At 37.3% G+C, this 121,896-nt stretch overlaps 2 protein-coding genes across 9 annotated transcripts in view; one reads left to right on the top strand and one right to left on the bottom strand.

Annotated features, from left to right (window-relative positions):
• Positions 1-3,128: 3,128 nt before the first annotated feature.
• On the bottom strand, positions 3,129-63,971 carry USP15 (ubiquitin specific peptidase 15). 6 transcript variants are annotated; one of them, XM_066183160.1, is made up of 22 exons: positions 63,857-63,971; positions 52,999-53,126; positions 49,776-49,906; positions 47,047-47,173; positions 42,512-42,657; positions 39,955-40,016; positions 29,736-29,819; positions 23,328-23,472; positions 14,373-14,546; positions 13,859-14,017; positions 12,965-13,189; positions 11,292-11,375; positions 11,107-11,201; positions 10,755-10,934; positions 9,853-9,968; positions 9,448-9,723; positions 9,073-9,143; positions 8,592-8,707; positions 6,570-6,719; positions 6,089-6,192; positions 5,445-5,533; positions 3,129-5,147 (listed from the first exon to the last, which is right to left on the bottom strand). In XM_066183160.1, the coding sequence occupies exons 1-22, from the start codon at positions 63,943-63,945 to the stop codon at positions 4,962-4,964; spliced, it is 2,937 nt and encodes a 978-aa protein (XP_066039257.1). In that variant the 5' UTR covers positions 63,946-63,971; the 3' UTR covers positions 3,129-4,961. The 6 variants fall into 6 exon arrangements, 5 of the variants coding, with proteins under 5 accessions (XP_066039257.1, XP_066039258.1, XP_066039260.1 ...); XM_066183161.1 differs by lacking the exon at positions 29,736-29,819; XM_066183162.1 differs by lacking the exons at positions 3,129-5,147; positions 5,445-5,533; positions 6,089-6,192; positions 6,570-6,719 and having other exon boundaries at positions 8,616-8,723.
• An 18,590-nt stretch (positions 63,972-82,561) lies between these two features.
• TAFA2 (TAFA chemokine like family member 2) overlaps positions 82,562-121,896 on the top strand; it is a 201,890-nt gene continuing 162,555 nt past the window's right edge. For 2 of the 3 annotated variants that reach the window (XM_066183157.1, XM_066183158.1), the window contains exons 1-2: positions 95,274-95,578; positions 95,659-95,809. In XM_066183157.1, the coding sequence (XP_066039254.1) occupies positions 95,751-95,809 (59 nt within the window). In that variant the 5' untranslated portion in view covers positions 95,274-95,578; positions 95,659-95,750. Of the gene's footprint in view, positions 83,314-95,273; positions 95,579-95,658; positions 95,810-121,896 lie in introns of those variants that run through there. The other variant, XM_066183156.1, reaches the window with a different exon arrangement.

The following is a 121,896-nucleotide window of genomic DNA, read 5'->3' as shown; positions in this document are numbered from 1 at the left end:
CTTCTAAGTGATTTTTAATGGGTACAATTAGGTCTAAAGAGAGAGGAACATTCCTCTGAATAGAACAGGATGTTTATGGATTCAAAGATCTCAAAGCTGGGGCAGGTGGCTCAGATGACTCAGACTAAGCTTCCATCCCAGAAGTCGGACCCTTGCACCTCTCAGCTCCCTCTGTAGCCCAGGGAAGGCATCTAGCCTAGAGTTAATAGAACAACACACCACTTGCCTCTGCTGGCTGTTCTGCCAGTATCTTCCTTCTCCTTTTAAAAAAGGTAATTGCATAAAAGACTCCCACAGTTACCTCTGTTTTCAGATTGTCCTGTTCTAGTTTTGAAACACTAGTTCTTTGAATGTTTTCCTACACTCCAAGACTCCCTGCATAGAGTTAAGTCCCCCATCATAAAGTGTCGGATGGAAATTGAGGCAGTTCCAAGTAGTCTTTCTGAGAAAGCAATTCTTCTCCCCATCTCTTAGTGCAAATGTATTTACTCTGGGGTTGTAACTTTTTTTCTGTACTGTGTCCCAGGTTACAATCCAAACTTTTAAAAGGTAGGAACTCAGTGTATTTTCACAGGCTCCTTACAGGAGACCCAGAAAGATTAAGCCAACTTCTTATTTCTGTTTATGTATCCAAGGACTAGTTGTGCCACTGTTTCAGTGCTGAATTGCTTGTCGACTGGGCCTAGAGAGAATATAGGTGTATTTACTACTTTCCACATTCTGTAGATATGATCTGAATACTTTGCACACCGAATAAAAACATTAATTTAAGGCCAAATGCCACCAACTTCTTCAACGACATCTCTATTCCATAATGATTTCCTAATGGAAATTATTTTGAGGTTGTTGGTCATTTCCTAAACTTTGTGTTGGATGATACTGCATAACATTCATGTTTTGATAGAGTATTCTGATACTTAAAGTGACATTTAAGTCCCAAGTACTGAAACAATTTAGGTGCATCCATATAATCATCTTTATCAACTGTCTTTTTCAGTAACCGCCCTGACAACTAACAAAATTTACTTTTTATTAAACTATATAGACTCATGTGAATTCTTTATCAATATAGAGTCCAGTATTAAATGTTGCATAATTTGGCCCAGGATGACTGTTAATGCTACCTGGCATATAGCAGCTCAGTTCATTCCCTAAATAAATTTGTCACATTTGGACTATTCCGGCTTTCCATGTTATTCCAAGATGCAATTTCTTTTCAGTTAGACAGGTCTGTCTGCTTGCCTCAAGAGCACATGATGCCAGTAAAGCACGCAATCTTCGAACTAGAGAAGTGGAACTGTTTTCACAGTGTTTACCCCCCAGGGAAAGAGAACTAAAAAAAACCCGAAGAGAGCAATTTGCCTGCAGACTAAGAATATGCTTATTCTATCAAATATAGTTTTCCTATTGTTTCACTACATTTATGGTGATTTTGTCAAAATAACCAGTCCTTAGAAACAATGAAAAACCATACCCTGCAACTACAACTCAGACATCAAAGAAAACAGCATAATTTTTAAAGAAAATTAGTGGGTTTGCCAATTAATTTCTTTGCCTGCCATACTGATTTCCATCTAAATATTTCAGATCTCTTGAAAAAATACACTGCACTCCATAACACAGGGCTAACTTCCTGGGAAACCTAGAACAGGGTTGTGGCCTTCCAATTAGCAAGTAGCTCTAGATGCTACAGATGCTTCCACATCATCTGACTGTGGAACATCTGACAGTTCATCTCATCAGCTCTAAAGTAAGCTGCAAACTTCACCTCAGTGTGCCAACAAGGCAAGTAGGACTTCAGTTTAGGTGGACAGATCAAGGAGCTATCTGCACCAAAACATCCAGAACATTGTCTGAAGCCAACTAAACAAGAGGTCCTGGGCAGTGTTTCTTTACCTCTCCTTCCCTCCCAGCTTGGCTTTAAATGACATATTACTGTCACAAAATCCACAGAATAAGTGGGAATTGCAAGCTGTCTTCTGCTTCCTACTCTGTTTTGTTTCTGTGACTGTCACATTAACAAAGTTAATCAAATCTCGTGATTTTAGAGTTTATGCTGATACTTATTGACAGCAAACTTTCTGATGAAAAAAGCACACTAGATTTTTATCCGACATGATTCACAACAGGTGTTAGGATCGTCTTCTCCATATAAATGATGAATTGAGAAAAACTTTTGATAAACACTGTAAATAATAATATACTTTCTGTAAAGTGTGTCCACACTGGAAGAATTGTATATTACAGGTGAATATATGTTTTATAAAACTCACAATTTGATTGAATTCCCAGAAACCTTTGAGACACTTGAACAGAGAGATTACTGGTTTTTATCTCTGATTGGGAAGCTGATTATACAAACTGTGTGTTTGTATTCTTGGAAGCCAAGAAATTAACAATAACAAAAAAAAAAAAAATAGAATGCATCTATGTACTTTTTTCCTAAATAAACTTTGATCTATACCCTTTTAAATTGTAGTTGGATGATCCAATTATTAGTAGGTAAGTACATTCCTTCAAATATAACATTCCGTATGTCTGTGTTTATTTGCATTTTGAAAGCAAGAATGAAGTGCATTAGGACTCTTGAGTTATCAGATATTAAGGCTCCCATCTACAAACTCCTAAGGTACTTTGGTAAGTCAAATCAGATCCTTTGCACTGTGTTATTTTTCCAAACAAGTTCTAGGATAACAAGATTTGAAAAAAATATGGGCATGAATATAGAGGGGCTCTTTGTATGTGTTATTCAAAGAGTTGATCATTTCTCTAGGATTATTTCCAAAAGCTTGTATCATTTCCCCCTCGTCAACCTCACAGGTTTGTCTAATCTCAAATATATTGCCTCATTTCCAAACCGTCTTACAATTAGTATTTTTGCATTTGATTATTGTCACAGTATTACTTTTACAAACCAAATTATGACATTATTGTTTTTGCAGCTTTTTAAATGTTTTAGGGCCAATGACCAGAGAGAAACCTTTTTATATATACTGTCTACTTGAAATACTATTAATCTTGGTCTGTTGGTCATGACATAACCAGTTTGTAACTGAGAATATATTTCTCAAAGACTAACCCTGACACAAACACAGTGGGAAAAGAATTTAACAAAATGGAACACTAAATAAGGCCTTGAATAGCTTTATTGAAATCTGTATAAATAAACATGCGCATTTCAAATGTAAACCCAAGTGAACTCAAGTGCAGACAAAATTTTAACCTCTGTCATGCAGGAGGTTAGTTTACATTTAAAAAAAAAAAACAAAACAAAACCTCAAAGCAGCTTTAAAATACCAGGATGAAACACCAGTTTTAATATCAAGGTATAAAGCAAAGCCATGTCCAACATATCTCATTTATATCCTGGTCAAATGCAATTTTTTAACCTTTTAATGCTAACATAAATAAATAATTTACCAAAATGTGCACTCACAGAGTGAACTTTTATTTACAATACACAATTTATAACCTATTGTATTTCATTAGTTCAAGTGAAGAACATCATACTTTTTGCTTTTTTCTTTTTTAAATTTTAAACAGTGGGACACAAAGCAATTCTCCAGGTAGTAGATATGTGACGTGTGCCCCCACATTTAGGAGCCCCTCTCAAAGGCAGTATTGTATGCAAATCAACAATACATTCTTCCAAATAGATCAATGGGAAAGCAGCAAATCAAAAAATGTTTCAAACTATCACACTTATTTTGGCATCCTGGGACCCCTGAACATAGTTAACTGAAATCCAGCTTGGAGTTTGTATGCCTTATATACTGTACAGGTTCTGACTTGAACATGCAAATGCCAATTCTCTTATGAGTTACCTTTTCAGATACACTGTAAGGCTATGGTGAATTCCATCCGGAACACACAAAGAAAATTAACAGGCCTACCTTTAAAGTGATTTTTGGTAATTAACAATTTAAAGGCAGGTCATATTGAAAAAATTCTCAACTAAGCCTGATACACAGTCATTATTATGGATACAGAATACTACTAACTCTGACTTTAATACAGAGTAGTTTGCAAGCTGTCAAACTACAAAAACTGGGGAGAGAGAACTTATAGCACAATTTAAATTTTGGACTGTTATCAGATAAAAAATTATGCATGTCTTAGAAGCAAGATAATAGTAATTATGTCTGCAGAGTAGATTCCAACAAGCAACAACAGATACTTACATTTAATTGAAAACCCTTTTTGTTAATGCAGCATGAAATCCAGAACCTGTTCCACAGCAGAAGTAAGATGAACATAATATTCTGGATGTTCCACTACGTCACAAAAGGTTAAAAAAACCTTTTTCAAGCTATTTCTTCTATTGTGACCAAATTAAAAAAAAACAAAAAAAAACAAAAAAAAACCCAAAAAACAAAAAAAAAAAAACAAAAAAAAACAAAAAAAACCCAAAAAAAAACCCAAAAACAAACAAACAAAAAAAAAAAAACAAAAAAAAAACCAACTGGGAGAAACAAAAATTTGCTGTTTCAAGAAAACTACTTCAGGTATTTATGACATTTTTACTTGTAGTCTGTTGGCATCCTAAAGAACATGTATATATTCATCCAGAAACTAGACTTGGCAGTAGTATTCTTGCAGTACTACGAAAGTAAATGTCAGAAGTCCACAGATTTAATATTTTAGTTATTAATTCACTTCCAAAACAAAAGAAAACATAATCCATCAGAAAATCAGCAGCAGAAAACTTAAAAGGGGTTTATTTGTGATTTCCTATATATACCTTGTGAATATGAGACTGTAAATGCATTAGAGACAATTTCCGTTTAAGTTTTTATTGTTTCACTTCAAGTACTGCACATGTTAAAATGTAATAAAGATTTACATTCTATTATCTGAAACTCCCCATCTCAGATTTTTATTCTTAATTTGGTGGGCATTTTCACTCTTTCAATCCGTATCCCCAGTAAGAGAGTCTCTTTTATGGCTTCTAGTTCTTCCCATCAGTTAGTGTGCATACAATTTTCATTTTCTATATCATTATCATTTTCATTGCTGTCTTCATCACTTTCTAATGGGATGCCTGTGGCAGCTGAAGCACCTTGTTTAGTCTCCCGGTCAAGTGGGAAAAAGCCAGTTCCACTGATTGTGTCCTGTCTCTGGTAGAAGAGCACATATGCTGCCTTGGACTGTAAAAGAGGGTAGGACAGTGTGTTCGTGAGACTTCAAACAAAACATCTACAATCCAGGTTACTAACTTTTTCTTTGCTTCCAAGTATACAAGGTAAAATTACAAAGAAATCCAGACGGTTTATCTAAGTTATTTCTGCATGTTGTAGCAAAACATTTATGGTTTGTACTGTCATTTGGAAGAATACAAACTACTGCCTACAAATTTAACACGTTTCATGGTTTACTCTTCATTTTCCCTGCCCTGACAAGAAAACATCAACAGTCCCAAATCTGGAAACACAAAAGATACTTGCCACTATCTGGTCCTCACTTGCAGTGGACACACTACTGTCATCAAAGTAGTACCATTTTCCATCATCCTTATTTTTTGCAAAAGCAGTATCTAGGACAAGAAAGTACAATGCCTCAGGACTGTGTATCTTCATAGATGTAATACAATCAGTTACTAGAGTGTGTTGCTGTCTAACACTTTATATTTAACTAACTAAAAATCATTATCACTATTAAACATCTTTAACATATTTTTTTTAGCAAAGAGTTTAATCACCAGCATTTTCCCTCTAAAACAATGTATACTGAAAAGGACAGTCAAAATACAATCCCTCAGTCATTTTACTGCTTTCAAGGAGAAGCACAATGAACAAAAATACAGATGAGCAAGACAAAATCAGTTGTAAGAGTACAGTAGCTCTTATGTTTTTTCAAAATATGCATAGCTAGAAGTATAAAAGAGCCTACAATTACCCTTGAAAGCTCACTGCACACAGATTTTTGTGTTAAAATACTTGTGAAAGCATTTCAAGGTAATGAAAAAAAAAAAAAACCTGTCTCTCAACCATTAAAAAGCACCATCGATTCAAAGTGATCAGTACTTCAAACAAAATCAACATGGAAGGAAAGCTGACATCTAGAATGATGACACTTGAAATCAACTTACAGTGCCCTCCTCCCATTCCTCCATAGTGGTTGGAGACAGCAATCAAGTTGTAGCGGCAAGGCCCAGCATTGGGATTAATAAGGAACTCTGACATGTCCAAGTCACTGTTAAAAAACAGAACAAAATAAAAAATAAACAACAAAACCCAACCAGAAGTCAGGAATGTTAATAGCATTTCTAACCAGAGTTTGGTGGTCTCAGAGCCCTTTACTTTACATGTCCTAGAAAAATACATCAGACTACTCTGCCAGTGCATTTCTTTCACTCCGTGAAAAATGGAACAGGAACCAGTAATCTTCTGTATTTTTACATTATTACTGTTTTGCCAAGTTTATACTTTTAACCCAGAAGCATTTTGTCATTAGTTAATTGGATCCTCTCATGGAAACTGAGAACAAACCCATTTTATGTAACTGCTGTATTAGCACATGCCCTAGTCATGCTTTTACACTTCTAGCATCAAAATACTTGAATTTCTTACTTTATTGGAAAGTCAACCAATGTATCCAACTTGTCCCTCATGTATCTGCTGTAGGAAAAGCGCTTCAGATGAACTACCAGCACAGGGGGCAGCGACCACAAGTCTAACTTCTTAGTGGCTTGCTGATGTTCTTTACAGTTTGGACAATACCTAAAAAGAAAAAAAAAAAATCAATTTTATGTAACTGTAGTCCATATGTATGTCAAAAGACATTACCAAAGAGAAAGTCACATGCATGAGAGGAACTCAATGAGCAAAAAACACACACTTTTCATCTTCTGTTACTAATTCCATAGATATCCCTTCCAGTTTAAAATGTGCAAGTGTGAGCCCAGTGAAGCTCAAAATAATTTTAAACACAGAAGCAGCATTCCCCAGCACTGGATTCGCATCTCCTACATCCCTGATCAGATCCCTGTATCCTTAGTTAAAACACAGCATTCTTGTACTGTATATAAAAAAAAAAAAGATAAAGTGTTATGAAACAAATCATAAAAAAGCTGAAGATAACAGATAACTGCAGTTCTTTCAAGTTTCAATTTCCAAATTCATCCATCCACCATTCTATCACATCTACCATCTAAAACCAGGTAACAGTGACTACTGGAACCTGGAAAAACTCATTACTACAAACGTCCCTTTTCAGTAGGCAAGTATTAAACAGGCTGTGACTCAGAAATTTCTGTTCCCTGCAATGCATACTTGAATCTTTCAGCAATTAATGCTCAGGGAGGAAGATAAGTAAGAATGAAGGGAAGCAAACTCTTCTGTGAAGTAGTCTATGCATATTCTACACTTTGGCATCAAGCAAGTAAAAATCTGGGGGGGGGGGGGGGAAGAGATGAACCCTAATTAGAAGACTGCACAAGTGTCTTCAATTAGCAACATCAGATAATGACAAAAAATTAGGACAACTGTAAGGGCAGGCTGGAACTGAGAATCTGTCTTCTCAGTTGTCTTAGAATATGTAGAATACAAACAGTGCTGGACTAGGGATGATGAACTCTTGTAGATTAGGCTTGTGATGACCTAATGAAGAAAAATGTGATTAATGACCTCCAGTGAGATGCATCCAGTAGCAGCTGCTTGACTTCTGCAGCTGTATTTAGTAGTTAAAATACTCAGCTTAAAATGTGCTGCCAAAATGAAGTGCTTCACCATACCTGAGTTATATGGTATCTCAAACAGTCTATCCAGTGTTGTATAATCTAGCAAACCCAGAAAAAAAAGATTTTTTAACGTTAGCTCCCTACCCTGCACAAATATATGAGAAACTCTGGTGACAATGTTGGGAAATCTCCAAAACTTTTAGGTATCCGCAGAAGAAAAATTGGCAAACTCTCTTTTCAAACTTAATTCTGAGCCTAAAGGTGTTGATGAAAGATTGTTATCTGCTAGAAAACTCCTGGGAAAAAAAGCATCTTCTGGGAACATACTACAATTATGAACATTCAGATATGATTCCAAATTATAATTTGGAACAACCATGAACAGAATAAAAGTCTCTGCCAAAACCTAATGGCTAGAACATGAATTTGAGGGGTTCTATTGACTACAGACATCCCCCATCCCATAAAGTTGCTGTTTATGCACATCCCTATTTCATGTATCAATGCAAGGCAAGTTATGTATTTGCATGAAGAAACTACAGTATGCAGCAGCTCATCTGTCTCATCTCAGAAAGGCGTATTTGTTTCAATCACTGATTTGAATTTATCAAAATATTACTCACTCACTCTCCATCATGGTCCACAGACTAGAGCACCTTATGTGTCCACCCTTCCTCCTAATTGTGAATGCATTAAATGTCTTCCTTACAAATATAACCTTCTGTACATCGTAAAAATTTTGGTAAAGTAATGGATCAAAACAGAAAGCATTTTGAGAATTTTCAACTATGTCTGAAATAACAAGATTCAAAATACCATTAATAAATCAACTACATATCTCTGTGTTCAAGTGTGGTTTTGATTAATTTTGAGAAATACACCATAGAACATAATTTTAATTTTTTGTGCTTACCATGGGTCTTCAGCACCTAATTTTTCCTTTGTTGTGAACAGCTCAATGCAATCTTTTAATTTCACAAAAGGCTTTTTGGGAGGCTTATATTCCACACTTTCATGTTTTTCAAAATCCTAAAGAGAAGTATTTCTTGAGTTAAGAGAACAAATGAAACAAAACTCATTTTAGTGATGTCGTCTTACTATAAACAGTAACTACAAAGCTCCTATATATGGAAAAACTGATCAGAAACCATTCAAGTAAAGTTTCCACAGCTTCAGATTTACTTCCCAGTTCATATGCCTCAGATACGCTAATTATTTGGATGTATATATGAAGTTTATTTATGACAACGTATTTACTAAGAATAACATGAAAAAAGATAAGAGTTGCTTCTTCTTGCGAAGACTTACTATCTCATTTGTCACACCATTAAAGTTGCATTTTTTATGTTTAATTTTTATTTGTGCTGGAAAAGGGAGCAACATAATCAGCTTACCTCTGCTGCACTATCATCAAAATATCTCTTCTTCAATTCAGGATCCCAATCCAAAGCAAGGAAAGATCTTTCTAAGATTTAAAAAAAAAAGTTTTCTCTTAATATTATTTCTTGATTTAAATGAAATTGTATTAACTTTGGGCAAACACTCTTCAAAATAAATTAAACAATGCTACAATGAATTTAATACAAAAAATTGAAGGAGATAAAGACTCTGCATTTCAAAAAGTCAACTGCAATTAAAAATTAGTTACTCATACAGAATTTACTATTTAAAAGAAAAATATATCAAACAGCACACAAAGGAAATGTAACATGAGAGTCAGAAAAGAGTCTCAGAACCAAATATTGCCCATGCTGTTCCCTGTGACTTACCATCAAGTCTAGGTTGCCTATCATCAAATCTAATATGCCTGGTATCATCTTTGATGTAGTTTATGTCAGTATTGCCTAAATTATTGAACTGGAATGTAAACAATCGCTTTTTGTGTCCCGTGAGTGGTTGACCTTTGCAAGTATCCTCAGTACACAATCCATTTTCAGAGTCATTGTCACCTCCAACTGAGTCTTCTGACTGGCTGTTTTCATTCTCTGAGGGAAGTTCCTGATCCTGGCTGGATTCATCATCTTGCTCATCTGTCTCCATTTCACCTAAAGCAATTGGAAGAATAAAAAGAAAGAAATGAGACAGAATGTCAGTAATTGAAAAACACTAGAGAGTTAACTTCCATTTCGAATTCAACACCAAATACTAAACAAGTTCAGACATTCCATTCTTACTTGGAGATCCTTCTTCATGTATTCCATTTGGGCCATTACCATTGATACCATGGTCTTTACAGCAATGCAGGGAACCTTCAGTGTCTTCACTTTCAGTGCATGTTTTTACATATCGGCTAAATGTAACAAGCGAAAGCAACAGTTAGAAGCAACGGATTGTTAAATAATTTTCATTGTTCAAACTGGTAATTAAATTCTTATAGCAAGTCTTTGCTAGTGTACTTTTCTGATTTACTCAGATTATCAGTTTTATTGCCAAATGTGTCTAGTGTTACAAGCACACAGGAAAACCTGCTCATATGTGACTGTGTATTTTTGGCAGCTACTTGGTCTGAGACAATTTGATTTTTGGTCTCACTCTCTGTTTGTCCAGAATTCATTTATTTTTAACTGCTCATTAACTATATTACAGAGAAATTTACATCAACAGAAAAAGAAGCATAAATTTAAATTGGAGGTTATATGATTTTGATTTCTTCTGTATAATGACACTAATCCTAGTCCAGTTTCAGAAAGTGTCTACCATGTACTTTTACAACATGAATTAGTATACAAACCTGAACACTAGATACAGGAAGTATAACCATAGCAGAATAACAGGAAAACATTTCCACTTTACCAAGGTCTAACAAACAGCTAAGCATACAAGAGAATTATTTAACAATACAGATTGACTCTCTACTGTCTTCTCAGATATTTTTGGATGAGGTCATGCTAACAAAAAATCAAATTAAAATCCACCTTAGTGGCTAAAATTTTATATTTAATGTTCTACAGAAAGCAAATAGAAGTACTCAAATCTAATCAATATGTTAGAAATGCATATGAAAGTACATGCCTACTGACTCCAAATAATAGCATTATTCTTAACAAACTAATTTTTCTTTTAACAATAAACTTACCACATTCTTAGCAGCAGCAGGTTATACAGTTTATCTTCAGTATTGTTTCTAGGCACTGCTATGAGAAAAGGTTGACCAAATAGTAAAGAACCACTATGGCTGTGCCTGCACTTTTCCTTTAAACAAACAGGAATTATGACTTGTTCCGTATCTTCTGTTCTATTGATAGCAATTTCAAATCTAGAAGAAAAACAATCAGAAATACAAAGAACAACAATCATGGAAAAGGCTACAAAGGGGAAAAATAAAAAAATATCCCCTCCCAGTTTATTCTTTATCTGATATCTAGGTTTTAATCTTTGGCAAATAACCAAAACTGCAAAGAGACATGAAGCACGTCATCTACACTTACACATAAATGTCATCACGTTCCATAATACTACTTAGATTTTCATCCATGCCAAATATCCTGTGGAACCTGTGATTGTATATATCAGTAACAATCATCTGAAAAGAAAATGGAGTACACACTGTTAAATCGGGTTAATACACATTAAAATGTTATTTGTTGTGCTTTATATAAGAGATGACTCTTACCTTATCTGCAGCAACACCAGACAAAGCCGATAATGCTGTACAAAGATCCAATATATTTCCAATTTTGGGAACAACTACTTTGTACTAAAAATGAAAATATAATTTTAATTTCTTAAAAGAATGAATATACACGAGGAAAAAAACCTAAACACATATTCAGCATATTTCACGCATTTCTTTCATGTTTTCAAAACTTAAGGAGTAAAGTATGTAGATCAACTAATACAAATGCCAAAAGCTGCTGAAAATGTAGTAATCTGTACAACTTTACAAATACACACATACTGAATACTCCATTTATTAGTTTATACAATGCTTGTTTTAATGTTGTTTTACTTTCTCTGTAAGACTAACAGTACAAATTACTTAAGATTTGCATTTCAACAGCACCTTCTTATTTAAGTATTTAAATAGTATACACGCTATTGAAAAGATTATTAAATCTGGAATAAAACACAAGTTGTTTATAAAGTATTACTAGGAAAGAAAGCAATGGCATGCAACAGATTCTCATTCTGCATGCAGAGAGAGAACTTGAGGATTAAAGTCAAAGAAAACTTCTCTGTGGCTTCTCTTATGCAGAGCATCTGAAGTTTTTAATAAAACTCCACACAAAACTTTTACCTGTTATTTGCATACTGAAGACAGTATTAATTAGAAATATGGTATTATTAATTCTGTAATTAATTGCCAAGTATAGCACGTTATGTCCTAAAATTTTATAATCATTTAGACTCACAAAAACTCTACCAGTACTGAACTGGTACTCTTCCCAATTTATTAATTCCAGCACAGCCATCTCACATCATGAATCATGCTCAACTGCTTCAGTAGTTTACAACTGCTCTGTGTCCCCTGTGCAACTACTGTGCACCCCCTGTTTTCACAATTACATTTCTAGCAGGCTCATCTCCCATTAGTTCACATACCTACCTTCACCTTCGAACTCTCCAACTCATACTTACAAAACACTCTTTTCTCCCGCTTTCATTTTCATGGTACTGATTTCAGCTATTAGAGCCTTTTTGAATGCCTGCATAACTGCCTGTGTTGTATTTATTTTACCTATCCTCACTGTGTAAAGTACAGCTAGAACCATTTAATCATGACTTGGTTATGATGACTTTACATACATTTTTTCATTACATTCTGTGTAATGTGTGTAATATCATCCCCTTCCTAAAAAATGGCAAAAGGGATACTCCTCACAAAGAAATCTCATCTGAAATTTTTTCTTTTGACTATGAGGTGAGAGCACAGAAGAATTCGAGACTACCTAATGTATTTAGTCATGGGGTTTTTTTAACACCATTTATTACAAATAGTTGCCTTTTGTGATTAAGAAAATAAGAAATTAAGTCTTTTGCATTAACTGTATATATATTTTTAGAAACATAAAAATTCATCATAGCAGCTCTCAAAAAATTATGTCAGCATACATTTTAAAGATTAAGAAGCCTTTTTAACACAACCATAAAGGAATTACCAATTCTTTCTTGAAACTGTACAAGGTACGTACAGTCTTCCCCACTTGTCTAAGTGAGACTTCAGAACACATACCAGAAAAATAAAGCTGTTGGATTTGCTTATAAATTTGCACTGTGCAAAGGAACTTGGATTCATTGTTAATGCCTCATGAATCAAAGTGTTTGTACATAAATTAAGCTGCTTACCTGCATAGGCTTTGCAAGTGGATCCATTCTAACTAAATAAACTTCCAAAGTGCGTTCTTTTTTCATGGGCAATGGAAGTGTCAAGTAACAAAAGGGATCAAAGGTTACAGATATCTTAGCACATTCAGGACAAACTAGGGTAGATTTAAAAAGGCCATGAAATATATCTACAATGATGGAATCATTTCTCTTTAAATGGTTTTCCCAGGCTTCTTCAGCAACCACCTGTAAACAAAGCATGATCTGGGTTATGACAAAGTAGTAGGAAATGAACAGTGAGAATTATTAGTAGAAGTCCTCGGCAGAACATTTTCAGTAACCACCTAAACAGACATGTCACTCCAAAGGATTCGAAAGGAATGTTACTATCAGGTTTGAAGGTTGAAAGATCTATGCTTTTCCTAGGACAGAGATTCTATCAGTGGTGTTACATAGTCTGAGAGTGACTTTCAAGTAGCTTGGGGAAAGACAAAAGCAGATAAACCTAAAAATTCCATCTGAATTAACCCCATACTCATAACAAAAGAATAGTTTCCCTAAACTAAGAGTACTGGAGAGAGACAGAATCCTGCATACTGTAGATATAAAAATAAAAGAACAACAGAATGGGAATTGCTTTTCTAATTGAACTCAGCATTGAACAGGATGGTCTTAATGAAATCTTAAAAAAGGCCTTACCATCCTCCCATCCACCTGCATTATCCTAAAAATAAACAGAAACCTACACCGTTTCTCAAGATCTCAATTTTAAAGTTTTGTCCTATTTTCTGAAATGTCTTCCAGAAGAAGCCCCACATAATCAGTTTCCCAACCTTCTATGCATAATCATGTAGAAATATCTTACAGCATACAACCTTGACTAAAAATGAATACGAACAGCTCTAAAACCCCTACCTTGTCTGGTCTCCCATCTGCATCCTTTAACTGAATATAAGGCTTTTTCCTAATTCTATTCAAATCCTCATGCAAACCATCCAAGAGAAAAGCCAGCAGCTCTTGACAATCTTGTTGCTGATAACCAGAAAATTGTGGTGCAAATCGTCCCACTTGTGTCTAAAAAAAAAAAATTAATGCAAAACACTTCTGGTGCCTTAATTGTTAGAAAGAGTAGATACTTCTGAGATGCTATAGCAGTATACACTGAAAAGGTAAAACTTGTAGTTATAAAAGGTAAGCTTTTCAACGTAAACAAGACATCAAAACTAATTCTCAAAGGCCAAAGCACAAGGACAGGTGACACCTACTGAAATATACATGCAAGTGTTTTACCAGTTCAGTGAATGGACAGCATATTAATAAAGAGTACTTCAATTTTTTTTTTTTAATGGCATATTTCTCCAAGTTTTATATACTTAAAAGTACAAAACTGAAACTGACAATGTATATTGAATGTAATTTCCCTACTCACCTTAAATGCTCTTGGGGTAACATAGCTGTATTTTCCTGACCACATTTGCTTGATAAGCTCAGCATAAGATTTTGCTATTTCACCTCGCATTCCTAAAGGATTGTCAAAATTCAGCTCTTCCTGGTATTTATCATTGAGGAAATACTCTGTAAGAGGAGGTGTGTTGCTCAGACACTGCAAAAAATAATACAGACTTTTTAGAACAGTGATTTGAATCAGTTCTTAACAAAAAATGCTTTAATTTTCTTAAAGCAGCCATGAACTGTAATGTCTAGTGCCTGGAACGAAGAGAGAAAAACCCTAAACTATCTCTTCCAGAAACAAAAAATGGCTTTAAACCAAGACTGGCTACAGCTGTCATTACAAGTTATGATCAGATAAATATCAAGAGCTTTACCTCAAAATTTAAAAAACAGAGTAGTCCAACCAACCACAGCATGACAACATAATTTCTATAAAGATTTAAAACAAAAAACCCCAAGATGTTTCTTAAAACATGAATGGCTTTATGAAACTTGTTGCTGCAATAGATGTTGCAAAGTGGAGAGTGCATACATGCTTTGAGGAGAGAACCAACAGGGCTTATTAGTACAAATTATACCATATTCAGAGAAATGTTTGAAATAAAAAAATTCTTTTATTTTGGCAGGTGAGGGAAGGTGAAGATGCTTGGCCTTTTCCTGCTCTTTGTTTATATCATCTTATGGATGCTGTTGGGGACAGCAATCTATATGAGAGGGACTAGACTTCCTGTAGTCCTTCCCACACTGTTTTAAATCTTGTGATGCTGTTTAGAGCTGAAATTCGTCCAAGGAAAGCAAGGACCTTGTTTTAGATTGAAATAACCACTTATCCTCTGTACCAGCTTGTCTCTTCTCTCAGCATTTGGAGACAGCAGGATGTAATCACTGAAGTATGATTTACAATTTTACTTTGAATTTTTATGTGATACTCTTCATACTCCTTTAAACATAAACATTTCTATCACTCAGGAATAAGCCCCACGCCATACCTTAGCATATATTCTTATGAGTTTGTTCATTAAATATTGTAAGCTTTTCTGCATTCTTTCCTTTATTACAAGATTTGAGGAAAGGTCAAGTATTTCACCAGTCTCATCTGCCTCTCTGTAAACAAGGCAAAGAGCTCTACTTATGCTACTGCATAAGATACAAGAATTAGACTGGAAGAATTTCACCCTTATTGAGCGGGGCAAAAAAAAAGTTACTCCTATGTCTGCCTATCATACCTGTGCAATATTACAAAGCAAAACCAGTCACATGCTGTAGAGAGCTGAGTTTCATGCCTATATCAAACTCCTTCCTTTCTTTCTCTTCCTCCTCACCTAAAGCTTTCAGGATCTGTCAACACTGCAAAAAAAAATTCCTGGTATTACAGACACTTTTGGACACTCAGGGTTGAAGAAATCTCATTTTTCACTTGCTATATGGCCAAGAGCTTTTACTTCCAGTAGTGGTGATCCCAACTCCCCCTACCTCACAGATCTGTGTTGTCCTCTGGATTATTTTTGGGTGGGTTTAAGAGATGATATCAGTTCAACTGCTGAGTTTAGTGCAAGGAATGCCCCACACAAGGAAGTAAATAATGCAAAAGTATTATATTTTTCTATAATATTTTCTGCAAAAATATTATATTTATCTTTCTGTTAGTCAAGCGTTATACACTGTTCTGACAATGTGGTTTCCACCAAAAAAAGAATTAATCCGTTTCTAGTTTTTACCTGATAAACTGGTTTTGTCACTTTCTCATAAAATTAATTAATATTTGTAGCATAAGTCAGGAATATTCCTACAGATCATTTCCCTTTTTCCTTTAACAATGTCCACATTACAACATAAGATGACACTGATGGTAGTACTGAAATGCACAAATGCCTAACACAGCAAGTTTTGAGGTACAGAGCTGACATTTTTCTAAAATATCAGATAATAAATATTTTTTAAATATCAGATATAAAATATTTTTCTAAAATACCAGAAACTTTAAAAGTAGCTGCTAAAGTAGCTAATAAAGTTGGCCACATATGCATTGATCCTTTCAACGCAACTGACAAATCTATATGATTACAAATGTCTACTTTTTGAAAAGGCTGACAATAGAGAATTATTTAAGATCATGACTAAAGTCAGAGCAAAAAAAGCATCCAGAAGCCATTTTGAAGGGAATCCTACATTCTTATTTTCTCATGTGATATATTGTAGGTTATTCAGGAAGCCTTATGGAAAGTGTCTATTAAAACCAAGACAATCTACTGGACAGTAAAGTTACCTGATTTATGTGTCCTGTTCAACCTAGTGATTCGAGGTTTTCTGTTTGTATCAAAATACAGACAATAAGCGAACTAAAAGTGTACCAACATGTGAAGAATAATAGCAGCCAAAACAGCCAAACAAATACAGTAAAATTATGGAAAACTGTTAATGAACTAAAGAGGTAACAGAAAGGTACTTCATTTCAGGTCCTGCTGTCACTACAAGGTTTCTTTAATCCACAAAATTTCTGTAAAGTTCTCTGAACCTGGTCATTTAGTGAAAATACCATGGGACATGGAATAGAAGGCAGAAACTCCAAGAGACAAACCACAGGAGAGAAGATTAATCTTCAGCATGACAAAGGTTAGCACTGAAATCATACTTCCATGTTACATATTAATAACCTGGAAATAAGTTATTAAGATGCACAGAAATGAAAAAGAAAAAAGTCATTATCACATATATATACATATCTCAGTGCTGGAGCCTCACTGGAATACTGTATATAATACTAGCCTATGATAATATTTGAAAGTCTACCTGTCCTATGAAACCCTCATAGAGGGGGAAATATAATAACAAAAATAGTCAAGATATACTCTTCCAAATCTCTGCGATTTAAGTATGGAATAATTCTAATATAAAAGATACGGACTTCTTTGATTAAAAAAAAAAAAAAAAAAAAAAAAAAAAAGGATGAAGAAAGAGGGCCACCAAGACAGTCAGTGGCCTAGAAGCACTTGCCCTATGAGACAAGGCTGAAACATCAGGGCTTGTTCAGGCTGCAGAAGAGACTGTTTGAGGGAGGCCCAAGTGCAGCCCTCTAGTACCTATAGGGAAGTTAAGCAGAAGATGGAACCAGGCTCTTCACAGTGGCACATACTAGGAAGAAAAGAAACAATGGGCATCAGTTGAAATATGAGAGGTTAAGAATATAAGGAAAAAAGTTTTCACTGTAAGAATAGTCAAGCAGTGGAACTAAGAGGCTCTACCTTCTTGGGAGGTTTTCAAGATCCAACTGGATAAAGCTCTGGGCAACCTGTTCTGACCTCAGAGCCAACCTTGCTTTGAGCAGGAGGTTGCACCAGAAACCTCCTGAAGTTCCATGAATCATCTTATAATCCTAAGGGAACAAGGAAACATTTCTTCAAATCCCGTATGGAATATTGCACAAAAATAATGACAAAAATAAACTTCCAAAATAAAGAAAACATCACAACCTATCATGTGAGTGAACTGGGGAAATGAGAAGACGACAGTAGGATCATGAATTGAGATACAGGAAATTGAATACTTCTCTAAGTGAACTGGTTCTTCAGCTTCAGGTGCTACTTACTGATAATTTTAAGCAAGGGACATTGAAATTTCATATTTCAGCTTTCTAATAAAAGACCAAGAGCTGCCAGACTGAAAAGAAGATCCATGGGAAAAAAAGTGTTTTACTTTATACAAGTCTATCCTACTTTTGTCTGTACACTACAGACATGGCAAAAAGCCCTTAGTTAATACTAATCCAAACTCCACATGCCTATGGCAACTGAAACAGAGCAATAAAAACTTAATAATTTCAGGTATTGGTGAAATACAACATCTTTTGTCTAGAAAAACTCACAGCCATAAGTAACTTTAGAGGGAATATCATTCAGCTTTCTGAAGAAAGAAAACTTCTGAAATGCCCATTGCAAAGCTTGTTTAGAATTCAGATGTATATAATCACAAGGATGGAAAAAACCCATAAAAATAAAGATCCTGGAAAAAATTAATGTTTTTAATGAAAACATTTACTTTTTTTCTTCTCCTAGTTTTTAATCACAAAATGAAAACTTCAGAACACTCAGGTTTTCACTCCAAAAGAAAAAAAAAACAACAAAACATTTCCACAGAGCTCTAATCTCTAATATCCCACCAAAATAGGAAAGTAGTACCTGGGAAACATCCACAGGTGGCAGCACAGCAATGCTTAATGAGACTCATTTTTTCTAATTTATTTTCAGCTCAGAATATAGCTATGTACCTAAGTGAACGTGATCAAAACATCTGCATGCCAAATACTTTTTTTTAATATGGATTCAAGTATTCATAATAATATCTATTTCATAAAATCTTCACAATCTCTTCTGTATTCCCTGTTTTATTTCATGCTCGGATCTGCAAAAGCAGACATTTAGGCCTAATTAGAAAAAATCAAGCCTTAGGTATTTACACTGAAATAAAATAAATACATGGAACACTCCCTTCAAAAGAATCTGAAGAGAACTATACAACAGTTCCAATACAAACAAAATAAGAATACTGAATTATTGCTTTTTTAAATTAAGGAACAGTGGTAAGAGGACAACACTTGGGAGATACGTAGTGGTATTTTAACCTTCTTGGCCATACTCTCATTCAGCTTGAAGCTGTCTGTAATCCCAGAGAGGATCTTACCTATCCATCATCTGTCCTCCAGTTGTCCTGAGCTTAACACTGAAAAGCCCTACTTGGAAGGGCAAAGATCTCTTTACAATAATCACGTAGAAGGATAAAGGGGCAAGCCTAACCTTCCCTATAGGTGGAAGAACTACTGAAGAACTTGCAACAAAATTCAAGACATTGCCAGGATTTTCACACTTCTACCTAGTATGTTTACAGGGCAAGAATCTTCACACAAGTTTGTCAGACTCAGGAGACAAAGCTGTGTGAAGGAACTGTCCCTCTTTGTCAAGGAACATTTACAATAGCTCTGATGCAAACCAGCTTCATTGTAAATGAGACAAGACCAAAGAGAAGCTGTGTGAGAAATGAAGTGGTTTCTGAAGCAGAAATGGCATGCTCCCTGAAAAGCACAGAGATCTGAGAAAAGTGGCAATCAGCTGGAAAATGGATAAACTAAACTCTGCTTCTGTTGAAGGAAGCTACACTGATCACACCCAGTACGAACTGAATGGAAGGGATCAAAGCAGAGCTTTCAGTACAATAATGGAATTGAAACTATTATTTCAGAGTCCAATACTCTACAGTAAACTATTTTGTTTAAAGAAAACAGATTTATCCTGATCAACAACCCTGTGTTAGCCCAACTGTGAAGGAATAAACCTTAGAAGGATAAATAAGATAAAGCAGATCGGAGAATCACAGAATAGTAGAGATTTGAAAGCATCTCCACAGATTCTCTGGTCCAACCCATTTGCTCAAAGACAGGTCACCTAGAGCAGGTTGCTTGGGACTTTATTCAGTTAGGTTTTAAGCATCTTCAAGCATAGAGGCTTCACAGTTTCCCTGAAAACCCTATTCCACTGTTTGATAAACGCCATTTTAGAACAAAGTTTCCTATATTTAAGAATTGCATGTGCTTCAGTTTGTGCCCACTGCCTCCTCTTCTTTCAGTGGGTACGACTGAGTTCAGCTTTGTTTTCTTTACTTTTCTCCATCAGGTACTTCCAAAAAATGGTTAAAATCACTCTGGAGTCTTCCCCTCTCCAGGCTGAACAGCCCTAGCTCCCTGCCTCACCACAGAGGTCAGATACTGCAGTCCTTGATTACTGATGTGGTCTCTCACCAGACTTGCTCCCAGATATCCCTGAACTCTCTGGGGAGCCCAGAAGTGGACTCAGAACTCTGGGGGTGTGTCTCCAGTGCTACATGGAAGGAAAGGATCACCTCTTTCAGCCTACACGCAATACTCTTCTTAATGCAGCCCACGATGCTGTTGTCTGCCTTGGCCACAGAAACACACTTTTTGTCCAGCAGGATCCTGGGTGCTTCTCTACCAAGCTGCTTTCAATCCAGTTACTGACCCCCTACTCCAATGTGTACAGGCTCCTGAGGTTGCTTCCCCCAGGCACAGGGCTTTGCATTTCCTTTGATTGAACTTCATGAGGTTCCAGCCTGCTAAGGTCCCTCTGAATGGCAGGACAGCCACCTGGTCTCATTGTAGATTTGTGTGATCTCTAATCTGGCCGAGGGTGTACTCTGCTCCATCATCCAGGTAAATTCCTAGAGCACCCAATACTCCCAAGCAGAACTCTCTATTTGCTATTCATGTACTATTTGAGCCCATCTTTTCGTTGCTTCCAAGACTAAGATAGATCAAAACATGTTTAGAGTGCTCTGGCCACAGGTATTACATAGGTATTACAGCCATTATCAATGTTACTTTGATAAAAGTAGGACATGAAATTAATAGCAAATTAGCACAGTGATGCATGCTTTCTGTGTAACTGAAAAAACATGCAAGTGGTGGCCAGAGGAAGAAGAGCAGCCTGTGAGACCTAAGTGTATCAAGAACACATCATGCTTTCATTAAAAAGCATTTCCATGGATTTCCTAGATAACACTGAACAGTACTTTCTTTGAGACATACAGTAGGTAAAACTGAAAGATACTTTACATTTCCTTGAAAATGGAAAGAAAGCCACTAAATAATGCATTTGAAAAAACAGACCTTCAAGGACATATTAAAGGTACCATGCCAAGCTAAAAGCTACACTGCCCAATAAACACCTCATTTTCTTACCCAGAGCACTGTCTTGGTAATCAGCAAACCTGTATTTATTAATTTGCACTATAGCATCTCAGAACTTATTTGCAAACTTAATTCTCTAGATGTAACGGAAAAGCAATGAAGTCAAAGCTGATATTATTTCTAATGCAGACCTCAGAATTAAATCTGTTTAACACAATGGGATAATGATGTGATGTGTAACAAGTTTTTTACGCCGTATAAGACTCCTAAAGGCAACAACCCATGCTTAGAATTCCAACCTAAAAGGTTACTTTTGAATGACAGATATGCAATTCATGAATACCAGTTCAATTAAGGTTGAATAAGTAATTAATATTACCCTTATTTAATCAGTGTAGCTTGATGAACAAGCTAGAATCATAAAAATCCCCTTTCACTACGTAGCAAAAATATTCTTTGAATTCAACTTATAAAACATAATTCTGGCTGACACACTAGACAAAAACACACGCTTTTCTTTCCAACAGCATAATGATGCAATTCAGCAATCAAGAGAGGGTATGTGTAGCATTTTTAGTTAGAATGGACACTGCAAAATGTGTGTCCTTCCCCCTTTCAGTTTAGCCATCTTTTGCAAAGCATGCTAAAAAACATTTAATTACTTTTTGCACTGTTCAAGTTCTCTTCAAGTATCCTCATGGAAATATTTTTAGAAACAAGTTTAATTTTATGGATGCCTTGTATCAATAAGTATGGAATAAGCATGGAATAGCCCAAGATATCACTAACAGGTGGGGGCTGACTGGCTAGAAAGCAGTTTTGCTTTGTATGACCCAGTGGTCCTTTTCTATGGAAATGTGATCCTGCTGTTCATCCCCATGGGAAAGATATCCAGCTGCAAACTGGGCTGTATTAAAAACTGTAGTCAGAGGCAAAGGGAAGCAAACCTACCTCTCCATTCAGAACTTGTGAGACTGCGGCAGAAGCACTGTCCTATTTAGGGCTCCCCAGTATAACAAAGAGCAGAGAAAGGACACCAACATGGTCAAGGGGCTGGTCAACAACATACAAGGAAAGGCAGAGCTGCATGCATTAGTTTGACCTGAAGAAGACAAGACTAAGGGGAGAGCTTGTGGCTCTCTGCAGCTACCTAATGGTAGGCTACAGAAAAGTAAGGCCAAATTATTCACTGAGTGTCAACACAAAGAAGGGACAGAAGTATCCCACACACTACGACACTCTGGAATGAATTTTTCTTTTGAACAAGTTTCAACAATTTCATAAACTTAGCTTACAAATGTACCTGAAATTCCTTTTTTACTCCAACAGGCTAAAGAAGGAATGCAACATTTGGGTTGTGTTCTTGGGTTTTCTTTTTTTAATTTTACCCAAAGAAATCAAAAACATAAGCCAGAAATCCTTGTAATGACCAAGGAGGAAAGGAGGATAAAAACTCTGTAGCATACTTAGATAAGATCTAATATTTTCATACTCAGCAGGAAAATATGTGAACAAGAAGTTAAATACACATAACAGTTTTTTGACAGAAGACTGTTCCAATGACAAAAGGCAAGTCTGAGGACTAAACAAAACCAAACAAAACTCCTAGTTCTAACTGTTAATTATTCTACAACTGCAGCTTCCATTTAAAAATTAAGACAGTAAGGTTGCTTCACCTTGGTAGAGCAATAGTAGATATACTAGTATTTCTCTTGCACTCATATCAAAGAAACAAGCTATTTTACATTCCTGTAAAATATCTCATCCATGAAACAGCTATTCTGAGAGGAAAGGTCAAAGAAAAATATTTTCCAAGGTTCCTGCATGTTAACCTGTGCACTAAAAGTACATAATGAGTCAGAAATAAAGGCCCAGTAATCTATCAGTCATCAACTATTTGACAATTTTTTGGTACTACATTCAGCACTCAAGTCCATTTCAAAAGGAAAAGGCCATTTTTGTGACATATGTGCATGGCAGTTATTACAAAAAGCAAAGAATCCCACTTCAAGAGTTCACTCATGTAGAACACTGGTCAAATATCTTTCTGACATTGATCATTACGACTGCAGCTACATAAATCAACTTTTAAAGTATACCAATAAAGATGCATTATTTCCTCACTTTTTATCCTATCCTGCTACTTAGCAGACCTCTTAATATTAGTTTTGAAATATGATAAAACAAGATATTATTTCCAAGTAATAACACTTGCTGATTTTATTTTAAAGTACATACCTGAATTGCTGAATTCATGAAACATGTATTCCCCAAGTTACTCAGGCCACACAGGCCTGGCTGCTCATTGTGTCTTCCTGGCTCTGAATAATCATAATTCTTATAAGCAGTATATGATGGGAGACAATAGTTTGAATTTTTCACACTGTAAGAAAACAAGACATCTTTCACAATGTAAACATGTACTCTATAGTACTTTAAAGCATACAAGTACTTTATAAAGTTAAATGATTAAACATCTTAAACTAACTTCTGCGAACACATAAAGATTTAAAACACATAACTTTTGTAATAACATTAATGTCTATTTAAAAGTCACCTGTGCAAACAACCAAAATCAAACATACTGCAGTAACTGCAATTATTAATCCCTACCCCTTTTTTATAGGAGCAGCTTCACAGCTTACTCTATTCTTCATTGCTCCATCATATTTAAAACACTCAGACTTTAGACACCACCAGCAGCAATCAATCATTTATGTTCCTTTTGCATCCTGCTATTGCAAGAGAAAGGTCGGTGGGAATAGGAATGCAGAGTTACAGGTGAAAGCTGAGATTTCCAAGGCCACTGTGGCATAGCTGCCTCACTGCATCAGACAGTCTATTTATAGCTTCCCTGCTAGGACAGCACAATCCAGCATGCAAATGCAGAAAAGCCTTGAGAGGTAAAGGAATGCGCAAAACGCCTTGCAACAACTTCAATATAAATCTATGCTGCATCTGTTTGGAGAAACTGTAGAAGGTAAAATGATGATACTTGAACCAATTTATTTTTGATATTTTTGTATTTCATCTGGAAACAAACTAACCCTCAAAACAGTGAAGTGAGCACATCTGAGAACACTAGAAAGGCAAAGTAATCTTCTAAGAGGATGTTCTGTAATATGTTAGAAAAAACTAAGGAACTACAACCACTTTAACCATTTCAGGCACTGATCATAATGAAATCTAAGTGACAGTAGCTTTGGCTAAAGTTCAGGAGTATTTCTGCAGCTACTAAGCATCATTCACATACGAAGCAACACGAACAGAAATTTGAAAGTCAGATGCTAAGAATGATAAGGAAAAATACGCAGTGCAAAGAATCAATCCTGACAAACAACTGAGATTTTTAATCGCAAAAGTTTGAGGATGCAAGTGCCCAATGGTTAGACTCCAGCCATTACTCCTGAACATTATCATGCTCTTTACTGAATTCCAAATGTCCCCTCAGTGCACAATTACTCACTTTTCATAAATAACTGTTGTTTTTTTAATCAAGCTATCAAAAATTTTAAAAAGGAGAGGATGAGAATTTCACCCTCTTTCAATGGTCTTAGAAATTTGTGTAGTAACTCCACTGTCCATTAAGCTGCTGTTATCAAACTTTTACATCTGCTCATTTCTTCTTAATAGCCGACTTTCCCATTAGTCCTTCCCTTTTCTATACATATGCATTTTTTCTGCTCTCTGGCTTGCCCCAAACTAGCTAACAGGTACTGTGTTCACTGGTCATTCTCAATTTAAAAACCCCTAAAAGTTGGTGTTCACCCACACATTAGAGATCCCCAAGAAAAATTACCTTCAATCTCTCTTTGCAGTTGCAGCCCAGTTACTGTGGTGAACTCCAATTCCCTGAAGCTGCCAAGCCTTAGTTCCCCCAGGAATCAAAACCACAAGCTTGCCACTGGTGCTAATGCAACCCCCACAGTATTAAGCAACCCAACAGTGCACAGCAGTAACAGAAATGCACATGCAACAGGGTACACAACAAGCTTCTACCTTCAGCCTTGCTTCCTTCCTGCTGCTGTCCTTACCTGACTTACAGATAACACTTTTCAGATACTTAGCAAAAAAGAAAGCTCTTTGAAATTCAGGAGATGTAGGGGTAATGAACAAACGGAATTTAATTCTTCTGGGGATTTTAATTTTTATTTCCTTCTCTGCAGCTTTCCCCCTTCACAAATTGCCAACTTTGGAGGGGCACTAGGAAGTTAAGGAAATGCAACTGGTATTTTGTGGCTATAGCTTATTAATGTGAAAGATTTTCTCAAATTAGCTGAGTACCATGATGATAATTTAATGCAAGATAATTGCAGTGCAGACAGATGCAGTGTGTACTTGCCCTAATGGATAAACTGTCAGTTTACCTCTCAAAAGGGAAAGACATTTCTGAGTTCTTTCATCTTCTGTACTGGCCCACAGGAATATATTTGAGGGGTTTAGAGACTAAACCCACTACAACTCATTCTGTGAGTCAGGTCTATTAATACATTTTTCTTTCATGGTTCTATCATATTTTATCAAAACATATCCTACAAAACACTGCCTACTGTTTGCAGGATACTAGGAGATGTCTCTTTACAGCTCCATCAGTCTGCAAGCTGCTCTGCTGTGGAAAAATTATTTTTATATAAATAATTGCAAAGTAAGTCTACATTAATTTAATTCAAACAGAAATATCCTTGAAAAAGTAACCTGTGATAATTGCGTGTCCCCAAGCCTCCAGCTGCTTTTCCTGCAAAACCTTCCTACCTTTAATGAAGGAACAATGCAGGGAAAAGCAGATGGGAGGTATTAGGATAAGCCAGGCAAGTAAGAGCAGTAACAGAAAAAAACCACTAATAGTTCTTAGAAAAAATTGCTTCACAAAAGTAAAACAAGGTTTGAAAACATGAAACCATCTTCAGACCCTTGAAAAGAGCTCTTGAAATGGCAAAAATGGTAAGATGTTCCAAAATGAGATTTTATTATCTGTAAATCTATAAATTTTGAATTGCATGTGCTAGATCTGAAATGACTTGTTTGTACCATCTCTGTGTGTCCTTAAACAGCAAAGAGGCTTTCAAATGGTTATGATGAACCCAGAGCACTCATTGTACAGTTAAGAATTCTGTGAAGCATGTATTTTGAACAGGGAAGCCTGGAAAAGCATCACTAGTTCTGGTAATTTGACAGTGGAATGCCATGTACCAATAGGTACATACATAAAGGAATTTGAATTGCAAGAATGAGCCCAGAAAATTAAAAGTTTGGAAGACTTACTGAGCTCTGCAATATTTCAACCATTTTAATGCACTGCCAATGGATTTTTGTGACCAGCCCCTTTAAGAAACCTATTATCAGGTTTCATCAGATTTTACAGATACCTGAAGCAGCAGGAGAGGCCCATGTCACTACATAAAGATTACTATCTTTATTTTTGCTCGTTATCATTGTCTAGAGAGAAAAGATAACATTATAATCTATTTAAATTGCCTTTGTCATAATATTTCGTTATGTGTCAGGTACAACATGAAGAAGCTGCTTCTAGAGGTAAAGTAATATAATTAACACTAGTACTTCTTAGAATAAGCATACTGAAATATTCCAAGCATATGAACAAAGCTACCAGCTATCTGTCTTGACAGGCTGACACTACTAAATGTTGCAAACGAGTCATTTTAGAAGCCTAAAGCACTTGTTACAAATGAAGCAAACAGAACAACTTTTCACTTAATTCCCCAAGCAAAATCCCTGTTCAGGTGTTTTTAATCCCCATCCCACATAATTTAAAAAACACCGTATGTGATATGACACGTGTTGCTTTATTAACAGCAATAAACAGAAATTCCAGTAAGACCTAAAAGATGCATGTCTCTCCCTGCTCTTTTGAATCCACTGACACATATTATGCTAATCCTCCTATGCTATTCTTTCAACAAGATCACCTGTAAAGGCAAAAGAACATCAATGGTCAGTTCTTTGGAATCCTCCATTCCATCAAATGCAAAGTCACATTTACAGAAATGAAGGCATGAGACTGGATAAAATTTGCACAAGCTATTTCTGACATCTAATGTATGATTACCCCAACACAAAATTAAGTATCTACTAACTTGAGGCATACTGTTACATGGAACAACTCCTGAATTAGGAAAGTATTACAGAAACATGCATCCTACAAAGAAGCCTAATTATTTCAGATTTTTAACATAATTTGTACTCTATAGGAGAGCTTTAGTAATTGCAAAAGCAGGCTTCCAGTGACTAGCACTTATGACCGTTAAAACACACAACCAATTGTTTGATTTTTCTGCCTTATAAATCATATTTGTCAGCTAAAATCATCTTCAAAACAAATGCTGGTATTTCCTTTAGAGCTACAGCATCTCATGCCCATATGGACATGCCAACAGATCCTAGAAAGCCACAAATGCCTAATTTCACTAATGTACTAAGGACATTATAAGTGCAATGTAAGAGGCAATAAGGCAGAAGCATAAGCATGGGAATAAATTCCAGACAAAGCTGACATTAAGCAGTTAATTAAGAAAATACCAAAGACAGCATTAATTAATGAAAAAGAAGTACTCTTTTAGATAAGGAAATACTTGCAAGAAGAGTGGAACATTTTTAATGCATAATTCTATAAGAGAACTAAATACAGAGATGTATCTTCCCATTTACTATTTGAAGCCAAAAATTCTTAATGCAAAAGTATGTACTTTAAAGTACAAAGTGTATTAATGGATATGACTTCATCACTGAACACAGACTCTGAGATAAGTGCTGCTAAAGATTCATCTGCATTACATCTTGCATTAAATTATTAATTTGTGATTTTTAAAGTATTTTAAAGTCATCATAATTGCATTGTAAGGAAAACCATATACTTCTGCACTGAATATCTGTCTTAAAGATATACTGATGTACCGTGTTTTGATATACAAGAGAAATTTGACCGGTATTTCATAACACTAGAGAGTACATGTACCTATTAACTAATTTACAAATGTTTAAATTATAGTTAAATCACTTAAAAGGACCAATTCCTTATAAAATCTGAAATTTATGAGACTTCCCTTTTAACACGCATTTCTGTTTAAAATCTTAAGTTGTAAAATAACAACGAACACACACACACACACCTCCAAACCTCAGCATTTTTCCTTAAGTTCTAAAAGCTCACATTTTGACTCCAAAATAAACCAAGAAATAAAATTAAAATCAGGTAAATCATGTGAACAAACTATCTTTAAAAGCTGCAAGATCTGGCAACAGGTTTCATAAGTGCCTCCTAAAAATAACTACATCACTAGCAAGAAGCTAAGGTTAAAAAAAAACCCCAAGAAACAAAAAAGAAAAGCAAAATAAGAAAGCCTCGATGGCTTAATTTAAAATCACAGCTCCCTAAAAAAAAAAGTCTCTGTTAAGAGCTGGGTTTGGCAATACTACTGCCTTTTGCTTAAACAGTAGGAGAAGAAGAAATTAGTTCTCAGCTGGAGGCTTAGCTCTGATCAAGTACCTTTTTGCACAATCATATATACAATACCCTTCTTATTTACTACACATTCACACACAGAATACAATAGACTGCAGTTAATTACATAGATTTCAACTGCTCAACAGTGAGAGTTGGGGCTACTCACAATTGGTAGAAGCACAAGTGACACTTCACCCCTTAGGAAAAATCACTTCTGATAAGTGCAGTATTTAACTGGAAGATATTATATATTTAAGATTTTTGTCACCTTTTAAATAGTTAACATCTTCAGATGTGATCACAAAATGCATGTATAGAAAAATACTAAAAATTTGAATGTATTGTAAGAATAGGGTTCTTCAACTTCCCTCAGCTTGCATTAAAGATGAGTGCTCTCTGGTTTCAAGCATTTGAAAGATGCTCCATTATCTGTTAAAGTGAAATAATTCCATGTTTTTCTATGTCCACCAACTTTTTTACAGTTGTGTACAATAACAACAACAAAAAAATTACACAAAAAGTTGGCCAATGCAATATGAAAGCCCTTCTTTTAGAGTCTTATCACATTATTTATTTAAAAAACCTTATAATTCAGAATACAAAGGAAAAAGCACATAAAAGTGACAAACCTCTTACTAAGCCTTTGTTCACTGTAATAGTCAAGCACACAGCCTCATCTCCCTCAAGTCTTCTAGCACTAAGAAACAGAACTTAAGCTGCTGGCTACATTACAGCTAATACAATTCAGCTGTCATGATTTGAAATCAAAGTGTGATGCCACATATGCTGCTCTAATATCTTAGGAACAATAAACAAGGGAAAACCTGATCACCATAAGGGTAAGTACTTTTCTAGTTGTTCATTTAAATTCAGGCAGGATACAAATAGCAACAATGTATTTTAGAATGATAAACTCTAAATGAAGTCTATACCTTTCCTTACAACACCCAAAACTCTTTCTAGTGTCTATCCTGCTGAAGAGTAAGAGTTACAAACATCTCTAATGTTTCAATTCTTGGTGTCAGCATTACCTACCTACTATGAAATAGAAATCAGCAACAATTCACAAGCCAAATATTGCTAAGCAATTCAAAATCCTTAAGCTAGGAGCTATAAAACATTAAACTTGGTTTATATCATACTGGGATGATTAATTAAATAATGTTTTAAGGTATATTGCTTACTTTCTGTTGTTCATGTTGTTATAATTATTTGATAGAGATGGAGAGATCTTTGGTAAAGTTGAAAAATTGGATGCACCTGGGGACCTTGAAAAATATGAAAATGATAAATTAGACAAAAATGCTGAGATATTAAAAACTATGAAAGAAAGATAAGAAATGGACAAAGCAGATAGACAAGCATGGAAAAGAAATACTTTATTAAAAGTGGGCAAAGCACTAAAAATACCCAGGACATGCAGCCCTCAGAATCTTTTAAAACTTGAAATGCTTCACAGTGGTTAAACTTTCACAACTTGTTGAAGAAACAGAGCTATTAAAAACCAAAAGAGAGCACAGGCCACTGTGCTAAAAAAAAATGTTTTCAGCTTATAGTATGACTGTAGATGTTCTGATGTTTTAAAACTTGAAATATAAAGTTTCTAATGTGAGAATTTTATTAATTTTTCATTTCAAACTAAATAGATGTTGAGATGAGATACAAAATGATTAAGATAAATATTTCAAGATTAATTTAACAGCAGCATGGAACCATTTAGTTAAAACTGTCTCAGTGATATTGTTATACAATTTCAGGATATCATGCACAACACTAAATTTTTAAAAACTTTTTTTTTTTTTTCAAAATTAGCAGCATTATCACTTATCCCCATGGTTTAAGACCACTTTAAAATACAAGAATACTGACACTCGTTATCACAAAGATCTCTGAATACAACAAATAAATACAATATTCATAACTATCTTGCAGTGTGTTTTTCTCAAGCAAATCTTACAGGTGTGCAAGGAAAAGACAGCGTACTCAAAGGAGTTCATGTAACTTCCTGTTTTTGTGGGCTCTATGTAACTCCAACTGAATTGGAGTTCTGGCTGTCATTGAAAAGTTTTGAAATAAACATTGCTGTATTAAGAGAAGAACTTCTGCATGCTCAGGACTTTTTAAACACCTTTCAAGAATTAAGCCCTGTAAAGAAATAAACATTTTTTACACTAGGAATTTTCCCAAGTATATTTTCACATTTATTTTCAACTTTCTATTAATAAACCTTTTCCAAAAGAAAAGTTGCTGGGGAAGGGGAACCTCAATCGACACCAGTCACACCAATCTGACGCCAGAGCTAGCAATAGTTGCTGCACAGAGCCTGGAAAGGGTTCGGAGGTCAGGAGTAATGAACTCGAAGTACAGCACAAAAGAATTCCAGCCACTGCAGTCAGCACCTCAGCTTTGTTGAGGGCCTCACTTAAATGCCTCTATGCAAGCACACAAGCATGGGCAAAACACAAGAGGAGCTGGAGATGTGCATATGCCTGTGCGGTATGATCCTATTGGCACCACTGGCAAATAAATGGTGGGATGTTGGAATGTTGGAACTATGTTGGAACTATGCCTGGAGTGCTGGAATTAAAGGATATAGCCTCTTTAGGAAGGACAGGCAGTGGAACCTCTTGGGAGCTCCTCTTAGGGATCTATGATCCCTTATACGTAAGGATTAAAGGAAGGGCAAGGACAGGCAAGATTATAGTGGAGGTCTGCTATGGGCCGCCCAACTGGGAAGACTGAGGAGGTGATTGGTGACAGCCAACATGCTGTCAACTAAGGACAAATCTTGCCAGACAAATTTGGTGGCCTTCTAAAACAGGGTTAAAGAGGTGGATGAGGGAAGACGGACATCATCAGTATGGACTTCTGCAAAGCATTAGACACTGTCTCTAAGGTGGAGAGACATGGATTTGACAGATGGACCACTTGATGGGTAAGGAAACTGGCTGAATGGCTGCACTCAAGGAATTGTGGTCAATGACTCAGTGTCCAAGCAGAAACTAGTGGTGTTCCTCAGGGATCAGTACTGGGACCAGAGCTGCTTAGCAGTAACATGGACAGAGAGATTAGTGCACGCTCACCAAATTTGCTGTTGACACCAAACTCTGCTGTGTGGTTGACACTGGAGGCAATGGTTGCTATCCAGAGGGACCTGGCTTGAAAGATGTGCTGATGGAAACTTCATGAGTTCAACAATGACAAATGCAAGGTCCAGTACTTGGGTCAGGTCAATCCCAACCACAAGTACAGGCTGTGCAAAGAATAAATTAAGAGCAGCCCTGAAGAGAAAGAACTGGGGATGTTGGTGGATGAGAAGCAAAACATAACCCAGCAACCCATCCACAGCACAGAAAGCTAACTATATCCTGGGCTGCATCAAAAGCAGCGGGGCCAGCAGCGTGAGGGAGGTGATTCTTCACGTCTGCTTTGCTCTGGTGACACCCCACTGGAGTGCAGTGTTCATCTCTGGGGCCACCAGCAAAAGGACGTGAACTTGTTGAACTGAGTCCAGAGCAGGGCCAATAGATGATCAGAGGAGATGGAGCACTTCTATGAGGACAGACAGAGTTGGGGCTGTTCAGCCTGGGTAAAGGAAGGCTCTGGGGAAAACTTTATAGAGTAGCCTTTCAGCTCCTAAAGTGGGCTACGAAAGCTGGAGAAGCAGGTTTTACAAGGGCATATGGTCATTGGACTAAAGGGGAATGACTTCAAATTGAAAGAGTAGGTTTAGGTTAGATATTAGGAAGAAATTCTTCTCTGTGAAGGTGGTAAGGCACCGGAACAGGCTGTGCAGAGAAACTGGATGGCCCATCCCTGTGTTTGAGGTCAGGCTGGATGGGGCTCTGAGCACCTTGGTCCAGTTGAAGGTGCCCTTGCCCATGGCAGGGGGAAGGAATTAGATCAACTTTCAAGGTCCCTTCCAACCTAGATCAATTTTTAAAGTCCCTTCCAACCTAAACCATAGTATGTATCACCACACGAAGAACATAAGTTTTTCAAGTATTCTGATCAACGTTCACAACGCTTTCCTGTAATTTCCTTCATCAATCTAAATCCTTCCAAAGAAGTAAAATACAGACTGTCTACAAAAAATACCTAACTGAAGTCAGTTTAACCACACTTAAATCCAGAACAACAGTTAAATTTAACATTCATACATGTATTTATTGTAGAAGAAGCTTTTTGATTTGAATAATTTTGAACTGAAATTTAACTTCTCAAAACAAATTTGAAGCTTTTAGAACATTTAAACCAAATTTAAATGCAATACAGTTTTAAATTTTAAAACTCAAAACTTTTATATACTGCTGTACATAAAAACTAAAAGAAGTCAGAGTAAGCCAGTTAAGGTCTACTGAATCAGGAAATTACTTGCTTCTCAAATGCAGGAGAAGAGTAAACCAAATTCTCAACATAACTACATCAGCAGCAGAAACTAACAGGTAATTTTGAAAAGTAACTTTTTAATGATGTAACTAACAACCCCCACAGAATTATTTATTATAATTTAGCTTAATAAAACCCACTTTACTGTAGTATGCCAAAATAAATGGTAACTCACATTAGATACTGACTTGCCCACACACTTCATTAACACTATGGTTAAACTGCACTAGAGTTCCCTGCACTAGTGACCAGCAGCAAGGAGATAAATACAGACATCAGCAAAAACAATTGCAGCTAGAACAGTCTTTTTTCCTCTGGCGACATCCAGACTGACTGATCAGGATAAAGAAAGGCAGATAAGACTTATCTGGACAACTGGAAGAAGCCTGACATTCACAGGCCCTAGTCCTTATAGGGGACCTGCTGGTGGGACAACATAGCACGGCACAAAAAGATGCAGGAGGGTTCTGGGACGCAATGATAACACCTATCTGATGCAGGTGACTGAGAAGCCAACAAGGAGAGTGTCTCAGCTGTATCCAATACTTAAAACCAAGAAGGAAGAACTAGCAGGGAATGTGAAGGCTGGGGCCTTGACCAAAATGACCTTAAGATGGTGAAACTTGAGATCCTGAGGGACAGCATGGCAGAAAACAGGAACACAGCCCTGGATTACTGCAGAGCAGACTTTAACCTCTATAGGTTTGGAAAAGTGCCATGGGGTACAGATCTGGAGAGAAGAGGGGGCCCCAAGAGAGCCGGCTGATATTGACAGAATTATTTCGGTTGTAAAAGATCTTTAAGATCATTAAGTCCTAAACACTCAATAATAGTCCATCCAGAAAAGTAAAAAATCAAGCAAAGACAGCAGGAAGCCTGAATGGATGAACAAGGAGTTTCTGACCCAAGTCAGATGTGAAGAGGAAGTGTCTGAGTGAAAGCAGTGGTACACATCTCACTTAACCAGCCCGATAAGTAATCTCTTCATAGAAGGCTATCTTGGTAGATGACAGGAAAGGAATGGGTGTGGTCTATCTCAACTTCCTTAAGTCCTTTGACAGTATCTCCTGCAACACCCTCATAGACAAGCAGATGAAACATGGGTTATGTGAACGTACAATGAGATGGACTGAAAACCATTCTACCCTACCACTGGAGGGGCAGGTGACCAAATGGAAAGCAGCTTGGCAGGGAACCACCTGGGGTCCTGCTGGACAAAAAGCTGGACATGAGACAGCAGCGTGTCCTTAGGCCAACCAGCTTGGACCAGTGTGCTACACTGGGAAAAACATTGCCAGCAGGTCAAGGGAGGTGACTCTTCTCCACTCAGAACTGGCCAGAGACACCTGGAGTGCTGAGTTCACTTCTGGGCTTCCTAGTGCCAGAAAGACAGGGACGTTCTGGAGCAAGACTCATGAGACACCACAAAGGTGTAGCACTTGACCTATGTGAAGAAGATGAGAGAAGGCTTCAGAACAATCCTATCACTTGTACAAATACCCAATGGGAGAGAATGAAGAGGATGGAGCATTAACCTTCTCAGTGGTGCCCATTAAAAGGACAAAAGTATATGGCAATAAAACAAAATAAATAAAATTCCATGTAAACAGGGAATATGCCTGGATATGGTCCTAGACAATCTGCTACAGCTTCCCATGCTTTGAGTAGGGGAACTAGGTGAGACTATCTCAAGAGGTCCTTCCATTATCAAGGACTCTTTTCCTTGAAGCTGTAGCTATGATTGTATTAGCATACAATTTTATAATAAACTTTAGCTAGACTATTCTCTTCTTACAAACCCTCACTAATTCAGGTTCTTCACTGAATTCACACTTCTCTGGGGAATTTGCAGTAAAAAAAGGTTGATATTTTAACATTCATCAATCAAAACAATTAATGCTCAGGACATGAATTTGTTAAGAGTTTTTCAACCCTCCATTAATTCCTACTAATGAACATGTTTGTAAAACTAACTTGAAAATGTCTCTTGAACGTCACCAATGTTTGGTGTTTACCCACAGGAGCTCAGACACCTGGTTATCTTAAGTATTATTTATCAGCAAATGGCAGTCCAGCTCTTGGCTGACAAACATGCTGATACCTCTTGTTTATACAATTTAAGACATCAGAGTAAGTCCCCAGTTAGCTCCATACCCCACAATTCTTTCTTACAGAAAAGTCAGCAGAAAGGCACATCTGTCTGTGCAACAACTACTCAGGGGAAAAAAAAACCAAACACACTTTTTCCTTTTTAGATTCACGGATATGTTTTCCTAAGAAGTTTGAATGAATAGGCATTATATTATTTTAAAAAGGACTGCTAAACATTTTTTATCCATTTGTTCCCTCCTCTTAACAAACATTATGGAGTCCAACTCAGTAAAAGAAAAGGATTGAGAAAGGGCCTTTAATGGCTCTTCCAAGATAAAAAGGTGTACAGCTTGAACTAGAAAAAAAATCTGAAAAAATTGTAAGAAAACGTTCATTATTACAAGGAGAAAAAGAACTCAGCCATGAATGTGTAAAGTCTCATCATTTTGTATGGTCAAAAAATGCGCCAACCAACCAACAATATATTCTCTTTCACACATGAAAATTGTTTTAAAGTTAACAGCAGGCTATCTGTAAATCATGCTAAGTAGCCAGCTATTTGATTAGGATGACTTATTCCACAGTGATATCTAAATAAAAGAAGTATCAGAATGAAATCCATTACTTTTAATACAAACACAGATATATAGATTGGCAGGTAATTAAAAATTCTTAGTTTTTTACCATATAAAAAGCCTTTTTAAAGAATAGGATGGATCAGTAGATTTAAAACTTGTTTTTAAGTTTTCTAAAAAACCCAGCTACAACACTTTTTTAAAACTAGAAGGAAATAACCTACTAGTTTATAGCTTCTTTGCATGCTTCCCTAACCTGCTTTTATACCTGCATATAAATAGGTAACAACTCCTTAACAGAAAACTAACAGAAATCCTGTCCTGGCTATTCAGGACATGAATGGGTTATTCAGTTCGTAACCCATGGAATATTAAAACTTGAGTTCATTGCTTCTCCTTGTCTTAAGTTCTATAATCACAGATTGGCTGAAAGGTTTTAAGTGATGTACATTTTTTCCTGAATATAAGTAAATTGATTTTGTAGTACAGCTCCTTAAGTAACTTGAACTACAACCTTAGTTTTTTAAATTTGCATTTTGTTTTTAGTTTAAAACACCATCTTGACAATAATAAACCATTCAAACAGTTGTTTTTTTGCCTGCAGAATAACGTCCCATAGAAGGACACAGATTAAAAAAAAAAGTCTGCACAGGGATCTCAAATCTTCATTAAATACTGGGATCATCAGCAACTAAGCTACAAAAACAATTGAGATCTGTATGTTTGTATAAGTTTGTCATGTGTATGACACTGAGGAGATAGATACTCACAGACATGTCAGTATAAAAATTTTCTGCAAAAATGATCATTACTGCTAAGTAATACTTCTTTTGGGAGCAGCTGACATTTAAGACATTCCAGAAGAAAGAGAAAGTTTCATAGAAGTCAGCTTCCCAGAGCAAAAAACACCCCAGTAGCTGATATAAACAACCTCTCAGAAAGCAAAAAATCCAGCTACTCCTAAGCCTGACTGACCCTGCAAACAGTTTAAGAATGTATAACACATTCAGATACTTTCAGACAAAAAAACCCCAAGACTCACAAACATTTTAAGCAGCATTAAAATATGACATGAGAGCAGATATCAATAAATCATGCAGGGTTTTTACAGTGGATGTTGCAATTACTTCCAAAATGAAGTAAATTCAGAAGTTAGAATAACAGTACAAATAAAACATATGCAAAAACTGACAAGCTTGAACACAGAGCAGAAATTAAGTTGCACAGCATGGTCTCTGCTCCTACATGAAAAGGATGTCAAACTTAAAATCACTCCTTTCTAATTTCAGAAGGAGAGAATTATGATCATAATCAATCTTTTTTTTTTTCTTGTACAAATTCATTATACTCTTAAGAAAATCAGAATTAACATTTTCAAAAGTGTTCCTTCCTGTATTGAACTGAGGTCCCAATCTGGTCACTTTCCAAGTAAATCTGTTCTTTCCTTGCAGAAGACGCTCACACCTCTAACATATTTTGTATGAAAAACTGACAGCATTCATCACCTGTAGTAGGAATACAGAAAAATTGCAGAAGACGCAATACAAAAGTTGCTGTTTCAGTTCTGCAAAAAAGAGGCAGGGAAAAAGTGCAGAATATCTTTCCATCTTATTGTTTCTCACTTCCAATTGTCACAATATAGATTCTGCTGTCATTGTGACAGACCTCAAAAGGCTGGAAAATTAAGCAAATAGGAATCTCTTGAAGTCCAGTCAAGGGAAATGCAAAGAGCTGCATGTGGGGAGGAACAATGCCAGGAACCAACACACCAGGAGGAGGTGGGTGTGTGGGCAGGTGACCAAATGGAAAGCAGCTTGGCAGGGAACCACCTGAGGTCCTGCTGGACAAAAAGCTGGACATGAGCCAGCAGTGTTTCCTTGGGCCAAACACCTTGGCCCAGTGTGCTACACTGGGAAAAGCATTGACAACAGGTTGAGGGAGGTGATCCTTCTCCTCCACTCAGAACTGGCCAGAGACACCTGTAGTGCTGGGCTCCCCAGTACCAGAGAGACAGAGATACCCTGGACTAAGGCCAGTGAGACGCCACAAAGGTGATCAAGGATTGCAGCATCTGACCTCCGTGGAAAGGCTGAAAACTGGCACCATTCAGCCTGGAGAAGAGAGGGCTCCAGAGCAATTTTGTCAACACGTACAAATACTCAGTGGGAGGGAATGAAGAATATAGAGAACACCCTTCTCAGTCATGTCCACTGAAAGGAGAAGAGGCAATACATATAAAACTCAAGCACTGGCAATTCTTTGTAAATATGAGGAATTTGTTTCAAAATAGGAGTTATCAAACAGTGGAACAGGTTTTCCAGGAAGGCTGTAGAGCCTTCATCGTTTGGACATGCTCAAAACCTATCCTACAGTCCCAAGTAACCTGCTCTAGATGACCTGTCTGAGCAAATGGGTTGGACTAGAGAATCAGCGGAGATGCTTTCCAACTTCAGCTACTCTGTGAATCTGTAGAAAAGCTTAGTTCATGTTCTGAAATGATCCTGCCTTTTCAAGCTGTATCATCTTCCATGCTTTCCAATATCCTGTATTTTGACATTTCTAAATATAGCCTTTTATACCTTGACATCAGAATTTGTTTACAGTTTGTACTCTATAAAAAGAAGCACTACAAAGAGGTAATTTCAGCACTGAGCCAGTGTATGACCAATGACAGGGCTGTAGGAAGGTATGTGGATATATGCTATTTGTGCTGACAAACTAATGGACCTCACAAAGAAAACTACAAAGCGACTGTTTAATACTCCTATCCCTTTAAGGATTTATTAGGCTGTTCATGAAGATTTAAACAGACGTAAAAACCTGTCCTATTACTGCCTGTTAATAGCTGCTATTTGAATTCACTAAATTTTGCAAACTTTCCATTATTACAGTGTATTTGAATCTCAAATTCCCAACTTTCTGATAGCTGCCTGATCTCAAAACCATACCCCAATCTCACAGTAATTCTATTCATCCTCATTTGCTGGTTTACTTACAGCCTCCTCTGACACCAGCATTCTGAATTAGCGTTTCACTTGTCCTCAGATCAAACATTTTTCAGGAGATATTCTTTAATTTATATACTGTTCCCGAATGCTTTCCATAAAGTGGAAAAGAAGTTTGGCAGAATAAAAGCAGATACCATCACCAGAATATCTTCCAACCAAAACTTCCAAAAGTATGCATGACAGTGAGTTATGTAAGTTCTTTTAACCTTTGAAAGATGCATCTGAAATTTGACTAAGAATTTAAATTTCTACTAGATACTTTTTGAGGTCAGAGATTAAACTTCAAGTACTTAGCATCCCATTCTTTCTATTGCTCCACATTCTCAATGCCACGTGTTACAACATCTTGCTAAGCAAGATTATACTGTTCATGCTAATCTTAAATTGAACTCAGACTTCATTAAATAACTTAATAGAAAATAGTGTTCCGAATTTAAGTGCTTGAGATAAAACACTGAAGATAAAGAAACACTCCTTCAAATGATAAGCAATGATACTATAAAAACGCTTTAGAACAACAGCGACACTTAACTACGTGCATAGAAAATTCAAAAGGAATAAAGAGAACTTAAAAGAACTTAAACTCTTCTATGAAAGATATGATCAAGAACCAGCCAACAAATGCAAAAACCACAGTTAACTATTTGTAAGGCTGACATCATATTAATTAAATGGTTCCAACTCTTCTTCAAAACCAAGAGAACATGATTTAGATACTGGAAATAACATTAAAAGTAGTTAAATGAAGAAAAACACACAACTCTTTCTTTTTAGTTACTAGCCATTATCAAGGTGTTGTTGATAACAGCAGTAGGAAAAAGAGAAAACAAAATCAACATCATCTGCATTAACTGATGACAGCCTAACAAAGAACAGAAACCACATGATGGTAATGTAGGCTGCAATTTAAATAAACTTTGTGAGTAAATATTATGCTCTGGAGACAAAAGGAACAAGCTGTCCATGAAAATATTTACATATAAGAAAATTACTGATAAAATCTGTGTTGACCTAACAAATACAGTGTACTTTGAAACAGGAATCTATATAAAGTATGTGAAGTTTTACAGTTTTCTACTACGGACTTTTTTCCGTTTTTAAGCAGGATAACATTTATCATTGGTTGAAATCAACAAAGTTAAGCAATGTATGCAGGAATTCACCACTATTACACTAAGTTCTATAATGCACGGCAGTTACAACACATATGTTCAAGTGTATTTTCAACTAAAATATCTGAAGACTGATTTTCAAAATGAAATGCCACTTTAAAAAACTTTTTCTTTTCATAAAGCAAAATCATATGCAAACTAATCACTTGACTGGAATTCATAACTTACTTAGGAGTTGAAGGACCTCTTGGCCACGTTCCATCCTCATTCTTCTGTTCTATCACCAGGACCTACCACAAAAAGCATAATAAGAAAACTGAAACAAAAATATCACTAGATTGCTTTCTGTTCTGACTTTTTAATGGATTTGCTGACATGTGATCAAGAAAAGACTGATATTGAAGTTACCATTCACTGAGATTCAAGAATATTCCATTACACTCCATATTCCATCCATTACACTGCACCTTCCTCTCTACTTTTTTCACCCCTCATCTTCACTTGGGCAAGTCACTTAACATCTCTATTCCTCTACAATCCATGGCAGGCAAGCCATTTACCTCAGAAGATGACTTGCAATGTTTGAACAGTACCTGCCAATCTATAGAAAGCACATGTCTATGTAACAGCCCTGATAAGGAAGGGCTAAATCCTGAAGGAATTTTGCCTCGCACAGATGGGTAAGAAAAAAACCCCAAAACACCCAAACAAAACTATTTTCTGCCTCGATAGCCTTAAAATCATACCTGTATGGTTACTCCTGAATATTTTACCACAGCATTTATCTAATATTATTTTTTCAAAAGGACAGTTGGCTGATGAAATTAATTTCATTCGATTTGTTATTGGTACAGAAAGGAGTACAGAACACTCAGTCCCAAATACAGGCACCAGGTGTCATTTGAAACTCCTTCGGGTATTTGAGATATCTGCCCTATGCTGGCAGATATGACACAGGACCTACAAACAGCTCATGCCTTTTTCTGGATTGACAACTGAGAAAGCTGGATCCTTTCAAATGGCAACTAGACTCCAATACTTAAACTGAATCCAACTCCCCACTTTCAACGCAATTAACTCTGCACAACTGTACACTGATGTTTCAGGACGCTAATTAACTGCCGTGCTGTGCCCATATGTCTCCACACTGATATAAATTCAGGTAAGTACTAACGCTCAAAACCTTGTTTATAAGCCACTTCATGATGTAATCACATTTTCAGTCTGAATACATTTGAGCATGAGATTGAGAACAAGCCTTCTATCATCACCAGCTTTCTATCAGGAACAGAGTAGTCTGCTATCCTTGGTTACTGACGCTGAAAGGCTGATTCTGCCGTACTTCCCTGACTGGCTCTCAGAGCTTACTAAATAAAAGGTAGATTTAGGCTGAGGAGTTCAATGGAATCCCTAAAGGCTTGTTTCAAAAATCAACTGATAAATTCAAAGCATTAATTTACTCAATTGTATACACTATAATAACTATTAGGTTAGACCGACTGTAATAGTCAGAATAACTATTATTAGATTAGGAAGCTCAGCCAGAAAAATAACCATTTGTGTGTCAGCAAGTGCAACTGACCAAACACATATAGCCTACCACCCATGACACTTAGCATTTTCAGAAACCACAGTTAAACTCTGTTTTAAACAGTATTTGTTTAGCTCAAAGTACAGATGTCACCTAGAGATCTTGTCATGGCTTTATTAGATCATGCTTGCTTCATAGTTAATGTTCCACTGGGATAGAGGTAGCTCGCAAGTTACATCTTTGATGTGAATCTTTTATGGGAGATGTAGGCTCTTCCAGTAGGACTTCTGAATTGTTGAAATTGTATGTATGAGAGTTTAAGTGGATGCAGCATGAAGCCAAAGGACACAATAGTTCTGGTGCACTGATTATCTACCTTCCATGCTATAAAAGAAAACTGAAACACAACACAAATACTGCTGGTAAGCAGGTCAGACTCAAGTATTTCAAGGCTAAAGAGAATACATTAACATAATTTCGCCTAAAATTACTGCCATCAATTTCACCCATCTTCATTTGTAGCGTGACTGCAAGAACTACAGCTGTTGAAAAATCATTCAACTCTATTTGAAGACTAAAGAATCAGGGTAATAATCTGAAAAGTTATTCTATCAATGCAACTGCTCAATCTGTTAACATTATTTAGTAGTTTAATGTTCAATGTTCGTTCTTTATATTCATCTTGAAAGGTAAAAAAATTATGAGGAATTCCCCTATCAAGTGATGATTTTAAAGTGATGGCATTGTTTCATGTTAAAGCAGGTTTACAAACTTCTGTCTCTGTGGTTCTTATCAAAATATCTTCATTTTTTTGTCATTTTGTTTGTGAAATCTAGACAGTGGAATATGACTAGAAGACATTTTTTTAGAATATCTAAAACGTTCTTCAAATTTTGGGTTTCATTATAGGGACATATCCAAGATCCTAGGAAAAATCACTTATTCCAGATTTTACCAAATTCATGTCAGCAATTTCATAAAATTTGGTAAACATAAAATTTAAAATTTAGAAGTATATTAAAAATTTTAAATCACCAGGAGAGTTAAATCCTCTCTTTAATCTCTCTTTTCAGTGAGATACACATAAAGACTGCTTCAATTTCAACAAATTCATTCACAAAATCCTCTATCCCCAACATAATCTTTTAAAAAACAATTTTCATTTTAAAAAAAGCAAAAATCATCGGGTACAGCTACATTTTCAAGAGCAAAAAGATAAATGTATTCAAAAAAAGAAGTAAAATTTCACTATACCTGTCCCTGGTATAAACCAGCATCCTGTATGGTACTGTCTGGTTTATTCAAAGGTTCAAAAGTATTACTCATGTATTTGTTCCACAATCTGGTCTCCTTTTCACCTGGAATATTGAAGATTTTTCTTATCTCCTTTTCAATAGTGTCTGTTTTGTGAAAGAAAGAACATAAGTTTAACATTTCAATACACAAACAGTGTAAGGTCAAATAAAGTATCAGAATTCACCTCCTTATATGCAAAATATGAATGAAATTGTAGAAATTTCATTGCCATGCAACTACATCATTTTGTAGGATCAGCAGGAAGTTGCTAGATAGCTTTCCTTTAAAATGGAAACAGAGGACTGAATCCCTTAGCAAGTCAGACCAAATAAAGAGAAGTTGATAAATAACAGATGACAGGAGCCATCTACTCATTTCTGAGTGTGCTAACAGAGGAGTGTGAGGGGGTAAAAAATTATCAGAAATGAGACTAGTAGCAAAATTAGGTGCAGGAAGTCATTCTGTTACCTAAATCAACTCTTTTTGGCTTTTACACTTTTACCCACATCTGAGTGCAATTAGCACTAACCACAATATATATGTGTGAAGCTTCTTCACATGTCCACAGAAAAATGATTACTCCGTAAAACTGAAGGGCATAAATTTATTCTAAAAGGAAGGTGAACGATTTTATGTCCCTCAAAGAAAAAAGGTCCGCCAGCTCCTACTCTACCTGATGGAAATATAACCAGTGTTAAATAATTCTGAGGTAGCATAACTTATCTACAACTGAAATATAAGGAATTTCTACTTAAAGATATTCTCCTTACAGAAAAGTAGAGTTTAATAAAGAGTTGGGTTTTTAAACGAATGTGTACAGTCCTGTATCACAGCAATCCCACTTAGCTGCTTTCTTCAACTGGTAGACTCACAAAGGCCCATGGAAGCTCTGTCTCCTAACAGCTAACACAGAACACGAAACAGGAGTCAAGAAATACACACTTTACCCCTGATGATCACTGAAAGCACAGTTATAAAAATAGGCCCTGTAAGCTCTTCGAAAGACATTCCTCCAAAGTCTATGAAGAAAACACTAGTGTGTCAGCTTCTCTAGCTCCCTTTTACTCAAAATTATTTTCTCTTCCACTAGGTCAAACAGGAAAAGCCAAATTGAGACCCAAAACTTAAAAGTACCTTGCAAAATTCCAGACACTGGCTTGTGAAATGTATGACAATGGGCCCAAGTAATACTTGTAGATATTGTCGGCTACTGAATACAATTTGTTTCTATACTAGTTATCACGTTTTGGTCTGGACGCAAGTGTTAGACAGGATCATCTGTTTTTGTAACAGAGATGATATGTAAGCAAGGTAGGTGATATCAGCAAGGCAACAGACTTATTTGATTTGTTGAATTTCAAAAAAAAAAAATCATGTACTGTCAGAATCAATTCTCAGTCAATGAATTCAAATAATTATATCTGAATATAAAAATTAATCTAGTCAGCAACAATGTTGTAAAAAAAAGTAGAAAATCTAGATTTATCAATGGCTTTCACTAAAAGAATTTACAAAATATAATTTTTCACTCTATTAATACCATGGCAATTCATCATCTGTGCATTGCAGGTCATTTTCTTCACAAGGACTAAGCTAACATTGTTATGTTAATTTTTAACTTATTCCAGCTTTGCTAACAAAACTATTACAAGACAGGAGGAATCAATCCTACTGGATGGTTACACATCATGTCCAAACTGTGGGAAGACCATGTTCCACTTAACTATTATGCCAATTTTTGAGACTGTGAAAATAAGATTCTTTTACATACTTCCATGAACATATAACCAATGCACACTTTATAATTCTTCCTCCAATGCCCACCAAGTATTACTGGAGTGCTGGCTTATGAACTAAAGTGGAAGTGCCTTTCCCGGCATAAATGAAAACCTATCAAACAGGTGCAGTCTGAGTCACGTTGTGTATGGGGCCCTCCTCTAGCAGAATCATAGATTCATTAGTATCAGAAAAGAGGTCCAAGATCATTGAGTCCAACCTTTCATGAAACACCAGCATATCAACTAAACCACAGGATTAAAAGTGTCATATGCAGTCAGTTCTCAGACACTTCCAGGGATGGTGACTCCATCACTTCCCTGGGGAGTTTTAGTTATATACATCCAATGTATAACATGATTAGTACTAGCATGATGTATAAAAGAGATGGGAAGAACTGCCATTTAAAGATGTCTCCCCCTCCACCAGCTGTATACCCACAATTTGAGATAGTTCAATTTGAGAGTTAGAAGTTACGGCTCCCAAACAGATCATACCCCCATATTGTTAAAAATCATACAGCTTATACATAAAAACAACTGCATGCTTTAAGTACTGTTTTGATGGACTACCTGGAACAGTCTTGATGAGATGCTGAAAAAGTTCAGTGAATCCTAATACAAATACATCCTGACACCAAAAGGCTAGCGCTATCACAAATGCTGGCTTAAGTATTAACATTAAAACAGCAGTCTGAAGTAGGAAACATTAATCCCTCCTTCATGAAGAAGGAAAAGGCTAGTCACTGACTCCAGAATAAAAGGTACTCCAGGAACAAAACATATCTGAAGACTGACAGGTATTATATTATACTTAGGATATTTCTCTAGTTTTGTGAATGAAGGAAGGGCTTGTACTTATTTTTTGAGTGCAGTAAATAATATAATCAATGACGGTGGGTAGAAAAATTAAAATTTCTTGAAAAGACCATAGTACCCTGTATCTACTCACTTCTGTGGGGCTGTTACTGACTCTTTTGTACCACAAGCCTTCTGCAACTATAATAAAAATGCATCCCTTACTGGAATATACAAGGAAGAGCGAAAAATAATCAAGATTCTGTAAGCTGCCTCTTGCATATTATTTATTGATATAATAGGCATTTCTGCTGTGTATTTGATGAATTCCAGAACTACCTTAAATATACTCGAGGTAACAAGCAGGGGGGAAAAGATACCACAATCTTAGTAATGGATAAGAGGGATCAGTTATTATTTCACTCAAAGTGGGTTGGATTTTTCTAGGTCTTTTTCTAGGGTACAAACTCTTCTGGGTGCCTTGGCTAGGATGGCTCTGCTTTGTACTCCGCACAAGAAGCTTCAGTATCAGGAAGGAGATGTTTTTAAAGGCTTCCAGGAGCATATCATCCGCATTTCAGGAGAGCAAACAGGGTCAGTGTCTAGAAAGGGATTGCCAGTGATCTCCGACTGCTTCTCATTACCCTTTACAACAATTTATTTATAATTGTAATCCTCTCTTTGCTAAGAAAAAATGAATATACCTTCAAGTAACAGTCATTCCAAAATGCCCTGCTTCTGATTAGAAAAAGAAAATTCATCCATTACCTATAATTTCAGTGATACAATTCAGTATAGCTGCAAAATAGTTTGCATTTGGTCCTAAGGGAAGGATAATGTTAAATTGCTTTTTCCAAGTTTCTGGTTTCCTTGGAAAATATTGAATAATATTGAAGTATAACTTCCCAAGTTAAACCAGATCTCAAAAAGGCAAATTAACATACCACAAACCTTGTTTTGAGGAGCATGTTCCCAATTTTAAAGTTTTTATTCTAATACAGGAGGTGATTCTTTTTCCAACTTAAATATTGAAATTTAACAAAGTAAAATGACTGCTTCTAAAACAAGTAATCTGTAAAGAATTAACGGCTAGTAAGTATAAGTCACTACTCATAATGTGAAGAGAAGCAAAAGGTAAAAAACATATACTGCTGAAAACAAACATAAACAAAGTGATAGTTGGGCATAGAGTGCCAAGGGCATAAAGCACAAAATCGGCATAAATACAGACGACTGAAAGACTCTAATCTCAGACACATATGCACAAATACACCAAAAAACAAGGAGCAATTTCTTTGAAAATGTTTTCATTGTTATTTTCAAAGTCAAATATCTTATCGAAATACTGTTTTGAGCAATGACAGAATGCTCAATGAGCCTTCAAAATAAATACAAATAAAGATAAGTTAAAGGTTTAATAAAGGATTCAATTACTATAAAAGATTGTGCCTGGCCTGCCACTTCACAGTGTGAATACTGCTTTTGTAAGTCACCTTTAGCCATTAATGTATTAATTAAATTCTTCCTTGTGTTTTGTAATATATCCTTCTCTTCATATATATAGCTAGAACATGTTGGTTAATGAAACACATTAAAAACAAATTTCTTACACATCAAAAGCCAAGAAAAAGTACTACAAAACCAAATAAACAACATCCCACGATTTACTTCCTAAAAAGCTCAAACCTCTAAAGCTAATACAGATGCTTAGATAATAAACCACATATTAATATTGTTAAAATTGTATTAAACCCCCTCAATATTCCAATTCCTTAACTTTTAACTTTGACCCAAACAAAACTACTCCCATTGTTTTTAATGGTCAAAATACCTATCTATCATTTTATCTAGACATTTATTCAGAACTTGCTACCATGTACAAGTACCAACCACATATTTTTAGAAAATAGTTGTACATACCTATTGTATCAGCTTTGCTAAATCTTCGTGTGACAACGTTATTCATATTTCCATTTTCACACAGTTTTAATTCTGTTAGATATACTTCTACTTTGCAGTGCTTTACAAACATACCCTGTTCAACAACCTGAAAAACAGAATGTGATCACATATCAGTCTGAATATGTTTTCATATACACACACTTCAAAATATTTTTGAGAACTCTTCAAGAAATTGAAGTTCACATGATATAAGGCACTTAATAAATGCAAAAAATTAGAACTAAAATTCTCCGATAACTTTTTAGGAATACAGCAAACTAAAAAGTACATTTTTCCATGATGATGATTGTCTTACCTGTGTGTAACATGATGCCTTTCAAAGTGTTAAGTACAGTAGAAATCACAAATATGCAACCTTAATCCAAAGGTACTTGATCAAAAGGTAAAAACACTCAAAGCTACTTTTATTTCCAAATACATTCATTGTATACTACTTCCTCAGAACATCAAGAACTAGTTTTCACAGTTAAAGAGTATTATCAAAAAATATAATACACACTAATAAAATCTGGACATCACATTTTTAGACAAAACCTACAAATTTTCCACTTACATTCCAATAATAAATACATTCATTTGAAATTTTACCTACTCATTACAGTTGTTTATTATATGTTCAGAATTAGTTAAATATACACGATTTTTTTGGTTTTTAATAAAAGTAAAATGTAGAAAAATATTCAGGGTCACCTCTTAAATGTTTTTCCCTTTGATCTTCCAAAGTGTAACTGCAGTACTCTTAGTCATGTAGACTGCTCTAAAAATAACCATCAGCCTGATATGTGATACATCTGACAAATACGGTTGAAATAAAGCTACCAGCTAATTGATAGGAGAGATCTATCTGCTGTACAAATATAACTTAAATGTATGTGCCATAGGAAAAAGATGAAGAAATTCATGAATTATTTCATTGCTTGCCTTTGCTTTAATGACTGTCAATCATGGTACTTAAAAATGCATCTTAATTTGAGCAGCTTGGTAGTTTTCAGCTACTAGAATCACAACAAACTAGTGGCAGTAAACAAAACTACGGAGTATGGTTAAGACAGTTCTAAGAATAAAAACTGATACTCTAGAGGTAGTACATAAAAGAAGCCTTAACATTATTTGACACAGATGTAGTACAAAATTTTATCAATTTAAAATTTGGAACCACATTTCAAAAATAGCTGATGCAACAAAGGGGAAGAAAGAAAAGTATACCATGTTTATGAAAAAAATGCAACCCATTAAGGCAGACAGGAAAAATAATAATGAATGACAAAAGCATCAGAAACAAAAACGTAGAACTGGAACACGCTTCTCAGAGGGTAACTGCTATTCATATTGGCAGAAAGTAACAAAGCTATGCCAGTTTACCTGGCGACTCATTATACTCCTTGCATTTTTCCAGTTAGCTACTTCCAAGTGGAATGGAAGTTACTGTAATTTCACTGCTCTCTCCTTCCATTATCCTCCCAAACTGAAAAAATTACAGACTTTTTACTTTACCATGACGATGGAAGAGTACGCAGTTTACTGAAATCCATCTTCAGAAAAAACAGTTACAAGTTGTTAACAGATTTATAACTTTAAAGAAGGAGAGTTGTTTTTAATGGATTTCAGCTCTGACAGAACTAGACAAAAAGACAGACATTTCAGAGAAGTCTCTTTAACACAAAACCAAAAACCAAACAACTATTTTATCGTATTAGGAACAATACTATAAAATCCTTAAAACTTTTTCTTCTATAGCTATATCTACCATTTATTTGAAGAGTGGACTTCAAGTAAGCAGACAGCATGCATGCAGTTAGACCATACTTATGTCATAAGAAGGAAACAAAAGTTGAATTACACCAGAAATCATAAAACTAAATTCTAAGGCTAATATTTTTTCAGCAATTTAAAAATTAAAATAAAGATCCCTGTAACTGGAAAAATACACCCTAGTGGTCAATTCAGAAAGGATAAATATACCAAAATGTATTTTAAAAACTAAGTAATTCAGTCCAGTAAGGATGCAGCTGTAATCACTAACTGGAAAATCTTAAGAAATAACATAAACAAAAAAAAAGATTGTATGATTGATAAACTGGTGAAATGTTCTATCACCTTAATAATAAGGGTGTTATGTGGTGGAGCACACAAAAAGAAATTTAAAGACGTTAATTTTTCATTATCTTATACTGATGGAGGGCCACACTATCCACCATACCACAGACTTCAACTTGCATTGCAGTGAGCTTTTTGCTCAAAGAAATAAGTCCCTTAGAAAGCAGCTGAGCACAGAGTGTTTATCAAAGATAAACTACCAATTACTCCACCAATGTTAACAATACTAGAGCTAGACTTTTCACTAACATAGTCAATGCAGTTTCAGAGTTATTTACCTAATTACAAAATCATTTGCATTAATAGCCATACAAGCTTCTAAAGCAAATTCTTCTTGAGATATTAAGAGAACTTACTTCCAGAAAAAGCAAGTATTATATCCTTTGCATCTCGTTGCCTCAATATCACACATTTAAGCCTCAAAAATTTGAATAAAAATTAGATATCAATTAGCAACTAAAGCAGGAGTTCTCTATATGATTATCATAGGCCAGGACTTAAAAGTCGGCTAATAAATTCCTGTGCAACTCCTGCCTATTTGCAGGACTACATCTGAATCATATTCATCCCTGTGGGCAGTTAAAGAGTACCTTGCGTGCAATTGGCTCTTGACCTTCCATCAGTGTGTACCAGCTCACTAGCCTATTCCAGCCTTCAGTTGGCAAAAGGATGTAGTCCAGCTCATCAATGAGATGTTCCTTGAGAGACTGAGAATCACCATCTATAAGAGAAAGATTATTTTCACTTGAATACTGTAATTCTGCACTTGAGTTTTTAATGTAACATTTTTCACATAAACAGCAGACAAAGCATTTTGAGTCACAGCTGTGTTACCAGTATTATGGCGTTCAAAGGTCTTCTGAAACAATGTAGGCAAACTATCCAGTTCATGCTTAGCACCCCTATTACAGGTGGTATTCCTTTACTGTATGACTGACAACTTTATATCCCCATGCAATTATAAGCACCTAGCTTGTTACCATACACCACCCTAGCTTTCAGAGAAACCAATTCCTTTCTCCCACTCACTTCACACATATTCCCACATCATCATGGATACTTCCACAGCTGAAATGAGAATGAGTATATAACTGTAGATTCAAAGTTTGAAGTTGTTCACCCTACGTCAGACTAGAAAAGTATCATGGTACAGCCTCCTATTCAAAGGATCCTGTGTGCTCTGGAAACAGTCACTACAAAATTCTTTGAAGAGAAAGGGAGATGCTGCATTTGAATGAAGCACAACTTGGAATCTCTGAAAGTAAGCAGCATGCTTTTAGCTTTCTTTTGATCCTTATTACTAGCAGCTACCTTTTAGGACTAAGAGATGATTCCAGATGTGAGCCACTGTGAGCTTCAAACATTTAGGGCAGCTGTCTTTCTGTCTGGAAGCACCACATTGTAACTGGGAGCACAGTGTGGGGAGAAATCCACGAGCACTTCCGGTCAACGTAACTCTTCACAAGATTGATACGGTATTTCTGCACTGTTCTTATATCGTGAGGTGTAATTTGGATTCTATTATCTCCTTCTAAAAATACCAACATTATTTCTAGTACCATTTTTTTCAGAACCATCAAAGAGATACCCTGATTCTGACAATTCAGTCCCTCATATACAACCGTTTTCTATGATGAACCATCAGCTACTCTAAATACCGACTTCCTTGTGCCCGCTCTGACGATGTATCTCTTCTTTTGAGCATGACATGTGCATTACATCACACTCAACATTTTTTGCACATGTTGCGATTAACTGAAATCTCTACCTGTTACTTTTCACTGCTCTCACTTCATCCAAATGTTCTGGAAACAAGGGAGAAGCATTTAAGTAATATAAGCACAACATACTGCTTCAGTTTCCTGGAATCAGTCTTTTGTGAATTCAATTACAGCTTTCCTTATCACTGCATTACACTGTAGAATATCTGAGAAAGCATGCCCATTTTAGACTTTTTTATTCTTTATATCAGATGTGCATTTTTAAGGAGAGCAGCATGAGAGCAACTAGAGCATACTATTATTAAGATAAAAATTGTCGAAGATTAAAATCCAAGCATTTTCAGGGTCAGTTTATGCTAAATAGAAAACCTAGTACAGAGGACTGTTGCTTTGAAATGGGTGAAAGAGAAAGCTATTATTTGCTGGGCACCAGTGCCCTTAATTTTAAAACTACCTTTACACAGGAACAGTAGGTGTCGGAGGGTAACCGGATGCATGAAATCACTGCCAGTGTGAAGCCATAGTTTAGAACCATGAATGAGCAAAAAGTAATGGTCACAACCCCTGATACCGTCTATTTTGCAAGGGGCACTGGTAATGTCAAAACGACAGAATACAGGTTTTCAGAGGCTTTTAGGAAAATGGCTAACATGACTTCAGATTTGGACAGCTAACCCTAAAGTAGGCTTCATAACAACAGTAACTTTAAACATAATCTGAACATGTACGTAGATTAAGTTATAAACGGTACAGATGAACGAACAGTGTTAGGTACAACTAGAAATCGCCTTTTTCTGAAAGGGAAGACACAAAAGAAAGACAAGCTGATTCTGCCTCACTGAGGATAAAAAGATGTTGCTACATCTGATGTCAGCTGAGATGTAACACCTGAATATCCTTGACTCACTGCAAGATTTACTACACGAATGGATAAAAGATCTAAATCCTCACATTTCAGAAGACAAAACACAACACTCACCTGGAGCAAAAAGATCTTAAAGTTTCTGGATGGAACACAACATATAGATGCATATGACAATACAGCACCAAAGGCAAAGGCACTGGTCAGGGTCAGACAGACATACACACCCATTTACACTGACAATTAGTAGAACATGATACAACAAATTTATGAATGATGCAATCATCTTTAAGATGTAATTTGTAAAATAATGAGATACTAATTACAGAAGTTTTGAATTAAGAGAGTCAAGAGTTCATCATAAACCCTGTGAAGTTGGAAAAACTGGTATTACTATGTGCTAATAAAACAAGCAGTATTATTAATTACCTGTAACTGCGGAGAAGAAAACCAGTTAATTATCTGCTCAATTTTGTATTTGCTAGATTTTGCAGATTAAATATTAACAGCTTTAACAGTATTTTGATACTGGACGTTAAATACAGAATTTGATGTGAAGACTAAAACACGAGGGAAAGTATTTCGAGACCCGTGTTCAAAAATTTGGCTACTGTTCAGCAGAAGTCAGTCAAACCTGAGTAATTAAAGCACTGACAGAGTTTAACATAACATAACAAGACCATAAAGAAAATAGGAAATTATCCTCTATCATGTCACACACCTTAAGTTACTGAACTGAATAATACCACTTCTTCAAATGTTCCAGAACTACAGCAAGGACTTGGGGCACTATTACAGAAGAAAGTTTTTTTTAAAAAAACTTTAAAGTAAGATTTTTTTAAAAAAATCTTACTTTAAATCAACCAATTCGGTTAAGCTACCAAAAAAAAAGGGAAATCATAGTGAACTCAAGCTATCTTTTTGTCAACTTGACTAATTTTCAGTTCTCAAGAAAACCCAAAATCTCACTATAAACTAGGAATTTGTACATTATTCCATATTTTGTTACCATCACAAAGGAGTTTCAATAATTGTACTTATAAAATTGTGATTTATTAGGGAAATCTATTCCAGTTCCCTTGTCACGGTCTGAAAAGAAACCAGAATTTTTACCTTTATATACGCTGAAGTTCATCTACACTGCCAACTTCAAAAGATGAACTATCTGTGACAATTTCACAAATAATGTACTATCTTATACTAGCTTATTTCACAGTGAGAGGCAGTTACCTTTGAGAAGTCCAGAGTTGTCGATAGGACCAGGGTACACATTCTGATCTCCCATCTGGTATTTGTCCCAGCTGTCAAAACCAACATATTTTTTCCACTGCTTGAACCAGCGACTATCCACTAGATACCTTAAAAGGAAGAAGATATACATATTAATTATTGGCATGCTACTACTTCCTACCTCATTCATAATAATGCACCAGCATTCATCAGCCTTGTGAAATGACAAGGCTTTTCTCTCTGTTCTGCCAACCATTATCAGCAGCTCCTACCAGTGAGGACTTCACCTATGGTCAATTAAAGATCTCACTAACAGCACCAGGTACAGTTTTGCAAGACTACCAATACAACATAACAGAGGCTGAAAAATGGCAAACTGAAAAAAACACATTTTCCTTTTTTTGCATGAAGGACATTTTCCTTTTTTGCACCTTTAATTCCTGTTCTTGATTTTTGAATTCAAGAGATTCAAGTCAAATCTCTGTAATTAGACAGCCCTTTAAAAAAGTAAGAGAGAACTTTCAGTCAGGAACTGTCTACTGATGTAGTTTTATTTATAACATTAATGTGCAACTTTAAAAACTTCAGGAATCTGATGCCTTGTCAAGAACCAGAGAGAGCATGTTTTCTTCCTCTGAGTCAACATCAACACAAACAGTAAATGCTGTGCTTTTGACAGAGGACTAGATGTTCCTCCTACAAATAATTACGAACATCACACTTCCATATAAAGCGATTATATCTCTAATCTCAGCTCTACAGTATTTTTATCCAGATTAAACTGTTGTCACAGTCTGGCTTTTACGAAGTTCAGTGCTACCTGCATTTTATACCCTTTTAGTCCAGAATTTCTTTAAGATCAAGATACCAAATTTGTTCAGTGATGCTCAGACTTTTATTTATTTTTTAAAGATACCGCATGCATTATTTCTCCTTCCTAAAAGTATTCACCTCTTCCGCCTGGACTGTCCCAAATCTTTTGCTACTATGTTAGGATGAAACTGAATTTGATTAATCTGACATGCCCTTGCCTTTTGCTTTATACACTAAGTTTTCATTCTCATGAATGTACTTAAGGGCAACAGGATTCTCCCCTTTCTCTTCTGCTGTGGCCATCCAGCTCTATCCTATAAGAGCTGTAACTGTGTGTGGTTATGAATGCAGTCACCACCAAACCTGCTAGACTTGTCCCATTGGCCTCAACTTTCTTGACCTAAATTTGAATGAGCTACAAATCTTAAGAAGGAAAGATATAACTTCACACAGAAGAGGAACTATCATACAGGCAAATTGCCTTTATTTTAATTAATGCTTAAGAAATTGTTGCTCCTGGAGAATCATTTTACTTTTCAAATGCTTTGTGTTAAATGTCTTATCACACCCCAGTAACAGAGTGATTAATACAAATTTTTGATAATAAAATTGAACAGTGGGAGAAAGCTTGGGGTCCACTGTTCTAGATTTTAAATATTCAACACTATCTATTTCAACATTTCATCAGCTTTCTTCTTCCATATCCAATTAATTTTGCCATCAATGAAAATTTGCTGTGCAGTATCTCTTTAGGGTCCTCCCTATCAGAAATGTAGTAACATTGCTGTTTCCTAACATGAAGTGCAAAAAATCTTTCATCACTTCCTCTCACATTTAGGAATTGAATTTAGAAATCTCTTCAGGCTCAAATAAGAGCTTAATATTTCTTGCATAAAGAAAGCTGAAAGGCCACTTATAAATCATGCAAGTATGTAAGAATAATAAGAACTAAACAGCAGTCAAATTCCTTTACCACAAAGTTGAGGTAACTTGAATTACATGGAAAATAAGGATTTACTGAATTTATTTAGCCAAGAAAAAAAAAATTTGCACATAGAGATTTTGAAAAATGCTAGCAGACATTATAGATGTGAATTCTTACAGCAAATTACTGCCTATAAGCATGCATGTGCATGTACATGCACACCTATGTTTTATACATATTAGGTGCTTCCATGAACATTCTGCTACTTTTCCTTCAATAGCAATCTGGTACAGGTGAGAAAAGTTATTTTGGGTTATTATTGAACACAGTTACAGGAGCCATGATCTTCTCTCTTATCCTGGTTTAAGAATGGTATTTCCCAATTTAGTACTCTGAATAAAAAAACCCCAACTATAAACTGCTCCCCTTCCCCCATCCCACAAAAAGCAGAGATTACAGGCTGAGATAACAACAATTTACTGGAAAAATAAACAAGAACAATGAACAGTAACAGCAGTAATATTAATAACAGAAGTGTTAAAAAGAGGGTGATTTACATGCAAAATGCTCATCTTGGGGAACAATGAACAGTGGTGGATGGGTTTCTTAGTCCAGCCTTGCCTTTTCTCATCCTGAAGCCACACCACTCTTCTCCTAAGCAAGAGCCCTTGACTCCCACCCCTGGGGGTGGTAAAGCATAATAACCTGGACAAGCTCAGGGCTGGGCTCCAGGCTCCATTCCCTCACCATGGAAAAGTTAACTCTGTCCTGACCAAAACCAGAACACCCCCCTACAAGAACTTGCTCTTAATCAAGACCTGAAGTACTACTTTTCCAGTAACATTAGGGAAATCAAGAAATTTGCATTCAAATGCTATACACTACCCTCATTTTATGCAAGAAGGATATGCCACATTAAAGATTATGGTGGGGAAGGGGAAAAAAAAAACAACCCAGGAGCACAGTTACACCGTGCTTAGTTTAAGACAAATGAATCAACCTGCTAAAGCACTTCTGTAGCTAAAATCCAAACTTCTTTGCATTAATGCAAAAGGTAATAATCAGAGATTTGTAAGTTAAAGCTTTTGACTCTAAAAAAACCATTCAATACAGCATTCTCACCAAGATCAACAAGACTCTTATCTGCACAAGAGAAGGCAAACCATTGGAAGGCAACTTAATTTATCTTTTCATCAGTGTTGTAATACCCATGATACAATCAACCACCTGAAAACTAAGTATTACCTATGAGGGATGTCCAGTAATTTAAGAGGAAGCTGCTCAAGTAAACGGAACTACATCTGCTAAACATTCATTTCTTAAATGATATTTGATCCCTTTTTAAGGAAAAAATATTAAAAACTTGGGGTATGCACTTGCACAAGATATACTTCCCTGTAATGTGTGTGGTCCCAGATACAAAAATAGCATAGCATACACTAGTAAAACAGAGACCAAAATATATGTATATTAAACTTGGTACAATGTTTTGCCTTTATTTTTGTTACTATTACCTAATGCAGGAAGGAGTTCCAAATGAGCCTAGTGTTACAGTAGTTTTTTGAACTGTGGACCTGACCAAGGCGGCTACCCCAGAACTCCCCATCAAAGTTATAATGTATGGCCTATCCAGTTTTTAGAATTATGATTAACAAATGTTTGTTACTTTATAGAATCAAGATTTCACTCAACCAGGAAACACAAGTTTTGCTCTTTGGCATGTCATCAGTTTAGCTAGTAAGCAGGAAGAAAATAGTACAACCAAGTCACTTAGAGCCAACTGGTCGATAGCATAGAACACTGGAATAGTCCCAAACCTTTACTTAAAAGTAAGCGAAAACATGCATGTACCATTTGCTGAAAATTACACTCATATATGGAATTTTCAGTATTAACATACTGAAAAATATTTGTACAGTTTAATTAGCTTTAGGAGTTTTTCTTGGTCATATTATGTATACCTAAAATTTTCTTTGTGCAAATAGAACCAGAAACTACAGAACACGTGAATATGTTCCAGTTCAAGTCTGGCCTACTTCATTACCCAGTATTTACTTCTGAGTAGAGTTTCAGATTGCTTCTTAAGATATATCTGCTCTCTTCTGTAAAATGTTTCTTGCCTGTCTGAAGTGGATTATCATATACAAGGGACAATTTACACTCTAGAGTCCTCTGGAATGCCAGGTAATGAAATAAAACATGAGGAAATGGAACAAAGCTGCAACAGGGGAAGTTAACACTCGACATCATTAAAAGCCTGAGAGGGTGGCTGGTCACTGGAACAAGCTCCCTAGGGAAGTGGTCACAGCACCAAGCCAGTCAAGAAGACACTCCCAGACATATGGTTTAGCTTTAGGAAGTCCTGCAAAGAGCAGGAAGTTGGATTCACAGTCCCTTATAGGTCCCTTTCCACTTGGATATTTGGCCTTGGCCACTAGTCAGTCCATCTGGAGCTGGCTGGCATTGGCTGTCTGACACAGGAGAAGCTTCTGGCAGCTTCTCCTAAAAGCCACCCCTGTAGCAACCCCACTACCAACACTTTGCCATGCAAACCTAATAAAACTGGGTCACCCAATTAAATTTACCAGAAAAGACTATCCTTATGTATGACCAAATGATCAACTGCAGAGACTCAAGGCAGCCTAAAATACGATTACTTACAGCCTTCTGCAGATTAACATGCAAGTACAAAAAGTTGAAACTATTACAACACTTGTAAATACAAATTCATTTCTTAAATAAAAACTCAACAAAAAATAATGATCAATTTTTAAATTTCGCAGCTGTATGACTACATGGACATTGTTCACTGAAAAAAAGGAAGTACTAGCAGGAAACTTACTGATTTTTTAAATTCTCCCATGGTTTGTAACTTTTCAATGTAATTCAAGTTCTATCTGTGATTTACTGTATATTTGGACTTAATAAACCTAATTAACATAACAGAAACATTACACAAGTACAACAGCATTCATTCTTTTCGTCAACATCTAAGTTGACAGAAAAATATCTGAACAGTAGGACTAAGATCTTGGTATTTCCCACTGCTGTCAAAAGTATTTTGAATTCTTGTGACCATTATATGCAGACAGAATTAAACAACATGTAACCTAGATTTATTTATATTGACTGATACATAAGCTCTTTGAATTCAAAATCAAACCAGAAAACTTTATTATGCAATAAAGACACATCACAGAGACACTCATTCTGCACTGTATACTGCTGGGACATCATATCTTCTGAACAGAAGCAATTTCACTTTTAACAGTAAAACTGTGCAAATTGTCCAGAGAGATAGGTGATGATTTTTTTTTTACTCTCCTCACTGTGCATGAGTACAGATTAAGCAATACAGAGGACAAAGTGGAACAACTGTTTTGCAGAAAGCAAATTAGGACTCCTGCTTAAAGGCACAGCATCTGATTTTTGTTCCTGCACAACTGCAACTACGAAAATAAGAATGTAAGAATGGGTTTGTATCTGTATTCCTACTTTGATTAAGGTGACCAAAACTGCTTGACCAAATACACTCCTATTTAACAGATGCCTTCAAATTAAATTTTCTTTCAGAATTAACAAGTTCTTCAAGTTCAAAATTGTAATTATTCTACTCTATCACACAAACCTATTCAAAACATAGGTAAATCCACAAGAAAAAAATGCAGAGGTCAAAGACAAAAAAAAATATACAGTTTACCTCCAATTTTTAAGAAATCTAAGTACTCCAGATTCCTCTTCAGAAATAAATGTTTAGTTCAACAAAATGCACCAAGATTTCAAACCAACTAATCAAATTCTCACTACAGCTCATGATGTGCTCCACTCCCATAATGTGCTGTTGTAGCATAAGCAGCACATTCTTCATCCTTACTACCAAGAGACTGACCAAAAAGTACAATTCAGCCAAAAGTAGTGGAGTGCAGTTTTATGTTAAAATTTCAGTGTGAACATTATATTAACAAACATGTAAGTGTTTTGTACACCCTTAGAAATTTTCCATTTAAGTCAAGACTTTTCATTAAAAAATAATCTAACAAATCAATTTTCAGGCAAAAGCCTGGAACAAACATGATTTTAACATGCTCTCACCCAACCTAATCAATTAACAGAAGAAAAATGCATCTACTTATTTCCACTGTACGTATTGTCCAGAAGAACTTATATCTTTGTAAACCAGTGGTCACATGCAGCACCACTCCTTACGCAGTAAGAGAAATCTAACACCAAACTTCAACCACCAGGTTTAGAAGTCATAATCAGCACCTTAACCTTCATCTGAAAAAACAAACAAAAAACCCCAAACAAACAAACAAAAAAACCAACCTCTGTCCAACTCTTAATCTATCCTTGGAACACTGACATAGTGTTCCTTGTTTCTCATTTTATGAAGTTACCAAAATAATTTAGAATATCATTCCAAGTATTATTGAAGTACAAGTCCATAACATCTCATCATGCCCTCAGTGAAATCAAGTAAAATCTTCCATTAACATTCAATCTAGCTTCTCTTCACGTACAACACAACGATGGATGATGGAATGTGGAATACACTGAGAAGACAGTAGTGAGAAAAAGGTACATGGCCTGACTCTTGGGGATGTCCTGTGCAGGGCTGAGTTGGACTTGATGATCTTTGTGGGTCCCTTTCAACCCATCATGTTCTTTGAAGACCACAGGGTAAAAAGCTATTAAAGCTAAGCTCTTCAGCATCAAGGCTGTCATCAATGATGGGCACTGCATGGTTCTTAAGCAGGGCTACAGATGTCTGTTCATCAAGATTCCTGAGTTTTCACTGCAGCCAGAATTAAAATGCTCACATGTTCAGTGGGGAAATTCACTTCTGGAGGAAAAATCCTTTAAAGTTGAACTTATCATATCTACTGATCACTCACTGGGGAAGGATTTTTACCCCACTTCATTTTTACTTACTCTCTTCAGTGACAAGTATTACAATTGAAAAGGCAAAGAAATTCCCACCGGTTAAGAAAAGAATATTTTTTTCACCATCCAGGAAATGTACTGTATGGATAACAACAACTACCTAGACTTAGCAGAACTTCAGAAGTAATGTGCATCAGACACATCTGAAAACCAAAACTACTATACTCCTGTGGTTTTACTAATTTGCATGCCTTAAAAACCAAGAAGAGATTAAGAATCTATCTCATCACTCTTGTGAAGTGATGACTGGCACCCAAATTCATTGGCTAACAGGGCTGAATATCAACATCTTCCTTCTGGCCTAAACCTGACTAGCTACAGTTTATATAGTGTCTTAAATCTTTATCTGCTCGTCTAAAAAGCCTTATCCTAGAAGACATCTTCCTCTTACATAACTATTTCAGCATGTGACTCAAAATTCTAGCAAAACAAAGGTTCTCCAAGCTCTCCTCTGAAAGACAAGGCTTCTGCGTTCCCTACTAGATTTTGAGATGTCTGAACTCATTCTAAATGAACACCTTCAGTCACATATGGACACCAGAACAGGACAGTAGAATGGTTTCACTAGTATATTCTGTATATAGTACATATATACTGCTGCTTGGTATTCCCTATTCAAACATCTAATGATTGCATTTGTTCCTCCCTCAGCCATTAAATAAAATCAGTGTGATAGGTTTTGTCCACTGTAACTGCCTAATTCTTCTCCAAATAACTTCTATATTCTCATCAGCTCACAAACTGTTATGGCAAGCAATAGATGAAAGACGCCCAGTGTGGAAACTCCGGGAGGAAGAGAGAGAAGAAGTGGTAAAACTGATTGCTGAGCTGTTAGCTATTTTTAAGTCACTGTCACACACTTTAAGTAAAACATTTATTGGCAGGTGACACCTAAAGGTGAGAAATGCGGTTACATATCCTAGACCATAGATGGACAATATGCACAAGAAGTAGCCAACAGTGTGAAAGCATTTGAAATGTATCTGAGCTACTGAGACAACATCTCTGACTAAGACAGCCACAAAAGAACAGAAACTACAGGGAAGTCAGGGCAGCAGGTGGTTTTATCAAGAAATCACACTGTAATATGAAGAAGACATTACAGAGAAATCACCCAAGGAGTCACATAGAAAAAGTGACAGTCCTCCCCTCTATAACAAAACTGTTCCAAGATCAATAACTTTCAGTATTGAAAACTGTGCTTCTGTGATACTGTAAAAACAGAAACCTTGGCAAGGTTCTCAAGAATAACACTGCAGCTACAAAGGCATTAAATAACATCACCAAGACCAGTTGGTCACACAAATTATCCTGCATCTAAAAACCTGATAAACATCACCAGCTCTTCAATTTCTGAGAGCAGAAGACACTGAGTGAGTTCAGATTTGCCTGCAGCAAACCAATAATTTTGTCATTCTAAATGAGAGGGTAAAATCTCCTCACAAATTCTCCTCACTTGTCAAGCACCAGTAGAATTTCAAAATACTGAGATGTAATCATACTGGATGCTAAAACTGTGAGACATAAAATGAATGCAGAATTTTCTTTTTTTCCTAAAAACAAGTCTAGGTCTTTCAACCAGAGAACCTGAAGATCCTTTGGACAATACTGCAAGAAGTAACACTTGTATCAATTCAAGTTCCGTGGAACAAAAGTGTAGCTTTTATACTGACTTTACTAACAAAAGTAGACATTATTCAAAAGAACTGACAAACAAAGGAAGTTCTTGCCTGGAAAACGTTGATGTTTATTTAATGTATGTTTGGAAAAATTAAGATAAATTGAGAGACAGAAGAATCCTCAGTCTCTCAGAGTTTAGTAATTTATTAACTGGACATAAAGAGTGCAAAAAAAACTCCAAACCCAAAAACAAAACACTGGGACAAACTAGCTCAAAATCTTGTCCCTGCAGCTAAAGCAGTTAAAAACCACTAACCTCTGTCCATTGGAGAAATACAGCTTAATGCATACTACTCCTAAGCTACCCTTAAAAACATCTAATGGAACAAACTCTATTAGCTTATTAAACCACCTGTACAACTGGTTTCTAATTCTAGCAATTCTTCTTCCCATACCTAACTCTAAAATGTTGCATTTCAAGCCAATTTTATTTATTTCTCTCTGCAGTGTACATGAAGAGCTAATGAAGAAATTCACCAGTCACTTCACAGACGCTTCTAAGATTTGCCTCTATTTGCCCTACTCTTTAGTTGCTTTTTTCTTAGAGAAAACCCCCAAAGCTTTATACTTTACATATGCAGCTTATCGTTCTCTCCACTCTAAATTCTGAAGAGCATGGAAAAGACTTTTTTATGTATAAGCCAACATTTTTAAAAGGACTGCATTTGAGCATTTTAAAGCTCCAACAGAACAAGCTGAAATATTTTTCAGCACTATTTACTACTGAATCAACGCGATTCTGAATCATGGCTTACAGCACTTCAGCTGTTGTTTCCTTACTGATGTCCCAAAAAATAAAAAAAAAAAACCTGACAAAAACCTCTAAGAAAGCATCTGGGCTAAATGTACTCTTTAATTTGTCAAGATAGCTGCACAGTCAAAGTATACAGCCTATGAATGCACAGACATACACACTTATGTCGCTTGATTTAAAAGTTCACGAGTACAACTTAAAATGGGACTTTGTTGTTGCTTATTCAGTTTTAAAACACTGGACTTATATCAGTGTCAATCACAGCTAGATATATTTTCACAGAACACTTAGAAGCTTTTCCCATATAACTGATTCTTTCGTATTGAAATATTGAACATACTAAAAAAAGTAAACAGCACAGTAAATTTACTGTGTAGGTCATTCTGCCAACTAGTCATAAAAGCACTATCAGTTTGAACAATATTAACTGCTTGAAACATTGTTTTAGTAACCGGGAACTACCCAACAGAACCGCAAAAAAATAGTCTCGAAAGACATCAAGCCTGAGCACACTTTTACTACCGCTGGTCATTTTCCATACTACCACGTGAATTCATTTCCCTTTTCTAGTTTCTTACACTTTTCCAGTTTCAAGAGCAGTCTGTTGGTATGCCAAAACTGAATATATACTCAGCAGTATTTGAATAATGCATCAGAATGTATGCTTCTGACACATGCTGCAGTATCAACACTGTTAAATATAGTCTTTTATAGAACTGGAACAGTGAGTGATGACAGCTGAAATGAGGTGGGCTAGTTCTACTTCTGTGTATTCATAGTTAATTTTCTTGTAAGTTAATGCTTCAGCCTTTGTCTTTGGGTGACAGTTTCACACAGGAAGAGATGAAGAGGTTGAGTCGTGGAAAAAGTGCCAGTTCTTTATTTTTTCCCCTCCTAAAAAAAAAAAGGGTCCCATTTCCTAGTCTCACAGAACTATAAATATAGAAGCTCAATTACCAAATACACGCCCAAAAGAGGTGCTTATTCAACCTAATTTTTTTCAACCGTGGATGATTCTGTTCACAATCTGTATGACATACGAAGAAATATTTTACAACTGACCAGAAAAACATATTTTCCAAACATTCACTGTCGAAAACCTATCATAAGGGCCCGCTCGCACCTTCAGGGACTCTTTCTTAGGAAGCTAACACGTCTATAGCCGCAAAAAAAATTAAACTCAAGGCTTATCACAGCCACAGACGGACATTCAAGGCACTTAGGCAGCAGTACAGATATAATTTCTGACAACGTGAAGGTGAGGCCGGGGCCATTTCAGCCTGGATAATGGAAGAAACGCCTGGTAGCAGAGCTCTTCTCCCCCACCTCAATACTTCTGGCGCAGCCAAAACAAGTGCCCTGCGCGCCCCGGGCCCGCCATCCGGGGCTGCCCGCCGGCAGCGCGCCCCGGCCGCCGCGCCGCTCCCGGCCCGCCCTCCCCCGCCGGGCGCTGACCTCGGAGCCTCCCCGCCTCCCGCCCGCAGCCCGGGCCGGGCCCAGGCCCCGCCGCACCCGGGCGGCCGCTCCCCGCCTGGCAGGAGCCGCGGGAACCGAGCGGCGGGAAGCGCGGGGGACAGCACTGCCCTTGTCACCCGCCTCCACTTCCCCGGCAGCGGGAGGGACGTCGAGCCACTCCCGGGAGCGGGGGGGGCGAAGGGAAGGAGATCGGTCCCTCGGGCAGCCAAGAGGCCCCGGGGGCGGGGGCCGCCGCCCGTTGCCCGAGGCCCTCGCTCCTCTCTCACCAGGTGTCGCCCTTGCGGAGGACGGTTTTGAGCAGCGCCGCGACGTCCGTGCGCTGGGTCTCCAGATCCGCCGCGCCTCCCTCCGCCATCTTCTCCGACCGGCAGCGGCAGCGGCGGCAGGAGCAGGAGCGCGCCGCGCTGCATGCTGGGAGTGACGCCTGCGGGGGGTGGCCGCGGCCCCGCCCTTCCCGGGAGCCGCGGGGCGGGGGCCGGAGCAGGCCCGGGCGGTGCAGCGCCCCCTCGCGGTCGGGAGGTCTTTCGTCCCGCCTCCCCTGTCCCATCGTCCCCCCCGGGGAGGGACGGGCAGGCGACGTTTCCGTCAGTGCCTTAATTGGAGCGCGTGCATCATTAGATCTCTTACGCCTCGCTACCAGATGAGTGGTTTGTATCACTGTAATTCATATGATGTTACCGTCTGTGTTGTTGTGCAAATACCGTGGCGGGTTCAAATAGTCTTTGTGACTCGTATTAGCTTTTCCAGACCTTCGCAGAAACCAACGGATAATTTGTTGTGTTCGTTTCAGTCACTGTTGCCTGAACCTTGTACAAACAGTGCACCCTGTTGCTTGGCATTTCACACACACACACACACAAAACAACAACAACAACAACAACAACAACAACAACAAAGAGCCCACATATTACATAACTAGTTTCTCTCTGTCTTCATGTTTGTATGGAGATTTCAAAGGATCAAAACGGTGTGGGAATTAAGGGTTGGGGTGCTGGTTACAAACATTTGAAAACAAGAGTTTGTTCTCGTAGATCTAGCTGGTGTAAGCGTAATGCCTGCAATTGTATACCTTGCCCGCTTCCTCCGCCCGAGTCATTACAGCCAGCCGCATTGTGTGACTGGCACCAGCAACCTATCTGAGGCTGCAAGTTAAGTATTATAAACTACTCGGCATTATTAGTTAATTAGCACACAGAATCTGGTAGTATGTAGCTGTTACAAACAGCGCTAAAAAGTGCTAATTAGATTTGTGCCTTGCAAAAAAAATAAAAAGCAAGGCTGTTATGCAGACATGGTAGTACGAAGCTAAGTAAGTATTTTTGTAAGGATTATCAGTGAGGATGATGATATTGAAATAAAGATAAAATTATGATACGAAAATCATATCGAATATGTAAGAACTCCCAGGAGCTCAGAGCAACTGCTGATGACATCCACGGCTTCTCTAAGAGCTGGAATGTGAAATTCCAGGAGGAGGGGCAAGGAAGCAAAACATACAAGTTAGAGATAGCTGTGGATCTAATGGCTACACTTAATGAGAGAAAACAACAGGAAAAAGGTTTCCAGCCACTTCAGGAATAAATCTGTGGGTTAGAATCTCCAAGTTTAGAAAGAACTTTGATAAGTTCCCACCCCACACACACCAGGGCTTGACAGATAAGAACAGTGTTTTACTCTCTGAAACTTATTTCTCTGCCAAAATTGAATTCATACAGAAACTATATTTTCATAGAAATTTTGGGGAAAATACTTCTCAATACATAGTGCTGGAAAACAGCTTCATTGTTCATCAGGCTTGAGCAGGACCATCAATAGCTTACTTTGCCAAAGGTTCACCTGGAGCTGCCCACGTCTCTGTGCTTTGTGTTGCATAACTGCAGTTACTCAGGGAGAGATCTCCTATTCCTTGGTTCAGTCTGTCTATGGTACTAGACAGGTACTGAGTGGTACAAATAGAAACAGCAAAGCATACAACGTGCCATTTGAAGCAGAGCTTTAAGAAGTGCCAAGGAGAGACAAGGGTAAGACTTTCTGGGACTACCAGTGCTTCATGTGAAATAATTGTTTTTCATAATGGAACAGTATCTGAAACTTTACTCACATTCTTGGCAAATGTGTGTTAATGTTAAATCTGGGGGATTTTTAAAAGTTTTGTCAGCGGGCAAGGAATTGTTTCCAACTACCTGTGTCCTAGACAGTGCCTGAAGATCTTTACATTTTAAACTGCCTGGTAAACAGAAACAGCACTGGAGATAGTGATGAATGACCTAACTTCTCTAATAAAACCCAAGAATTTGTAATACAGATTTATATCTTACTGCTTGTGTTATAACTGAATGCAGGATATAGTAAAGCTAGCTGAGGTGGAAGCCCTTCCAGCTATCAGTGGGTCTTCATCCTTGCCTAACTTCGTTGCTAATGGATGAATTTTTGTAAACATGTTTTTTGTGGTTCTAAACCTTGATCTTGAAAAAGGATTCAATTAATACAGTGTATAGCAGCACAGGCATTCAGCAAGTGAGCTGCTGATAACAAACTGTGTAAACTGATGATTCTATTGATTCCCAATCCAACGTAGAGTTTAAGCTCTCGGTTCTTGTTTTCTAGTCAATTAGTGGACTTGGCTAATGAAGCTTAAAATATTACGTGGTTTTTGGGGATATGAAAAGCTCTGCATCTCAGTAGTAGAAACTTCTGTACACAATAAATTCTGTAAAATAATAGACAACTGCAAGTCTCACTCACAGGTAATACAGAATAATTCACTTCACCGCCTTTTATTTTCTTTCAAGACCACTGCCGTGGTTTAAGAGTGGTACTTCCAAACTTAGTGCTCCCACTTAGACTCCAAACCACGTGCTGCTCACTTGCTCTCCCTTCCACTCCCCCATATCTCCTGCAGCATGGCTGGAGAGAAGGATTGGAAGCCCTAAAGGTAAAGATGGTGGTTGAGATAAGAACAATTTATTAGAAACAGCAATGGGCTAAGAAAATGGACAGTAACAGCAACAATGTTAATAACAAAAGCCTTTAAAAGAGAGTGATTCACATGCAAAACTACTCAGTGAAGATCTCAGCCTGACCACAGCCACACCACCCCAAGCACTCCCTCCAGCCCAGAACCAGCAGCACACCACGACAAGCTGGCCAGAAGGTACTCCTTGTCCCAGGAAGAGGCTCCCTTTCTCCCACCACTGGCAAGGATGTGAGATGGCACAGGATAAGCCCCTGGTCCTGGCCATGCCCCCTCCCAGCTACTGTAAACTGAACCCAGTCCTGGTCAGAAACCAGACAACCACCTACACCACCACATTTGGGAATTCGTGGAGGGGGGGAAAGAGGGCTTCAGATTCCCCTCCCCAGTGGTCTGTGGTGAGCCTACAGCCACTGGTGGCTGCATGAATTTCCTTGTCAGTTTGAAGCTGCATCAGACACGGAGTTTGACATATTAGAATGGATATGATGAGTGTATTTTCTATGTAGTGTTCACACATACAGTTAGGAAAACGTAGATAATTTCACTTTTGGTTGAGAAATCTGATGGAAACCCTTGTAGAGCTAATTTTATTAGCTGAATATGTTTTTGGGAATTTAAACTAGAGCAAAAAGTTAATTACTAGTGCCACCACTGCTCATTTTGTCCCCTATACTTTTTTAATGTATGGAAATTGGTGATTTTTTAATAGTGCTAGAATTGCAACCCTCTTTTAAACAGTTCAGTAAAAAACCCAAGAAAGCAGAAATAACTGTAGACTGAAGTTAAACAAGACAAAGCAGGGCTTCTGTAAGGTAAACATGAGGGGATGAGACAGGAACAAAAATTCAATATGTAACAAAACTGGGGAAACGCAAGAAAGAATGAGTTGAATGATGGACAGAAGCAGACAAGAATACACATTTTTTTTAAAGAAAGAAAGAAAATGCAGGATAAATTTGACTGACTGAGAGATGGAGAAATAGCATGTAATTAAGATACCCATTTCTGTCCCAGTCATAAAACTATGATTGCACTGTAGGTTTGAATCCTATTCCTAATCCAGTCTGTGCATCATCTACCTCATTCAAAGAGGCTGAACATAGCCATGTTAAGCTCTTGTTTCAGCTAGATGGAATTGAAATTTCTAGCTATTATTGCAATAACACACTTTTTCTGGGATAAGAAAAAAGCCAACATTTAAAAATGTATTTGTTTTCTATTCAGTCAATTTAATCAGACCTAGTTTTTTTCTACATTTTCAGTCATTAATATTACCAAAATTATCTTTCATATGACAGAAAAAGACTCTTGAAAAAGGAATGGATAATTTTAAAATGTGTATAAAGCTACATGCACAGTTTTTCTTTTACCTTATCACCTTCATGTACTAAGTCTAGAATTAGGCATCCTGGACTGATTAAGTCAGAAAGATCATAGATGTAAATATAGGAGAATGATGATGGAAAAAGTTCAGTGAGATTAACAAAAGGTATCCCAAGAGTATTCCTAATTAAATGACAGTGGAAGAAAAGCCAGTGTCTTCCATTTTCTTCAATTTTGAATTTTTTAAATATTGGAGAGCATTCCTTTTTATTTTTAATTTTCTGAGGAATGACTTCTAATAACAATATGAAAAGAAATAAAAGAAATATATTCTAAATATGGTTTGTAGAAATATTAACTTTATTTTACATTAAAAAATATAGTTAATAAATTTTATTCCTATTGATTAAACATGTGTTTAACATACACTTAAATATATATGTTGAATTCTAATGATCTAGGACTTGAAATAAGAAGGTCTGAAAAATAAGCTTTTTAATTATCTGATCAGATATTAATGTAAACAATAATTACCAATTTTCCACAAGATAAAGTTACTTACCATTTCCTTAATTCAATGCTTTTTTTCTACACAAAACCCCATCCTATTTTAGATTGCTACAAATTAGTTAGCATTTGTATGTGTCTTCAAAAATGTTTTTTCTTTAGGAATTTTAAACACAGAAAATAATTTCAAAGGTATGATGGTTTTAGCCTTGGTTGTCTGATATGTCAAAACTTTCATCAATTCCTGTATTTGATTTGCACATCAGAATGAATTCAGATTTTCTCCTGTGTGGTTGCTAAATTAACTGTTCAGTTTTGAAGGCAAGAAACAAAATTAAGTGCATTAATTATCCCCAAAGCTTGTCAACAATGTTATTCAAGAGCCATGGTTTTAAAAGGATGATTCATAATGTAGGCTTTAAGCACTAGGTGTTGGAGATGCATGAAATCTAAAGACAATGTAGAAGTTAGGTTTTGTATGATTTGCACGTTGTGTGCTAAAAATAGACTGCTATTCAAGAAAAATAATTGGTGCTTAAGTGGAAAGAGATTATGGTGAGATTTATAGCAGGACCTAATACAGCCAGCAGACAAGTTGCAGAACTAAATGTTGTTGGCACGAGTAAAATTATTTCAGCATATTTTTACTGTTTGGCTATCTAAAGTATGAATAAATTCACATTCAATTCATTGGCTCAGTATCACTGAAACCCAGCAGAAAATACAGCAAGATACAAAAGCATTAGAACAACTTCCCATTTTACATGCACAAACGTATGTGTATGAATGACAACCACTAAAGAAATATCTCATTGAAGGTATATATTTTTTTATACATGGCACACAAAATTACATAAAGGTATATTTTAATACTGTACATTTAAGATATGTGGTTTCTCCTTTCCTTTCCTAAACCTCCTTTAGAATAAAACATTACGGTTACTATGGAATCTGGTTAGACTTATTGTAACCTGAAAATACATGCACACGATCTTGTAAAGCAAAGAACTTTCAAAGTAGAGTGTCAGTGCATTTGTAAAAGGAAAAATAAAACATTTTGACTGAGCAATAAATATTTTGATCAAAATATCTCAGACACAGAGTTTTAGAAATTGAAAAATTCTTGAGTTGCTGCTCTGGCATTCCGGAAAAAGCTGTAGAAGCTTTTGGTGATCAGAGAATTTTTTGGTGATTAGAGAATTTTTCACAGAGTAAGTGAAAAAGTACATTTGTTTTTATGAATGTCAGTGTTGTCCCTTGCTGTGTGCATGCAGTATAGTGAGAGGAAACAATGGCGAATTGTGGTGCCTACATATAATCCAGTCATCCTGGAACCTGTTGCACAAAAAGCCTCTTTCACCTTCTGCAATGGGATCAAATTGCCTCTTGTAATAGTACATGGGAAAGTGATTTCCACTGAAGTACTTCAGGGGATGGTTAGTCAGTATAGGTCAGACTCATGCCTTGTTCAGATATTGACAAAATTATTTGACTGTTGACATTTGGAATGACCTTCAACTTATAATGTAATTTAAAAAATCACCAATTGACAGTCAAGCCTGTAAAATTAGATTATTTTCTTTTGAATTTGTAAGGATCTCCAAACAAATACATAAAACATCTTGTAATTTTTTTCTTTATCTCTTTTTTCCTGAGGTGATGATGAAGCAGAAGTGGTTTCAAAGAACTCTGGATCAGAGCTGCCACATTCCCCAGGCCCTGGTGTTGCCTCCATTTACCCCATGCCTCCCTGTCCTTCTGACTCCATTTCCCTGCATCTAAATACCAGCATGCTGGAGCAGGACAGTTTAGGAAAGGCCTGGCATTTGCACCAGCAGTGGGACCTGGTTTTTGAACTGGATGAAAGTCGGAGTCACAACACACTGTCATCACTGTCCTGCAACTTTTGTGCTCGTACTTATGTTTTTTATTTTACAGTTAGTATTTGCATATGAAGGGACACAGTTTTCTGCATTTCAGCGAATTTCCCTTGATTGTATTGCAGTGCAAGAGACTACTTTGGCTGAAGGGGTTGGCTGTGCACAAGGATAGTGTGTTCTTCTTGCACACCACAGGACCCACCAGTGTGATATGACAGAGACCACTTTGGCAAAGTTTTGCTGGATACATTTTTACCTCTTGAGATGTCATTTTCAGTGCATTAACCTTGTAGGCCTCACAGAAACTCTCCTCACCCTTTCTATTTGGGGTAATCTCTGTGAATATATAGGAAAATATCCAGTGTGAAAAGGTGCTTGAGGCTAGAAGCAATTATACTGAGGATGAGGCTGTGGTTTCTTTTAACTAAATGCGTGTTCAACCTTCTGTCATCCACACTTCTGCATCCTGGTCCTTTTGGTAGGGTCCTGAATGGCATTATTTTTTTCTGAGAAAATGGTGAATTTCCATCTCCCCAGCCATTTGCATCTTTTATTGATTCAAGCAGGAATACTGGAATATGGTCCTCCATGATCTGCCAAGGACACTCACACAAATTAAAAAAAAAATCCAATTTAGCTGGATCCAACAGCTTACAGAATTACAGTCATTTGCTTAGTATAACTCAGTGTTTTTATTCAAGGAAACATCTGAAAGTTTTCAATGGACTGGATTGAAATTCAGTGGATTTCAATAGACTAGAAAACCACTGTACTTTTGTGCTTTCAGTTTGGACTGGATGAGATTGCTTAATTTATTACTCTCCTAGGAGCAAAACCATTTTTCTTGACCCTATGTTCTTCCCTCCTGACCTGTGACAGAGTCTTTAGTTTCAGTTTGTTCTGGAAAGCCTCTTTCCATCATTTCTTGTCCACTTGTTTGTCTCTTTGAGGGCGTCTTTGAGGGCAAGTGGGAAAGCTGCTTTTATACTCTAGAGACAATTCAAGTAAGCTGGTTTGAGTTTTCTTTAGAATAAGCATGATGTGCATTTGAAGACTAGTGTAAGTACTTTAAAAACATATGTTCTGTTGATTCAGATATCTCCATAAATGGACTCATTGGCCTAAAAAGATGTAATGAGAGTATGTGTTGCCCTTGATAATAGAGGAGAGGAGAGGAGTAAAAATGAAGAACAAGCTTACTGTCACAGACAGAACTTGCACTGGGACAGGGATGTCAGAGTGGAGGTGACCTGAGTAAGTATAAGCTGTGACAGCATGGAGAGGGTGAAGAGAAGGCATGTATTGGCTTGTACTGTGTTGATACTACATTACTTTTAAAAAGTCACCAAAATGCACAACAAACACACCCAAAAGTAACTCCAGAAAATTAATAAGGTGTATGGACTTTGATTTTGAGCAATTGTCATCATCATTCTCAAACTTGTTTACACTAAGTAAATTGATTTGCACTTACCTATATGTGCAATTTCCAGGTGTACCATTAAGAAATTCTTCTTGCTATGACTACCACAACTGCCTTAGTAGTTGTACAGTTGTGTTACCGGACACTGAAATGGCTCTTAATCTAGCTTCTGAGGATGATATTTTTAATGTGAAAGTGATAAAATTTAACATTTCAGTCATTTCAAAGTGTGTTTAGCTACATCCTAAATTTTCACAGATCTGACCCATTTCTGTAAAATTAGCTCAAAGGGGACCATTATTATAGATGAAGATAGGTCAGTCCACATGACTATTATTTATGCTTCATAAAAATTCTAATAAATTTTTAAAATCTGTTGCTATATTTTTATGATACAATATAATCTCAGGTCAGGAAGGATAAGTAACCACTATAATGCAACAAAAACAGCTTCACAATACAAAGGTATTCATTTAAGGGTGTTAATTCTAACAATAGCTAATAAAATCAAACTAATTTTATGTACATATTAAGAGTTAGACTAATCAAAGATTAAAAATATGATAGATTAATAAAACAAAGCTCATTAATTTGGCATAGTAAAAACATATAATCAAAAGAGCTGGAATAAGCACAAGCTTACATTAAAAATGCCAAGCCTTTAATCTTATTCTTGCTGAGATCATTGTAGAAATTCAGAGTAATTTCAGCTGGAAGTCACAGGACACCAGTAGAAGGCAAATCTCTTCTCTCTCATTATTATCAGTGATGCATGCTTGGATGTGCTGGAGGGATGTAGAAATGATGTACAGGATGGCATTTCATGCCCCCTACTCTCTGTTCTGGAAAGAAGGGAGAAACGAGAGAAGAGGTGTCACAGGAACAGTGTTTTAAGGCAAAGACTGATGGTCAATCAGACACATTTATGTATATTCCATAATATTCATAATCTGGTAGGAAAATGAGGAATCATCAGAGTACTTAAATGGAACATTTAAATTGCCAGTGAAATTTCAGGTATCTAAGTAATTCTAGCAGAGTTATACTATGAAATAAATGACCTCATTAATCTGACTCTGTAATAGATTAAGCTGTCCTTGCAGTTTCTTTTGCTAGGTTTCCTACAGAGGAAAGCCTTGTGCATTTTGGAGCCCCATGTGAATTCAACAAAATTTGAGAGATGGGTACTAGTCTTAAGTTTATTCAATTCCATTAAGGAAGGATGCCTGGGAAGAAAAGAAAAAAGCCACAGAAAGATGTTTCAGCATCTCTTTGAAAATCTGTCCCATGGGATCACCATTACACAAAAAAGCAAAGATTTGAAGTTTCACAGCATAGGAAAAGCTTCAATAAACCATGAGATAAAATCCATAAAACCCGAGACTTCATTAGTTCCAGAGCTCACAGAACTTGTTATCATTCAGCTTGTTTAGCAACTTCATATTTTAGACAGCCTTTTTTTCTTGCGTATGTGACATGAAGCTTAACAGGGTATTGAGTCTTCTGTATCTGTGTAAGGCTGCAATGAAAACAAAAAACCTCAAGCCAGTGTTCCCTTAATGATTTTCTTTCTGTATGGTTATGCATATATGCGCCAGGAGAGAAGGAGTGGAGAAGGCAGGCAGGGGAAGCATAAAGTGACCGAAATGTCGTTTTGAGGATTTGGTGTGACTGTGTTACCTGCGTTCTGCCTTCTGACATCTGCTGGCAAAACCTCTCCATTGCAATGCTTGCCCTGAATTTTTCGGAAATCCCTCCCCGAGAATTCTATGGTCTTCTCTGACATTTGTGGGTGCTTGATGGCAGTGAAAACCAGGGAATCTGTGGATAAGAGATAACTCTGGTGGCTGTCAGGAGCAACAGATATGCCATGAAACTTAAAGTGGGAAGAAAACAAAGAAGATTGATATAGTGGGTTTTTCACGCTAGCTGCAGCATCTCTCTTCGTCTTGGGCAATGCCTTCTGTGTAGAGCAGAGACATCTGAGATACCTCTGAACTGCTTGGAAAAGCAAATGTTTCCACACCAAGCTCTAAGCACTGAAATTTCTTCCAGTTGCCAAATGCCAGCACACCTGCCTGACACTGCCGCTACTATGGATCCGTGTCCGCAAGTAAAAATGCTTATTTTGCTCATAGTGAATACTGAGTTTCAGGACCACAGTGCATACAGAAATGACTGGTCTGAAAATATATTTTTAGAAGAAAAATATACACGATTAATCATTGGTCGGAATGAAAATGTCAAAATTATTCTCATGACCATATAAGATATATGCCCAAGGATCTAGAACTCCCTCACTGCTTATAATCATTACATTATATTTGGGCTGCACTTTAGAAAATGAGAATTACACACATCCAAGATCAATCCAAGATGCTTATGCTATGTTACCATGCTCTGTGGGTGAGAAAGAAATGGAAATTTGAACTGCCTTGCTATGTGAGACAATCTGGCAGTTGGTGGAGTTATGCAACTTGGCCAGAAGTGAGGCACTCAGTCCCCCAGGGTAAATGACTTGGCAGGATGAGGAATGCCAGTCAGGGCATGCATGTGCAGGAGTCAGGTGGTGTCATTTATGTCCATCCACAAGTGATGGTTTAGCATGGGTAACAAGAAACTAATTTCATTTTGGTCAGGTGAGGGTGGACTTAGTTCTAACACTGAAGAGAGGCACACATGAAGACTTCTGAGCACCACCACAGCATCACAGTGCTCTGCCCTCATGCAGCTCAAGCTCTGAAAAGGCTGTCTACTGCTACCTTCGAAGGAATCTGTCAATGAGAGCCATAAAACCAGAAAAATTCAAAGGCACACATCCTTTAGCTTTTCCTGCCATGTGTGTGATGAATGAGGAAAGGCTTGAGATGGAAGGCAAAGCTCAATCAGTTTGATTTCCTAGCCCTGCACATCCTAAGATCTAAAGGGCCATAATTCTCTCTAGGTATATATAATTTTCTGCCATATTTACACAAGACAAATTACTTATATTCAGACTACTAACTATGTAATCCATTAGCTCCACATTTGTAATCTCATTGAAAGGTATAGCAACTCTAAATAGATAATGTAATCTTTTATATATATGGACTGGGTTTTTTTTTGATTCTGTATTTATCAGAGACATTTTTTCATGCTGAATTGATAGCTGATTGTCTTCAGCCAAGCTGAAATGCTCTTTAATTCTCTTCTCTCTCTCAAAAAAGAAATAATTCCTTTTGGACATGCATTTGAAAATACCTTTAAATCTGCAATTCAGAAGATTTAAAAATTATTATATTCTATTCATGTTTTGGTCCTGTCCTGTTCTCCCCTGCCCACTTCCCCCCCTCAGATTAAGGCTGTTTTGAAATAAATATGGTAATATTCTAAATAATACTATTTCTTCTCCTCTTGACTCTTGAAAAGTTCTACTTTGCCCTTACTCAGTATGCAGAAAGACGATACAAAAATACATCTTTTTGCCCTACTATTAAAACATCATATAATGCAAAGGCTTCAACAACCTTTAGGCCATCTTGTAGTGTTTTTTAATGCACACACACAAGCCTGAGTGCATTTTTTTCCCCTTCCTTTATTTAAAAATAGATGGTTAAAACCCAGAGGAAGAAAGATTTAAAATGAGAAAGAAATACTAGGTAACAGAACAATTTATTCCTATTTAATTATTTAATGCACTTCACCTTTCACTAAACTTACTTTCTGAAATATGGATGATACTGTTTAAAAAGTGATTTGTAACTATTCAACAGGGGAAAAATAATCTGGGTGACCTTTTGTTTTTCAGCAAACAACGTATCTGACAATGCCTTTGTTTATCTCCAGCTTGGAAAGAACTGCGTTACTGCGCTAGTAAATTTTGACACCTTTTTTTTTACCAGAAAGTGCGATGCCTGTTTTAAAACAACACTGCACAGATTAGAAAATGCTGCATCATGAGATAATAAATGGCACCATGAATGTCTACAGTGAAACCTAATCCTTTTTGCAGACAGGTTCACAAGTCTGCCAACATGTGTTCCCCTTGGTAAAGAGGTTTCAGAAAAAAATAAGCATGATTTGTTTTGTTAAATCACATTGATCTTATTTACCTACTTACTACTACTGGTCTGCCTAACCTCCTGTTTTCACAAGGTCTCCAATTTAATTATGTAAGCATAACTCATGAAAATAATTCAATACATATTTTGGAAAATAATTCTATTTATTTTAAAATTGAATGAAAAATTTAATTAGATAAGAAGGTCTGCTTTGTTTCCTATTTTATATATAATGTAATATTTAGTGTAAAATTGTAACAAAATGTACTTATAACCAAGGATAAAAAATTGATTCATTTTGGAGTTCTTTGTAGCATAACTGCAACAGTTAATGCTTTTTGATACACAGGAAAATAGGAACTATCATATAGTATCAGATGAAGAAAAATACATGCACTAATCACCTCCGAACTATAGTAACCCAAATTTAGGCCAGATGTATGTGAACACTTCTGGTCCTGATTTTAATAATTTGCTTTTTTGTTTTTCTTTCTCTGGATGCCTGATTCAGTGATTGTTTCTATTTCCTGTTTCAAGTCCCACAGATGCAGATGGAGGGATGTTTTAGAAGAAAACTTGTTTTTTTAAAGAAAAAAGAAGGTGAAATGGCTGATATTGCCCTCTGGAGTAGTTTGAGGCTTTTCCCAAACACGTGAATAATACTCTCTCAAATAAGAAGATGGTACTACACTTAATATCCTTGTCATTTACAACTTTGCTGTGCAGTAAAGCCCTATAGACACCCCCAAGTATTTGGCCCATGGACTCTTTCTTTTGGTGTAAAAAAGCTTAGACCTGTTACTTACAAAATATGTGACATAGCCAAGTCAATAATTGGTTAAAAAGAAAATTTAAGACAATGCAAAAGGTGAAGAGGCCAAATATTGTTCTACTTTTGATCTGAATTCTTCTGGTGGTTTTTTTTTTTTTTTGTTTTTTTTTTTTTGTTTTTGTTTTTGTTTTTGTTTTTTTTTTTTTTTTGTTTTTTGTTTTTGTTTTTGTTTTTTTTTTTCTTTTCTTTTTTTTCCCTGCTTTTCATGAGGATTACAGTCTAGATTAAAAAATAAATGTAGAAGCCATGGCATAAAATACTGCAACACCTAACCTTTTTGTACGTGCTTCACCCAGAGCAAGATTCAGAAGCCATACCAGGCAGCATAGGGTCTCAAATGCATAGAGAAAGTAAGGTGCCTTATGATGATACATAAAAGCTCTCAAAAGCTCAGTAGCGACTTGTCAGGAGGTAGCAAATGAGAAATGAGGAGTGCAGGTTTTTAAATCTCTCCCCTTTAGGGAGCTTAGTTTCTTTACAAAGTATAAGGAAGAAGCATCTTCATATTTCAAAATAGCTACAGTTTTCACAGTCTGGGGGATTTTACTCTTTTTGATGAAATAGCATAAGACCTGATCATATGATATTCCATGGGGTAAGTCAGACAAACAGCATTCATTTGAGGGTTTCTTAGTGAGTTTGGGGGAGTAAAGTATCACTCCTGATAGGAGATGATCAATAGGGACCATCTAAGCAAAGTGGGCATACAATAGTCTGTGGGACCAGGTGTATCCAAATGCCCTGAGGGAGTGGGCTGATGTCAGTATGAGACCACACTCTAACATCTACAAACGATCACGGTTACAAAAGGTCCCAAATAATTGGAGAATAGTAATCATGTCCAATTTCAGTAAGTCAAGAAAGAGGATGTGGGGAACTACAGGTCATTTTGCAGGAAGATTATGGAGAAAATTCTTCTGGAAGTAATTTCCACACACATGAAGGGCAAGGAGGTGTTTTGGAATAGCCAATATGGATTTTGTAGGAGCAAATTCTGCCTGACCAATAAAATTGCCTTCTACAATGAAATGGCTGTCTGTCTGGGGAAGAGCAGTGGGTGTTTATCTTGACTTGTTAGACTTTTGACACAGTGTACCACAACATCCTTATAGACAAACTGGGCAGAACTAGGCTGGATATGTAGTTTAAAAAATGAGTGCAGTTTGATAGAACTGCAAGGCTTGAAGAGCAGTGGCTGGGCACTAGTTGCATTTCCCCATGTTCAGTACTCAAGCTGAACTGCTGACAGTCTTCACCAACAACCTGGATGACAGTGGCAAAACTCTCCCAGCAGTTGATACCAAAATGTTGGGAGCTGTCAATACACTGGAGGGTGAGGCTGCTGCTCAGAAGGCTGAAAACAGGCTGGGGAATTGAGCTCACAGAAAGCTCATGATGTTCAAAGACAAATGGAAGTCCAGCACCTGGGGCAGAATAACCCCATGCAAGGTTGGCACTATCTAGCAAACATTCTTACGAAAATATGCTGGTGAACAAGTTGAACAGGAGTCAGCCATGTGTCCTAGCAGTGGTGAAGGCATGACATATGAGAAAACTGACAGCTGTGTTTGCTCAGGCCCTTTAAAGAAGGGAGAAATAACTGCTGTACTCGCCTGTGTATGGATGGTTACAGGGAAAATGGAGCCAGAGGCCTCTTGGAAGTACATAGCAAAGGGTTGAGGCAACTGACACAAAAGGCAGAAACAGAAATTTGTTTGGACATAAGGAAGGAAAACCTTTTTAGTGAGGGAGGTCAAAGGCTGGAAAAGGGACAAAGGTAGGCACAGTCTTTGTCCTTGGAGATATCTGAAACCACTGGACACAGCCCTAAGCAACCTGGTTTAACTTTGAAGTCAGCCCATGCATGACTGAGATTGGGATCTTCAGACCAACTAGACTTCCAGAAATCCCTTTCAACTTATTTTCTCGCTGATTCCCAGCCTTTTCCCTTGAATGACCACAATAAAGTCTTGATCTCAAAATTACCTTCAATATACATCTATCTGTGGGTTGTTTTTCTGCCCTCTTTGTTTTTGTTGTTATTGTTTTTCCCCATCCTGGAAGATGTGATTACTTTAATACTTTAAATACTTAAGCTGCAATTATGTTAGTATCCATAAGCATACATATGATTTATATCTTAGAAAAGTTCTAAGTGGTAAAACCCCCCCTAACCATAGTGTTTATTTGTATAACTTGCATGTTACAGAAAAGAAAGACTGGTTACTTCTGTTATTGTTTTGCAGTCAGTTTTCCCATTTTATGTGGAAACTTTGAAAGATCAATGATGATTCCAGCAAGCTAGTTAAAAACCTTTTTTCTTTCAAAATGCAATAACCAGCATGATTTTAGTAAATGCCTGTGGGAGACTTATTAAGGAATGCCAGAATAACTTTGCTCCATCACCTTTTCATTTCCATCAGCTTTTCAGGAGTCAATCGATTTATTTTTGTATGTGAACATCTGGAATGTGGCAGAGCTTTTAAAGAACTTAAATTTGGTGGACCAGATTCTCACCTGTAATAAAAACATGACTGTGTGTCTGTGTATCTGTGCACACATTGCAAAGGGGACTCGTAGGCACTGTTGGACTGCCTCAGCTCACACAGTGTCAGAGTGATAACCACAAATAGTTTACAGCAGCTGACATTTGAGATCCTTTGCTTCCTCTTCCCCAGCTTTACGGGATGGCAATAAAGGAATGCTGTAGGATGCTGCTGTACATATGGCTCCATGTCACTATGTATCTCCTTACACTAAAGTATTCCTGGTGATCACTGTGGTCTGAGCTGCTGCTTATTTTAGTATGTGAAGCTCAATATTAATATAGTTGGAAAACTCAACTAAAATCCTAAACTTGAGATTAGGATTGATTTATTATGAGATTGATTACAAAATGAGAAACCAAGACCTAACTGCTAAAATAAAAGCAGTGCCAAAACTGACACTTTTAGCTAGTTTATATTAGTAGCATGGTGAGTGTTGGGAGGGAAGAGTCTCTTCAGAAAGATAAAGGAGCAAAACTGTTGGTAGATACTAATGAACAGTACTGACATTGGTGCCAATTCTTAGCGACTAAATCTACATGTGGCTATCAAAATATAGATTTTCCTTTTTTCCATTTAGCAGCTCAGAACATGCATGCGAGTAAAATTACTGTTTAAAATATATACACACACCAGATCCACAAATAACTAGTCAGAAACAAGTTTTTCTTTCCTGATTTTCATGCTGTGCTATTCACCTTGAAATAGAAATGCTGAAGTTCTTCCAAATAAAACACCTGTTGCAAATGCACATTTTCATGTCTTATGCTTGTCTTTTAGGATGTGGAAGAGACCTATAAATTGATGAAAAGTAAGAAATAGTGACACTAACTCAAAAATGAAACAAGCTGAAGGAATAAAGAGAGAACATTCGTGTAATAATTGTGGTTCATAACTGCATTGTGTTCTAGGGCCATAGTATTCAGCTGGGGATTTTCCAGTCAGAAAGATATAAATACAGGCTGTGTAAGACAAAGACTGCCAATCTGGTGTTTCCAGAAAATGGTAAATTTATCATATCGCATGTGTGCAGCATGTTCAAAAGCACCTTTGGAGATGAGTCAGAATTACCAATAAGCATCTGTAAAACCAGCTGCACTCTATAGGTGCAACAGATCGTTTCAGTTCTTCCCAGGAGTGTTGACCATACTGTGAAAGCAAGCAGAGAAGCTTTCAGAAAGCATGTCTTTCAGGACATGCTTTCATATGCATAGTGTCACACAAGCTGTGTGTGAGTACTGCAGATTTGTTCAGATTTTCAGATGTTGTACAAAGAGATTCAGAACTGCTCATGTGGAGCAGCATCATTACATAAACAAAGACTACATTTTTCAATATTTTCACTGACAAAATTCTTGGGTTTCAAAACAGGTCATCTTACTTACTGCTTTGTCTGCTACTTTTTCTTTGGTTGTTTGCATAGGACTTGTTTGTTTCAAAATGGTGATAAGAGATCTCTGTCTTCTGCTGTGTTTACCAGATTTCTGCAACAGCAGGACACCGACATGAAACTACTGACTATCCGCTGGTCTTACAACATGCAGTCAACTTGCATGTAATGGTACATGCAGGTAAAAGAGACATATGTGTTCCTATAGTATTAAGGTATTTGCCACATCTAAAGTGGAACAGCTGCTGTAGTTGGATTTTGATTGCTCTAGTTGTATTTTTGGTGTGCTTTCACTGCTTTTTATGGAGTAATAATACCTGTGGTCCTACACTGAGGCCAGGAGCTGGAAAGATTACCCTTTCAACCATGTATTCAGGACCCCTGATCACTTGGAATTGGTGAGGCAGGAGCATCCAACCCCTGTGGATTGACTTTAGTCTGGATCTATCTCTTTTCCTGAAATTGTGGTGCTGATAGCAGCACAATCTTGGTTTTTTCCAGTTCCCTCTAAATTTTTTTTTTTTACCTGTCTGCAAATCTAGAAACATGGTTACTGAGTAGGAAAATTCGAAAGTTATTGTATCAGTTTCCAATGAAAGAGACAAGACCATATTTGCCTTTACAACCAGCAGCCTCTTAATTTGGCTGCAGTCAGCATCCGGCATGTTTGTATACTGCAGTGCTTTCTGCAACAGCGCTTGTGACGGTCACATACCAGGCTACTTTTAACTTGCCCTTTCAATACCAGCCTCTTTGTATTTCATCCTACAGCTGCATCACTGCATGCAGACATGCAAAGTATTGAAAATTAAGCCTTCATTGTGCGCCCCCCACCCCCCCCTTTTTTTTTTCTATTGCAGGTCAAACAAACCAACCTTTAGGTCTGCTTTGAAAAAAAAAGAATTCAAACATTCTACAGATGCTTCCTTCCATGGAAGAATTCTAGCATAAACAATAACAAGAACTGTTTCACTTCTCTCTTTTTGACAGAGTTGATTATGAACATGTAAGATGTGGTAACAGTTAAGGACTGAGCAAAAGGTTCTTTTCTGAAAACTGGCCATTATACTAGCTTGTAGAATGGAAAAAGAAACAACAAACCCTAACAGATGGTCAGGTATATCAGTACTTCTCAATGCTGCATGCCTTCATCCCCATTTAATCTAGGAGTGCATCAGAATTACAAGACAAAACTGAGAACTTGACTCTGATATCACTGTAACGAGGTGTGTTTCTCACCTTTTTTGGCTCTCTCCCCTCCACTTCTCTGCACCGCCTTTTGAACGGCACAGAACACAACAAACTAAATCACAAAACTCTGCTTTTAATTATCCTTACTCAGCAGCATTTCCCCTTATTAATCAGTAGTCATGACAGACGACCGCGATCCGCCACCCGTCTTTAAAGCTGTCTTAGGAGAAACAAGAGGCTTTCAGGACCTGACCCGTACTTCCTTTCCTCGCTACCTCTCGAGCGCAGGTGCACGGACCAAGCTCGCCAACCCATAGCCCAGGGAAGCGGGGCCCGGCCGAGTCCTCGGCTCTCCCGCTGCCGGAGCTGCCGTGCGTGACTCTCTTCTCCCTCTGGAGGGAGACACAGTCCAGTTTTTGGCTGCCGCCGGCGCCGCCGCGTCCCTCCTGCCCCTCTCCGGCAGCCACGGCCCCCCTTCCCTGGGGTAGCTGCCCTGCCCGGCCCTGCGGCTCCCTGCCCGCCCGGCGCCCCAGCCTGCCGCCGCAAGGGCAGAGGGGTCCCGCGGAGCGGCGGCGGGGCCGCCTGGATCTCTCCGGCCACATGCGTAAACTTCGCACCCCCGCCCCGGCACTCGGAGGGGAGAGAAGGGAGAGCTACGCTGCGGAGCGGGCGGCGCAGGGAGGCGGCCCGAGCCCCAGTGTGCGGGGGCGGCGGGCACTGCCGGCTGAGCCCCGCTTCTCGGTCAGACAGAACAGCGGCCGCTGGGACCTGCTCCCTCATAAGGGCTGGGGAGGAGATCTGCGAGTGGCCGGATAAATACGGGGGAGGAGAAGGGCGTCTCTCCCTCTCCCCACCTCCTTCCACCTCCTCCCTCCCCGCCGCCGCGGAGGGCGCGCTTGGAACTGCCTCTGTTTGTCCGGGCTCCCGGGGCGTCTCCGCGCCCTTCCGCGGTGCGCTGCGTAGGCTGGGCACGGGAGGCTGCTGCTGCTGCTGAAGGTGAAGCTCTCGCTCTCCAATTACTTTTCCCAAGAGAGAGAAGGAGGCAGCAGGAGGGGGAAGTCGTGCTGTGTGTGGAAGGCACACCAATCAGAGATGCTCTAACGGAGGGACTGCTGCAGGACGCGCCGGCTTCTCCTCCTTCCTCTGCCGGCAGGGCTGAATCGGGACCACGCGCAGCTGGCGTAGGGGCCGGAGCCGTACTAGGCTGCAGGACTTCCCCATCTCCGCTTTTCCAATAGCTCAACCATACTCCGTCCTCTTTTTTTTTTTTTAATTTTTTTTTTTTTTTAATATTCCGAAATCGTGCACAACAAACATTTCCAGTCTTGCCCCCGTTCCCAGTTACTTCACCCTTCCTCTAGCATCTCTTAGCCGGATTCCTGGTGTATTCCCAGAGAGGCGAGGGAAGAGAGCCGGGCCCCGCGGACGGCTGCTGCCCCAGCCCGGTCGAGCCGAGGGGAGCCGAGCGGAGCGCGGCACGGAGCCGCTCCATGCCCCCGAGCGCTGGCGGGGCGCGGGGCGTGTGCCGGCGATGCCCGGGCGGTAAGGCTGGAGCTCCCCCCGGACGGGAGGCGGCCGATCGCTAGGCATTTCTAGCAACAGTCGGGACTGCAGGTAGGTGAGCGGAGCGCTCCAGGGTCGTGTGTCTGTCTGTGTGTCTGTCTGGGCGCTGGTGGGCCCGCCGGGAGATCCCCTTCGCGGCTGGCGGAGACCCCGCGGGCGGCGGGCGCAGGCGGCCGCGGCGGGGCCAGGTGTGAGGTGTGCGGAGCGGCTGCCGCGGGCTGCGCCCTCCCGTTGCCCTAAAGTTGGAGGGAGCCCGATGTGAAGAAGAGCTGCTTTGCTGGGCACCCGGAGCAGCCGGGTACAGCCTTTCGCCGGGCGATCCTCAAGGCTTTTGTATTCGCTTTTAATTTTCTTTGATTTTACTTAAAAGAACAGTTCAACAGAGCCGAGAGGGAAGCGGGGGAAGCAGGGGAACCCACCCGGTTTTCAACTTTTATAGAAAGGGCGGCCGCTAACTCGCAGGACCTTCGGGCACTTGGGGGTTACTCTGCCCGGACGCTTTATCGGCCGTCTTCAAAAAAGCGGCTGAAAGAGCGGGTGGTCGCTTTATGCGTCCTCTAAAAACAAACAAACAAACAAAAAAAGCGGTAAAGGAAAGATTCATGACTCCGTTTCTTTCTACTTGTAGTGCTCTCCAAGTTGTGGGTACATAGTATGAAACATACCTTGTCTATCCACGTTGCTTACTTTGCTTCTTATTGAGTCTATTTATCTACTAAATATGTCGCAGGTTCTGTATGCCACAGTGAGAGGGCTTTTCTCTTATTCCCTCCCATTTATAGTTTGGCAAGAGAAAGTTCTAAAATAACCTGTGCTGCTTCATTCCTGTGGAGCTGTGGGATCGGACACCAGGTTATCAATGCAAGGAATAAAGAGCAAGAGCTTGCACTGCCCTGTTAGGAGTTGCCGGGCATTGCTCTTCTGTATGTTTCATTCCTACGGGAGTTAAAATCATTGCTTAAAGCATTTTAAATTATATGTGTAGTTACAGTTCTCTCTTTCCAGCTTTTGCTTGGGGCTTATCAGTATTTTTTTTTAGTACCTCAGTTCTACCACCCTCCCCCCAGAAGACACTGGCTCAGTGTTTAAAGAACCGTGCTTTGACTCCTGCAGAACTGTCAATTTAAATAATAAACATACTCAACTCCTATCTCTGAAAACCCCATAAAGGATTCCGGGTTGTAGGGTCTTTCACCACAGTGGATACATTTAAATTACTATTGACTAAATGATAATTGTTATCTGGTTTCTCTGTCTTACCAACTAGTTTCAGACTTTAGCATTCAGCCTCCTATATGTTTAACACTTTAAAGCTACTTTATGGGCCAGTTTAAGTCAAATTGAGAAATTAAGATTCTTTCCTCTAGTGTTGGGTACACGCTCGAAACAGTAGTTCAGTGGTACTAGGAGGATAGCTCAACTGAAGTTGGGAAAGAGCATACTAAGGCATTTTTATCAGAGGTGGCAAAGGTTACAAGTTTCATTATACTTTTTCACAGTAATTGTGCTGTCATCTCATACTGATGCCTGAATTGTTTTCTGAGTATAATTAACAGTAGTAAAATAATTAATCTAAATTTCACTATTAATATTTTATTTCAGACAGCTGATGCTGCTTAGGCAGTATTGAAAACCATGTGGGTTTTGTTTCCCATAGTCCCAATTTCCAGTAGTTATTCTTATAAATGTAAACTACCTAAGTACCATAATTTCAGTGGAAAGCTTTGCTCAGTTGATACAACAAATCAGATTTACTTCTCACTGGGTTTGCATATTTTTTTGTACATAGAAGGTTCTTCAAAAATGTAGTATTAATTTTAGATGCACTGATGGTAGTGGGTGACTGAGATAAAAATCTTGATTCTGTCTTGCTGTTTTAATCAGAGAATGATGACTAAGTTGCCTGTGCCTTTAATAATACAGGACACACAGGGTAACTCTTTTTGCTGTCTCTTATGATCTGAGGGATCTCAGCTTTATGTGTAGATGCTTGTAGTGCACTTGATTATTCTGGTGGGGAATACATGAAAAACTTGTTCTGAATGAAAGTAAATAGATGTGTGTACAGATGGATATTGGAGATTGTTTTACTGGCAGGTTGCAAAGTGATGATTCATTGAGCCTTATCTAGATTTACATAAAACAAATAATACTTTACACTGAATTGTTGTGGCAGAGAAAAATGTAGCAGCCAAGAAGTTTCATAATTTCATCACATATGATGACAGACTTGATAAAGGGCATTTTTACAGATACAAGCAGTATGTTTTTGGTAAGCAAAATATAACCATGAAGTTTTTCAGATCTGAGCATCTTCACACCAAAATTTATTGCTGTCTGTGTTGCTACTTACCAACCAGTGTAAAGCCTAAATAATGTACTAGAAAGATGTTGCATTTATTATGTTGTATGTTTTGCTTACTATAAATAAGTAATGCAACAGTGCTAACTAGTTATCTCACTAAAGGAAATCACTGACTTGGAAGACAGAAAATCACAGTACCTAATACTCATTTACACAGAAATGTGATCACCATCTTGAAAAATTATTCCGAATGATACAACTATCAGTGAGCAAGCGGTTCTATGCCTCTTTTTTATCTTCTGCAGAATTTTATTAGAAATGCTTCATTAAGTCACATTATTCTGCAGCTGTTTGCTCACTGAAAATTAAAATAAAAATCACTAAATTTATCCAGCAGAGCAGTAATATTTCCTTTGTTAAGTACTGAAAGTTCAAATAAAACAAAATCCTTTAGCATCAGTGAGCCTGAAGCACTGAGTACATCCTATTTTTGTGATGTATGGATGGCATTTACAGATGCAATTCGTCAATGTATTTATTAGTCAAATGTCATCAAACAAAGAAGATAAATGGCTGTAAACAAAGACTGCATGGTAATACAGATGCTAAAGCAACAGAAGACCCTACAATCTAATTAATTAATGTTCAGTTTCATTTTTCCAGTCTGTATTTAAACATCTCATTTGAATGTCTGTCATCACTTTTCTATTGCTTGTCCATGTAATTCAGGTAGCAATAGCTTTTTATTGGAAAACGCATTTTTAATTTACCTTTTGCAATGCTGAATTTTGAAGGCATTGAGGAAAAGTTGTGTAAGGATGAATATAACAGAAGGATCCTATGCCAGCAGAACTGAATACTGACCTGTCCATATTCATGACCATTTTTGTGTTGAGGGATATCCCCAACTGATACAGACTTTCCTTGCTCCCTTGGAGTAGTTGCAGCTCTACACTTTAAACCAGCTGGGAAACAATTTCATACTATGTTCAGCTTCACAGAGTCCATTGTAAGCCCACACTTTCACATTTGAAATATTTTTTAAAAACACAAGTTCACTCTTAGGGCTATTTTAACAGGAAATTTGGCTCAGTGCTTTGGTTTTATAAACCATTAATATTTACTTCAGAACACTTCTCGTGACTAAGTTCAGATATATAACATTCACCAGACATAGGAATGAATGTGGAAACATCAACAGTAATGTTGTTCATTTTTCCTGGTGACAGCTACAGAGCTATCTCCTTTTGCTCTTGGTGGAACTTGGGAAGATAGTGGGGTCTATGCTTTGTTTCTTTATATAACCAAGCCAGCCACTCTTGTTTGCCATATGTATTGAGTTATTTATCAAAAGAGATAACAAAATAATACTGACCACCTAATGTACCTCTTCATACTACTAGTGCAGAACAGTCACATTTTTAAGATAAACAATTCAAGGCATCTTCATATAATTTCTTTCATGCCATGTGTTTTGAAAAATGCTTTGGAGATAGAAAGGAGAAAGCAAAGACCTTATGCTTTACTAGTTATATTAGTTAGCATAACTACCAGGTATGGCATGACACTACATAGATAGCTTTTTGCAGTGACTTCATCCCATTCTATTTTTCTTAGCTTTTTCTTCTGTCTGAATGCATCAGTACAGTGATTTGTAGAATGCACTACAGCTGTAGCTGCTGCTTGAAGTAGCACTGGAAAATGCTTTGTATGGATTTGATCTTTAGCCCTTAACTAAACATTTATACAAGAAACTCCTATATGTTTGGTGGCTTGGGAGAATCGTTTATATAATTGCATGTGTAAAAAGTTAGAAAACTTTTTTTTCCTCATCTTTGAAGCTTATCAAACCTCTTTATCTGTACTATGTTCATAGCTTGCATTTTCTAGTTGCCTCACTTCACATCTTGCTGATCTTGTAATCGGAAACTTGAACACAGGTCTCTTGGCACCAGGACAGCGTTGTGTACAGCCGTCTCAGCTGTGAGCATCTCTTTAACAATGTCAAAGGGAAAGCCACGGTACAGGCTAGCACTCAGGTGAAAGCATCCATTGCTTTTTTTGACTCCTGAGTGTTTGGTAATCTTCTATGCCTATATCACAAATAGAAGCAAATGCTGCAGAAGGTGCTTTACATTGGCAAACTTCACAAGTAAATAATAAACAATCATAGTTCAGCAAGGCTAGCTGGTTGTGTAAATAGCAAAATATTAATAAATGAGTCAGTAAATATCAAACACTTATAAAATAGATAAATTTTTAGTCTTTGTTGTACGCTGGCCTCTCTCTCTGTAGAACATTTCCTGCCTCCTCTGTTGCTATGTTGAGGTCCAGTGTTTGAACATGAGGTACTGGACTAGATGGACCACTGTCTTGATCCAATAAAGACATTTCTTTCTTAAAATGCGAGGAGGCAGTATTGCAGTACTGCATATTTATTTTACTTGCAAGAACCAAACTGCAATTGCTTAGTGTACTGCTTTTGCTTTACTTTTCACTTTTAAAAACAGGATATAAAACATTTCTAAAATAAATCTGTCAGTAACATGCAGTCTCACACCAGCTCTTTTAGAGACAGGAGCACAGACCTGACTAGTCTCTCACATTTGCAGTGATACTCTCATATTGGATTTCTTCTACTCCCTCACTGCGTTTTCTTCATCACATATTGATAAGGCAGAGCTGTGGCCTCTGATCCATCTTGCCCCAAAGCAGTCAATTATGTAGCGGGTGTTCTCCCTCATCTCTGTCTGACAGGTTGTGTCATGGCCAGGGTAGAGGGTGTGGCTCAGCCCTTGGGTCACCCAGTGGATTTTTGTGCTCATTTGTGCATCTTTATACAGAACAGTCATCCTGGTTACAGGTTGTCCCTGCCTTTCCCCTCACCATGTGCAACTGTGTATGAGAGAACCTATACCCAAGGCTTTGACATGCAGTCACACAGTCTTAGGATAAGTGTTGCCTTCAGCCTCATGACTCTGCATTTGGGAGAGCTGTGAGCCCTGCATCCAAGCTGTGTACTCTAGATCCCCTTTCAGTTGAGACTTTCAGTGTTTGTTTCCATTTAAGATAACTGTTTGGCCTTTCAGGTTCTAGGCTCAACCATAATTTGTCACTGGCTATTGTTTTATTGTATTTAATGACACTGCAAAGTCACACAGAATGGCTCAATGGCTCTGAGGAAAGCTAATGTCTTTCTGTGCTATTTGTATGTTGTAAAAGGTTTGAAATGTGGATCTTTTCCAGTAAGGGATGAAAGTGGGTACCATCTGAAGCTTGTCTCATGGTTTATCTAAGATGAATTAGTAGTCTTAGTTCGGTTTGAACTGTAGAAGTGTCCAAATACCAAAGGTCATCACTGGGAAAAATTAGAATGTGTGCCTGCTGTATGCAGATAGGCAAAATTTGAGGTCTGATCATGTGGGACATTTCAGCTTCAGTGGGACCAATCAAATTAATTATGTGATTGAAGTCTTTTCTGAAGTGAGCCTGAATAAATATTGCTAACTACTTAGAGTGATCTGTGCTGAAGGCATGTAGGTGGGGTGCTGTTATGCCAAGTATGTTTGTGTCTGTATTCTGGGTATAAATTTGAGACTTCAGCTTTATTTCACGGGTTTACCACTCCTACACCTTTTATGAAACTTCAGTCCCATTATATTCAGAAGAGAGATCATATAACAGCAAGTAAATTTCAGAAAGATTCTACAGGTATATGGGTACTCTGTATTATAGAGTTAGAGAATACCATTACAATAATGTAAATTTTCAAATATGGTGTTGTTGGTGTGGCACCAAAGTAAAATATCATTTTCTGGCTAAGTGTATCAGGCTCTGCTATTTGTGCAGGAAATTAGGTCATGTTTAGAGCTTAACTGCAGAAAAAAAAGATCTGTTTCATCACCATCGCAAGAGAAGAATATCCTCTCTGAGGTATATCCTCTCTTCAGACTCTGTTACCTGTGTGAATTTAGTGTAAAAAAAATTCCATCTATGCATTGCAACAAATAAGCTATTATTAAACAAGATGGGAAGTTTTATCAGGAAGCAGGAAATACAGAGAGATAAGTTCAGTTCTATGGGCTTACTGGGATCAAGACACAAGAAATATTGTATTTATATGTTAACATAACATGTCATAAATTTAGATATGGTATTATCAGCCAGTACACTGACATTTCTCATTATTACAATCCTGCTTTGTTCTGTTCAGTCCAGATTCACGAGGGATAAAACCTTGCATTGGAATTAAGGTAATATTTAAAATGTATTACTGCCAAGGTGTCCAAACCTTCATAAGGAAGGCATTATGTTGATATTTATGCAATGGATGCTCAAATGAAGAAGTGGCCATGAATCCTGGTTGAGCTTCTGATTTAGGAAATGTTGGAGTTTTTTTCCCTAATGCAGATTCCTTTTTCCTTTATGGCAATGAGATTTTATTATTCGATTTATAAACATTGTCATTGTGGTTGTTCTGATTTAACCCCAGCAGGCAGCTCAGCCCACTCAGCCACTTGCTCACTCCCTCACAGTGAGATGGGGAAGAGAATTGGAACAGTAACAGTGAGAAAACTTGTGCCTTAAGACAGTTTAACAGGTAAAGCAAAAGCAGCACACGCAAGCACAGCAAAACAAGGAATTCTTTCAGCACTTCACATTGGCAGGCAGTGGTGCAGCCATCTCCAGAAAAGCAAGGCTCCATCACGTGTAGTGGTGACTTGTGAAATGTGTGCCAATTCCTGCTTCTATGCCAATTCCTGCTTCTTTCCTGTAGCTTTATCTGCTGAGCATGACCTCAGATGATATGAAATATCTCTTTGGCTATTTGGGGTCAGCAGTTCTGCACCTACAATCTTTTCACTGGTAGAGCAATGTGAAGATCAGAAAAAAGGCCTTGATGCTGTTTAAGCACTGTTCAGCAGTAACTAAACATATCTCTGTTATCAACACTGTTTTGGTCATAAATCTAAAACACAGCAACTTAAAAGCTACTGTGAAGAATATAAACTCTATCCCAGCCAAACCCAATATAATCTCTACCACTTATTTTTAGAATTTGGTCCCATGTTGTCAAATATCCTCTCATTAATCGGCCCTTTTCCCTTCTCACTCTCTGATATATGCAAGTATTATTCCTTTAGTTTACGGCCCACCAGTATATAATGTCCATGAAAAGACAATTGAGTTCATCTAGTCCTTGACTTGGATTCTGTTTGTTATGGTGGTCACTTAGGAGAAGAGAGGTGTTTGGTTGTTGTGTGGAGTTACTGGGCACAAAAGCCAGCTCAGGTTGGGTCACTGCTTCACTTGCACTGGTTTTTGTAAGGCTTGTCCTCAAGTACTTTGGGTGGTTCTTGCTGTAGTACTTACTGTAACATGCAAATCAAATCATGGGTTATGGCAATTTAAATGTATATCTATTGCAATCTCCATCCCTGGTCCCTTTGGACCAGGCCATAGAGTTTTACACTGTAGTGAACTTCTCTGCTTGCCACTGCTTTAGCATGGGTCTATCCATAGATCACAGCCTCCTCAGGGGCTTATCTGCTGCAGTGTAGACTAATCCACAGCTGTGGTCACTCTGAAGTGTGCTCCACTGCTCTGGTGGGGCCTTATCCTTGGACCACAGCCCCATTCATGGGTGTACCTGCTGTGTTGTGGCCTTATCCATGGCTGCTGTCTCTTCAGGGTCACAAATCTGAAACAGTGAACTACTATTCAGAAAAGTAACTCTATCCCAGCTAAAACCAATACACAGATAGAAGTATTTTTGGTGATTGTATTCCAGATTTTGTTTTACCACATAGATAAGCTTATGACCAAAGCCTAACCACGTAAAAGAATGTAACTCAGTATAGCTCTCTTCTCCTTGTATACTGCTTTTGCATCAGATGTGATTCTGAGCCAACAGCTTGCAGTTCTTTGTACATTACCTTGGGCTTTTAGATGACTCTGTGAGGCTTTAGGCAGCTTTAGCCCTCCTGTTTGTGCAGGCTGGTGTGGCATGCACCTGTTTGTGTACATGGAAATACGTAGCTGCCTCTTCCCATTCTGATCATATCTGTGTCCCCTTGTGTAATTGTTTGGGTCACTGCTTATGGAAAATATACTAGGAGAAAGTTTAAGCCTTAATCAGCTGTTCTCAGTTTCTTTCCTTTTGAGGCTGTGGTATAATGTTTTAGGTTTGAGGATTTTTTGATAGCTTAATAATTCTTAAGTATTTCAAATAGTCTGTGGACTTGCTTTGTTTTGTTGCATCATTATAAAGATATATTTGACACTGAGTAAATACACACTTCCAATGTTTTTTCATTGGAAGAGAAATTTAAAAATTACTAATTATTCATCAAATTAACTCTTCATAAAACCCCTCAGTGAGAAAAATGTTGACCCAGCTATTACTATAGCTGCTTGAATACTCCAAGTCGCTTCAATATGACACCTTGTTCCCATTTCCACTTTAAAGACTGAACACCCAATAATGACACTCATATTCTCTCCTTCCTCATCATGCCTCAGCTGCCCATAACCTGACTTTTTCTCCTCTAGTTCTTCTTGCCCTTCCTTTTCTCTTCACTGTTCACCTCATCTGCATTGGTGTCATATGATCTTTCTGAATGTCAAGTAAATGCAGACTGCAGTCAGCATTACCAAATTGCTTTCCTCCCCAAAAAGTCTCTTTTCATGTGCATGACCCATCGTCTCACAGTTAGCTGCAAGCCATTCTGATTCCCAAATTTACCATGTATTTTCTATTTAATGAGCTATTAGACATTATGCACTTTTTAACTTCATTTTTTTTCTGACTAACTGCATTCCTCCTGATAATTATAGCTTTAGAAGGAAACAATTAATTTGTAACCAATTTTGCAACAGAAGTTGTATTATTTAGATAGCATTCCTCCATCTCCGTGCACTAGGGATTATCTCATTAGGATTCATTTGTATTTGGAAACTCCTGGAGACCAGTATATCAGTCCAATAGCCACCATGGTGTCATCAATAATATAGACAAGGCTACTGCATATGTTATTTTAATAAAACACAAAATGAAGGTAGATACATGGCTGGCTGAGTAGTTAGTTTTTGCTTTGTCTAAATAAATGAAAAAAAAATTGTGTACTTTCTTCACCCAGGAGAATGCTTTGAGTAAACTTGTGCACAAACACAAATAATATTCCATATGTATTGCAAAGATTTGGACATTTTTGAATTGGCATGTCATTCTCATATATTCTTTTCCTAATGATAATATTCTGTTTGTTAGGATAATTCTTCAAATTAAGTGGTTGTCTAATAAGTTGGCAAAAATTGCAGCTGACTCAGTTACAACGAAGGAGTGAGTTCAACATTTGCGGCTCACATGTTCCCTTACATCTGTGTATTTATTAAATCTCATAATATGTACTAATGCAGGCTATATGAGCCTGTTTTTGTCATTGTGGTTAATTATGTCTCATTAATAGGTACAAACTAAATGTATATGCAACCTGCCAAAGAACCACCTTGTGGTAAATCCTAATAATCTTTCCATGAATTCTAATATTTTTGGTTTTTGCTACTTTGAGTTCCACATAAGCAAAATATGGAAATGATTAATGGAAGGAAAACTTATGCATGACTTTGTCATGGAAGTTGGCAGAAATGTCCCAGCTGTTATAAAATTAAGTCTCTGATAGACTCTCTTCAGTGGTTGCATTTTGGAGCTCTTATCTCATTCTCACAGTTACTTTGTGGGAACAATATTGAAAATGTTCCTGCGAGAAAATTTCCTTTCTCTGTATCCATAGATGTTAAATGCAGATTCAAAATGAATACAAGATACATACAATTGAAAAATATGCTGAGAAGTTTTGGTATTAGGTAGAATCCTTGTCGCCTTTGTAGCTGTAGGGTGTGTTGTATATTCCCTTCTGTCTTGGATAGTGTAAGATCACAATTTATCTGTGCCTTATGCACCTTTGCACCCCTGTTTGAGAAAATAGCTAACTATACAGGTGAGTAATTAGTCAAGCAGATAGCTTTACTTCTCCCCTCATTTCTCTGGAACTTTTTGGTTCAGCATTGCTTCAGTTCAGTTGCAATCTTTTCTGGTTTCTTATCCTAGTAACATGACAGGCCTAGTTCTGTCAGCTGAAATAATAAAATATTTCTCACTAGTGAATGATTCAGGTGATTCAAAGCCAGATTTTTAAAGCAAAATATTTTTTAGTTTCCCAAACTTCCTCCTCATTAAACAAAGAGGTAAAATAGTCTGCATATACCAAATCCTTCCCAAGCTTTCCTATTTTACTGGAAAAAGTAAGAAGCCATGATTCATGCTTTGTTCACAGCTATTCTATTAGCTGCACATTTCAGTCTCTGTGTCTTTTTTGTGTCCTAAGCTATTGTTGGTAATTCATGGCCTCCTTCCTGGAGAGACAATTTGTAGCTGTCTGGTTCTTCTAATTTCTGTGTGTATTCTGGTCTTGACCAGAAGATCTGTGTAACTTTTATCTAACACCTGAAAAGAACATTTTTCCATTTACTGACCAAGCCATTATGACTTCAAATTATTTTCCATCCATAGATATAATTATTCTTTTTTTATTTATGGCTGGTACTTGCCTTTGAATGTAAAATATATTTACATCTCTGTAAATATAGCAATCCTTAAAATATATTGCACTACTATATATGAATACTATGTGACAGTCTACATTATCAGTTGAAACCATGAGATAAACATATGTAGTTTTGCTGTATATACAATATATTCCTAGATCAACAGTGGCATGTGGAGTTCAGACCCACCGCGATGAGCATAATAGTGATGAGACATTGGAAAGATTTAAAGGTACATCTTTCCCTGTTCTTCCACTTTTGGGGTTGTTATTTGTTGGCTAATTAACTTTTTTTTTTAATTGGGCTTTGCCAAAGAGTGAATCAGACCTACTGTAATGTTTTTAGTTATTGGACTACAGGTAGTTTTGGAGGTAGAGGGAAATGGATGATGGAACTCTCTATATAATGATAAGTTGGTTCCCACAGGATGATTGTTTCTGGTAAAGGTAAAAGTTATTGTTTGAAAATCATTGTTTGCTTTAGTTTCTCCTTTTCCCTCAGATCAGGAGAATTCTTGAACTTAATTCTTTGTCATGAAATAAGTGATTGGAGCCCACTGGAAAAGGAAACAGTATAGTGTTCAATAATAATAAAACAATTTCTCTGTTTTGTTTTCATCAGCTGTTGCTGAGGTTCTCCAGTGAGTCTGATCTTAGTAAAGACTTTTCGTTTTTATCAATTAGATCTCTTTTGTGAAGGAGAAGTTTCTCTGTTAAGGTACTTCAGTAATGGCCTGAGTCGGAGAACAAGTGGGAATACAATCTAACAAAAGAAGGAACTGAGAATGTAAGAAAAGTACTTCTTTGTGCTTTGATGAATGCTTTGTCATATTCTTTCTGCTGGTTAGTGGCAGACAGTGTTTCACATAGCACTGTTACAGGACAAATGCAAATTTTTCCAGGAACTGAGTAGTTGTTTCCACTTTGGAGGAAAGAAACTGTATCTGGCCTCTGCCTTCTGTTCCATTTTTATTTTATGCTCTTTTCATATTTTTGAAAGACATTTCACTAATGTTTCCCAGAAACGTCTAACTGTGCATTGTAGAAAAGCATGTCTTCCTATTACTATCTGTGAAAACATGGTTTGTAAGGTCTTTTAATTTTTAACTATTGTACATGTTTTCTAGCATTGAAGAAAAAAAAACATAATTGGGGAAATGGAAAATGTTTATGTCTGTAGGAGATGGGAATACAAGTGACCTTGCCCCTGATAAGTAACAGCTGTATTAATTACCCAATTTAGCCTTGCACCGATGAGTCACAGCTATATCCAGTAAAGACAAGTGTGATAAAAGGGGGTGGGTTAGCTGCTGAAGGGGAATCATGAAGGTGGAGGAGCCTTGAGGAAGAGGGAATGAGAGGATCATGAAGAAGGATCTTGGGGAGAGAGAATCTCTGGTGTGAGGTCAGTCTGGGTCTGCAGTTACAGTCTAGCTAGGTAAAAGCCTGCAGTCAGAGTCTGCAAACTAATACATGCAGTTATAGTTTAGCAGGATGTAATCAGCAGTCAGAGGCTGCAAAGGAAACCTTCAGTAGGAGCTTGCTGCAGCCAGAGTTGGTGAATAGTTGCAGTCAGGATGGCTGAGCTGCAAAGAGGAATAAACCAGGACCATTTTCATGCTGTGGTAAACAAGAGGTCTGTGTCTTGGCTCATTTCTACCCCCTAACAGGAGGGCTGCTGCAACACATGTCTTTTTTTTTTTTTTTTTTTTTTTTAAATTAATTAAACAGTCTTTAACATAGGCTTCTGCCCAAGAAATCCTTCCTTTGAAAAATGAACCCGTATCTATTGTTCTGCTAGATTATTTTGGCAGTTTTTTTTTCTTTTTAAAAGAATTGTTATTGAATGAAATAATATCTTTGATTAGTAGCAACATAATAACTATTAGGAACTTCTACATACCTATAAATACATTCTTCTACAAAAAATTGATCTCTAAGTTAAATCCCCCTCAGTCCAATGGATGAATGCCAATTACATTAAGTGGTGGTGTAATAAAGGAGCACAACTCCTTGGTTTTCTTTTTATCAGCATAATAAGTTATAGTAGTAATTTTCTGTGAGAGTTTTAATTTTCCAGTATAATATGCAGGGAACTTGTAATGGTTCCAGAAATTTCAAGCCTCTGGTCCTTCTTCTGTATTTGAGCATAGCTAACATTTTGCCGTTCCACTGACTTTCAACACCAGGCTTCCTTGGTGAGTCTAACTGATTTGTAGTTAGGGTTGAATAAAACAGACAGAAAAAAATTAAATCCAAAGTTATTTTAAATATTAAGAATCAAATACAGCAAATATAAAATGGATTTTAAGATATAGTCTGTTCTTTCTATCTTATGCTCAGCTTACCTCTTCCATGTGATACCCTGAGTTGGTTTGACTTCTGCAGTTGCTCAAAGATCTGTGTAACACAGTAGCTTTTTCAGAAAAAGCTGAAGGGCTTGAGCGACAGACACTACAATCATTAAAACTGGTTTTTAAAATAGTATCATATCCCTTCATGATTAACTTCATGAGTTCAGTTTCTCTGCTAGCGTACAATAGAAAAAAAGCTTAGAGCTTTCAGATTGAGTACTGCATACCTCCTTTTTAATTTCAGTCTCAGAGGTGACGAAGGAGGTTTAAAACCTGCTCAGATGGCCTAGATCTGTCAGAGAAAAGAGAGTTGAGCCCTTCACATAACCATTGCAGATACTCTGAAATTCACTCTGAGAATCTCTTATAATAAAAGCTCTTTGGGTGGCTGATTTTGACTGAAAAGGTGAAGGTGGAGCCACCTCTCAGCATTTTCAGCACTAATGAAACTTGTGGTTGAAATTTACCTTTTCACTGTGGTATTGTCACATCCAGAAGCTGGATAACAGCTACAATTGTGTTTTACCACCCCCTTGTGTTACTTGATTGGCCTGAATATCTTTTTCCAGCAATTAAATTTTGTGACTTGGAATGATACAGCTAGATGTAGCAGTCTCACAGGTCTCATAGTGTTATGTTTCCTTGCCTGTTCAAACATATGGTAGTAATTTTATTTTTTGAAGTTATTCTTTTTAATCTTGAAGCCTCTGCTCAAATTGCATTAAACCTCCTGGTATTTGGAGAAGAGTAATAATGGTGCATCATCAAATAAAATTCCTGAGCCAGCATGCAGAACCTGAAAACAACACCTGTTTAGACATCTCCCTCTCTTTTTCAAAGATGCCCGGAAACCACAAGTTACAGAAGATTAAGAGTAAATGCACCTTCAATTGTGATTTATTTTGTTGTCAGATGATGAATTTTTGCCAAGCAACATTTGAAATTGCAGTATGTTATTTTAATAGTAAATGAAACTCCTTCTTTAGAGACTTAAGTGTTCTGCTAAAAGTAAAACACTTTGTATGTCACCTTGTTGCTGCTTTGTGAAGTTTATGGAAGAGTCCAGTGCTGCTTGGCTTTAGGTGTTTGAAATTTGGTCATAACCTACCAAAAATGTCATTAAAGGCAGGATTCATCTTGAGATTGATACCTAAAAGAGGCATCCAATTGCAATTGGAGGTTGGTGCTTTAGCTTCATAGTCAAGTGAGATCCAGGGTAGGATTCAGGTGCATAACATAATTTAAAACTCTCTAAAGCATCTTGTCTGGCCTACAAGTGCTACTTCAGATGGTTGCAGAAACTGAATCAGATGCAAAGTGGCTTGCATCACATCTGCTGATCCCTTCTCTTGGGCATTTCAGATGGCTCTAGATGGTTATGTTTGGGCACTTGAATCTTGTTGCTTATCAATAGACCTAGAAAGTGATTCTGCTTGCTTTAAAATGGCTATCTACTGTGGATCAACTAAATTGTACTTCAAATCACAGCAGGTTGGTTAAGTTGAATAACTTGCCTTAAAGGTAGAATTTTGACTATTTGTAGTGAACATTTTAAATATGGCAAAATATTTAAGAGACTTGGGTAGACTTTATAGCAATATACCAGATCAATAACATGTCAAATGTCATATTTCCCCCTCTGTACTCGTCACTGATGAAGCTGCACTTTGAGGTCTGTGTTCAGTTCTGGGCCCCTCACAACAAGAAGTAATATTGGTGTGATGGGCAATGAAACTGGTGAAGGTTTGGAGCACAATATAAGGAGTAGCTGAGGGAGCTAGAGGTGGTTAACCTGGAGATGAGGAGGTTCGGGGAGACCTTATCACTTTTTACAACTGCCTGACAGGAGGTTGTACCTTAGTGGGGGTCAGTTTCTTCTCACAGGCAACTTGTGGCAGGACGAGAGGACAGACTCTCAAGCTGTGCCAGGGGAGGATCAGGTTGGACATCAAGAAAAATTTGGTCATTGGAATGGTGGTTAAGCATTTGAACAGGCTGCCCTGTAAGGTGGTGGAATCACCATCTCTGGAGGTGTTCAAGAAATGACAGGACATAACAGTGCTGTGGTTTAGTGGACTAGGTGGTGATCAGGCAAAGGTTGGACTTGATCTTGGAGGTCTTTTCAAATTTATGATATAGTTAACTGAACTGAGTACTTTTATTTCAATGCCTAAATGTAGGTGCCATAATCCTGAACATATTGGTACCTATGTTACTGATAGATAACAGAAAGAATAGTAGCATCATATGCAATAATAATGAAACTAATTACATTGGAGGCAATTTCTGATAAAACTTTTATTTGCATTATTTTTTTGTCTGTCATTTAATGATGTAGACTAATACAAAATCCTAATGTGTCAAAAACCCCCTCTACTACCCCTTGAGAGTCTGGATATTAAGCTGAGGTTTGAAATATCTCACAAGATATGAACCTGTTAACCAAACTCTTTAAGCTAGACTTAATGTTTCTGATAATTCTAAGAGAAGTAAATAATTAGAGATTTTTATTAATAAAATAATAATATATAATATGTTACACATATAATATATGTATTAACAAGAAAGAAATAATCAGTTTTTAAAAGTAGGTCTGGAAAAGGTGATTCCAGCTTTCCTTCTAGTTTATTAGGAGCATGACATTAACTAAATTTTATTTCTCAGATCAGGTTAGGTTGCTGAGACCATCATCCAGAAGGATAGTTAATTTGAGAACAAGCATTTATTGGACTGTGATGTAGCAAGGAAATGAGAGAAGAAATTTTCACAAGAATGAATAACCATATACTGAATGTGTGTAGAAATCTACTTACAGAGTTTCAGAGCAATAAACCAAATGTAAAGTCCTGAAAGAAGGACTGTATTATTCTGTTTTAAATATTTTTGTGACAGTGGCACTTAGCATGACCTTTCAGGGCTGAGGTGCTGAACAATGATAAAGCAAAACATTTTTCTGTCCTTTAATTTGGTTCACTTGCAAGACTGATGTCTGCAAGTGAATCTTTCAATCCTTAGTCCTCACTGCATCTGCCTTGAATTAAGTGTACAGCTCTAAGTCATTACATTGTCAGAGCTGTACCAGTGGTCCATGTGTCTTGGCCTGTGAGGAGTGGGAAATACATTATTTCTGACATCTACTAGTGTTTTATCAAAATACTGAGAATGTCATAAGGATTTCTTCTGGGTTTTTTTTTTTCTAATGAGCAACTTGACTGTGATTCATTGAGGTTCTCTAGTTTTGGCTCTTTGTAGAATATAGGTCTATTGGAATCAGTCCCCAAACTCTCATTGCTCATTGGCACTGGATAGCATCAATCTATGGAACTGGAAAAGATGACCAACATAAAACAGAGCAACTCTCCTTCCTTTGTCTAATGGGAGTAAGTAATAAAAGAAATACACCTACTTTGCTACTTCTTAGAGTCTTAAACTCTTTACCACAGAATTACAGAGAATTTTATACAGAAGAAGTACTTTTGTTTATCATTTGTGTGGTGAAGTGATTCTTGGTGTAGACAGCAACAGCTGAATTCACTAAGTAAATAAAATTCTTGCCCCCCCCCCCCTTCTGACATGAATCTACCTTCTCTCCTTATATTTCCCTTTTTATGTCTTCCCCAAAATTACTCTTTTCTCAGTAAATGCAAAGAAATTTTTGGCTGTATTTTTGTTTGCTGAGGGACTTCAAGGCTCTTATGACGAACCTGCCTTGATTCCTTCAGTGGCTGTATTTGTGAATTTTTTTTTTTCCAGGACACTTCTATTAGCAAGACATCAATATCTGATTAATTAGAGATGAGATGTCCAAGCAGTATTTAGTAGTGCAGTTTTCTAACTTTCTAATTAATTGCAAAACAGGAGAAAATGTTAATTATGGATGGAAAGATTCTACATGCCATTTTACCTTTTAATTGCAAGAAATTATCCAAACAAACAAATATATAACATTTGAAAAAAAAAAGTATGCTACTTGTAATACAGGCATAAAATGTTTTATGGTAAGTAAAATTGTTAGCTCCTTCAGGAATTTGAGGATTAGAATCCTCTCAGTGTATAAACATTATCTTTCTTGTGTACTCAGCTGCCTTCCTTTATAAATGTACCCTTCAAAAAAAGGTTTTTAAAATTTTCCTTTAGAATGCTTATACAATTTAAAAAATTTATTATTTGGTACATTATTTGTGGTATCACATGGCAACTGTAATTTCAAGCTTCAAAACCAATGACCTAACCTGTCTTAAAATGTTAGAGTGGTTAGATGTACCTATATTGATAGATGCAGTTTAAAACCCTAGGGCCTTTCTATAATGGAAAGAATTAGCATCAGTATTCAGCTGAACTGATGGTGAGTGCTATTTAGGTAAAAATGAATGAGGAATGAACTTTGTTCAGCCCTGGTTCAAAGCACCATTAGATATTGGGCCAGGTTTTGACTGAGCCATGAGCCTGCATATGGCTAGAATTCCCATGAGCTGTGTGAGAACAGCTTTGAGACAAGATACCTGATTTTTAGCCTATTTTTAGGCCATTTAAATGGTGGCTTTTCTAGGACTCATGTTAATCAGGATACATATATATATATATTGCGTTTGTAGTGAATATCTGTCAAGAGTCAGTAAGTTCTTTCTCCATAAAAAGCAGATGGCAGTATTAAGTTGGGGGTCACTATTTATATTAAATTATAATCTTTACTCTTGTTAGCTTTGGGCAGGTTTTATTTTGGTTGCTATATAATGTATTTATAATCAGGCTCCATTCCTATAATAAAATAGGGGGGAGATAACAGAACTTTGCAAGTTCTTCTGAACACTTTCACCTTTCATTTCCTCACAAGTCTCCCCAAATGAGTATGTCAGCATCAATTTCCCAAAAGAAATTTTGCTACTGTTAATTAATTCTACATGCAAGTTTATTTCCTTTTCACAGCAGCACAGAAGAGTGCATCAGAAAAAACTCATTAAAATATTGATTTTCATCCTACTTTTACTCTAAATGTAGATCAGGAAGTCTGCTTTTTGGAGAGCTCACTTGGTTTTTTGTAGTGTCCATCTGACTTGCTGGGCTACCTAAGCAGCACTGCTTAGAGTTCATGGGAATAAAACTTCAACATGAGGAGACAGCAGATTTTACCTTGGGTGATGCAGATATCTTTCTCAGAGCCGATAAACCAAATCATCCCCAGTCAAAGCACTTTTTGGACAGCAGGTCCAGCATTTTCAGTTGATGCCTGTCCATGGTACTTTGTGTTAGGGATATGACATTCTTAGAGTTTCCACTCACCTCAGTTATAATTTGTGATTCTGAAACTCCATGTGAGAACTTTCTGTGAGCATAAATTAAGATCGCACGTGCAAATTGTGAGACAGCCTGCATAACTTACTGTCATTTGCACATGTAAAAAGATTATGTGCATACAATTCAAGCCATATGCTAAAAAAACAACACTGTATTTTAATCAAGTTCACTAGTTTAATCAAATTTAAACTACTTGCTAATCTGTCTGCCCAGAAGCACCCTGTCTCAGACCTGTATGAAATTCTTCTCTACAAAGCAGGTCAAAGTTTTGAAAATTTTCTGGACATAAAACTTGCTTAAAAGGCTGTCCTGAAATCCTGGAAAAAGGAGATGAACGTTAGTGAGGTTTGTAATCAAGTAGTCTACTCTAATCGCCATCTTCAAACAATCTTTGCCTAAATATTTTTGCATGCCTTTACTGTAACGATACCTGCAGTGGGTCTTTTTTTCCCAAATACTTCTGCAAAACATTCCCGAGAGAGAAATTTGCTGATTGCAAGTAGTGTGTCAAATTTCTTTTTTCCCATTTCATTCAATTGAAATTTTTGACTTCTAGCCAAGCGTGATTTGAAACATTTTTAGGTCTCAACCACTAAAGAAATTGTTGTCAGAACTGCATCCTCATTGCACAGAGGATAGGTCAGCATTTCTAGTTCAGCTTATTTACTTTAGTGGTTGTAACTGTTATGCAGTACAGGTGACAAGAAGGTCCTTTGCCTTTGTGCATTAGTTAGAAAGCTTACTTAGCCAGGGGATGCTGTTGTGTCAGCTACAAGGTTAGAATCACTGTGGACTTCTGATGCTTGACAGAGCTGTTACAGCCTTGAGATAAAGAGATGTGGCTCTTAAGTGCAAGGACTGAAATTCAATGCATTTTGAGTTGTGACATTCACTGTTTCAATCCCTAGTGAAACAACCTTGAAGCAATGTTCACCTTTGCTAATCCAAACAGAGTCTGAATCACTTTTCCTGGTCATGGGAGACAAGGCTATTAGGATAGATGCATGTTACCCTGAGGACCATATCTGAATTTTCTGCAGGTGTTTTTTATTGGTTCATAAATATATCTGAACTAAGGCTGCAAACAGAAAAAAATTCGGCTGATCAAATGTTTGAATTTAGGAATGTTATTCCCCAGTTTAGTGCTCCCACTCAGATGCTCCAAACCATGTGCTGCTCATTTGCTTCTCTATCCTGCTCCAGTGGTGGGATGGAGAGGAGGATTGCAGGCACAAAAGGTGAAGATTATGGGCTGAGATAAAAAATATTTACTAGAAACATCAGTGAGACAAGAAAACAAGCAGCAGCAACAACAATGCTAATGGGAGCGGAGGAGTGGGGGCGGTACAAGAAATGAACAATTCACACAGAAACCCTCTGACAATAAGGGATACCTGGCCACTCCCTTTGCCAAGCTCTGCCTACCCTGAAGTTAGCACTTTCCTGCCCCTTCCCCCCACCTCCCACCCGAAAATGATGTGAGGTGGTATGAAATTATCACTGGGTCCTGGGCATGCTCCTTCCTGGCTATAGCAAAAATCTGCCCAGTCTTGGAACCAGGTCATTCGAAACCAAATACTTTGGTATTTTTCAAATTCTGATTGGTTTTGATCCTTTACATGTGCTGAATTTTTAAAAATTCTATGGAGGAATGCTTTCTTGACTTTGCTTGTAATTATTGAAAATGCTGTACTTTCACATCGTAGTTTGGAGAGCAGTTTTCAAATTTATGGAAAATGAGAACTTGCATAGTCACGCAGTTATCTATGGTGACCTGGACAATTTGTATTGACCTGTTTTAATTTTAACAGAAAAAAAAATGAATCTTTTCTGTACCTGAATCTGTACCTTTTACACAATCTGTTTGATCTCATGTCATTGCTGTATTGTTAGTGCCTCTGTATACGTGAAATTTCTTTCCTTTTTTGGGAATATATATATATATATATATATGGTGTTTCTCAAAGCAGGTGCACTAGAGGATTACTGAGTGCCAGTGATGACTTATGCAAATTGGAACCCCTCATCTTGTAGGCAGATGATTTACAAATGAGGCTTTGTATTTTTTTTAGGTCTGGACTGAAGGTACTGATTTTCAACCCTTCAGTTTGGAGGACTGAAATTTCTTCAGAAACAGAGAAGTTGGGTATGAAATGTGTTCTTTGACGTGATACTAATTAAGGTTGAAGAAAAACATACTCCATGGGAGACAACATCTCCCATTTGGAATGTGCTTGAGGGTAGCCAACTCTTGGAAAAAGGCTTTGAAGTCTTAGTAAATGCCTAACACTGATGAATAGTCCAGCACAGTGTGCTCTGCCTGAAGCCGAGTAAGTGCTTTCAGAATCTTTATGTGGTCAATTAGATTACCCACTTCAGTTATGATGTCTCTTTCAACGGTCTTAGGGAGAGATGGTGTTCATGAGATGGCAGTTCTGTGCAGAAAGGTCATCTTCATATTGTCAGTGTTTCGTAGTAAACACAGGGGCCAAGCAATTGAACTTGTGCATCGTCAAAGAGTGCCAGATAGAGGACTGTGATAACATTTAAAATAACATATAAACAAACATAATGAACCCATATTGTTTTTTCAGGACAGAGCTCAAGATTTATTTTTAGAAAAAAATTTGCCTCAATGACTAACTTGAAATACAAAGCAAAATGTTAGGGATGCCTTCCTTTTTTTTGACCTTTCCCTCTTCTCGGCTTGTTGTTTACAATGCAAATACATTTAAGTATTTTAGGAAAAAGAAGAAAGATCTCAAGTTCTGGAAAGAGCAGAAAAATGATGTGAAAGTTTTGGCTGCCCTTCAAAAACTTTAAATCCACAAAATCTTGGATCAATGAGCTTACCTCATCTAGACTTCTGAGAGGAAGTGGTGTATGTATGGATCTGTGGCCTAAGCATAGATGTTTTCTGAACCACGCCTGTGAAAAATGGATCAAATACTAGATTTCATAATCTGTTTTTCTTTGATTGTTTGGAAGAGAAGACCGTTCATTTAAAAAAAAAAGTTTTATTTTCAAAATAAATGGGCTGTGATTACTAGGGAGATTATTGAAATGGAGGTTTGTTTTTTGGTAGTATCCTTGAAGAAGTAAGATATAATGGGGGGTTTTTTGTTTTGTTTTTTTTTTTTTTGGTGGGGGAGTTGAGGACTCAGATGTAACTGTCGAAAGAAAAGCAGCATGCTAATGTGAATGATCAATAAGAAGCTAATGTTGATTAGATTTATTTCTTGCTTATTACTGTGGCTCACCTGCTTTGATGCTATGGAAGTGGAAAAAAAGTCAACTTCTCTTTTGAGTGTTTTTGGGGTATTTATTTACAATTCAGTCTCTATCCAAAATTGTGATTTTCTGGTGCAGGGAAAGTGATTTCCGAAGTGATGGATGGCATTTGTGCATGAAGCCAAACAGATGACAAAGTCTTTTTCATTGCCACATAGAGAACTCAGTGAGAACTGTTGCAAGGGCAGTATGACAGAAGCAGCTCTGGCACAGTAAGGGCTGCTGATTGTGTCCAAATTCAGCTGCTGCTACCTGGGATGCCCAGGACTAATGGTTTGTGTAGGCAGTGCCAGCAGCTGGAAGGAACACAAAAATTTTCAAAAGAGGGAGCCAGAAGGCTACAGGTAGGGTCCAACACATCAGTAGTTTTTGCTTGGAAATGTGTTTCAAAGACAATAGAATTTACTAATAAATTGACTGGAAAGGGATGGCAGATGACCCAGCTTCTGTTTTCAGTACTTTTGATCCTGAACATATAAATATGCAAAACTTTTAATGGTATGTAAAAAGAAAATCTTAAGTCATAACTGGCTGTAGAATTTGGTGGGAATCAGATCTGTGGAGGCAGAGGTGTGTGTGGCTGTTCCTTTCTCCCTCCCATAGGCCACTCACGTCAGTGTTATCTGCTTTGCTTGCTCCTCACACAGAGCTGACCTTGTTCTGGCTGGCCTTGTACTTTCTCATTTCTTTGTCTGTGTTAGAGCCAGCTGGTTCTCTCTATGGAAATTCACAGCTAGGACCCTTTCAGCAGATGTCTACATGGCTTCTGCAGCTCTTCTCCTCTGCCCTTCTGTGGCTTTATTAGACTTTTACCCTCACATTACAAAGTGAAAGCTGGGTTACTCAACTTTCTTGAAGTGTGTAGCAATTTGAAGGCTATTTATAGTTGAACTTCAGAGCATATGGAGTGAGCATAGCCAGAATATTTATGACCTCCAGATCGCTGCCCTTTCTTCACTCAACCCCCAGATTTACGTAAGACATTGTAGCCTTTTATTTTTGAACCAGGATCTGTCCTAGTGCGTTATAAAAGGAGGTTTTCTTCTGGAAACTGTAGATAAGTTAGGCTGCTTTCCAGTAGCATAACTTTATAGAAGTTTTCACACAGTTTATAACAAGATTATAACTGTGAGAAGGATAATGTTTGTTCAATGAGTAAGGGGGACTGAAGTCAGGTTTGGGAGACGGTATCACCCACAAGACGTGCGGAGGAGTCAAATAATAGCATTTTCAAAGGGGTGCAGCAAACAATGTCTCTATCTCTACCAGCTTTGGTAAAAATGTTTGAGAATTTATACTTGTTGCACTTATTATTGCATGAGAATTCTTGCTGCTTTAACAGAAGGTAGGCTCAATTTGCACCAAACCAGGTGCTGAGACCTCTTTTAGGACAGTGCCTTGTATCAGTGAGTGAGCAGACATACACATGGCTGTTTAGCCTCTGAAAAAGACTGGGAAACACCCTGTAATGTCTCAGGGAAAACAGTCATCTCTGCAGAGATTTATACTTTTTACAGCTCAGATTTTAAAACTTCATTCTGTAAACTTGTGACATTCTAAAAGACTTCAGACCTATGTTTGAATACTCAGGGTTCAAAACCTCCGTAAAAGTCTTTCTAAATGTGCTGCTTGCAGAAGTGACAAAAGTTTGAGGTCTTTGTACAAATACAAAGTGGGCCAATGTTGTTTATACCTGTTTTTGTTTTCAAATAAAAATTTTGCTTAATATTTTTTAAAGTTAGCAAGGATCTTTGCAAAATGTCACGTGGACGTCTTTCTCTGAGTACTTGCATTATTCTGAGAAAAAATATCTTTGTAAATGGACAATAAATCTAACTGGTTTTTTTTTTTGATGAGCATATGATTTTGATGGGAATTTTGAGTACCTCATTCAGTGTATAGCAGAAGATATCTGGGTGAAGGAATTACCTGTATTCAGGACTTCTAATGCAATCTTGTTTCCCCTGTGTAGGGAAACATTTTTGAGAGTATTTTTGAAACAGAAAAAGACAAATTGTCCATTGTAAGTAGGAGACAGATTCCTCTGTGATATAAATTGACTGAGATGCCCAATGAAAGTTGAAAGTGGAAAAAAAGAAATCAACCTCTGTCAGAGAATATCAACTCTGCTTCATTTTCATGCTTCTGGAAAACATCATTATTCTGATAGGGAACTGAATAGAAACTTTTTCCTTTAAGTTTTTGTCCACAGTCAGAAATCTGTTTTGGAATTGAACCTGAGGTTTTTGAGAGAACAGGTATGATGACTGAAGTGGCCTTTTGGTTGTGCAAAGTACTTTGTTTCGGGTTCAGTGTATGCAGTTACTTTGGAATGGGAGGCTGCATAATATTGTCAAAAAGGCATTGTAGGAGATCTTCTACGTTCCCTGGCTAGTTCCTTGCCATCTGTCTGCAGTGTTGTGACCATCTCTAGTTAATTATTCCTTCAGGCTCTCAACAGATCCTGTGCCTTCCAAGGTGATGCCCTATGGAGGTTATGGTTTTCTTCAGGCACTTGGCAGAGCATGTTCTCTTAGCTGGGGATCTCACTCAAACTCTGATAATTGAAAATAATGTCATGAGTCCTAGGTGTTTGTCTAATACGCTTAGTAATGTGTGTTGAAGGGAATATATTTAAACATGCTTCCAGGATTCTTTAGATTTTTTTGAGTGTAATTGAGAACAGATTTTTATTCAAGGTGGCGCTATTGATCTCTGTTTATCTGAGCTTGCATCTTAGCTATCTAGGAAACCAGTAAGATGATAGGTGCACCAGACTGTAAATATTTAACCCAAATAAGGTGGTACTGTGACCTACTGTTTCCTTACATAACAAAACTAGAGAACAAGAATATTAATTACAAAAATGAAGGTCTCTCTTGGGAAGAGCTCTGAAATTATTTTGATCTTAAGATGTGTATGACAGGCAAATGGCATATGTAATTGATAATGTTTGGAGCATTCAAGCTTTATAGTAGGTCAGCTGTCTTCCATGCAGGAGTGTTTAGCTAGGGATCAGGAAATTTTGAAGTGCCCTGGGTTGGAAGGAGTGATGGAAGAGTATGAAACAAATCCTGAAGTATATATGCATGAAGGAGAAAGACAATGGCTCTTGTAGAGAGGCAGAGGGCATTCTTAGCATGGTGTGTGGTGGAGGCACAGAACTGCTTGCTGCAGATTGCTGTGGGCTCTAAAAGTGTACTTGACTCCAGGAACGGTCACTTCCATGGAGAAAATTCCTCAAAGCTCTTACAAAAAATAAAAAATGCCATCTCTTCCTCAAGAATTAACTGAGATGCAAATTGCTAGAAGTTGTGAGCATAGGGAAATGATCCTGCTTTTGATGACTGTTAGAAACTATTTATGGGAGGAGATGTACTTTCAGTCTCATCCTGTACAACTATTCTCGTGAGCAGGCAGACTGGATGTCGAGAGTGAGACACCTGTGAAGAGCAGACTGCCCTCTGGTAGGGGAAGGACTTGTTTGTGTCTTCTTTCTGTGGATCATGAAGTAAAGTAAAAGTCCTCGGAAAAGATTTGAATTCTGTAGGAACTCTTGTTAAAGGAGCTGTAAGCTTGGTATTTGGGACAATACTAGGATAAAAAGCATTATACCGTTTTACTGGTTTTTCAGTTGATGATTTTCTCTTCTACTAGAAGTTGATTTTGAATTATTTTAAAAGAATCATAACAAATGTTTCTATAAAATGCTGCATTTTAATCACAATTTAAGATGCTCATTTAGACTGACAAAACCTTGCTGTTTCTTGACTCTAAATGCGATTAATGTTACTTACAATTTTTTCAAGACTTTGCATTGATCTGTTTTTCATGGTTCTGTAACTGAGATGAAAACCAACTGAAATTAGAAAGCATCAGTGACAATGGTGGGAAAATCTTGCACTCTAGACAAGCAGTCCAACTTGAAAATACAAAGAAGAAACTGATTTTTAACAGAGAATTTAGATAATAGAAGGTTAGCAGTCTCAAAAAAGGCCTCACAAGGTTACATTTAAGCTTCTGTTCTGCTCAGTCAAACATGGATGGCACAAACTTTGCAAAATGCTTAATCTTAGTGAGTAGGGTTTTAAACTTTGGATTAAGTTTTGTCCTTTTTTTTTTTTTTCATAGTGTGAAAAGCTCTTACTTTTGCATTGCATATAGTTTGTCTAAGTACAGATCTAGGATTTCATTATACCTAATGAGACACAGAAGTAAGCAGTCTTTAAATACTTTGAATGGATGCACGAGATTTTTATTGCTGTCTTTGGGATTTAGTCATACAGCTCTTATGGAAATCATCCTAGGGACTTCGGAAATCAATTCCTCAAGAGTGACCAGAGCATGAAGGTGTATGTATATGCATTTTTTATTTATGCATACTATGGCAGTCTTACTGGGGTGGAACAATTTTTTCCTGTCTCAGTCTGCCAACCGTGAGTTCCCTTCAGAGCTGCATTAGGCTGAGAGTTTTGTCCAGTCTTCTGTCTTCTCTCATGGTTTTAGTTTGTCAAACATAAGATCACCAATGATGACATCTAGATTAATGGTCTAGATACCGTCACAAGAGTTCTACTTACATGTGAGCATTTTGCCGATCTTTTATTAATCATTACATTTGTTTTGACTTTTTCTCTGTAGAGTTATGACGAAAGAGAAAAATACTATTGAGTGTAATGTTTACATAGTTTCTTCCACAGCCTTTACACACAGTCCTTTGGAAAGAGAATCACTGAATAACAGTATGAAATAATGTAGCGTGGACATTGGATATTGTAATTTACACATGGTAACCTTTTTTTTTTTTAACATATTCTGAGATACATTTTTACTTGATTTACAGGTTCAGTGATGTGGTAAGGAGAGGCTGAAATTTGAAATGGGTTTCAGTCTCGGAAACAGATTTGGTTGGGGATAAAAAGGGAGTTTTGAAAACATAAAAATGTTCTTAGGTTTTTAGGGAAACATCCATGTATTCGAGCCTACACAATGTTCTAATATTATAGAAATGAAATTATTTGGATTTTACTTTGAAATGGCATTTTTCTTTTGAAGTGACCTGAATTCTAAAATGATTGAAAAGTGTGACACTAAAACTATAAAAAATGCCCTCTTGAGTCAGACAAAACTTAAAAGTTTAAATAGAATTTTTGTAGTTCTCGTTTGCTGAAGAGAAACCCTTTTTGTGTTTTATTCTGTTTTCCCCTCTTTATTGCCTCAGCTACAAACTCCAGTGTTTGTACAGATTTGGTGAAGGTAAATTATGTGGGGCCTGGACATTTTACGCTAATTTAAATTAATACAATGGGGTTCTTTTTCCACATATGTGAAAATCATGAAAAACTTTTTATTTTTTGTACTTGTTGGAAGTGATGCAGGTTCTTGGGCTCTAGCTTATATACCCTGGTATTACTTTTTATATGAGTTCTCTTCCCAAAGAACTGAGTGGTGAAAAAAAGAGTTTTGGGGAACATCTCTCCTTGTTCCTTTTCATTCACTCTACTGATGGGTTTGTAATATGTAGTACCTCGCAGTGCATAGTACAGCATTTCTATCAACGTCCCATTCAACAGTTATTAAAAGTAAATATATGTCATGATGCTCTACCATGCCGCACACCTTTGATTGATCAATCGATCATCTTTCCTTCTAAATTCTTTCAAGTTTCTCATACAGTAAGAGTAATGTGAATAGTTCAACCTTGATGCGCAGAGTTCTATTAAAAGTACCCCTACTTCAAATAAGCCAGATTTACCAAATCAAATAATGTTGTAGAATCTAGGTTTTTCTTAACATTGTTTTGGATTAAGATGTGTTCTGAAAATCTTACGCAAAATAATTTTATAGAGTAATATTTTTATCTATTATCACTAGTATCTGTGATTCCATTATAATCAGCGCCATTGGAGAAGAATTATTTTTAAAGTCATTTAAGAGGTGCTAAACTGATTTTGTGTAATGTATTTTCATTAGTATTTCAGACAGTGCTGCATCTAAGGCCTCAGAGATCATGTTGAGTTGGATGGGACCCATCAGGATGACCAAGTACAACTCCTGGCTTTGTGAAGGACACCCCAAGAATTGCACCATGTGTGATTCAATAAGTTCACACAGTTATTGAACTCAGACAGGCTCAGTGCTGATAGATGTTGGATGTGTAACTTACTTATAGGGTGCTACATCATCTGAATTTGAAAATATCCAGCTTCTAAAAATATATGTCTAATCTAGAAGAAATTTAATGATAAGTTGTTTAATGAGATTGAAGCCAATAAAATCTACTTCCCAGTTGAAGACTTGGTCAAATATCTCTAAATCACATCCAAGCAGATGGAAGCTTCTGAGCCCTCTAGATATCATATATTGTATACAGAATTGTGGAGAGACTACAGATCTTTTACTTTTCTGTGTACATTGCTTCAGTGTAACTCATTCCAACAATATGAAATGGCATCATGTACTGAAAAACTATTATTTTTGGCGAGAGGCAGGCTAATTTTAAACATGGCTGTAGGCGGGAGTATTTCATATGGTGTGCATTGGCCAACCTGTGTTGCGTGTTCCTGTCATCTGCCTGTCTTAGCAAGTGTCTCACCTAAGATTGCTTTGAGCCTGGAAAATTTTATGTCAGACTCCTAATTTTCATAGTATATTGACATCCCCTGGCTTTAAGCTGAGCTGCCACTAATTATGGATTGCTCTTGTATTCTGTTTACAGGGAAGATGATCAGGAAACACTTACAATTTATACCTTTCTTAAAGTAAGCATTTAAGTCACCTCAGTGCTTAGAGCCTCCTGTACAGTTATTTTCAGATATACTCGTGAGTGTATTTGTGAATAGATTTAGAAAAGGCTTCTGCTTGGATACTTATATTTACTGAATGACAGAATGAGATGCCTCTGTAGATGAGAGGGGAAACCAGATATATTCCTCTGAAAATTATTCATGCTGACAGAAGGATTGCTGAAGAGACAAAACTTGTCACATCCTGTATGATTTAGACTGATATCTATTTGACCCATCTGCACCCGTATCTGTGTTAAATGATTCATAATACTTATAGGCATTCTGTTTCTACCTAATCTGTCTTCAAAGCTTTCTAGTTCCTTGTTATCTTAACTTGAGAAATTCTCTGAATTTTCCTGACATAATCCTAGACATCTTGAAAAGTATAAAGCTGTTCATTACAGAAGCTGTATTCCACTGCTCCTTTTGTCTACCTTCATATTGAGGCATTGCTGCCAAACCCTAAATAAATATGTTTGTAGTTCAGTACAATAGATGAAAAATATCTGTAGACTAATGTTTTTCAATGATAGTTATGATATTGTTGTGTCAGCATTGCTATTTTAGCATGAAAGTTAATCTCATCTTTCCTGAAACTTCTCACGTATTAATAACAGCAAATCAAGACAAAGGAAAATTTATTTTCCATTTAAAAGGTCCTCTCTATCTTACAAGTTTAGTTAAATTTATGTGACAATTTACAAATGAAATACGGTACAAATCTGTACAGACCAGTCAAAGAGTTTTCAAATAGTGTTATTTAAAATAGGTCTGCATAGTCTGTGTTCCGTTGTTAATGTAACCTGATCATAGTTTTCCGTGGGGGGCACACTGATTAAGAACTCTTAACATCTGAAGTTACATTTTGTTATTTAGGGTATGTGGTTAAGATTATTATTTTTCTCTGTCAGGTTGTTTTTTCACCTTTCTCTCTCCTTAATTTTTCTGGTTTAGAATGTGGATTTGCTGCATAATCTCATGTTTCACAGGAGTTTGGAAAGCAATTAAGAATACTTTTGGACTGGATTGGCTCAGAAAAGCCTTCCCCTGAGATAATTTCATGCTGAAAGCAAGCTCTGATTCTTGGCAGCAGAAAGAATTGAACCTTTTAAAAAGCAGACTCCCAGTAAGCACAATTAAGTTATTCGACCAAGCGAAGGTTGAATTTAGCCTCTCAAATAAACAGCTCTGCCAGCTGCATCAGTACTGCACTGGTCCCAAATTCCCACTTCTTTGATCTGGCATGGCAAATTCATGAAGAGGAAAAGGCAAGATTCTGCATTTATTTGATAATCTGTCAGATGGAGTACAGGCTGAGGCCAACCTCCACAGTTCTCTGTAGTGTCGGGAGGACTCATGTAGAGGTCATGGGGGGAGAATAAAGAATTTGTCCCTAAATTTATTTGTATGTATTGTCACTTGGACTCTTTGCATCTTGCCAATCTTTCTGCCTTTTGCTTGCTTTTCTCTGTGCTAAGACTCCCATTTTGCACACCTTTGGTGTTGTTTCTACACCCTTTTTCTGGATTAGCTTGTGAAAGTATTACAGGCTGTGCCTGTCTGACCCTTCAGATGGAGCAGTGAGATAGTCCCTGTCGCTGAGTCATGGTTCCAGCTTGTGTGCAGCCTCAGGAAGCCCAAGCTGACATGATGTACCTGCTTCTGCTGGTGTTTATTATAGGTTCAGAGGAACGGGAACCTGGGTGACAGTGTCCCTCAGTGCACCCTGAAGCACCAAAAGCAGGCAGAAAAGATGCACTGCTGCGTTGAACTATCTCATTCTGAATTTTATGGCTTCTAATAATACTGTGATCAGTCTTTGTGTGGTATTCATAGCAAAAGAATAACTATGAACGAAATAAGTAGTTTGTGCATTTAGTGTTTCTCCTGATGGTAAATTCTACTAAATAATCCTCACACATAATATAGTTTCCAAGTGTAAAAGAATTAAGCAATGCTGAGGCCTGCAAGGCTGCATAGGAGAGTCTTGGTTCTTCCTTGGTTTGTTTCCTCCTCCATGAGCAGCACCCTTCTTGGGCAAGAAACCCCATTTTAATTTCAGCTAAACTAGGAAAAGGAGAGGAGAGGTAGAGGGTATCTAAGAAGGTGAGGAAAACAAATCTTTATTCTGAAATATAATCTTAATAACATTTAGTTACTTTAGAGATTTTGGGATTTGGTTCCATGCCCATTTCCCAGAAAAGCTGCTCATTTTTCTTAGGCGCTGTGTAACGATAAAGCTAGGTCTGAGTGAGCTTTCCACAGAGGAGGGTATGGCAGATCTAAGTTCCTGTGTACTGAAACACCTGTATATATGTTGCGCTTCTAAAATACTCCTTGAAGAGAGGAACAAAAATTCAGTGGTGTATCAAAGTTACTCAGAACCACAGTGAGAGAGTTTATCAGTGCAGCAGATGACAAATTATTACTGACTATTTCAGAAATCCAAAAATCATTATTTTGTTTAGAAAAATGGAATGCTATTCCTTTGCTCTGAACAGCTATTCTAGTCCTCCCATGACTTTTCCTATGTCAGTAAGGACCATCAGACACATCCAGAGGACGTGTGGCTCAGAGCATCCACCTTAGGTGCTTTGAGACATCCTGCAGATGATCTGTACCTTATCCTTGTTAGTCTTCAAAAACAAATCTTTCCATTAAAGTGTTCTGCTGAGCCAAACCAATCTTAAGTTTTGAAGAGGATTTTTTGTGTCACCTTTGTGTCATTCTACCATAAAGATCACTTCTCTCTCTCTAAGCTCTGTGCTTCATTTTTTTTTGCACATGTAAGAGGAAACTTGAACCAAATAGTCAAACTAATGCAGAACAACTCTAAACAGTATAACTGTGCATTCAGTGTTTTTCTATAATTCTATTTTAAGTTCAACCTAACTTTGTATTAAATAATAAAATAAACTTTGGGGTTTTTTTTGAGCTTTGTGGTTAAGGTTTTAAAAATACATCCAATTGAAGCATCTCTCCCTTTGTATCCTTGTAAGATGTACTGAGTTGCAAGCAGAAAACGGAGGTTATGATGGCAGCTTCATATTTCAGGTCTTTCTTGTTAGAACTTGGTATTACACCAGGCCTCTGGGGCTTGTTTTTGTTTTAGTTTGTTTTGCTTTGATTTGATTTTGGTTGTGTTTATTTTTTTTACACTTGCTACCTAGATCAGAAAATGCAAAGATAAAAATTTTGGAAATTTTTATTTAATTCTGTAAAAACAACTGTTTGTCATGTGTAGTAATTTGTAAGCTTTATTTCAAGTATTCTCTGGATGTTTTGTGTAGGATGGAATACAGCAGGCCATATTCTTCTGATGGGACATGGAAATTCATATTTAGTGGCCTTAACAGAGCCACTGGTATTTCCATTTGATTTCCACAGCCCATAAAAAGAAGCTGACCTCATTCCCTGTTCATCTTCACAGCAGTGTCTTTCTTGTGCTCTGAACTGCTGAAATGACTGTTACAGGGATGCTTAAAGGGCACAGGGTAGAACAAGGGAGAGAGATGGGATTTTTCACTAAGGACAAGGATTAGGTGAGAGTTTCAGCAACACGAGAATTGAAGTAGAAGATCTCTTAGATCCTATGATTAGGTTAATGGACCTCGCTAGCAACTTAAGAAGGACTAAGAGAAATATGATAAATAGTCACTTTCTCATGTGGGACCTCTTCATGACAGCATCAGAGCAGGCCTGTGGACTTGATTTGAAGCATTGACAGCTCACTTGTATGTATCACCTGTTCAGGAATGTGAGAGGATTTCACATTTAAACAGTGTACCATGATGAGAGAAGTGGAAAAAGATGAGGTTTGAACTGTATTCCTAGAGTACGTATGGTCCACATAAAAGTACTTCAAATTGGATTATGTTTGTACTTAAGTATTTTGTGTCCAAACATAGTTTTATTCTTTGCATTTTTCATGGGGATAAATGTTACACAGAGAAAAATATTTTCAGTCTGTTGGCTTAGACACAAGGTTGCAAAGTTAACAGAGCAAGTGTACTGTAATGCTGAGTTGAAGATTATAACTTGGTTAAATTTCTTTCTCGGCTGTGATTATGATGGTGATTGTGGCCCGTGTTAAAACGTCAGAATGCTACAGAGAGTGAGAATAAGATTTGAGGTTTCCAGGATGAGTGAATTTTTTTTCCCCAGGAAATAGTGAAGATTGCCATAAAGCTTACTGCAGTTTATGTAGAAGTAGTTTCTTAATTGCTCATATTTAAGATGTGTAGTGGGGCATATAATGCTAACATGTGTTCCAAGAATTCTTGTAATTTTTGGTTGCTAATAAATGTCGTAGTAAGGAAAAGCCCAAGATGATTAATGAAGTAAAATCTGTGGCGACTAATCTTTATGTAAATAATTGAAGAGTATTTTTGGTCTGATCTTGGAGCAGAACAGATGTGCACCTTGGTAATGTGAATCTGCATGTGTGTTCTTCCTCTTCCATTAGCTGAGAATGTAACTAATGTCAGCAGAAAAGGGCATCAGTTTGTTTGTGGTCAATGAATCCTCAAACTCTGAAATATCCAGATGGTTTTGAAGGTTATTATTACTGTGGAGCTGAAAAGAGAGTAATCCATTACTTGCAAAATTGTTTTCAAAACAGCAGCAAAACCTCGTAAGGAATATTTGGCAATGCATGAAATGCCAAAATGGAAGTATTTGAACATTGACAGTAAAACCTTATTTGTTTTTATTAGTGCTGATTTTAACATAGGTGGACATTACTGCTTTCAAACTAATGGCAGCTATTTGCTTCTAGTTAATTTACGAGCATAAATGTTGCATCCTATGGAAAGATAAGAAAGAGATAAATTATCACTTATTCTTAGGGCCATAAGATCACAGGGTAATTCAGAGAAGGGACCTCAAAGTCCACTTCTGCTCAAAACATGGTCAGATCTGAAGTCAGACTGAATTGTATAGAGCTTTCTCTAGTCTTGTCTTGAAAACATCCAAGAGGAAGGGCTGCATAGCCTCTCTGAGGAATCTGCTCCCCTCCCTGACTGCCCTTAAGAGTAAAGTTTTTATCCTTAAACCTGTTCTGAACCTTTTGTTTCAGGTAACATCTCGTCTTCATCCCATGAAGATCTTGGCTTCATCTTCTTGTTAACCACCCTGTAGGCATTGGCAATCTGCTGTTAGGTATCCCCAAAGTTTTTTTAGGTTAAGCAAGCCCTGATTCTCTCAGTCTCCCATTGTAGGGCAAGTGCTTTAGCCTCAGGCATCATGGGGACTCTGCTGAACTCCTTCCAGTTTGTTCATGTCTTTCTAGTATTGGACACAGTTAGATGAAGTCTAGTGATTGCTGAGTGGGGGATTAAGGGAGGATGATTTATTCCCATGATCTGCTGGCGATGTCCCTACTAATACAGCCCAAGAGGCTGCTGCTGTCCTGCTGGTTAGGGCGCAGGTCTGGCCCATGCTCAGCTGCTCCCAGGGCAGTTTCTGCAAAACTTCTTCCCAGCCTATCCCTCCCCATCCTGGACTGCAGCAGGGGTCTTCCTTTTGTAGGGCAGCACTTGGCTTTTCTCCTTGCAGAATTTCTCACAGTTCTTTTCAACACATTTTTCTAGCCTGCCTTCACCTCTCGGAAAGACAGCTCTGTCTTCTAGCATATCAACTGGCCCCTCTCTGTTAGGTGTTAATCTGCAAACTAGAGCGTGTACTCCACTGTCTCCTCCAAGCTAGTGATAAAAACATTAAGCAGGACAGGTCCCAGGATAGAACTCTGCAGTAATTTATTTCTTACTTGCCAGAATCTTGCACCCCACTATTGCATGGTCAGAGCAGCTGCTGTCCCATCCCAGGTAGCTCTGCCTTGTCAGTGAACAGCAGATGCTGGCAAGCATCACCCTGCCTGGACCACCCAGTACTTCCAGCACAAAGTTCTCCCTGACACCCTCAGTGATCTTGACTGCTTGTGTCCTGCCATGATGCCCTTTCAGCAGACATCAAGGAATCTTGGAAATTGTATAAAGAAAATTTTCAATCATATGTCTTGAACTACTAGAACATTTTAGGAAGTTGCTTTCTCGGTTTTTAAGACAGGAAGATATTAAGGAATTAAATGAAATTTTACTTATAATTCTGTAATAAATCTGCACAGATACTAATATTTTCCTGTTCAATATTTGCTTTTGTATGCTATGTGGTGATCAACCCCTTGAAATTTTTGTCTTAAGGATCATGAAGGTGGGGATGATGGAAAACTACTTTTCATGATTGAATGCTACTAGTAGTGCTTCTAAATATGCAAGAAGTTTTTTTATGATATGATTATAACAATTATGACAGTCTGATGTTCTGTGTAAAGAAATTTATTTCATAAGATATTCATTTAAAGGCAAGTAACAGCAAGGAATAGCAAATAATTTATAAACATAACTTTTATATGGAAATGAAAAATGAAAAGGAATTTCATTCAGTGGTATAGTTTAGTTCTGAAGTGCTGCTTTTAGATTTTTATTTCATTGAATGAAATTATTTTAATCCATAGTCATTACTGACAGGTTGAAATTATGGGTATATGGTAGAGACCTGGGTATGAATTTTTGGTATGACAAGCAGAGTGCAGGTAGATTGAGCAGAGCAAGTATTCTGCTTCAGGAATCTTATTCCAGCAAGTATCCTAGCTTGAGATCCTAATTCACTCCATTTTTGAAACCTTGGGGAATAGAATACATCAATTCCTGCCTCAAATTTGACACTGAAACTAATGTTTACCCTATATAAGCAGTCTTGTTAAATTACAGATACCAATCAAATATTGATTCTGTAAAGAATGAATTTCAAATTAATTTTAGTTGTCCGTAAGAAGAGCTTTATGAAAGGATTTAAAAATCCAAAATGTATTAGAACTGATAACTAACATCTAAAATAATTAATTTAAGCTTATGATAGTGTAATTGTATATTTGAGGGTGGCAGTAATATAGGTTGGAGAGAAATGATATGATCCCAATGACATTTCTGTTCAGAATCTCTTAAAATATAGTATTAACTATCATTTGTTGTTTGTAAGAGGTTGTCACTATATTCCCTTGTTAACATCTTAACTTTTAATGATGTTCTGAATAACTGTTGGATTCACTGCTGTTGCTAATTCTAATAGGAAGTTGTTATTACTGGCTAATAAATGTTTCATGTTTGGAAATCTGCTTTTTCTGCTGATCTTTTCATTAAGTGAAAGGCTGCTTAAAGGAGGTTCTGAAGAGCATCAGTTTTTCATGGGATGATAGTTACATTATTAGTCTTGTTGAATTAGATAATTAAGGGGACAAGCACTTAAATAGTTTTCAAGATTCTTGGGTGAATATGTATATTGCAGGAAAACAACAGCTGCAGTTAAAGGCTGTGGAAGATTTCTAGACCATCACATTTTGTGAAAGCAATTTACTTGTTTTGATAAGACCATATTTCAAACGAGCAAGTGTTTTTTCTAGTATCTTCTGTTTCAGTATAGGCAGAACTTTGTAACTTGCCACAACTGAATCTATGTCAGTTGATAGGGTAAAAGTTTAATGTTTTTGCTGGGTATGAGGGTGCTTCAACTTTTGGGCTTTTGTTCCTTTTTGAGAGAGAAACAATCAAGAGGTCGAGCTGATAATAAGCCAGACTTGTGCTTTACACTGTTGTATGTGCTGAATTGTTCTGACAGGTTGAATATTGGCTAAATTTGCCCTTCACAAATATGCACTCTTTGTTAATATGCTGTTTACGGTGTGCCAATGTTCCCACAAAGCCCACTGAAGTAGAGCAAATTGTCCCATTGCATTAGTACAGGATTCTCTCTTTGAATAATTTTATTTTATGTCAAATAGCTTTTTAGCTCTACAGCGTCAATATAACTAGTATTTTTTTGTAAAATAAGTTATTGCTGTTTCCCATTAGTCATCTTTCTACCTTGCTGACTCACTCCAGCTTTTTTTCTGCTCTCTCAAACCATTCACATTCTCCTAAAGATTTTGCAACTAAATGTAACAATTTGCCTTTATGTTCAGTTGTCACTCTTTTTTAGCTATCATGGATAAGTGGAGTCATACAGGGGAAGCTGGTTCAGGATGCCAGCTGAATACCATTTCTGTCTTTGTGTAGAAAGGAGCGAGCAATTTTTTCCCCCCTCTATTTACTCTGCTCTGAACAGGAGAATTTTCCATTTCTTGTCATGTTGCATGTCATAGAGGAGCTGTGGACACACATGTTCCACAAGTGTAGCCAGCACACTTGGAACAGGTAGTTCTGTGCCTTGCAATGACTCGTCGCCTGGTTTGGTGTCTTTGCTCCTTAGGGGGTGGTTTATGGTGTTGATAAATTAATGTCCTTTGGAGGAGTGCAAGCTCATCTTGCACTTACATAGAGTGATGTGCTTAAAGCTAAGAATATGTTTAGATGAAATGAATAGTTATGAATGCATTTTGGTGCTGGGCAGAGTTATTTGTAACAGAGACGTTTTCTGCTCTTGTGTCCAGGGGTGCTGTAGGGAAATACGAGATTCCCAGTGTAATGAATATATTTTACCACTAGATGGTATTGTTATATGAGATTAAGTGTTTGCTTTGTGCCAGGGGATGCTGAAGGCAAGAGGACTTTTAATGGCTGTTAGTCATGTGGGAGAGTGCCAATGGTGGCTTCTGAGTGAAGGGCAGATGGCCCCAGGAATACGGCTTAGCAGTTAATTAAACTATAATTTAAGTTTTTTTTTTTTTTCCACCCTGTGGCTTGTAGGCTTGTTTGAATAATGCAAGTTTTTGTAAGTGAGTAAGCTCAATGTGTTTGCTGACAGAACACTGGAAAGTGGGGAATGTCTTCAGCAGCTGTCATAGTTTTCCGTGTCATTTTACATCTTGTCTCCACTAAGGATTTGATTTTCATTAAACCTATATCTGCTTGACAAAGAATATTTTTTCAGGAAACACTGAAAAGGAAGGGGAAGATACCTATATGACCGGGAACATAGAAGACACGACTTCTAGCCTGAGTGAGGCAGTGATACTCATGTGCTTACTCATCTACTTCTTAATAATCCAGTGGGGAAGTAATGTGAGATGTATTCAACATTTAGCCAAATTATTAAGCATCCCATTTCTTAAAGAAAATATAACAAGAATTAGCAGCTGTTAATTATGTTCATAGGATGCTTTGTTCTGTGAAGTACCAAGAAAGTCTGCATGAACTGTTTTATCTTGCTGTTATGTGAAAGGCATTATTCACTTAAGTCGAGATAGGGAAGCAGCTCTGAACACAGCAAAGCAGGCTGCTGCTTTCATTTGAGAAACTCTACATAAAATAAAAATGGAGAAACATTTTGTATTTTTTTATAATGACTTTGACACTTCTTTACAGATTTATTTTCTTAAAATTTTTGAGAGAAAGAGTTTTATACTTCAGCTGATTTGGAGTTTAAATTGCTTGTTCATGGCAGGCTTTGTTTGAGAATCTGCTGATTTCCTGTTTGAATCACAGGCAGATGTATTGCAGGATCTCAGTCCTGTGATTGTCATTTACACTGTTTTCATGTTGTGGCTGTGGCAGTGCTACACTGCTGCAGTCTTAGACCAACCCCTATCCTCTTGGGAATTGTATGAATCCACAACAAAATAAGGTACCTGCTCCAGAGTTCATATTAGTTCATGTATTTAGAAGTAGCTTTCTATACAGAAAAGTGGCAGCAAACTGCATATTTTTCAGTCATGCTGAGCTTTCACAGAGTCCTCCCCAGTCATCAGCAGCTCACACTAATGTTTTGGGGAGACACAAGCACAGAATTCAGTGCTGTATGGATAAGGTGGAGCTCCTGATGCTTGTTTCTCACTGACACACTCTGTACTTATTAGACTTGAAGGTGTAGCGTGTTTACAGTGTATGCAAAACTAAAGCCTGACTTTTCTGAGTGCCTTCGTGGGTGGATGGCAGCAGGCTCAGGAGCAGCCATCCACAGCATGCAGTTGGTCTTTCTCCCTTTCTGGCATATGGTGCTGC

Source organism: Chamaea fasciata, unplaced genomic scaffold (genome assembly GCF_029207755.1).
Source record: "Chamaea fasciata isolate MVZ Bird 193981 ecotype frontalis unplaced genomic scaffold, bChaFas1.0.hap1 SCAF_5, whole genome shotgun sequence".
NCBI lineage: Eukaryota > Metazoa > Chordata > Aves > Passeriformes > Sylviidae > Chamaea > Chamaea fasciata.
Note: the sequence above shows the minus strand (reverse complement) of the source record. Positions and strands in the feature narration are given on the sequence as shown.

Coding starts and splice junctions, on each gene's coding strand:
- USP15 (XM_066183160.1), bottom strand. CDS start 63,945: ATGGCGGAGGGAGGCGCGGCGGATCTGGAGACCCAGCGCACGGACGTC. Junction 11,202..11,291: donor CTGGTGTTGCTGCAGATAAG/GTAAGAGTCATC, acceptor TTTTCTTTTCAG/ATGATTGTTACTGATATATA. Junction 6,193..6,569: donor TTGGTTGACTTTCCAATAAA/GTAAGAAATTCA, acceptor GTTTTTTAACAG/TGACTTGGACATGTCAGAGT.